General features: G+C 42.9%; 2 protein-coding genes and 2 pseudogenes across 3 annotated transcripts; 3 read left to right on the top strand and 1 right to left on the bottom strand.

The window, feature by feature from the left end:
* The first annotated feature begins 16,941 nt into the window (after positions 1-16,941).
* Positions 16,942-77,237, top strand: MPV17L (MPV17 mitochondrial inner membrane protein like). 2 transcript variants are annotated; one of them, XM_075528461.1, is made up of 4 exons: positions 16,942-17,251; positions 32,281-32,351; positions 76,942-76,971; positions 77,058-77,237. In XM_075528461.1, exons 1-4 carry the CDS (start codon positions 16,942-16,944, stop codon positions 77,235-77,237), a joined length of 591 nt encoding a protein of 196 aa, XP_075384576.1. The 2 variants fall into 2 exon arrangements, with proteins under 2 accessions (XP_075384576.1, XP_075384577.1); XM_075528462.1 differs by lacking the exon at positions 32,281-32,351 and having other exon boundaries at positions 77,058-77,161.
* Positions 49,707-52,894, top strand: LOC142422243 (large ribosomal subunit protein uL4 pseudogene; annotated as a pseudogene).
* LOC142423030 (GTP-binding nuclear protein Ran-like) lies at positions 61,601-62,261 on the bottom strand. The gene has a single exon (XM_075528207.1). The coding sequence runs from the start codon at positions 62,256-62,258 to the stop codon at positions 61,611-61,613; it is 648 nt and encodes a 215-aa protein (XP_075384322.1). The 5' UTR covers positions 62,259-62,261; the 3' UTR covers positions 61,601-61,610.
* Positions 68,070-68,217, top strand: LOC142423476 (U1 spliceosomal RNA; annotated as a pseudogene).
* Positions 77,238-136,058: the final 58,821 nt, after the last annotated feature.

Below are 136,058 nucleotides of genomic sequence, written 5' to 3'. Positions count from 1 at the left end.
TTGCATCATCATTCTCAAAACATTTGCTTTCTACTTGAGCCCTTTGTATCAGCTCCTCATTTTTTGCCCTCTCTCACCACTTACCCCTCCCTCATGAACCCATGATAATTTATAAATTGTTATTATTATTTTAAAAATTTAATCATTTTATTAGGGCTTGTACAATTCTTGTCATAATCCAAAATCCATAGTGTCAAGCACATTTGCACCTCTGTTGCCAAATTATTACATTGTCATATCTTACACTGTCCAATGTTTCCCTTCACCCACTTTTCTGTTGTCCATCCCCCAGGGAGGAAGTTATATGTAGATCCTTGTAATCAGTTCCCCCTTTCCATCCCACCCTCCCGATGAAGTATTATTTTTTATAGATTTTGTCGGATTCTGTTGCCTAGGATTTTGTTGAGAATTTTTGCATCCATATTTATAGGGATATTGGTCTGTAATTTTCTATTCTGGTGACAAGGTTTTTTTTTGTTTTTGTTTTTTTACTTTCCATTCCTACCTTCTTAATTTTAAACCTAACCCCACAAACCCATTCAAGTAAAAAACAAAAATTTAAAGAAAATCATGGAAAATGTGCATAATATAGAATTACTTTTGTTGTTCTGTAGTCACATGCTGAGCAAAAACCTGTGTGTACTAGATCAACCCAGCTTCAAAACCCAGCATCCTTTTCAATCAGATTACTAGTGGAAAAATGTTGGTGCTGCCTTTAAGGATGAAAAATGTAGGTCATGAGTGGAGGAGTGAGTGGTTAAAGAAATCATATTGGACTAAGGCTTAGCTAACACTTCTAGGTTAATTTCAGGGGATAAGGAAGAAGGTACATCTTCCTTCAATTTCTTCTTCTGGGTTCACAGCTTATGGATAGCTGATGTCTCAGAGGTGCTTGTTGAAGGGGCACCAAGCCTGTAAACGAAGTCAAGAGTCAAGTCTGACTCAACTGTGGGACCCTATAGGATAGAGTAGAACTTCCCCAAAGCATTTCCAAAGCTGTAAATCTTTACGGAAGCAGATTACCGTATCCTTCTCCCATGGAGCTGCCAGTGGAGAGTAACTGCCAACTTTTCAATTAATGTCTACACACTTTAACTCCGATGCCCTTAGGGCTCCTTTGAAGGAGAAGGAATTTAAAGGTACTTTTGTTGAGGCGGTTCTTAGATGATGGCTTCATCTGCTTATTGGAAAACGGGTCTATTGGTCTTCTTTTAGGCACTGCAGACTTTTGTGGTGGAATTCCAGAAGTTAGAAGATTTTAATATCTTTTCCCACTTGGTGGTTCTTTATTCAGCCACCATTCATTATAATAAAATAAAACAATAACAAATGCAATATGCTCCATTGTTTGTTTCATTCATTTTGCATATTTTAATGTGATCTTTAGTTGTAAATTGAAGCTTAGATCTCACATTAAGACTAAGTCTCTTCTAAAAGATTTCCTAACAACTCCCCCTTTTATGTAGCAACACAGCATTTCTGTTCAACAGCTTTCTCCGCTGTTTTCAAACATTGATGCCACATGCCTGTGTTGTCTCCTTATTGTCAGAGGACTCTGATTCATGGTGGCCATACATGATGGAGCTTCGGTGTTATGAGTTAATTTATCTTAAAGCATCTCTTCATTGAAGACCAGGTGGAGTTCTTTAGCATTTGCTAGACTATTTAAGCATGACATAATGCTTGGAAAAGTGGAGGGGCAGCAAAAAGAGGAAGGCCCTCAACAAAATGGATCGACACAGTGGCTGCCACAATGGACTCAGACATAAGAAGAACTGCGAGATGGCCCAGGGCCAGGCGGTTTTGTTCTGTTGAACATTGGTTTTTTTTGAGTCAGAACCAACTCAAAGACACCTAACAAGAGTATTTAATGAAGGATCCCTGGTGGAGTCATGGTTATGCACTGAATTGGTTGCTGAAAAGGCATAAGTTCAAAACCACCAGCCTCTTTGAGATAGAAAGTTTCTATTTCCATAAAGAGTTACATTCTCAGAGACCCACAGGGGCAATTCTAACCTGTCCTATAGGGTCACTGTGAGTCTGAATAAACTAGAAGGCATAGAATTATTTGGTGTTTGGTTGGATGTTTCCATCACTGCAAAGACATACTCATCCTCAATATTTTTCAGTGTTTCTCTAAAATTCAAAGTTAACCAGACATTCTGCATCCAAAACCTTTGCTATTGTTGAAGTGCTTTTGACTCAGAGTGACCAAGCCTATGAGGCAGACTATCACTAGCCACTGTATGGCCATCTTGTTGACTGTTGTGTTGAATGACCTTCCTCCTTTCCCCCTCCCATCTTGGGAAGTCCCACTAGTGACTGATTTTAGAATCAACTTTTATGTTCTTGATATGAGAACATTGTAATTAATAATATTGTTCATTTTGATGTAACCTGGATATTACTATTCTTATTTTATTAACCAGGATGTTATAATCAAAGTTGTACCCTATAACACTCCTAATTCTAAAGAATAATAACATTAATTTTGCTTTCTGCTTCTGTCTATGCTTGCTTAAGTCCTAGACCAATGATAAATGAGTTTTTGCCTTTAAAGATGGACTGAAATGTCCACTCAGGACTGCAATCAAAGAGTCACTTTTAGATTCTTGCAGCCTGCTATAACTGAATCAAAGATCTTTTTAAATTTCAAGATATTATAGTGGCTGTCATTTATTTGAACCTGCAACATTCTGGTGTATTGGCTGGGAAAGCCACTGTGTCTTGATGCTTCCACCCAGCAGCTGCTCCTGGAAGTGTGGGACCTCTAGGGGAGGCACCCCCTGGTGATGACATCAGGGCCCCAGGCTCTCCTTTTCAGTCAAGCGGGGGCACTGGAATTCTGGAACTCATCCTGAGTCTCCTGTTCCTCCAGAGGTAAGTCTGACTGTGAGACCAAGCATTGGGTTTGACTAGGGAAGGGGACCAGACACTGCCTAACTCTTCCCAGTTGCTTCTCACCACGATGATGTCTGAGAAATTTGGTGTCTTGTTGAATTGGTAACAAGTTTGGTGGCTTGTCTTTTCAGACCATACTTAACAAGTTTGGTGACATGGCTATTTGTCTTGGTCGGTCTGATTATTGTCCTTTTTGTGCGTGAGTATCTTTATGTTTCCCCCCCAACTCTTCTGTCATTTTGATTTTTCCACCTCAACTCCCTCCCGGTAAGTGAGTTACAGGCTATTAACCTTGCAATCACAGACCTAACTAATTGGACATCTGGACAAAAAGTTTTCTTTTGGCTGTTGTTACCTTTTGGTGCCAGGGGAAGCCAGCCATCATGGGTCCGGTAGGCACAATTGTACAGCGATAATAAGTAAAGATTATAGTGAAGTTATAGAGAGCATGAGAAATAGAAGAGAGAAATAATGGAGTCAGACACAATTCATAGTAGCATGCTCACCTCAGCCCAGCTTGGTGGTCCATGTGGAGAGAGAGAGAGATGTTTAATGCTAACCAAGGCTTTTATATTCTCTGGGGACATGCAAGCCCCCTAATTACAGGTGAAGACATACATCACAGGAAGGTCTTGTGCTATAGATAATACAGTAATGGGAGGGGTGATCCAGGGACTTACGTGCAATAGGAAGAGGAGGGATTGGGGTATACATGTGACAAGATGGGTGGATCCTAGATTTAGGATGGCAGCTTAACTTTGACCTATTTTCTGGATCTCCATAGGAAACATTATCAGTAAGGTGTGAACTTCACCTACAGGAACCAAATCAATGACTGCAGGCCTGTCCATTGTCCTTAAGGGGGGGGGGCACTTCACTCTGGCAACTGATTCCCCTCAGGGAAGATGCCTGCAAGCATCTGACCTCCCTCCACATTTTGGTTTGTTGTTAGTAGGTTAAAATTTTGTCTAAAAGTCAATCAGGATAAAACATTTTTGTTTTGTAAGTTTAAAACCTTGTGGGATATTGGTTTTATATCGAAGAATAATTGTATATTAAGAAGACATTCACAAACTTGGGATTTGGATGGACTGAGTGAATAGATCCGTAATCTAATCTTCCAGGGCACCTGGCAGAAGTTTAAGCCTTGGGAGGTGGATATCCTTGTGTTTGTGCTTTTGTTTTTATTGTAAAAATGAGTAACAATTTTAAACAGCTAATACAGAAAATTATTGGTTTGGTTTTCAGTTTTCCTGGTTTATTTTCTTGTACAGTCTTTTTCATGGTGCCCCCGAAGATCTTTTGCCTTTCTAAATTTTTGGTTTATCTGCTTTGCAGTGTTGTTTAAAATTGATAACCTGTCAAGCTCTGTGTCTTTGTTTCAGGACTTTGAATAGTTTCACCCAGAGGTTTGGGAACTGGAATGTGTTTTTGAATGAATAATTGATCTTTGCTTCCAAGAAATGATTTGTAAGGTCAGCCTGTAAAAGGAGTTTTTCTTTACTTTTTTTTTTCCTGGTAACTGTCTGTTTATGTTAGGTCTCTCTCTCCTGGGAAGATTTCAGCCTCCTTAGATTTCTCTCTCCTGGGCAGATTTCAGCCTCGGTCCTGGGCTCCGAGTGAGAAAGATTTCATGCCAAAGCCGGGCTCGTGATCCAAGTGAATTTAATGAGAGTTAAAAGAAGCTTCAGGTTTTACGCGGCACCCATAGGATTCTTTTGACCATGCGGCCTGGCAGAGACTGCTCAGAGTCACGCAACGATCTCTCCTCCCACGAAGACGACCAGACAAGCCCCAGACCAGCCAAGACAAGACAAGCCCCTCTCCCTTCAGCCTTTTCAAGGGTTCCCGGGGAGGCGTGGTGAACGACCCCAGATCGATCCCATTGGCTGAATTGCAATCACCTGGCCCAGGTGGGCTGCTCCAGGTGTAACGCCCATCCGCGCCCACCAGCAGGGAAAGCCAGCTTTGTCCTTTGCTGGCTCTCCTGGGTATGCGTCAATGGACTTCCCAATTCCCTAGGCTAAGCTACCTAACATTTATATTTTCTCTTTCTCAGAAGGGAATTAATGGTTTTCAACTCAGAAAAATTATGTAGGTGTGTGGTTGTACCTAATGAAACCTCTAACCTGCAAATCAGGCAAACACCTGAATGGTGTCACTTTAAGTGGGACTCCTAGTTGCATCGGACTGAGGTTAAAAAGCAACTCAAATAACCACTCTTTAAAGTGTCTGTCTTCCCCTTCGCCATAGAATGTGGTCTCCTTCATCTTTATTGATTCTTGGGTTATCTTGTGGGTCATACTTATTGGTTGCTCAGTGTTGCTGACTTTCTGTACACGAGCTTCCTGCCACTACAAAGTCCTTGCTCTGAGCTTGGAGGCTCAGGGTGTTCTAGGTAAAACCTTGGACCCTCCTGTACTCCAGAATTTCTTTGTAAAATGAAAATTTGCTTACTGCAACTTCTTGGGCAAAGTTTCCTCCTGTCTTGCTTAAGTCTGTCTGCTGTGACCGACCCGCTGCTTCCCCTGCAGGCAGCAGCCACCCCACCCCACCCTTTCATCGGTGGAAAGCGGTCACAAACGCTGACTGCCTGCTCTCAACTGTGAAGAGCAGAGAGCATCAGCAGACTCTGCCTCCCTGCTCTGCAGAACTCTGGTTCTGTCCCTGCTCTTTTTATTCTAATCTGACAGCCCTGGAATAGCCTAAGTAAAGCCATTTTGTACGAAGCAAACATTCTGTACCAGACCCTAGGTGCAGCCACATTCTCAGGAAAAATCAAAATAGCCCCTTATCCTTAGACCAGGAAGTTGTACTTAACGTCCTAACCGCAAGATCTGCTTCTGTATCAGCTTTCTGGCATAGCTGCACAGCTCAATTGTTTGATAAAAAACCCCATAAAAACCTAAGTCTGGGAGCGAACGGGACCAGCCAGCCAAACTTTCTCTTTCTTTCAGGCACTGGACTCTGCTCAGGTTCTTCTTCTTCTTCATCTTTTTTTTTTTTGGTTAATAAATTCTTTTAATTCTTCCAATCTCACGTCTCAGTTGTTCTTGTCTGGCCTCTGTACAACAGCCCCTCTTGGGATAACAGCCAATAAATGTTGATTGTGCTTTGCACCTCAAAAGAGCACAGTCACATAAGCCACGAGGCCCAAAAAGGACATGTTGGACCTCAGCAGAGGAGGGGACATGGAAGAAAATAGAAACAAATTAAAGAAAAAAAATTCCCTTAGTCCAGATTAGGACTCAAACACCTGCAGAGGGCTTCACGCCTTCAATAGTATTTACTAACGGGAATTAGTGGGGACCGTTGGTCCATAAAATGAGATGCCCACCAGACCTGTACATCTGGCGGCCCCTGGAAATTTCAAAGTAGTCAGTGTGGCTTTTGGAACTCAGTGTGCTCCAGACATAAAAATGAAATTACAAAAGTTAAAAGGGTTTAAAAAAATTTTTTATCAGAATGAATGAAAATTGCTCAAAAAGCTTTACAATGATAAAATGTTGCCTCTAAAAACAAGCCAAAAGGCTGTAGCCCAAGCTGTAGTAGTGGCTTTAAAAGAAACAGGTCAGATCTCTAAGAAGCCTATGAAACCAGACAGGCAGGGTTCCGATTCAGAACAGGCAACCCTCAGGAAGGAATCACGTCTTATAGTGCTCCTATAATAAAGAAGAAAAGCATTAAAATAATTATAAAATATTAAAACTTTTGCTCAATCAAGGGGAAAGTTGTGTTTATATTTCAACAAATCATCATTTTAAAAATGTATAAATTTCTCTTTGGTGTGCTTACCTTAAGTTGGTTATCTCCAGAGATCCCTATGAGGACAGTCTCAGTCAGAGACCTAATCATTTCTCCTAAGACTCCTGAACCCATATTGCTGGTCAAGCTGCAGTGCTTGTTATTTCATGTACAGTAAGTGCAGATCACTCTTATTGGGCTTATATTCCTCATACAAATTGTTCAGTAGCATTTGCCAGGTCCTGAGGTTTTCACTAATGACACTCAATGAACGCCAGGATCATGGGAAGATGAAAAATGTTGCTTTCTCAAGAAAGGATGCGCCTTGAACTTTACATGGGTTATACCTCTACTCCATTGTGTGTGAAATCTGAAAAAGGCTGTCTTAAAGCTAAAATGCAAGTGTACATGTCTTGGGTATCTGTTAATCAGGCTAATTATAGATTTTCCCTCTTTAGTAGCAGTAACTTTTCCTAAATATAAAAATAATACTGCACAGCTTGGCAAAGAAAATAATAAATTTTGTAAGTTTTCACTTATGAAATTGTACACAGGAGTGGCATTGATTATGTTGTCAAAGGCCACATTAAAATATTGCTACTATTCTGCCACTATTGTTAATTGGGGTCCTCATAAAAATTATTCTAAAGGTATAAATGCAGCTATTTGTTATTATGTAAGCAATGCTATTTGGAATTATGCAGTACCTTCTTATTGGGCTAACACTAAAAAATTAATGGTATTACGGAAAGGTAGGCTAGCCCCTCCTCAACTTCTTCTTTTGTTTCCTTAAACAGTGGGACTTGTAAAAATTGCATGTAGCTGCACAGCCAGAGGTCAGATAAAGGTCACACTGTTTGCTCAAGTGTTTTCTGGAAAGAACATGGAAAGTTAAAGTTTAATTCTGAGAAGTTATCTTTAGTTAATCCTTTCTAAAATGGCAAAATAAATGTAATAAATGCAATTTTTAAGCTAAGGGGAAAAAAGGCCCCTTACTTACCTCTGACAGAGACCATTCTGCTTTGTCAAAATGGCTGACAGAAGGCCCTTCCTGGACCTTGGGCCTCTACACAGGCATTCCCTCAATGCATGAATACTTTCTTTTATTAAATTGGCACTCTACAATGCTCACCCTCCCGACACAACTGCTGAAGCCAAAGCGGGTGAACAGGTAAATGTGGTGAAGAAAGCTGATGGTGCCCGGCTATCAAAAGAGATAGTGTCTGGGGTCTTAAAGGCTTGAAGATAAACAAGTGGCCATCTAGTTCAGAAGCAACAAAGCCCACATGGAAGAACACACCAGCCTGTGTGATCACGTGGTCCCGAAGGGATCAGGCATCAAAGAACAAAAAATCATATCATTGACTGCACACCTCCATGATACGATCGCCAAAGACAAATGGGTGCATAAGTAAATGTGGTGAAGAAAGCTGATGGTGCCCGGCTATCGAGAGAGCTAGTGTCTGGGGTCTTAAAGGCTTGAAGGTGAACAAGCGGACATCTAGCTCAGAAGCAATACAGCCCACATGGAAGAAGCACACCAGCCTGTGCAATCACGAGGTGCCAAGGGGACCAGGTATAAGGCATCATGTAAAATATATATATATATATATATATATATATATATATATATATATATATATATATATATATATATATATATATATATATATATACCATAGTGAATGAAGGGGGAAGTGCAGAGTGGAGACCCAAGGCCCATTTGTCGGCCACTGGAGACCTCCTCATAGAGGGGTTTAGAAGAGGAGATGGGTCAGTCAGGGTGCGATGTAGTACCGATGAAGAACACAGCTTTCCCCCAGATCCTGGATGCTTCCTCCCCCCAACTACCATGATCCGAATTCTACCTTGCAGGACTGGATAAGGCAGAGGTTGTACACTGGTGCATATGGGAGCTGGAGGCACAGGGAATCCAGGGTGGATGATACCTTCAGGACCAGGGGTGTGAGGGGCGATACTGGGAGAGTGGAGAGTGAGTGGGTTGGAAAAGGGGAAATGATTACAAGGATCCACATGTGACCTCCTCGCTGGGAGATGGACGGCAGAGAAGGGGGGGAGGGGAGATTCCGGATAGGGCAAGATATGACAAAATAACAATCTATAAATTATCGAGGGCTCATGAGGGAGGGGGGAGCAGGGAGGGAGGGAAAAAAAAGAGGACCTGATGCAAAGGGCTTGGGTGGAGAGCTAATGCTTTGAAAATGATTAGGGAAACGAATGTACGGATGTGCTTTATACAATTGATGTATATATATGTATGGATTGTGATAAGAGTTGTATGAGCCCCTAATAAGATGTTAAAAAAAAAGGCCCTTCCTGGCTTAATGTAGTCAGGGACCTGAGGCCATATTTTATGTCACTGAAATAGTTTAAATAAGGATTAAAATAAATAAAAATAAGTGTGATTGTTTAAAAATTAAGTTTAGGATTTGGGTTTACTAGGTTCATACTGTTTTCTCCTGACTATGGTTATTAATACAGTAATTGATGAAAATAATGATTACAAAGTAAAATAAAAACTGTGTAAGCCTACTGGCTTTTAGCCATCAATCTGAAGCTTTAAAATGAGTGTAGGACACAACTGAAAAAGTCTCTGAAAAGGTAAGGCCCACCCAGTACTGTGAGTGCTCTGGATATTTGCAGACACTGGTGAAGATTGCTGTTGGCAGAAGACAAAGGAACTCTTTTGGCTTTTAAAATTTTAAACTGCTGGTTTGTGCCTGAAGCTGAAAAACATTTAAAGCCCTGAAGGAACTCTCCATTGTAGGACTGAACATTAAAGGGGGCCTGTGAGCAGCCTGAAATGCTTGCTGGATGACCACCTGGGTCCACTTGTGTGGAAGTGCAAAGAAATCCTACAATAGAAAATGGGTTCAGTCTGGTCACTAACACCTGTAAACATGGTTCACAGGACCCAAAGAGGAAGGTAAGAGTGGGTTGGCTGGTCTGAAGCTCATGGCCTACCCCAAGGGGACTAAAGTTGTTAAAAATTTGTGACTAGGCCAATGGTCAAAAGGTAAGGTGACCAATGGGCACCCTGGTGGGGCCATGTGAGGTGGCCCACATTAAGTTGACCAGACCTCATGGGATGAAAATTAAATTTTAAACCTGTAAATTGGTGCATAGTGCTCTGACTTTATGGATGGTCTGTTCTGGTTTGATTTTGCTTATGCATGCAAACTCACATAGTTCCACTCAGAATGAAGATTCTTCCCTTCAAAGAACATGCTTGTCTCCTCAAAGCACCAGGTTAATAAAAGTGGGCAGTATAAAAATTGTATAAAAATTGTTTACCCAAAATTGGGGGTTGGGGGTATTAGGCATAAGGCTTACACACTTTCTTAGATGAACATATAAAATATTTTTGTTTTACTTACTTATAAAATATTATGTTTAAATAAGGCTGGTACATTTCAAACTATGTATTTTAGTTTTATGTTGTTACAACTATTGTCCTTGGGTTAAAAATTGTATGTGGCTAAAAAGTTGTGTAAAGGTGTCAATTTAATCCAGCAGCAACCCTTTGTTGGTCCAAGGACGCCTGCAGGCAAAGATTCCTCTTCATAGTTTGCTTAAGCCCCTGCAAACCTGACAGATTGTCCAGCACCAACTCCACAAATTCTTGAAGACGCAGTCACCAGTAAGTCACCAGTAAGCAGCGTACCTGTGCATCCATTCCAACCTGGTGACTGTGTCCTAGCAAAGTGGTTCATTTCCACTGGATTTAACACCATATTGAAAAAGGCCCTTTACCATCATGCTTACAAGTCTGACCACGGGCAAGGTGAGCTGACTTGTTGTCTAAGCTCAGTAGTCTCATCACAAGACTGCCCTGCCTGACACACAATGAAAGGATCATTCTTCCATAAGAGATTCCTGAAACTAAGACTATCTTGGATTTCTTAATACTGTTATCTCAGTCTAGGTTTTCTGTCTATTGTAATCAAACTATTAAAATGTGTTACAAAAGATCATAAGTGTATTTTAAAGCTTTCCTGAAAATGTGGTATGGCAGTTACATAATCTTCTGTCTACTTGAACCAAGAGGTAGAGTCTAGTCACATTCCTGTTGACAAGCCAAATCGAGCCATGCTGATGGCAGCCAGAACCCTGGAACTGGAGAAGCTACATGGAGACCCACGCTAGTGCTGAGATGCTTCCACCACCAATGGATCCACCACTGATCTGTGATCTTCCTGCAGTCAGCATTATTGCATGTGTACCATGAGTTTGAAGAGAAATTTATAGACTTTTATCAGACATATGCACTGATATGAGACTTATGGACTTGATCTGGACTGGGCTGCGATGTTTTCTTAATATATAATTACTCTTGGATATAAAACTCTCACACACATATGAGTGTCTCTGAATTTGTTTCTTTAGTCAACCCAGACTAACACACGTGGTTTTCCTGCTGTTTGGCCTTATCATCTGCTTGTCTACTTCCATGTTTAACACCTAGGTATTGCAGGTTCTCCAGTCACAGGTATTGCTGCACTCATCGCCCTGAGTCATGGCTTAAAAAGAACCCCAGTGCTCGACCATATCAGTACTTGACATAATCAGATTTCAATGCAAAATGTTGAGAAAATTTTGCATCAGAGATTGAACAAAACATCTGAATTTGACCCAACACATGTGATTTTGGTAAACAAAAGCAGTTCATGTTCCAGTTACTCGGCATTAGTTGGCACTGTTAGTATGTGTTGTTTAAAGTTTTGTGGCTGTGTTCCAAGTATTTTGCTATAAGTTTCTTAGTTTTTGTGGCTTTTTGTACTGTTGTTAGATAAAAACATGGGTCCTAAGAAAGAGATTTTTTGAAAAGAATTATAGGGGTGGGGGTGGGGGTAAAAAAAAGAATTATCATGATAAGGAACTGGTTAACCATGTTATCTATATTGTTGATGATAATTTAGTACACCCTTTTAGAAAAAAGTTAAGGAAATGCCAACAGCTGACCACATTAGACAGATTTTTTTTTTTTATTAAAAGAAAACCAGTCAGGTCCCAGTGAAAAAAAGGCAAAGAAGGGGAAAAAAAACCACTCCTGAAAACAGCTCCCAGTTGATTTTATGGAAAGGATTCATCTTCCAAACAGTGACTCTCTCTTCATCCCTCCTCTCCACATCCGTGTCCACAGACCCAGATCCTCCTTAGTCTCAAGGTATGGAACATACTATAGTTGCTAAAAAACTTTTTAAATGGTATGTTTCTTATTTAAGTTATATTATTTGACTCTGAACTTATTTACTATGAAATTTCTGTGTGATGTTTTGTATAAAATGGCAAGCTTAGGGTAAACTCTTGATGGTTGAGAATGGATTCATGAGTTTTCAGTTATTTCTTATGGGAAAAATTGATTCAGAACTCGATGGCATCACATGTCAGCACTCCTTCTAGAATGGATGAGGATCAAGGTCCGGGGTTCTATTGTAAATATTAAGGGTTTAAAAGCCACCATTTAAAAATCGTCAGAGCAAATTAAGTCCTTAGCTGACGTGCCCTTGCAGAGTAGACAAGGTCTGAATTTGTTATTCTTTAAATAAGGTAAACTACGCACTGCCCTTAAAGAAAAATGCTGTTTTATGCAAACAAAACTGAGGTTGTACAAGAAACTCTTGCTTTAGTCTGCAAAATTGTGAAAAAAAAAAAAAGGATGATGAAAATAGAATTTACAGGCAAATGGCATAAAAGTTGTTGCATTGAGCTCCTTGGGTCACAACCTTAATTACTGGCCTTTCTGGACCCCTATTGGTATCAATGCTGGGACTCTTAATCAGACCATGCATTAGCAATGTGCAGATAAAGTTCATCTCAAGCCATATAGAAGCTGTTAAGCTTATGGCGCTAAGAACCCAATATACAAACCTAAGTCCAGAAAAGGGTGCTGATGAACCAATGATTTACTTGCCAAGGAAAACCAGCAGGGAATGAGGCAGACAGAATTAGCCATGTAACGCCAACCTGTTTGTTGTTGAATGACCTGACTCTTTCCCTTCCAGCTCGGAAAGTCCCACTAGTGATTGGTTTTAGCATCTACTCATGTTCTCGAGATCAGAACATTGTATTTAATAATGTTGTTTCTTTTGATGTTGTAACCTGGATATTACTATTCTTATTTTATTATCCAGGATGTTATAATCAATGCTGTACCCAATAATGCTCACTAATTCTAAAGAATAACATTAATTTTGCTTTATGATTCTGTCCATGCCTGTTTAAGTCCTAGACCAATGATAAATGAGTTTTTGCCTTTAAATATGGACTGAAATGTCCACTCAGGACTGCAATCAAAGAGTTGCTTTTAGATTCTCACAGTCAGATTATAACCAAATAAAAGACTCTTCTAACTTTCAACACATTATAGTGGTTGTCATTTATTTGAACCCGCAACGCCTATATGACAGAGTGGAACTTGTGGGGAAACCATGGGAAAGAGAGTGTATGTGGGCAAACTCTCAACATTCATACATTGTTAAGGAATCTGGGAGGCCAGGGTCCCGTGGAGAAAGGTGTCACATTTGTGGGTTGGAGATGTGCCCCACTCACATTCTTAATTGGACTTCCCCTTACAGAAGGATCACAAGGAAGAGATGAGCCAGTCAGGGTGCAGTGTAGCACCTATGAAACACACAACGTTGCTCTGGTTCTTTAATGCTTTCCTCACCCCCTCTATACACACACACTATCGTGACCTCAATTCTACCTTACAAATCCAGCTAGACCAGAGCATGTATATGGGAAAAAACAGATAAGAGCTGGAAATGCAGGGAATCCAGGACAGATAAATCCCTCAGGACCAATAATGGGAGTAGCAATACCAGGAGGTTAAGGGGAAGGTGGGAGGAGAGAGGGGGAACTGATTACAATGATCTACATATAACCCCCTCCCAGGGGGATGGACAACAGAAAAGTGGGTAAAGGGAGACATCCGTCAGTGTGAGACATGAAAAAATAATTATTTATAAATCATCAAGGGTTCATGAGGGAGAGAGGAAGGGTGGGAAAATGAGGAGCTGATAGCAAGGGCTCAAGTGGAAAGAAAATGTTTTGAAAATGATGCAGCAACATATGTACAAATGTGCTTGACACAATGGATAATATGTATGAATTGTGATAAGAGCTGTATGAGCCCCCAATAAAATGATTTAAAAAAGAAATAAGTATCATTTAAATGAGTAAATAAACAATTGATTGATAAACCAATTTTCCTAATCTGCGGGTGGTAAGAAATGAATAGCTTAATTTCAATCAACATGATCAAGTGTTGTTAGGTTGGCCCACATGAATGCAGAGAAAGAAGACACGATACAAGGTATAGTAGACTGAATAGTGATGTCCCTAAATATATCCATAGCCTAATCCATGTGAATGTATTATCTTCCATGGAAAAGATATTTCATTTTTATATGAAAGTTTTTGAGATGGGGAGATGATCCTGAATTATATGAATGGTCTAATATAACTAATTACAAGGGGTGCTTAGAAAAGGGGTCAGGAGGGCCATAGGAAATCTATGTAACAATTAAAAAGAGATTAGAAAATGCTAAACATGCAAGTTGGGATATGGGCGGGTCTATGAGCCATCTAAAAAAACTCACTGTCAGAGTTGATTGTGATTCATGTTGACCTCATAGAACACGATAGGACTACTATTGTGGGTGTCCAAGACTATAAGTCTTTACTGGAGTAGGAAGCTTCATTTTTCTCCGGATGAACTGGGAAAGGCAAGCAAATAACTTCTCCACTAGAACTTTCATTAAAAACCCAACCCTGGGTGGGTGGGGGAAGGAGGGGAAGAAATGGGGAGCAGACATCAGGGGCTCAAGTGGGAAGAGAATGCTCTGAAAATGATGATGGCGGGATATGTGCAAATGTGCCTGACACACTGGAGGAATGTAAGCATTGTGATAAGAGTTGCAAAAGCCCCCAATAAAAGTATTAAAACAAACAAACAAAACAAAACTTAACCCTGTGGCTCATTTTAGACTTCTAACTTCCCAAAGTGACAGAGAAACAGGGAGATTCCCTTAAACTAATGAATATAAGGTTGGCAAACTGAGGGATAGTCTAAAAAAATAACAACAAAGCAAACTAGTGTTCCAGATTAGATGGAACTAAGGAGGTATATGAACTCAGTGCTGCAGTGCGGGAGTGGATGCCGGCTCAGGAAAAGCACTTTGATGGAGCAATTAGCAATAATTTGAATGGTAGGTTAGGCAATGGTCTGTCATAGATGCTTATTTCCTGGTTTTAATCATTGTATTATGCTTCTGTAAGATGTCAATATTTGAAGAAGCTTGAGTGAAGGGTATATGAAAACTTCTTGTTCTATTCTTGCAAATTTTGGGGTAAGTCTGAAGTGATTTCAAAATGAAAAGCTAAAAATGAAAACTATTAAATAGGGGAGAAGAGGCCACAGAGAATAGGGTTCATGTGACTCTAGAGGAGAAAACAAGTATGTGGGGGACAAATAAAATTGAGTTTCATGTGTTTGGGTTCCAGCTGATCATCTCTCTTCCCTCACTTCTGGCTTGAATTCTAAGAACTCGGTTTGCAGATGGCCATGACTTACAGTAGGAGCACTAATTCCATTTTGAATTTTGATATAAAATAAGCCTCCATTGAGTTCTTTCTGACTATTAATTGATCATGTCAAAAACTTTGACCGCAGGCAGTGTTTTAAAAATAGATTATGATTTCTTAACAATCAACTTCTTGGCCCAAACCCACTAGAGTTGATTCTGATTCATAGGACAAACCCTTTGAGTTGCTTTATGGCAACAGAAAATCCCATCTTTCTTTTGGGGATTGGCTGCTGGGCTCAAACTGCTGACCTTACCTTTAGCGGCCCAGCATGTCATTCACTACACCACCAGGACTCCTCAGAGACCCTATACAGCATTTCCAAGCTGGAAATCTTTAAGGGGCAATTAACTCTAATTTTCTTTGGTGGAGCAATTGGTGGGTTTGAATTGCTGACTTTGAAATTAGCAATCCAACCACACAGCACTTTCTTTCAACTTGCTGGCAGTGGGTTTTTTGTTTATTTTTTAGTCTGTCCAGGGATGCATAGTCTCACATTTAAGAGTCACACCAAGAAGGTTAGAGGTCCCCAGAGCCAACTCTGTAATCTTTTCTATTCTGAAGTGCTGTATGTATCCCAATCATAGGCATTTATTGCTCTGATAGTCCTGGCTTAGACAGTAATGAATCGGTTTGATTTACCAGCAATCATGATTCTATGAGATTTCCTGTGGTTTCCTATAATTAGCAGCACAATCTTTGGGCACATGAAGGCTCCTGTGGATGGTCTCCCTCGTCTGAGTGATTTGCTTTTGTTAAGTGGATCTCTCTGTAATATCGTGGTGGTGTCGTGAGCGGGTTATGATTCAGACTGCTAACCCCCAGTGCTTCTGAGGGAGAAAGGTAATACTTTCAACTCCCATAAAACTTGCAGGCTCAGAGACCCACAGGAGCAGTTCTAGCCCGCCCTACAGGGACTCTATGAGAATGAATTCGCTGGCAATGACTTTGGTTTGGGTGGGAGATTTGAGTTTGGAGTCATGTTTTTCCTACACTGAGAACAATATTCACCGAGGCCAAACCTAGGCAGGGTAGAAAGTAGGGGGCATGTTAGGAACCCTCTTCACATTCATGAAAGACCTCAAAATCTAACTTCTGACGTTGTCTGCAAACGAAGTTACACATCCATTGTCCCACTGTGGTGAACGTGTGCATTTCTTCCATGTAACCATTTAAAACATACTATTATTTTGGTCATTGAGTTTTGGCATTCTTTTGTTGTTGCTCTTTTAAAAAATGAGCTGTAATTCATATCTCATGAAATTCGCCGTTTCGGAATTGTAGAATTCAGTGACATGTGAGTGTGTATATTCTCAAGGCTGGGCAATGGTCAACAGTAACTGTTGCCTCATTCTGAACATGAACTTGCATCCATTAGCAGCCTCTCCACATTCTCTCTTTCCCCCAGCTCCTGGCAACTACCAGTCTACCCTTTGTCTCGGTTGATCCGTCTGGCTGGACCATTTCCATAACTGGAGTTACGCATTTAACCAGCGCAGGAGCGGGGGCCGCCGGATTGGACACTCCGGGGTGGACGCCCATCACCCCTGGGCGAGGGGGAGACGACAGGTGGAGGTGGCCCCGGACAGCGGGGGAGGAGCTAGGAGGACGCGGGGCGGCCTCTGAGCGTGGCCCGAGACGCCGGTGGCGTTTTCTTTGACTCGCGGGCACCCCGAGCACCCTGGCATGGCGGGCTGGTGGCGGGTGCTGCCGCGCGCCGCCCGGCGCTACCCGTGGCCCACGAACGTGGCGGTCTACGCTTCCCTGTTCTCGGCCGGGGACGCGCTGCAGCAGCGGCTCAAGGGCGGCCCAACCGATTGGCAGCAGACGCGGCGCGTGGCCACGGTGGTGGTCGCCTTTCACGCCAACTTCAGCTACGTGTGGCTCCGCCTGCTAGAGCGCGCGCTGCCGGGCCGCACACCCAGGGCCATCCTGGCCAAGGTGCTCTGTGACCAGGTGCTCGCCGCGCCCATCGCCGTCTCGGCCTTTTACGCAGGTTAGCTACCCGGGAAGGGGACCAGCGCCGGGGTGGCATCTTGTGAGGGACCTGAAGGTCCGACCCTGGGAATTGGGGCCTGGGGATGGGGTGCTGGGGCCTGACGGTTCGGGTAGGGGACCGAGGTTAGGAGGTTGGAGTCAGGCACAAGCCAGGACTGCAAGGGGGACAGAGTGCTGGTGCCCCGGCCTGGTGCTGGAAGAACGGACATCAGGGATCTGGACCGTCTGGAGACCATGGTGCTGAGAGGACAGGGTCAGGGAAGCGTGCCAAGGAGACCCGGGACTGGGGCCCAAGGGCTGAGGAACCAAAGCCTCCCGATGTCGAAATCCACAAAAAATGTGTGGGGTCCTCAAACCTGGGTCCAGACTTTATACCAGTGAGGACTCCGAGAAAACTCCCCCCGCAGAAAATCCACGCTGATTTTGGGAATCGTCCCCAACCCCCTAAATACCAAGTAAAGCATGCTGGGGTCTTTATAGAAAAAATTCCGTCTTCTTGAAATGGGAGGGCTGGCAAATGGGGGGGAAGCATCAGTTCTCTCAGCAAATGGACATCCTGTGCCTGTCATTTTTACATAAGCACTCTCTCATCTTTTCTGGTGGGTTTGAATTGGCAACTTTTCTGGTAACAGTCAAAGCTTAACTCGCTGCACCACTAGGCCTATTTTCCCTCAGCACTGGGGATCGCAAATGCTCCTAAAGCGGAGGAAACGCCTTGACAGCGACTGCAAGTGCCTTCCAAACGGAGTGCGGTTGAGCAAATCACACTTTGCATGAAGCTTACCCTGCCCGGTGATCTTCGGGGCAGGTACCTTTCCCACCACCACACAGACAAACCACAGCCCTGGCTGTTGCAGATTCTACGTGTCTGAGCGGCAGCGGGATAAAAAGGAAGGACACCTGAAGACAGGAGCCACCTGGTTTAGCAGAAAATCTTCCTGGTCTTGGGATAGGACTTTGGGGCCAGATTTGCCCATGGACTTCTTGTGCTTGTTATTACGGTGTCTGTTCACTGGTAAAGATCTGGGGTGATGGGGGTTGGTTTTCTGAGGATCAGATTCCCATTTAATCCTCATACAACTATTCTTCTTTGTTGTGAATGCTTTTATGGTGGTGGTGGTTGTCTTGTGCTGCTGAATAAGTTCCTAAGTACAATATAAGGAAAACTACCTCCTCCCACACTTTCCTCACAATCACTGCTATGCTTGAGTTCATTGTTGCAGCTGCTGTGTCAGTCCAACTTATGTAAGGGCTTCGTGTTAGGCTGGTTTGACTAGAGAAACAAATCCAGCGACACTCATGTATGTGTAAGAAAGAGCTTTGTATCAAGAGGTAATTATGCATCAATAAAATATCCTAACCCAGTCCAACTCAAGTCCATAAATCCAACACTAGTCCGTAAGTCCCTCTTCAGACTCCTGCAGCCACCTGTAATGATGCCAAATACAGGAGGATCACTGGCCAGCGGGTGCAAGGTGTTTCTCCAATGGCAGTGGCAGCATCACAGAGCTCTGGCAGGCCCCAGAGTGGCTCACTGGCAGGAAGGTGAAGGCAGAGAGAGGGGAGGTGCCCAGGGCCTCCTTATGAGAAGACCACCCCCAGAAGGAGGCACCATCAGGCTGCGACCACATTTAACAGGTTGAACACTTCCCCTACACTCTTCCATACCTTCAAGTTGCCTTGACATTGACGGGACTCCCACAGGCGTCCTCCTCTTTGCTGACCCTGTGCCAAGCATGATGTTCTTCAGGCTGGTCTCTTCTAAAAACACGTCCAAAGTGCACGAGGTGAAGTACCACCCTCACCATTAAGGAGCATTGCATTGTGCGTCTCCTAACACAGCTTCGTTTGTACCATGGAAGTTCATGATCTATTTGGTATTCTCTGCCAACACCATAACACACAGGTGAAAATACCATATGGCTTGGGTCAGGCACATGTTAGGCCACAAAGTGGCGTCTTTAACACTTTAAAGAGGGCTTCTGCAGCAGGTTTGCCTAATGCAACGCGTGGTTTGAATTCGTTGACGGCTTCTTCCATGGACATGATTGTGGATGCGGGTCAAATGAATTCCTAGACAACTTCAGTCTTCTCCATCTATTATAGTATAGATACTTATAGTAATGTATATGTAACAAAATGTGGCCATTTTTAAGATTTTAAAAGTTTTTTTCTTTTTAAACAATTTTAAGCATACAAGTCAGTTACATTGATTACATTCACCATGTTGTGCAACTGTTGCCACCACCTATTTCAAAAAGTGTTCATCAGCCCTAACAGAAACTATGCACTTCGTTAACAGCAATAAGTATTTATTCTCTCTCATCTCATTTAATGGTATGACTAATAAACGCCTGTCTCCGTGCATTTGCCCATTCTAGATGTTTTATATGTGAAGGGACTTTAACGTTCATGGAAACATTAAACTAAAAGATAATGCATTTTTTTTTCATGAGCTCTCTCCACAGCCCTACTGGGGCCTTGTAAGTGGTATCAGACACAAGGCACTACCAGCTGCTGTTTAGTAGATTGTAACTCATGACGACCCCACTCGTGTCCCATTAGAACTGGGTTTCCAATGGCTGGTTGTTTTTTTTGGAAGTAGATCACCAGACTTTATTGCAGGAAGCATATTTATTTAATTTTAAACATTTTTGTTAGTACTTCATCCAAATGCCTTACAATTCATTAATTAAATCATATCAAGAAGAATTGTGCAATTACCACCACAGTCAATTCTATAACATTTTCTTCTTCCCGTGCTCATTGTAATTCATGTAATTTTTTTCGAATTGTGGCAAAAATATACACAACAAAACATTCTCTAATTCCACAACTTCTACATGCACAATACAGGGCCAATGATTATACTCTTCATGTTGTACAACCATTATTGAAATCCTTTTCCAAATTATTCCACTATTATTAACATAAACTTAATTCCCCCTAAACAACAACTCTTTCTCCTTCACTCATGGTAACCATTGGTCAAGTTTGATTTCTTTTTTTTTAAGTAGTTTTCTTTATATAGTATTCACATATCATACACTTCCATGGTTAAATCGCTTTAAAAAGAGTTGTATGTACATCATCAGAATCAGTTCTAGTGTTCCCTCCCTCTTCCCACATTCATTGTTTGCTCCCCAAATCCCCTCACGCTCCCCATTCCTACCCCCTGCCAGACCCCCAACAAGCCATTGCATCAGTAATTGTCTCTATGCATCTATACCTTCTTTGCTTCACAAACTAGGAAACCCAACAGAAACAATAAAGAACTAAAACAAAACAAAGCAGCAAGAAGAAAATAATATAAAGATAAAAATACAAATAAAGAGAAAGAAAAGACCACCATCCATATTTTGAAAGCCAGAGAAGAAATTTCTGTTGTGGAATAAGCAAGAAATACTTGAGCCTAGAGCAAATTCAGGTTGGGTTAAGAGGGACGTCAATTGGTTCGATCCACTATAATAAAATTTACAGTCATCTCTGTCTGATAGTAAAGCTGTTCAACTTAAGTGCCTGTGGCTAGAGAGCGTCTGCCAGAGGCTTAATCTGACTAGATACTCAGCAGATGGATTTCAGATTCCCACCATCCTCCATAGCCTTTTCTACAAATTGAGTGCTTACTATTTAAGTTCTGATACTTTTCTCTTTGAGATATTTGGATTTTGTTTTTGTCATCTTTTGATCACACAGCTGGGGTGCTTCCTCCATGTGGGCTTAGTTGACACCACACTGAGATGGCTGCTTGTTTGAATACAAGACCCCAGACCCCAGACCCTATTCCAGTTGACAGCCAGGCACCATCTCTTTTCTTCATCACGCTTTGCTGTAGTACCCTTATCATCAGTGATCATTTCATGAAGGTGAGTATCTTACAGTTGTTGTTTAGCATCCTTTCCCAATATGAGGTTGCTCCTCTCCATTTACACATGAGATTCATCAACAGAAATACCAGTGTCTCTAAAATGTAGATGCTCCCTTCCCTGTTCGTAGCTTGATTTTCTGTTAAGGTTCTCATCTCATTCCTGTGGCGGGCCTGTTCATTTGTCAGAGCCTTGTCTCAGTGCTGCATTGAATCAAGTGGGTAGACTTCTCCCCTTTTCCCCCTTGTTGAAGGAGTGACTCCAGACAATGTGAAGTCTCCTTTTCTGAAGTGATTCTCATGTAGTGCACGTAAGGGGGGTGATGTATTGTTCATGACTGGTAGATAGTTTTCTACCCTTTTGTTTGGGAATTAGTCTCTAAGACTTGTTCAATTGGTATTTCTCTGTAGAGTAGTGGACTCATTCAATATTTGTCCTATTGTGATTTCGAGGTTCTTCCATGTCATACGGTGTTTCATGCTTTCATCATATGTTTTTAGGGATTCATAGTATTCTATTGTATGTATTTACCATAGTTTCTTTATCCATTCTTCCATTGTTGGGCATTTGGACTGCTTCCAGTTTCTTGCTATTGTCAACTGTGTTGCTATGAACATGGGAAGGCATACACCCACTCATGTGTGTCTCATTTCTTTGGGCTATCTGCCTAATAGCGATATTGCGGGATCCTATGGGATTTCAATTCTCAGTTGCTTTAAGTATGGCCATCTCATTTTTCATAGTGGTCATATGTATTTACAAGCCACCAGCAGCTTATATGATTTCCAATCTTTCCACATCCTCTCCAGCATTTGTTGTCTTCTGTTTCATTGAATTGGACTGGCATTGTGGGTATAAAGTGGTATGTCATCATAATTTTAATTTGCGTTTCGCTGATGGCTACTGCTCATGAACATTTTTCATGTGTTCATTAGCCATTTGCACTTCATTTTTGATGAACTGTCTGTTCATGTCTTTTCTCAATTTCTTAATGGTTTGTTTGTTATTTTCTTATTGAGTTGTTGCAGAGTTCTGTGTTAGAGGAAAGCAGCCTCTAAAAACCGAAGGCTCAGTAGTACAATTGTACAGTCATAATATATAAAGTCATAGAGAATAGGAAAGATAGGAGAGAGAATAAAATAAAGGAGTCAGACACATTTTATGGTAACATGCTCACCTCAGCCCCTCTTGGTGGTCCACATGGATATGGGAGAAGAGAGAGCATTTTTACTATCTTGGGATACTTATAGGTAGCCATAAGACGTGCATCTTCAGTAGTCACATACATTACGATGTAGGTGGAATCTACAGTAAGGTCCTGAGCTCATAGGTGAGAAAACCTAATACCTGCATTGGGGGAAGGCATGAGGGGGGCTGGATGACATGGTGGAAGAGATAGCAACTGGATGTCTGCTTTTGTAGGGAGAAAAAAAAATCAGCCATGTGTCACTTTAAGGCAGCATGGCTGTTAGGGGAGAATCTGTGGAAATGATATTTAACGCAGGATAATGTACTTGGATTTTATCTCTAACTTACCAAAGTGGAGACTTTTCTATCATGGAATACTAGCTTTCCAGAGTCCCTCTGTTATAAGCTAAGGAATATAGTCCTCATATTTCCTTCAGTGTCAGTTTCCCACAGTTCTGTGTGTTTTGGTAATTAGACCCTTGTCTGATATGTCTTTAGAAAAAAAAAATCTTTCCCCAATATGTGTGCTCTTGTTGTACTCTCCTGATTAAGTCCTTGGATGTACATAAGTCTTACTCGTCTATCTTGTCTACTGCTGTGTTTTCCTCCTTCACTATACTTGGTAGACTGTGAATGCCTTTCAATAGGGTCCTGAAATTTGTTTTAGCTTTCTCATTGATGATCCTAATAGGTGTGGGGTTTACAGTTAGGTTTTTAATCCATCTTGAGTTAGTTTTTGTGTACGGGGAGAGATGTGGGGCTTGTTTTCTTCTTTTGCATATGGAAATCCAGTTTGTCCAACACCATTTGTTGAAGAACCTGTCTTTGTCCCACTGGAATTTCTAGGTCCTTTGACAAAGATTAGTTGCATGTAGGCTGATGCATTTATGTCTGGGTTTTGTGTTCTGATCCATTGGTCTATATATCGTTGTACTAGTACCAACAATATATCTGTGGTAGTTATATAATCGTTTGTCAATTTGAGAGGATTAAGAGTAAAGGGGTGGGATCTAGTCTGTCAATCAGGTCATAGCCAACGAGGCCTCTGTGTGGGCACGGCCTTCTCCTGAGGATTCTGGAACTGCCTGTATTTCTCCTTAGAGGCAGGAGTCACTCTCTCTCTCTGCTGATTCCCTGGGAGACATTGCAGCTGACAAGACACATGGAACTACTCTAGTGCCTTGAGTTGGAGAAGCCACATGGAGACCCCTGCCAACGCTGAGAAGCTTACAATGCCACTGGATCCACAAGACTTTCCACCCACTGGCCTGTGATCTTCCTGCATTTGGTGTCATTGCATATGCTTCATGAGCCTGAAGAGGAATTTATAGACTGATACTGGACATATGGGCTAATATCAACTTATGAGCTTGGACTGGACTGGGCTGGGATAGGTCCTTTGTTTAGTTTTATTCCTAAGTGTTTTATCTTTTGTGTGCTTAATTGTAAATGGTATTGTTTTCTTAAAGTCTATTTAAGCAGGTCTCTTTGCTGGCATATAGGAATCCTATTGATTTCTGGTTAATAATTTTGTTTCTTGCTACCTCTCCAAATCCTTCAATTGTTTCCAAATTTTTTTGGTGGAGACTTTTGGGTTTTCTATATATAGGATCACATCATTTGCAAATCATGAGAGTTTCACTTCCTTTTTGCCTGTTTGTATTCCTTAGATTTATTTTTGTTTTCTGATGACACTAGCTAAAACTTCCCAGCATGATTTTAATTAAGAGTGGTGTTAGGTAGGGCACATCCTGTTTGGTCCCTGTTTTCCATGGAAATGTTTTTGGCATTTCCCTGTTAAGTGTGATATTGTCTGTTGGTTTTTCATATATGGCTTTGTAAGGTTTCTCTCTCCGGCCTAAATCTCAGCCTCGGTTCTTGGCTCCGCGCGAGAAAGATTTCACGCCGAAGCCGGGCTCGTGATCCAAGTGAATTTAATGAAAGTTCAAAGAAGCATCATGTTTTACGTGGCACCCATAGGATTCCTTTGACCATGCGGCCTGGCAGAAACTGCTCCAGGTCATGCAAGGATCTCTCCCCTCCCACGAAGACGACCAGACCGCACAAGCAAGCCAAGACCCTGCCTTTTCAAGAGTTCCCCAGGGAGGTGTGGTAAACGATCCCAGGTCGATCCCATTGTCTGAATTGCAATCACCTGGCCCAGGTGGGCTGCTCCAGGTGTAACGCCCATCTGGGCCCACCAGCAGGAAAATCCAGCTTTTGTCCTTTGCTGGCTCTCTTGGGCATGCGTAAATGGACTTCCCAATTCCCTAGGCTAAGCTACCTAACAGCTTTTATCATGTTGAAGAATTTTTCTTCTATTCCTATTTTTTAGTGTTTTGATAAAAAATGGATGTTGGATATTATCAGATACCTTTTATGCATCTATTGATATGAACATATAGTTTTTATTCTTTGTGTTGATTATGTGGTAGATTACATTGATTATTTTTCTAATATTGAACCACCCCAGGAATGAATCCTGCTCTGTAATGGTGAATTATTTTTTTGATATGATGTTGGATTTGGTTGGCCAGAATTTTTGAGGATTTTAATATCTGTTCATAAGGGATATTGGTCTGTAATTATTAGGTTCGCCACAAAGATAAACTGAGGCCAGGCCAGAGAGAAGGAAAAGGAGAAGTTTATCCTGGGGATGAGATTCCCCAAGGAGTCAGTGAAGTCATGCTGCCCGGAGGGAGAGGGGAGCAGAGCGGGAGAGACACCATGAAGACTCAGGGCCCCTGGTCAGAAGAGTAAACAATAAAGGGAGGGGGTAGAAGCTGCAGGTGGGCAAACAAGGAGGAAGGGGGTAGGAGTCGCAGCTGCAGGGGCTTTAAGCCATCTCCATCCAATTCGGAGGTGTCTTGATCATTCTGCCTGAGGCTGAGGAGATGGCTCATTGTTGTAGGCCCTTTGAAGCTAGCCCTCTTGGTCTGATAAGGGCAGGCAGGTGGTTTCCTAAAGTCGCCCAACCAGTACCTGACCCAACAGTAATTTTCTATCCTGTGGGGTCTTTGCTTGGTTTGGGTATCAGTGTTATGCTGGCTTCATAGAATGAGTTTGAGAGTTTGTTGTGTTTTTCTGTGTTCTGGACTAGTTTGTGTCGTATTGGTGTTAGATCTCTGAATACTTAGTAGAATTCCCCTGTGAAACCACCTGGTCTGGGCTTTTCTTGGTGATAGTTTCTTAACTACCAGTTACATTTCTTCTTTTGTTATGAGCCTGCTGATCAGGGACTTGAGTCACGGGACAGCTGGTGCAATCTAGGTATGTGAGCCAAGAGCAACTTCTGGGCCCTAAGGCTTTTTTTTAGTCTTTGTCTCTAGCTCAATCTCCCCACCTGTGCTTTATAAAACCTCTGTTGCCCTTTTCACTTGCATTGCTATGCTAATAACTTGTTAATAGACCAGCTCTTGTTAACTGCTACCCAAAGGAGCTACAAAAAACCAGCTGCCTCGTGTTTTGTGTTGTTCGTGTATCTAAAGATGGGGGGGCAGTGTAGAGCTGTACCTCAGGGAAGGGGGAGATAATTTTTCCAAGTGGGGCTGGAGCTTTGTGTGGAGAATTAGACTATTCACATTTCAGCCTGCTCCAGGCTGCCCTACAGAGGTTTCCCCATGCAGCTCAGGCCGGCTGTGCTGTCCCTGTTATTGGTGAGTTAGGGCTATGAGGCTATCAGACCGAGCTCCCTTGGCTTGGGCTGAGAACCAAGCCTATATCTGCCCAGGCTGGTTGTGCAGCGCGAAGTCTCTGCAGCTCAGCTGCTCAGCACCCCAAGGTAGCTCCTGGAGCAGGAAAGATGGAAGAAACTGCATTCTTCCGGCTAGTGCTGAGGGCCGATGACAAAGGGGAGTCTTATCGGCAGATGTTGCTGCTCTTTATTTTAATAAATTTGTTTCTACTTATCTTCATGCTGAGAAACTTCGATCCGGAAGTGTAGGCTATCCCTGTCCACGGTCCCTCTGCTCTGGTCTCTGTAGAGTCCCTCCACTGTGTGCTTCTCATTCATCCTCTTCCTCTGAACCCCCAGAGCATACTTCCAAACTTTCCCATGTCCTAGTATGCATCAGAACTTTGTTTGCTGTATGGATAAGTAATAGCCCATTGTATGGTTCTCCTACTTTGTGTTCATCCCATTCATCTCTTGATGGACATTTACGTTGCTTCCATCTTTTGGCTATCCTGTATAATGCTGCAGTAAACATTGATGTCCACGGAAGTAAGCTCTTCCAATATTCTCATGTGACATGAAAAACGCAGGGCCAAGGAGTTAAATGAGGGGTACAAAGACAAGAGTCCATACTGTGAGCTGCACGTTCAACTGTGCTGCTTGAATAGTGGTAGTGTTCACAGTATGTCTGAAACCAGATAGATGTTGAAATATTAGGGCCCAGGAGGACTATGTTTCAGGCCTCTGGCTGCTAAAGTAGATTTTTGCTTCTATTGCTGCTTTTGATTTGCTTTTCAGATTTCTAGCCCAGTTTCCCTCTTTTGATGTTAAAGTGAAGAGGGAAGGTCTGAGGAGTGGGTTGATGCTTCTTCAAGGCCCCACCAGTTGTTTTCAGTTGATGCTAACTCATGATGACTCACCTAGTATCCTAGCAGCACTGTGCTCCACAGAGTTTATAGAGACCGATATTTTGGGAGGCAGGTCACCAGTTCTTTCTTCTAAGGTTCCTCTGCATGGAATTAAACCATCTGCCTTTCAGTTAACAACGGAATGCCCAACTGTTTACACTAATCAGGACCTCTTCATCAAAGCACTAGAAACCCAAACCCACTGCCATAAGGTCGCTTCCAACTCACAGTGTTCCTTAAGGACAGAGTAGAACTTCTCCCCACGATCTTCCCGTTGGTGTGTGTCTGCATGGAAGCGGACCGCCTCATCTTCTGTGGAAGGCTTGGTGGGTTCAAACTGCTGAAAATTTAACCACTGTTCCAGCAGAGCTCATACAGTTGGTTTCATAAATCAGATTATATTTTGTTTCATGCCACCTGTGCAGCCAGTGTCGTAATTGTGATTAAGAGGTTTGACTTGGAATCAAACCAGGGTGGTTCGATTCTGTCTGCTTTTGATTGCCTTGAGCTCTTGTTTTCCTCTGTAACTCGACCTACAATGAAGGCTTATTATGAGGGTCAAATGAAATAAGGCACTTAAAGTGCTTAGCACTTTGTTAATTCTGGGTTAAGTGGAATACTGCATTACCAGTATTTGACTATTTTTGTTTGTTTGTTTGTTTTTTTGAGAATCTGATCCTGAGTCCTCATCAGTTGACTGAAAACCAAACAAAACAAAGCAAGATTCTTTTCTCCCCTTCCTCCTAATCCCTTTGAGGATTAGGGTTACCTGACCCAAGCCATTGTATTGTCATTTGCCTCCTGTGTGCAAAAACTACACAAGAAGAAAGACTAAAGAAAAATAGATGCATTGAATTGCAGTGTTGGTGAAGAATATTGACTCTGTCACGGATAGCAGTAAGTCTGAACAAATCTGCCTTGAATGAAATACAGCCAATCCCTGGAGAAGGTAGATTATACTTGGACAAAGCGGAAGACCCGCAACGAGATGGAGTGTCACAGTGGTTGCAACAATAAGTTCAAGTATAACAATCATTGTGAGGCTGTCACAGATCCTGTCGGTGTTTTCTTCTTTTGTACACATGGAGTCACTATGATTTGGAAATTGATGGCAGCGAACAACAATTAGTTATTACTTATTTCAGTTTGTCGTGCTTTGGTGGCTTGTGTTTTTCTGTGATGCTGGAAGCCATGTCACTGGTATTTCAAATCCCAGCAGGGTTATCCACAATGAATAGGCTTCAGCAGAGTTTACCGACTAAGGACAGACGACGCAGAAGGAATCAGTTGTCTGCTTCTGAGGAACTAGCCACGAAAAACCTGAACAGACTTAAAACATTATCGGATATTGAAAACCTTGTGAAACAGAGCATTGTCAGAGAAAGTGCCAGAAGATAACCTCTCAGGTCAGAAGGCACTCAAAATATGACTGAGGAAGGACTGCCTTCTCAACGTAGTGACATCAAGCCTGTGGAAGTAAAGCCCTCGGGGCCCTCAGGTGCTGACGGGGCATGAGGTAAAAGAGAAGGACCAGCTGCAAGCATCAATTCATCAGAACTTGGAAATACGAAGTATGAATCTAGGGAAATTGGAAGCTGTCAAAATGAAATGGAGCACATAAAAATTGGAGACATTAATAAGATGAAATAAACTGGTATTGGCCACTTTAAATCAAAAAATCATATAATTACTATGCTGGGAGTGAATCGACGGAATGTCGTTGCATGTCTAGTCAAAAGGACATTTCAAGATCGATCTTGAAGTACAATGCTGTCTGTGATACAATTATATCTATCTGCATTGAGTGAAATCCAAGTAATATAACTATTATTCTAATGTATGCACTAAACATCAAAGGTAGTGATAAATTGAAGAACTCTACCAATGTCTTCTTTTGATATGCATCCCTTTAATATGCATATGACACACCTTGCTTGCTGAAAGTGAGGACTTGAAGCACTTGCTGATGCAGATCAAGGATTGCAGCCTTCACTATGGATTAGAACTCAATATAAAGAAGATCCCCTGACCACCCCCCAAAAAAGACCCAAATCCTCACAACTGGACCATAGATGTAACACCATGATAAATGGGGAAAAGGTTGGAGTTGTCAAGGATTTTGTGTATCTTGGATCCACAATCAATGATCATGGAAGTAGCAATCAAAGATCAAAAGACGTGTTGCATTGGGTAAATCTGCTGCACAAGACCTTTTCAGGGTATTGAAAAAGCAAGGATGCTACTTTGAGGACATGAACTTCCTTAGAAAACACAGAAATCAAATTGACTACATCTGTGGGAAATGACTATAGAGAAACTCAAAATAAGCTGCTAAAATGAGGCCAGAGTATGACTGAAGAACACACCATCAATTGCTCACATGTAAATTCACATTGTAGATGAAAAAAATGAAAACAAGTCCACAAGAGTCAAAATATGATCTTGAGTATGACCAAAATTCCACCTGAATTTCGAGAACATTTCAATAACAGATTTGACACGTTGAACACTAAGACAGAATACCTGGAAAACTGTGAGATGTCATCAAGAACATAATTCATGAGGAAAGCAAATCATCATTAAAAAGATAGGAAAGAAAGTAAAAAAACCAAGGTGTATGTCAAGACAGATTCTGAAACTTGCTTGTAATCATAGAGAAACTAAGGCATATGGAACAAACAATGAAGTTACAGAATTGAATGGAAATTTTCAAAGGACAACTGGACATGATGAAGCCAAATGTTACAATGAAATGTGCAGACCTGGAGTTAGAAAAACAAGGAAGAACACGTTAAGCATCTCTTTAACTGAAACAACTCAAAATATTCACACCTTGATTTGCATATTGGAAGATTATATGGACAAATTATTGAACAATGCAAGAAGAATAAAAAGAAGATGGAAGAATACACACAGTCATTGTACCCAAAAGAACCAGTTGACATTTGAACATTTCAAGAGGTAGTGTGGAAGTTACATAATCTCGTGTCTACTTCAGGATATTAAGAGTGAAGGGGTGGAGTCTAACCTGGAAATCAGGTCACAACCTGATGGCTTCTGTGGGCCTGGCCTTCTCATGAGGATTCAGGGAACTTCCTCTCTTTTGACCTGAAAGTGGGCCGCACTTTCTCTCTGCTTCACCTTCCTGTTGAAAAGCCATATGGAGCCATGCTGATGGCAGCCAGAGCCCTGGAGCTAGAGGAGCCACATGAAGTGCCAGCACTGAGATGCTTCCACCACCACTGGATCCACAAGACTTTCCACCCACCAGCCTGTGATCTTCCTGCATTCAGCATCATTGCATGTGCTATGTGAGCCTAAAGAAGAATTTATGGACTAGTATTGGACATCTGGGTTAATGTTGGACTTATGGACTTGGCTGGGATTTTTTCTCAATATACAATTGCTCTTTGATATAAAGCTCTCTCTTACACACATTTGTGTGTCTCTGGATTTGTATCTCTAGTCAACCTGGACCAACACATGTAGCAGATGAGCAAAAACCAATGGCACTAAACAAAGAAGCCCAAGCGGCACTGAAAACATTAGCCAAAAACAAGACTCTGGGGATTGACGGAATGCCAATGAAAATGTTTCAATCAGCTGACAAAATACTGGAAGCACTCATTCATCTATGCCAGGACATTTGGAAGACAGCTACTTGTTCCACTGACTGGAAGAGATCCATATTTTTACCCTTTAAAGAAATATGACCCAATAGAATGCTCAAATTATAGAACATTATCACATACCACATGTAAGTAAAATCTTGCTGAAGATCATCCAACAATGAATGGTTACAGCAGGTGCATTGCCATGGAACTGCCAGGGATTCAGACTGGATTCAGAAGAGAACTTGAAACACGTGCTATCTATCATTACTGATGTCAGATGGACCTTGGCTGAAAACAGAGAACACCAGAAATATGTTTACTTGGGTTTTATTGAATATGTTAAGGCATCTAACCATGTGAATCATAACAAACTATGGATAGCCCTGAGAAGAATGGCTATTCCAGAACACTTCATTATGCTCAGGTAGAACCTGTGCATGGACCAAGAAGGCAGTTGTGCACACAGAACAAGGGCATACTGGATGTTTTGAAATCAGGAAAGGTTTGCATCAGGGTTGTATCCTCTCACCATACTTATTCAATCTGTATGCTAAACCTATCATCAGAGAAGCTGAATTATATGAAGAAGAATGCGGCATCGAGATTGGAAGAAGTCTTATTAACTACCTAAGTTATACAGATGACACAATCTTGCTTGCTGAAAACGAGGAGGACTTGAGACATTTTCTGATGAAATCAAATATCGCCACCTTTAGTATGAATTGCAAGTCAACGTAAAGAAAACAATTGGACCAGTAGGTAACATCATGATAAATGGAAAAAAAGATTGAAGTTGTCCAGGAGTTAGTCTTACTTGAAGCAACAGTCAAGAGTGCAAACAACACATCGCATTGGTTGAGTATACTGCACTATACCTCTTTAACGTGTTGAAAAGTATGGAATGTACTCTGAGGACTGAGGTATTCCGGACCCAAACTAAAAGACCAAACTCACTGCCATCAAGTCGATGCCAATCCATAGGGTCCCTATAGGACAAGGCAGAACTGCCCTTGTGGGTTTCTGAGACTGTACATCTTTATGAGAGTAGAAAGTCTTGGCTCTCTCCTGTACCTGACCCAAGCCGTGGTATTTCAGTAGCCTCCTATGCATGTAAACGTTGGGCACTGTATAAGGGAGACTCATGAAGAATCAATGCAGTTGAACTGTGCTGGTGAAGAACATCGAAAGTTCCTGTAGTGCCGAAAGAACAAGCAAATCTGTCTTGGAAGAAGTACAGCCAGAGTGTTCCTTAGAGGCAAAAATGGTGAATCTTCATCTCATGGACTTGGGACATGTTGTCAGAAAAGACCAGTCCCTGGAGAAGGACATCAGACTTGGGAGAGAGGCAGTGGAAAAAGGGGAAGTCCTTCAACAAGATGGATTGACACAATGGCTACGTTGATGGGCTCAAACTTAAGAACTATTGTGAGGATGGCACAGGGCTGGACAGTGCTTTGATCAGTTGTACACAGGGTTGCTATGACTTGGACCCAACTCACCTTCACTTAAAAACAAGAACAACCTAGTGGGCTTGGGACAGAATTCTTAAAGCACTCTCATTTTTTACATCCTTTCTAAAACAGGAAGGTTTTGTTCTTGCTCCCTGAGTTTCTTTTTAGAAATGCTGAAGACACACGTTTTGTCTTCAGTGATCAGACACTGAGTTTTTGTGGTGGTAACTTTATGTATTGGAATAAAAAAATACATGAATGAACTAGTATACACAAATCTCCCTGATGAATCTTTGAAAGCTCTTTTGGTTTTGTTTTTAAAAATAGGTATGAGTCTTCTCCAAGGAAAGGATGATATATTTTTAGAACTGAAACAGAAATTCTGGAATACGTATAAGGTAAGACAGAGTTTTAAGGATATAATCAAAATCCTTTTGAAAAAATGTACCATTAAATGCATTTTAATAAAAATAGTCTTACATCAGGGCTCCAGTGTGGTGGGCCCTGGGGTCATACTTTGGTAGCGCCATCTGAAATCGTTTTGCTAGATGAGTGATAAAAAGCTTTAGGAACATCTATTATTTATAAATGGCAGGAAGGGAATAATATTGCTGAATTTTTGTGAAGTTTTTCAATGTTTTCTGACTTTATTTTAGCGAATTGAATTTGATTTTACTAGTGAATTTTATTTAGTGAATTTTGGAGCCAAAGGGGTTATAATAGCAAAGTGGTAATAATAGAGCATGAGTGGTTAAATAGAACTGCTCCCACTTCAAGAGCCAATATTTCTAGGTGTGCATTCTGCTAAATCCTTATGAAAGGAACGTTTTTGACATCACAAATATTTCACAGAGCATAGTATTTCTAAAACTTATTTCTAATCTTTGTAACAAGTCACTCATTTTACTATCTGCTCAATAGAAATATGTACAATTCTGATCAATAAATATTTATTCAATGATGATTTATAGGCAAATACAGATGATATCTGAGGTGAGCCTAGTAATACCAGAGATGCCTTTCATCTCCGCCCTAGAGGAGTTTGATTTTTTATTCACAATAAAAATGTTTATATCTAGGATATACAGACTGGCCAGAGGTTTCATATGTACTTAATTTCTTATTACAAATAGTGCCCCAAAAGTCCTACTATTATCCTCATTGGTCCTTGCATCATCTAGCAAATGATACCGAGGGCCAGAACTGGCAATACCCGTTTGATGACTGGAGACAAAGGATAGGAGTTTGAAGCTACTACCTTCCCTTATCTCCTTTACTTAGGGACAATTCCTCTAGAAAATTCTGTTTCTCCCTTGGTGCAGAAATTGTGGGTCCATGGTGTGATCCAGATAAAATTCTGTCTTATTTTAAAAAGGGGAACAAGATTTTACATTGCATCAAATTCTATGCAAATATATTTGTGTACATCTAACATTAAGAAATAGTAAACAAGCAGAATTATGAAAGAAAGGGGCTTTAAACAGAAACATTCAGGTGTTTCCAGTTCTCCTCTCTCAATGCTAACGTGGATGATTTGCCTTTTAGGGAAAAGATCCACAGGGACCTTTGTATACTTTCTTAAATAGTACTTGCAATGAGTTAGTGATTATTTACGCCTGTAAGAACAAGTGCGGTACCAACAAGCGGAACCTTAACTGTGTTTGGGAACTTTTCCTATAGATCTCTCATGAAAAATTGTTGTCAGGCATTGTGCTAGGTATTAGTGGGAGATACAAAAAAACAAAACAAAAAAAAATCATAAAGCACAAATACTGCCCTGTAGGCCCTTATTCTAACGGGGTATTTAGCAATTAAATAGGCATCCATTAACTAGAATGCTTTGATCAGTGCTGTAAATTTGCTCTGGGTCTTCCAGTACAGGAACACTTAGCACCACTGATATTTGAGTTGAGGGATCAAGGAATGTTTCCTAGGGCAGCTGAACCTTAAAGAACATGTTGAGACTAGGCAGACATTTGGAGGAAGGACATTCCATGGCTGAAGGAGCGTAACAGAGTATGCATAAAGCACTGTAACATGTCTGTTGGAGAGAAACCACAAACAGTTTTTTATTCCTAGAGTTTAAAATATGAATTTATCTTTTTATCAAGTATAAAATAGAGGTGGTGTGTTAGTCTGGGTAGACTAGAGAAACAAATCCTTTTTAAAAAAATCATTTTATTAGGAGCTCATATAACTCTTATCACAATCCATACATGCATCAATTGTGTAAAGCACATTTGTACATTCATTGCCCTCATTCTTCTCAAAACATTTGCTCTCCACCTAGGCCCCTGGCATTAGGTCCTCATTTCCCCCAACCCTCCCTCATGAACCCTTGATACTTTATAAATTATTATGTTGTCATATCTTGCCCTGTCCGACGTCTCCCTTCACCCCTTTTCTGTTGTCCATCCCCCAGGGAGAAGGTCACATGTAGATCCTTGTAATCAGTTCCCCCTTTCCAACCCATCCTCCCTCTACCCTCCCAGTACTGCCACTCACACCACTGGTCCTGAAGGGATCATACGCCCTGGATTCCCTGTGTTTCTGGTTCCTGTCTGTACCAGTGTACATCCTCTGGTCTAGCCAGACTTGCAAGGTAGAATTGGGATCATGATGGGGAGGAGGTGGGGGAGGAAGCATTTAGGAACTAGAGGAAAATTGTATTTTTCATCATTACTACATCACACCCTGACTGGCTCATCTCCTCGCTGAAACCCTTCTGTAAGGGGATGTCCTGTGGCCTACAAACGGGCTTTGGGTCACTAGAGAAACAAATTCATAGACACTCATATGTGTATAGGAAAGAGCTTTATATACAGAGTAATTGTACATAAGAAAACGTCCCAGCCCAGTCCAGATCAAGTCCATAAGTCCAATAAGAGCCCATATGTCTGAAACCAATCTATGAAGTTCTTTTCAGACTCATAAAACACATGTAATGATGCCAAGTGCAGGACAATCACAGGCCAGTGGGTGGGAAGTCTTGTGGATCCAGTGGCATTGTAAGCATCTCAGCGCTGACAGGGGTCTCCACATGGCTCCTCCAGCTCAGGGCACTCGAGTAGTTCCATGTGTCTTGTCAGGTGCAATGTCTCCCAGGGAGTCAGCAGAGGCAGAGAGAGAGTGTGTCTCCCACCTCTAAGGAGTTATACTGGAGTTCCCAGAATCCTCAGGAGAAGGCCATGCCCACACAGAGGCCTCATTGGCTATGACCTGATTGACAAGCTAGACTCTACTCCTTTACTCTTAATCCTTTCAAATTGACAAATGATTATATAACCATCACAGACTATCCCCGACACCATGACACTTTTACACAACTCTTTAGCCATATATAATTTTCAAACGGTAAAATCATATCTCTACCTAATAGTATAAACTAATATGTATACAATTCAATATGTGCCACCCACATTTAATCATAACATTCTATAAGTGAACAAACAAAAATATCCTATGTCTAACAATTGCAATTAAGTAACACCTACACCTTAATCATATAATCCTATGAATATATTCCCCCACCTATGAAAGTTTGTAAGCCAACCACTTCATGCCTTTATCCCCCAATTTTGGGTATCCAATTTCTATGCTACCCCCTTAAATCAACTTGATATGAAGAACCTTCATTCCAGTTGGGACCTTGTGAAATCTGCATCCATAAGCAAAGTCAAATCAGGAAAGACCATCCATAAGGTCTGCAGTAATATGCACAAGTTCACAGGCTCAAATATCTTCTCTTCATCTAGTCAGGTTCTGGACAACTCAATGTGGGCTGCCTCACTTAACCTCACCAGGGTGCCCATTGGTCGCTTTGCCTTTAGACCATGGTCCCAGCACAAATTCTCACCAACTCTAACCCCCTTGGGCTAGATAATGAACTTCAGGCCAGTCAACCCGCTTTCATCTTCTCCTCTAGTTTCTGTAAACTAGGTCCAGGGGTGTCAGTGGCCAGACCCAACCTGTCTCTTTATTGCTGCATTTCTCCCACTTCCACTCAACAAGTGGATCCAGGTGGTCACCTAGCAAGCATTTCTGCCTGCTCACAGGCTCCCTTTAATGTTCAGTCCTAGAAAGGAGTTTTCTTCATGGTTCCAGATTTTTTTCAGCTTCTGACAAAAACGACTAGTTCACACTTCAAAAAATCCAAAGATTTCCTTTTTTCTTCAATCTGTCAACAATTCCCTGAGCAGGTCTCTTGGAATGCAATTATCCTGAGTACTCCAAAGCACTGGGTGGGACTTTCCCCCCCGCCCCCCCAAATTTCCTTTGCAGGCATATCCTAAACCCATTTAAAGATCAAATTTTAATGGCTCAAGGAAAGAGCTTACAAGCTCTCTATTTCCATACTTCCCAATAATCATTTCCATAAATCCTTATATCAACAATAAGCAGAAGAAATCAATATAAACAAAGTAGAATCAGATACCAATCTCAATTATTAAAACAATCAAGTTCTATCTTTATTTAGCTCATCTTACCGTATATACTCGTGTATAAGCTGAGTTTTTCAGCACAAAAAATGTACTGAAAAACTGGGGTTCAGCTTATACATAGGGCAGTGGTACCACAGCGAGGTGTAACATCTTGCTGACATCCCCGCCCCCCCAGGTAACAGGACGAGCGCCCATTATCTCGCGGGTGATTGCTGTTTCTCCGCTGTTCATTAAAGCCCCGCTGACACTGCAGGGTTTTGAATGTTTGTTTACTCACATCTAACCAATCAGAGCCGTCCTATGACGTATCTTTGAATAAGCCTTTTAAAGACCGTGTGCGAAGGATGTGGTGTGAATGGATGTCATCTGGCCAAGTCCGACTAACAAAGGAGGAAATCTCATGAAGCCTGACATAGAGTTAATAGCAAAGTGGGTTCGACATGCATGGGAAGACATTCCAGAAGACATGGTGCGATGTGCCTTCCAGAAATGTAGTATCGGTAATGCTATGGATGGCAGTGAAGACTGCGCTTTGTATGAAAATGACAGCAATGATGCTGATGATGGCGATCTCAGTGAAGACAGTGTCTATGATGACCTCACACCAGCTGAAGCTCTGCATTGAGATACGGATGATGATGAGGAATCCAGTTTTGAAGGATTTTAACTCTTTACATTTTAGCTTGGTTGCTGATTGAGCTCAGGGAATAGTACTCTTAAGGTATCATTGTTGATACCTTATTGTTTTTGTTGAACCTATTTTCCACTTACTGTGCTGGTTTACTAATGTTAAATGACTTGTCCTTTTGTTTTTTTTAATTTAAAATAAATATTTAAATACATGACCCCACTGATGTCTCAATTTTTAGTAATTGTATTTTCATTTGTTTTGATTATTGAAACTCGTCAATAGCTTCTGCATTTTCCACCCTAGGCTTATACTCATGTCAATCAGTTTTTCTGGTTTCCCAGGTAATAATTAGGTACCTTGGCTTATACTTGAGTCGGCTTATATTCGAGTATACACGGTAATTCTTTATCTAAACTATCCTATTGATATAAAAATATGGGATTAGGCCTCTGACAACATTGTCTCAAGCCAGGGCCAGGCCTTCTGTCAGCCATTTTGACCTCCGTCAGTCATTTTCTCCACCAGCATGGTCTCTGAGAAATTCAAGGGGTGATTTCTACCCCTGAGCTCAAAATATATGTTAACAGCATTCATTTCTGCCATTTCACCCTGGAATAACCAAAGACTATAACCAAACAAGATAATCAAAGCTTTAACGTCCCCTATTCCTTCCAGAAAGCAACCCAGTAACCTGCATGGACAGAGCTGCCCTCTGGCTAGCCAAAGAAAACTACCATGAGGCAGAGATCAAAAAAGCATCCACTCTCCGTCTTCATGATTTGTTTCTCTAGTACCCCACGCGTGGTCCCATAATGTGTTAGTCCAGGTAGATTAGAGAGACAAATTCATAGAGACTTACATGTGTATAAAATAGAGCTTCATGAAGCTCACCCTGTAGTCCAATGGAGTTGTGTCTTGCTTCAAAAGTGTTTGAATGAAACAGGTCCGGGACTCCCTTCCTCCAACCTTCCACCATCTCCAGTTTCCTTTTTGGGCGTCACCTTCGGGACCATCTTCTTGGCCATCCCCTCTTACTGGGACCAGCTAACACTTATTTTGTGTGTGGCGACCTCCAAACCGACCAATCATGAGCTCTTAGATCCGTCAGAATTATTCTCCTGAAGCTGAGGCCTGCGTCAACTGTCTGGTCAACCTGCGTCCGCGGGCCTCTGACACCTACATCTCTCTGGGCTTCCTTTTCAACTACGATGATGTGACCTTGGAAGGCGTGGGACACACTTTATCCGTGAGCTGGGAAAGGAGAAGCGTGAGGGGGCCGAGCATCTCTTGAAGCTGCAGCACCAGCGCAGCAGCTGCGCCCTCTCCCAGGATGTGCTGAAGCCGTCCCAAGATGAGTGGGTAGAACTCTGGATGCCGTGGAAACTGCGCTGGCCCTGGAGAAGACCCTCAACTTGGTCCTTCTGGACCTGCGTGCGCGGGGTCCACTGACACAGACCCCCATCTCTGTGACTTTCTGGAGAACCACTTCCTAGATGAGGAGGTGAAACTCTTCAAGAAGATGGGCGACCACCTGACCAACCTCTGCACACTGGCCAGCCCCCAGGCCGGGCTGGGCGAGTATTTCTTGAAGAGGCTCACCCTCAAACACGACTAGGAACCTGTGGCACTGAGCCACCTGCGAGGGGCCCTCTGCCTCCCCCTGCCAGCCCTAGTCCCTTTCCTTTGACCTGACCTGCCAACTGCAGTGCCACTGCCCTGGGGCCCCTCCCCCAAGCCGGGGAACAAATAGTAACAATAAAGCTTCCTTTTGCAGCAAAAGGAAAAAGAAAAAACAAAGAACTTTGTATAAAGAGTAATTGTAAGAAAACGTCCCAGCCCAGTCCAGATCAAGGCCATAAGTCTGATATGAGCCCATATGTCTGAAACCAATCTATAAAGTCCTCTTCAGACTCACAAAACACATGCAATGATGCCAAATGCAGGAAGATCACAGGCCAGTGGGTGGGAAGTCTTGTGGATCCAGTGGCAGTGAAGGCATCTCAGCGCTGGCAGGGGTCTCCACATGGCTCCTCCAGCTCAGGGCACTAGGGGAGTTCCATGTGTCTTGTCAGCTGCAATGTTTCCCAGGGGTCAGCCGAGAGAGTGTGTGTGTCTCCATCTCCAAGAAGGAATACCGGATGTGTTAGACAGGGTTCTCTAGAGAGACAAAACCAGATTACTTGTAATTATATAAAATATATTTCTAAAGATCGATAGATAACACAAGAAATGAACTGTTAAATTATACACAGATAGATAATACAAAAAATTAACAGTTAAATTATAAATTATAAGCAGTGAGACACTAGCAGTCCTTTAAGGCTTGAGAGCCGCCAGTTCCTTTTCTGTAGAGAGAGCTGGCCTATATATATATATTATTATATATATATACCCAGGCAGCAAACAGCAAGGCAGGTCACCAACTGTCGGTCCCCAGCTCTAGAGACGAACATTCCAATCGAGTGGTCTTAAAGGGACCTTAACTGACATTGACACAGTCCACAGGCTAGGCGTCCCACAGGTAGTGTACACTTTAAATTGAGGCACAGACAAGCAAGGCAGCCACACGCAGGTCTGATGATTAAAGAACGAGAGACAAGCAAGGCGAGGCTCACCAAGCCATTTGTCTCTCCATCCTTCAATTAATCCTACTTGTGTTTATCGGCCAGGCTGGCACAATAAACTATCGCAGAATAGTTCCCAGAATCCTCAGGAGAAGGCCATGCCCACACAGAGGCCTCATTGGCTATTAACTGATTGACAGGCTAGACTCTACCCCTTCACTCCTAATCCTCAAATTGACAAATGATTATATAACTACCACAGTTTGCAAACAACTGGAAGTGAGTTTTGATCTTGCGGGGTGTTGCAGGATCTTAAATCTCAGATTTAGGTGATAGTGGGCAGATAAGGGGTTATTGTAACCAAGTTCAAGGAGCCATGGTGGCGTAGTAGGTTACAAATTAGGCTGAAAGGTCAACAGTTCAAACCCATTAGCCTTTCTGAGGGAGAAAGATGAGGCTTTTTGCTCCCATAAAGATCCACAGCTTTAGAAATTAAAAGGGCAGTTTTTCTCTGCCCTATGGAGTTGCTATGAGTTGGGATTAATTTGATGGCAGTTGTTCACTCAGAGCTCATTAAACCAAGTTCAAGGAGCCCTGATGGCGAAATTGTTAAAGTTCTACTTAGCTAAGTGAAAGGTCAGTTGTTTAATCCAACAGACAATCTGTGGGAAAAAAAGATGTGGCAGTCTACTTCCATAGAGATATACAATTAAACAAGTCCTATTGGACAGCTTTGTTCTGTCCTATAGGGTTGCTGGAGTTGAAATCAACTCAATGGGATTGATTTAATGGCTTTATACCCAAGTTCATAAGAAATTATGATATAGTGGACATAGGAATGATTTGGTAAATATTTCGGGAAGTAGAACTTGTATTTTGATGATAGATTGGGTGTTGGCTGTGATGTTAGGTTTTGTATCAACATGTTACACCTATGTGAAAGTAGGAATGAAGTCTAACCTATCATTCAGGTCACATCCTGATGATGTCTCCTTGAGGTGTGGCCTTTTTATAAGAGAGACACAGGAGAATTGGCCACTCTTTCTTGCCCCTCTTCTCCTTCCTGCTTGCCTGGATTCCGTGTCTAGCTCGGGGGCGGCCGCTCATGTAGCCTGCTGACTCTGGGAGATGTGACATCCTATCATTATCATGCTGCTGCTGACCTGGGATCTATATGACTCTGCACCCACTGGCCTGTAATCTCTGCATTTCCGACTCTGCCTGTGCTTCACCAGACATCAGCTGCGTGAGTCTGGAGGGGACTGCAACTAGCACCTGACCATGAACTTGAGTTGGACTGAGCTGGATAACTTCCTTTATAGAAATTTATTTCTTGGTATAAAGGTACTTCTTTATATATATATTTATATGACAGAGTACCCCCCTAACTGGAAAAAACCCTCCGCTGGGTGGAGCTTTCGTAGTCCATATTTTCCTTGCTAGGCAAGCATTGAGCAATTTGCTCTAAGTTAGTGCACCCAGTGGCATCACCTGGGAAAGTTCTCTCTGGTCACAGTGAATTTTTCATAAAAATAGTTTGGCTTGAACCTTGTTTTTTTGTGATGGCCAATTTAATAGAACAGCATGTGGCTCTAAAATTTTGCTTCCTACTTGGGAAAAATTCCACAGAAGCTGTTGTGATGTTAGACACAGTTTACAAGGACCTTTATGGGAAAAACTCAAGTATAGGAGTGGTTTTCTCATTTCAAAAAAGGTGAAATGTCAATTGACGACAAACCTCCTTTTGAACATCTGTCAAATTCCCAAATAGACGAAGATGTCTACTTATGGTACATTTGGAGTTTGTTCAACCAGGTCAGAAATTTAATCAAGCTTTCTACTTAGAGGTTCTGAAAAGATTGCATAACAGGCTACAACCAAAAAGGTATGATTTGTGGCAGATGGGACTGATTTTGCTACCACAACAATGCACCTGCTCATACAACCATCTCAGTGCTCCAGTTTTTGGCCAAGAGCAGCATGTCTCTCTTGCCCCACACACCTTTACTTACCTGACTTTGCTCCGTTCGTTCTTTTTGTTTCCATGAATGAAGAGGGACATGAAAGGACAGCTGCTTGATGGCATAGAAGAGGCGAAGAAAAAAACGAGGGAGGCGCTTTTAGCCATCCAAACAGATGAGTTTGAAAAATGTTTCTAAGAATGGAATCGCAGATTTCACAAATGTATTAAGTGAAATAGAGACTACTTTGAAGGTGATAAGGTTGTTTTGTAAAAAGATTTAAATACATAGCTGTGGCAGTCACCGTATATACTCGAGTATAAGCTGACTGGAATATCAGCCGAGGCACCTAATTTTACCACAAAACCGGCATTAAAAATGTGCTGAAAAACCTGGCGTATACACGAGTATATACAGTACATTATCTGTTGTCAATTTGAGACTTAAGAACGAAGGCCTGGAGTTTAGCCTGTCAATCAGTTCCAGCTTGATGACCTCATTTGGAGGTGTTAAGGAGATAAATAACTCTCTGGAAGCAAGACACAAGCTCACTCCTTGTGAGACCTTACTGACAAAGGGCCTGATGGAGCTACATTGATGCAGTCAGAGCTTTGGAGCTGGAGGAGCCACGTGGAGACCTTTGCCAGCGCTGAGATGTCTCTACCACCACTGGATCCAGTAGACTTTCCACCTACTGGCCTGTGATATTCCTGCATTCAGTGTCATTGCATGTGTTTTGTGAGTCTGAAGAGGAATTTATAGATCGGTATCGAACATTAGGGCTAATATTAGACTTAATAGACTTGATTTGGACTGAGCTGGGATGTTTTAATATACTATTGCTCTTTGATATAAATCTCCGTCTTATACACATATGAGTGTCTATGAATTTGTTTTTCTAGTCTACTCAGACTAACACAATAGTATTGGGGGAAAATTACACACACACACACATACATATGAGCATTTCTTTAGAAAACTCAATCTATAGCATTGACGTAACCCTCAGGATAACTCAGGATGCTTGTGATAGAACATAGAGGCATGTGAGCTGATTGGAGAAGAAAGATGAGCTCAGTATGTATGGGAAACAGAGGACTGGGCAGAGATTGGAGGTGGATGAATCCCTTATCTCATTATTAAGAAGTCTGGCAGGCTTGGTTTCTGGGGTGGAGGGAGGCCTTCACCCTTATGAGTTGGGGACAGTCCCAATCACATTCTCATAATTAATATTGTCCCACACTATATCCTCCCATAATAGTGCTGCCTTATCTCTTGCAAGCAAATGGCTGATTGCTGTCTAGCCGGCAGCTTTAACTGTAAGAGCAGACATGTGCGCTTGCTCTCTAGGTTCTGGAGACAGTCACTCCCCTCACCTGCTCTGCGATAGTTTATTGTGCCAGCCTGGCCGATAAACACAAGTAGGATTAACTGAAGGGCAGAGAGATAAATGGCTCGGTGAGCCTCACCTTGGTTGTTCTGTGCCTCAGTTTAAAGGGGTACACTACCTGTGGGATGCCTAGCCTGTGGACTGTGCCGCTGTAAGTTGAGGTCTCTTTAAGCCCACACAATTGGAATGTTCATCTCTGGAGCTGGGGACTGACAGTTGGGGACCTGCCTTGCTGTTTGCTGCCTGGATATATATAGCCCAGCTCTCTCTACAGAAGGGGACTGGCAACTGGTGGCTCTCAAGCCTTAAAGGACTGCTAGTGTCTCACTGCTTTATAATTTAACTGTTAATTTCTTGTATTATCTATCTGTATATAATTTAATGGTTCATTTCTTGTATTATATATCTATCTTTATAAATATATTTATATATAATTACTAGCAATCTGGTTTCGTCTCTCTAGAGAACCCTGTCCAACACCCCTTACCTGCTCCCAGCACTCAGCAACCTTTAGGGTTAGGGTATAGCCCACTTTGTTACATATGTAGTTACCTGTAATTCGGGGGCCTTGCATGCTCACATATAAGCAGTTGTTGGAAATAAAATCTCTCTCTGCGTGAACCTGGATCCTGAAGTCATGGCGGTGGAGGTGAGCCATTGCATGCTTTGTATTGTCTGATGTCTCTTAATTTACCTCTCAATTATACAACCAGCCCCTTGTACCCATTTGACTATGGGGGCTGTTACCCAACAAGTATGGGAAATATTGATTCCAGATGACTTCAGGATACTCAGAGAAACCCTGGGAGAAAGGTGTATCTTTAGAGATAGCAGCCTTGGAAACTTATGGCTAGTTCTAATCTGCCTTATCCAGTCACCATGAGCCAAAAACGACTCTTACTCGCAGTGAGTTAAGATATGTCAATGAAGGTCTCTCCTGAACAGGGAGAGCTAGATTGTGTTCAAACTTGATTTATGAAATGAGCAGCACAAATGTTAGGAGGTAGAAGAAAATATATCTGAAGAAAAGAGTGTCTTAAAAAGCTATCTTTTGAAGTCGAGGAGCTGTGCGAAAATATTGGAGGTTTATTGCAAAGACATCCGTCCTCCTTTGGTAAACAGGGCGCTAGGAAGTGACCAGCTTGCTTTGTACAAGTAAGTATTCTTGAGGGCTCTTCTTGTGTTTTAGCACAGATAAAGCGCCGTTTTTCTCTTTCCGCCATCTCTAATACGGGGGTGCAAATGTAATTATCTCTAAGTAATACACCTAACAGATTTTATAGTGTTTAAAAGAAAATTTTTAATTGGAAGTAATTTCAAATGAACAGAAAAGTTATAAGACTTGGTCATCAATGGTAGATCTCTTATTGTTCCCTTGTCCCTGGGTTTGTTGGCTCTGCCCTCCCTTTCTCATACGTTCCCCTCCCCTGCTCCCTCGGAACTGTTGGTCCCAGTTTTTTTCTCTTCAGGATTATTTATCTTGCAAATCTTAAATAGATAGACATGATAAAAAAGAAGAAGAAAAAGGGCTCATAAATAGTTCCAGGTCTGTCTGCTAACTCTTATGCATGTTTTCTGATAGAGTCTGATGAGGTGTCAAGCCCTGCCCTCTGAGTCTGAAGTCTATTTTTGGGATTCCTCAGGGACTTTGTTGCTTTGCTCCCCTTGCTGCTCTGTTGCATTCCCTTTGTGTTTCATCCTGGTGTGTAGGTGGGGGGTGCGGGGGTCAGACCTGGCACAATTCCCACACTATGTCTCCAGTGCTGTCCACTGGAGTGCTGTGGGTTACCGAGGAGATGTCATGTTTTGTGGTGAGGCCGGCCCTATGGTCCTCTCTATACCTTGGCTGCTCTGAGCAGGAGCGTTTTCCTCAGGGCTTTGTGGGCCAGGATGCGGTTCTCTCTCTCTCTCTCTCTCCCTCTTCCTTTGCTCCCGTGTACCCACCACTCACCCTGGGCTGTATCTTCAGTGCTGTCCTCTGTAGGGTAATCTTCTGAAGGAGACAGTCGACATAGCTGGAATTGGGGCTGGCTCCACAGACCTTCTGTTTGATGCTGCATGCTGGTATGTTGTCCTCAAGGCTTGGCACACCAGGTTGAGATCTGGTCCCTCTCTCCTTTTCCTGTGGAAACATAAACAATACCCTCCCCATGGGTGGGTAAGTGCCCTGTTTCCCCACTATCCACATCCTTTTTTTTTTTTTTTCCTTTTCTTCCCTTTTTAGTTGGCTGCCACAAGCATCCCTGGTTGGTTCTCACCCCTGCCAGAGCGTCTGGGCCTCGTCCTTGGGATTTATGCATTTAGTGGCTCTTCTCCTGTGCCCCTTGTGCTTTTTAAGCTTCCCTCAGGGGACTCATGTTGTAGTTGTCATTGTGTGCTTGGCTTACTTCACTTAACATCATTTCCTCCAACTCTTCTTATGCAACGATGTGCTTCATACATTCATCACTGCTTTTTAAAAGATGCGTATTACTCCATTGTTCGTATGTAGCAGAGGTTTTATCTTAATCCATTGGCCCATTGATGGGAAGGAACTTAGGTTGTTTCCAACTCTTTGTCATATGAACTGTGCTGCAGTGAATATTGGAGTGCAGATGTCAGGCCTTGGTCTGTTTCTTACCTCTTTTGGCTATATGCCCAGTGGGGGAATTGCTGGGTCTTATGGTAGCAAGATTTCCATTTGTTTTGGTATTGCCAAATCAATTTCCTAATGGCTGTACATACCGACAGGTCCACCAGCAGTGGATGAGAGTTCCTATTTCATTTTCTGATTTTTTTGAATTGGGCTATCTTTGAAGGTGTTAGGTGGTATCGGATAGTTGTTTTAATTTGAATTTCCCTTATACCTAATGACCAGGGACATTTTCTCATGTTTATTGGCCATTTGGATTCCAGCCCTTGAGAAACTTCTGTTCGGGTCCTTTGCCCATCTCCTCAATGTGCTATCTGTTTTTTTCCTATTGTAGGCTAGCAGAGTATTGTAGATTTTAGTAATAGGACCTTTGTCTGATGTGTCATTGCTAAAGATGTTTCCCAGTGGGTGGGCTTTCTTATTACTCTCTTGGCAAATTCTTTTGATGTACACAGGTGTTTTACCTTCAGTATATCTCACTTGTCTATTTGTGTTTCCTCTTTGTTTGTGTCCTTCCATATTTCTGATAACCTATGTATTCCCACCACCAAAGTTCTTAGGTTTGTCCCAATTCCCTCGTTAATTGCCCTAATAGTTTGGGGTTTAACTTCAATGTTTGTGATCCACCTTGAGTTTATTCTTATGCATGGAGCGAGGTAAGGGTCTTGCTTCACACCACTTGTTGAAGAGGGCATCTGGTTCCCACTTGATATTTTTTGGGCCCTTAGCACTCATCTTTATGCTGGTGATTTCATTTCTGAGTTTTCAGTTCTTTTCCATTGGTCTGAATATCTGTCGTTGTACCAGTATCACGTTGTTTTGACCACTGTGGCTGTATAAGATGTGCTAAAGTCAGGTAGAGCATGCCCTTCGACTTTGTTCTTCTTGAGTTCTCTGCTAACTCTGGGCTTCTTCCATGGGTTGGTTTTAACCACTAATCTTTCAGTTAGCAGCCCAACACATAACTGTTGTACCACCATGTCTCTCTCTCTCTTTTTTTTCACCATGTCTCTTTAGTCTCTATTAATCTGGAATATTCAATCAGTCTATTTATTTGTTTAAATCATTTTATTGGGAGCTCTTACAGATATTATAACAATTCATAATTCTATTAAATCAAGCATAATTGTACAATTACTGCCACCATCATTTTCAAAACATTTTCTTTCTTCTTGAACTCATTGATATCAGCTCCCCTTTCAATCAACCCATTTTATACTTATACACTTATATATAGATATACGCAGATGTATATTTTGAATAATTAATTTTTGTTGTTGAGATTATATACAGAACATACACCAATTCAACCATTTCTATATGTATAATTCAATGAAATTAATCACATTCTTCAAGATCTGCAATCATTCTCATTCTCCTTTTTCAAATTGTTCCTCCCAGAAAACCTAAATTCCCTGCTCCACACCTTTGCAGATTGCTATAAATTTTCTCACATATCAATAGATCTTTAAAGCGCATAATGCTCAAGGCAGGCATTCTTTACCAGTGAAGCTAAACTATTTTTCTTCTTTAAGAAAACTTAAGGGGATATTTTAAGTTTTAAAGATTATTTCATGCTAATAGGTTCAGGATTTCACCTAGTCTCATGACTTCTGAAAGCCTGGATTCTATGGGAACTTGAAATTCTGTTCTGTATTTTTCCTTTTGTTTATTAAATCAGGATACTTCTACAGAACCCTGTATTAAAATGTTCAGCAGTGGTAGCTGAGCATCATTCCTTTCTTCTGGTCTCATGGCAGGGAAGACAACTATTCTTGGAGGCAACTGGTCATGCGTTCCGTTTATTTCTCTTATTCCTGATTTTCCTTCGCTTGTTGCTCCAGGTGCATAGAGATCAACTGTGCCGTTGAAAGCTTTTAAGACCCGAGGCACTAGACAACAAACTTAGAAGTAAAACAGAAGCACTAAGCATGGAATTGGGGCAATTAATGAGAATGTCCCATGAAATCATGACCTTAAGTCTCCAAACCAAGAAAACAACTCTCCTGAGGTGTTTGGTTGTATGTAACCAGCTTCAGCAGCTGTTCTGAGGTGGTTTTTATTTGTGACACTGACAGTTTTAAGTTCCTACCTCTTTTTTAAAGAGCCCCTGTGGCATAATCAGTTACACTTTGGGCTACTAACCACAAAGCCAGCAGTTTCAAACCATAAGCCGCGACTCCCTTGGAGAAAGGTGAGGCTTTCTGCTTCTATAAGGATTTCTACCCTTGAGACCCGCCAGGGAAGTTTGACTTATAGTGTTGTCTTATAGGATTGCTGTTTCTGGAAGGGACCTGATGGCAGTGATTTTTTTCTTTTAAAATAACAGAGTGTTTCTCATTTTGTGTTTGTATGATGTTGCCTCATGATTGTAGTTGTTGTCAGTTGCCATCAATGCATTTCTTACTCATCCAGACCTCAGATACAACAGAACAAAAAGAGGTTTTGTACCATCATCACAACTATTGGGATATATGAGCCCATCTTGCAGCCAGTATAAGTCCATCTCACTGAGCGGCTTTCCTTTTTCATTTATCCTCTACTTATATGCACTTCCCCAGAAATTGGTCCCTCCAAAGTACATGAGGCAAAGTCTTGCCATCTGAGAACCATTCATGCTGTACTTTTCCCAAGACAGAATTGTCCATTTGTTAACTGTCTGTGCTATATTTAATATTCATTTCCAATAACAATTCAAAGGTAGATATTCTTTTTAGAGTTCCTTATGGTTTATATTAGGTATAACTTAAGCCTCAAAGTGAAACCTTTGCTTTTTAATACTTTGTAGTGATTAGATTCAGACATTTGAGGAGATGGCTATCAAAGACCAGGCAAAAACCAGCTAGAGGGAAGATCTAGGCTACATGTAAAACAGCACACCTTCCAAGCTCAGTGGACCAACGTCCCTCCAATCTAGAGACTGTGGGAATAAGCAGAAAAGGGGGAGGAAGGAAAGCAGTTAAATACATGGAGTTCAACAAACTCTGCTGGCAGGGTAAGTGCACAACCTGCTGGAAGCCACTTCTGCTCTTCTTCACCAGGGTCACTCCTGTGCCTCTGCAACAACCACCACAGCCCTCACTAATGCCCATTGAGGAGGGCCTTTTTCTACTACCACTCCTTCACTCCAACCACAGCTTCCACCTCAACAGTGAGTGGTGGCTCTATTCAGTTAGCTAGCACAGTTTCCACCCACCGCAAAGGCACCCCACTCCAGTCTGGATACCACTCCTGCTATTCCTTGTGTCCCCTTCCACCACAGTTGCCTATGGGGCACTCCTGCATGTCACCTGCCAAAGAGGCACTCACTAGCCTGTGTACCATCATCTGCTCACACACCACTCATTCATGTGCCAACTACTTGGCCCATATGCCATGTACTCGTGTGATACTAACTTGTGCAGCACCTGACCCCACATAGTGGCACCTTCCCCTCCACAGTGGTACCCACCAGCTTACTTTAGCCTTCTTTTTCTCCTACCCACTAAGTCTTTTTGCTCTTTATTCCTTTTCCTCTTGAAAAATTATTGTTATGCCTATTAATTTTTACTAAACTTCTTAAAATGCATTTCCATTATTTTTTATAAATCTTTGGGTATTTTTCATGGCCCCTTTTCTTCTTTCCCTTTCCTTTACTTCTTTTCCCCTTTTCTCTCCTTTCTCCCAACTTCTGTTATCTGGTTTATGTTAATCCTTTCCTGCACTACACATCTCAGCAGCTCACCCAACACTAATAACTGCATCACAGTGCCTAAAAAAATAGCAGATTACCACATTACACACACACACACACAATATCAAGGAAATCAGGCACAAGCAATTACTCTGAAGAAAAAGCCTTGGAATTACTAGAAATAGAATTCAGAAGATTAGTGTTTGGATAACGTTAAGAGATAAAGGAAAGGTTTCAAAAGCTAGAAACCCTACCCTCAAAAGAATTCCGCAATAGAAATAATAAGATAGCAGAATTAGATCACCTGGTAAAAGAGCTGAGTAATAGAATTGAAGAAAAGAAAAACTGATTCAGTGAGCTTGAAGACAATTCTTTTGAATACAACCCATGAGAGAAACAATCAACAACAGCAAAATAAACAACAGAATCTGAAGAATGCCTAACAATGATGTGGGACACTATGGAGTGGAATAACTTACGTCTCATTGGGATTCTGGAGCAGGAAGAAGCAAAAATATCTACAGATAGGACAGTGCAAACAATTATGGAAGAGAACTTCCCCAACATCATAAAGGAGAAGAAAATAACTTTTCAAAAGCTGAGAGAACCCCAGACAGGATATACCCCAAAAGAAAAGCATCGTAACATATTTAATTAAATTCTATGATATTAAGAAAAAGAAAAGAATCCTGAAACTAGGGGGAAAAGGATCATCACCTACAAAGGAAAACCAATAAGAATGAGCTCAAACTTCTCAGCAGGAACCACAAAGGCAAGACAATGGAGTGGCACATATAAAATCCTAAAGGGAAAAACTGCCAACCAAGATTCTTAAATCTAGAAAAACTATCCCACAATATGATGGAGAATTAAGAGTACTTCCAGACAGGAAAAATGAAAGGAATTTCCAAAAGTAAGACCAGCACTACAAAAAACCCAACAAACTAACAAGAACAGTTTAGACTGAGAATCAAAACAAACAGCAAATAAACCTGAGAGCAAGTATATGTTGATAATACCCAGAAAGGAATCCAATTAAAATTGTACCCCAAACAGCATGAAAATAGAATAAAAAGAAGAAAGCCAATAAAGCCACACACACACACACACACACACACACACACACACACACAGAAATACACATAACGCACAGCAAAATGACAGCAACAAACCCACAGGTATCAATAATGACATTGAAAGTCAATGGATTCAATGCACCATTAAGAGACTGAGAGTAGCAGATGGGATTAGAAAACAAGACCCATCAATATACTGCCTATAAGAGACACTTCTTAAATGGAAACACTAAACATCAAAGGGCAGAGAAAAAATTATCATAGTAATGGATGTTTAGAAAAACACACACTCAACTGGCAATATTGACCTCTAATAAAACAGACTTGAAGGCAAAAGGAAAAAAAAAGATAATGAGAAATAAAAAGGATGCTACATAATGACTAAAGGAGTGATAGTACAAGAAGACATAACCGTGTTATACATATACTTTCCCAATAAAAGACCCTTAAATACATGAATTCAACTCTGGTAGAACTGGAAAAAATAGACAGTATAGTGAGACTAGTACAAGACTAATACACTACTCTCAAGGAAAAGATCATTGGGAAAGAAACTCAATAAAAGCTTAGAAGAACTAAACAACAACAAAATAAATCAACTTGACCTCTTAGACATATATAGTAGAACCTGGAGCTCAATGCTAATCCATTCTAGAAGGAGCATTGAGATGTGATGCACTTGAGTTCCAAATTATTTTTCCCCTAAGAAAGAATTGAAAATGGATTAATCCATTCTCAACCACCAAATGTTTACCCTAACCTTGCCATTTTATACAAAACATTACACAGAAATTTCAAAGTAAGTTCAGAGTTAAATAATATAATTTAAATAAGAAACACAACATTTAAAAAGTTTTAACAACTACAGTGTGGCCCATAACTTGAGATTGATGAGGATCTGGATCTGTGGACATGGATGTGGATACGAGGGATGGAGAGAGAGTCATTGTTTGGAAGGGGAATCCCCATCCAGAAAATCCACTGATAGCTGCTTTTCAGGAGTTTGTTTTTTTCCCCGTCTTTGCCTTTTTTTTACTAGGACCTGGCTGGCTTTCTCTAAAAAGAAACTTGTCTAGTGTGGTCTGCTGTTGGTGTTTCCTTAACTTTTTTCTAAAATTATCTTAATTATCATTAACAACATCGATAAATGGTTAACCAGTTCCTTATCATGATTCTTTAAAAAAAAACTCTTTCTTAGGACTCATGTTTTCTATCTCAAAACAGTACAAAAAGTCATAAAACTAAGAAACTTATAGCAAACACTTGGAACACAGTCACAAAAGGTTTAAACAACGTGTTTTCAAAAATCACATGTGTCAGGTAGGTTTCTGATGTTTTGTTCGAGCTCCAATGCAACATTTTCTCAACATTTCACACTGAAATCCTATTATGTCAAAAACTGATAAAATTGAGGACCGGGGTTGTCTTGCACAGAGCATTCCACCCACAACAACAACATATTTCTTACAAGGGCAGATGGAATATTCTCTATAATAGACCACATGTTAGGTCACAAAGCAAACCTTACTAAGTTTTAAAATATAGAGATACATTCTTTTCCAGCACACATGGAATATTTTCTAGACTACTGCACATATTGCACCACAAAGCAAAGTTTAATGAATTTAAAATCATTTCAATTCTTAAACCCATTTTCTCAGACCACAGTGCTCTAAAATTAGAAATCAACTGTAGAAAGAAAATCAGCAAGAAATAAAATACACTGTTACTGTGGGAGTCACTAGGTTGAGAGGATAGTGGCCTTCTTCATCCACTGGTATCAGTGTAGCCTAAAAATGGTGAATCATTAGACAAAAATGTCCCATTGCCTGCTGTGTTCATGACTCCCATTTTACTCTATATCATAATTTTAATTCAAACCAACTTGTGCAAAACAACAGGAAGCCCTAGGCTGTCAGTGAATTGGCAGGCCATAAGACCAGTGCTGAGTCCTGGGGCATTGGAAACGCTGTGGCTAGAATTCCCAGAGTTCAAGGTGGTAGGACACACAGTTCTGGCCAAGGTGATTTTGATAAATCTATATATTGTGGAGGTGCATATTTGTACCAACCAGATCACGGCACCATTGGCACTGGAGCGTGAACACAGTTCAGAAGTGCTATGCCATTTGCTTTGTCCTGGTTGCCTCCACCTTACCAGCACTGGTGATTTCTAAGTGAGGAAGTTCCTGAACTTAACTTTAGTGATCGAAGACAAAGCTAGAGGCAACAAGAAGACCAAGGATATAGTTTTGCTTCTTAAGAAACTTAAAGCCTGGAATTATATCAAGGTCTATGCCTCACCGAATGAGAGCTAGTAAGGGCAAAATGAGAAACCATTATCTATCGAAGGCAATTATATCATCCAGGTCCTCAGGAATGTCTCTAGAATTACTCTGTTTAATGCAAACAATCTGAACATTTTGAAACTTACTCCTGGTAGATGTGTGCGGCACTTTTGCATTTGGACTGAAGCCAAGCTATGTGGCATCAGTCATAAAGCTACCTCCCTTAAGAATAACTATGATTTTCCCACACATAAGATGATCAAGAAGCCTGTGGTAGGGGAATAAGGAGGAAAGAACATGCCTATTGTGAAGATGCTGAGAGCCTTTATTGGGAAAGAAGGCTGCAGCTAGCCAGAAATCAGCATCTGTGAAGTCAGCAGCAAAGAAACCTACTACAGATGAAAACAAGTCTGCTGGATAGACTCTAAAATTTTATTCCATACAAGTCATCAGTGTGGACAGCTTATTTTGAATAAAGACTTGATAGAAGGCACAAAAAAATACAAGGAAGCTGAGCTACATACTACTTTAAAATGACTGGGATTAATTTCAAATAAGAAATGAAAATTTTAAATTCCTTGAAATAAATGCGAATGAAAACAAAGAAACAAAAACCTTTGTGACAGTATAAAAGCAGTTCAACTTGTTGCTACCAAGTAAATTCCAACACATAGTGACCTTACTGTTATCAGATAGCCCTAAAAAGTTATCAGAGGGCAATTTCTAGCAATCAACCCACACAAGAAAACAGGTGAATATCTACACCTTCACACAGCATCTTTAACAACTTGAGCAAGAACAATAAAATGAACTCTCAGCCAACAAGAGAAAATAAATCATAAAGATTACAGCAGATATAAATTAACTGGAAAACAATGTAAAAAATCTACAAGACAAAGAGTTCATTCTTTGAAAAGATTAACAAAATTGATAAACCATTGGCAAACTTAACAAAGATTTATGTAGCACGCAGACCAAAAGAAGAAATAGAGGTCGCTAAAAACTTCTACTAAGAAAAGTGCAGGACCTAATGGGGAATTCTACCAAGTAATCAGAAAAGTGTTGCTACCAATTTTACATAGACTGTTCCAGAGTATAGAAAAGGACAGTAATCTGAACTTATTTCATGAAATACGCATAATCCTGATGCAAAAACCAGGCAAAGATACCACAAGAATGGAAAACTACCGACTGATAACACATCCCTTAAGAATACAGAAACAATTCTCAACAAAATATTGGCCAGTAGAATTCAACAATATATTTAAAAACAACAATGACGATGGATGGAGGGCAGAGGAGGCGGTGTGGCCCATCCTGTCCTCACCATGAGGCCACCACAGGTGCCGGTGTCCAGTGAGACTACAGCAGCGGCACATGCTGCCAGGTCCAGATCAAATTCTCCGCCGAGCTAGAGAACCAGATTGATAGACAACAGCCCGAAGAAACAGTTCAAACTCTAAACAATCTTTATGCAGAGGCAGAGAAGCTTGGGTGCCAATCATACCCTGAAGGTTGTCTAGCTTGTTTTAACAGCATACACCATCTTTTTATGCATGGAAACTCATTATGAGAAGGTTCTGAGGAAAGTCTCCAAATACATTCAAGTGTAGAATGAGAACATCTATGCTTCCCAAGGCCTCCTTCTGACAGACCCCACTGAGAGAGGACTTCGAGTGATTGAAACTGCCATTTATGAAGACAGAGGCATGTGCACTGGAAGATGAAGCTCGGAGGTAAAGATCCCACCTGCAGCTGGGGCCCTCCTGTCTCCACGGCCTACCGCAGAGTGTCCCCTACCTCCTCTTCAGAGCGCCATTCCTTTGCATCTGTTGCCAGAACCATGGTGCCATTGACTCCAAGGACTAACTTTCTAAAATTCCGCTCCTGGAGTGACTTCTAGCCACTCAGCATCCACTTTGTGTCTCCAAATTGTATACTCTTTTGCTTGGTTTCAAAGAAAACACAATGAAGCAGTTACCTTTTATCTTGGGGGTGTGGGGGGGAGCAAATATATATTTTTTTGTTTGTTTTCTTTTGTAAGCATTTTATTTATTATTTATTTATTTTTTTTAACAATTTATTGGGGCTCATACAATTCTTTTCACAGTTCATACATATACATACATCAATTGTATAAAGCACATCTGTACAGTCTTTGCCCTAATCATTTTTTCTCTTTTCTTCTTTTACATTTTATTAGGGACTCATACAACTCTTACCACAATCCATACATATACATACATCAATTGTATAAAGCACATCCATACATTCTCTGCCCCAATCATTCTCAAGGCATTTGCTCTCCACTTAAGCCCCTTGCATCAGGTCCTCTTTTTTTTTTTCCCCCTCCCTCCCCATTCCCCCCTCCCTCATATGCCCTTGGTAATTTATACATCGTTGTTTTGTCATATCTTGCCCTATCCAGAGTCTCCCTTCCCCCCTTCTCTGCTGTCCCTCTCCCAGGGAAGAGGTCACATGTGGATCCTTGTAATCACTTCCCCCTTTCCAACCCACTCACCCTCCACTCTCCCAGCATCGTCCCTCACACCCTTGGTCCTGAAGGTATCATCCACCCTGGATTCCCTGTACCTCCAACCCTCATATGCACCAGTGTATAGCCTCTGTCCTATCCAGCCCTGCAAGGTAGAATTCGGATCATGGTAGTTGGGGGGAGGAAGCATCCAGGATCTGGGGGAAAGCTGTGTTCTTCATCGGTACTACCTCACACCCTAATTAACCCATCTCCTCTCCTAAACCCCTCTATGAGGGGATCTCCATTGGTCGACACTTGGGCCTTGGGTCTCCACTCTGCACTTCCCCCTTCATTTAATATGATATATATACATATATATATACATACATATATACATATATACACGTACATACACACACTTATATCTTTTTTTTTTTCCATGATGCCTTGTACCTGGTCCCTTGGGCACCTCGTGATCGCACTGGCCGGTGTGCTTCTTCCATGTGGGCTTATTTGCTTCTGAGCTAGATGGCCGCTTGTTCACCTTCAAGCCTTTAAGACCCCAGACACTATCTCTTTTGATAGCCGGGCACCATCAGCTTTCTTCACCACATTTGCTTATGCACCCATTTGTCTTCAGCGATCCTATCATGGAGGTGTGCAGTCAATGATATGATTTTTTGTTCTTTGATGCCTGGTAACTGATCCCTTTGGGACCACTCGATCACACAGGCTGGTGTGTTCTTCCATGTGGACTTTGCTGCTTCTGAGCTAGATGGCCGCTTGTTTATCTTCAAGCCTTTAAGACCCCAGTCACTATCTCTTTTGATAGCCGGGCACCATCAGCTTTCTTCACCACATTTACTTGTTCACCCACTTTGGCTCCAGCCGTTGTGTCAGGAGAGTGAGCATCATAGAGTTCCAATTTAATAAAAGAAGGTATTCATGCATTGAGGGAGTGTTTGAGTAGAGGCCCAAGGTCCTTCCGCCACCTTAATATTTGACCTATAAATATAGACACATAGATCTATTTCCCCATCCTCCTATATATATTTGCATGTACATGTCTTTGTCTAGACCTCCATGAGGGAGCAAATATTTTATTTGGCAGCCACCTAATAGTTTAAGTATAGATTTCAAAATTGAATGTTTGCTCTATAAGTAAAAGAACAGAAGCATTTCTCACAATTGTTTCCTCAAAACAAATGTTTGTCTTGGAGCCAGCAGAGAAGAGCAAGCATTCCAGTAGGCTTCTTCCACACTGTCAGATTCAAGCTTTTCTTTTTTATATTCATTTAACTCTTTAATGCAAGACAGTTTAATAAAATTATGCAGTTGGTCATCTCAATGCAAAGCTATTTTTTATCTTTAACCATTAGGTTCTCATGGTTCCTTGGGCCAGATTCCCAGGTGGCTTTAGACTGCAACAAGCCCTATTTTACTTATTACCCTGAATTAATAAAATGCTCTTTTCCCCAGGATTTTGGTCAAAGGTAGATTGCATCTGTAATTTTGCTGGCGTACCTCTCCAGTCTCAAGGAGCTACTCGTTTTGACATCAGTCAGATCTGGAAATCTGCTTCTGCTGTTAAGGGTCTGTAACGGAAGCTCATTGGGATAATGCTATATTATTGTAGGGTCTGGTGGCAGTGTTACTAAGGACAGCAGCAGACATTTCTTCTGCTTACAAAGCTTACTCTGCCCATCTTCCCGCCTGATTAAGTGACATCAGCTTGCCTGAGCTGGCACCTGGCACACTAGAATTATCTGCACCAACCAGAGATGCACAGAAACCCTCTTGTCTAAAAGACTTGTAGACATCCCAAAGACTTAAAAATCCAATAAAGATCCTTTGTTCTCGCTCTGGATTCTGCTGTCAGAAGAGGCAGGCTTCCCTCTCTCTCTCCCTCTCTCCCCACACACACTTTGCCACAAGTACCTACTGCTTCTGCTGTGGCTATGCCCCCTCTGCCCCCACTCTGACTTTTCCTCCCCCTCCCACGCACCCCCAAATCAATGCACCAATCGGCACCAGCACCGCCCTCCTAGGAGAGCCTGATTTTTCTAGAGAACTCAGGTACCCCTTCCCTCTGGAAGGCCAGCAGTTTTCTGCCCTGCTTGCTTCCCCAGCCAGCAAACTGACTCCACCACCTCCCCCTGGGGCTTCATCCACCTGGTGACCCCTGGACCCCCTCTATGGGGCCGGCCCCAAGCCAGGCCCATGGGACTGGGGAGAAAAGGGAACTTTCTCTCACAGCCCCAGTGGTGACGGGGTCTGGGCGGATCAGGAGACTGATTGCAGTCCCCAGGGCTGGGGTGACCTGGGGGCGGGGGCGGGGGTGGGCACCCGGCGTCCTGGGAGCCGGGATTTGGTCTCCTAACTGTTGTTCCCCTTTCCTCAAGCCCCTTTCCTCGCCAGACTCTGTTGTAGTTTATTAGTGGGCCTGCATTAAACCTAAATTTTTCTCTTCCTTTATGTAATAGCGGCTCTCGTGGTCTTTATACCTTTTAGGTTAGTTAATTCTCTGGCTTTCTTAATGCGGCTGTTCTAAACTTTCACTTCATTTCCTTTGACTTCCTGTCCCCTACAAACTTCACCTCTGTCAATAAATCTACTAATTAAGGGCCTTGCTTGCCCTCTTTTCTCTGAAAGACCTAACAAGTGTTATTTGTTTCATTACAGTTTAATTATTCCTAATTAAACCAGTAGGTATTGCCATTTTCAGGCTTTTTGGTTTCTGTGTTGTTTTTGTTTTGTTCTTAATTTTGTTACGATTGCATTACTACGAATGTTGGAAAGACGTGATGTGTGTTGCTTGTTCATTGCAAGAAATGAGTAAGCGAGGGGAGGGAGTGGGAAAAAAAAGAAGCACAAAAAAGTGGGTGCTAAACCATCAATCACAGAAATATCCCTGTTGTGTGCCTGAATGTGTATTAAGTGAATATAATACATATTTTAATTGTAGTTTTGTTTAATTTATGAGAAAAATTTTGATAGGTATATTACTATACATTGCTAATTTTTTAACTACCCTCCTGGCAAACCTTATGGATCATAGACCTTCCACATATACATTATTCAGTGCACAGGAGTCATTTGATTGGTTCAAGTAAATTAAGTGGTTTCTAAGTAAAACTCTCAAGTCTCAATCACTATTTCTAGTTCTTCTTTTGGCTGTATATTCTTAATAATAGCCGGGCTGCTTGTGCCTGATTTATCTTTTGGGTGCAAGAGCTTTGCGTTTGGGGACAATGTCAGACAAGGAGAAAACAGTTAAAAGTTTGACTTTCAGAGATATTGTAGGTGCTAATACTGGATTTAATCTTTCCAATTTAATGTCTTTATTGGGTTTGGTAGCTCTTCATTAAATTCCATACGTCTGTAATATTTTAATTGTATAATAAACCCCTTTTGTTATTTTAGAGCTTGTAATAGTGTGTCTGTTTTTTAAACCCAATGCAATAGCTTTGCTGAAATATTAACACACTAGTAAAGCTTTTCTTAAACAAACAACAAATCAAGTGAGATTTATAACAAGTGTACAAGGATGGTTCAGCATTTAAAAAAATCATTATAATCCACCATGTAAATAAAACAAAAAATAAGGACCATATAAGATCATATCAATTGATATAGACAAGGTATTTAACAGCATGCAATAGCTATTCCTGATAAAAATACTCAACAAAATAGGAATAGAAGGAACTTTCTCAATACAATTAAGGCCATATCTGAAAAGCCAATGGCTAATAGCTTGCTCAATGGAGAAAAACTTAAAGCAGTTCCCCTCAAATGGACAAGGATGCTTCCTAGCACCCCTCTTATTTAACATTGTCTTAGCCAGAGCCATTAGATAACAAATATATGTTAGAGTAATACAGTCGGGCAAAGGAGAAGTAAAGCTCTCACTATTTGCAGATATAATGTAGAAACCCTCAAAGACTTGGCAAAAAGATTGTTGGAAACAATAGAAAGATTGAGCAATGTGGCAGGATACAAGCTTAAGATGTGAAAATCATTTGGATTCCTTGTACTAATAACGAGAAGTCTGGAGAAGACATCAAGAAAACAGTGGCATTTACAACAGCCATACCAAAGAGGAAATTCGTAGGAAAGGATCTGACCAGAATAACAAAAGACCTGTACAAAGAGGATGACAGACATTATCACAAGAAACCGAGAGACCTTCAGAAGCATAGCCTATGTCTCATGGACAGGAAGCCTAAATATCACAAAAAGGCCAACACTACAAAGTAATCTACAAATACAGTGCAATTCCCATCCAGAGCTTAACTTCATTTTCTAAAGAAATAGAAAAATTAATTACTGTTAGGTAGCAGGATTGAGGGTTGTTCCTCTTCATGCCTAGGGGCCCCCTACAGGAGGTTGGAAGCCAATGCAAGCTAAGAGGCATGTGCCAATTCAAGCCTGAGCCAGGTGGGCTTCATTCAGCCAATGGGGTCAAGTACCGCTTCCCAGTCCGAAGCCCTAAAGGCCAGAACCTGGAGACGGCTGCTCTAATTTTCCAGCGGTTCCTTTGCCTTTTGCTCGGCTGTGAAGTGATCTCTTTCTGGCCTCAGGCTGCCACGTGTTGGTGTGCAGTGCCCCGAGAGTGCCTGTGTTCAGTTACTGTTAAGTCTGAAACTTCTTCTTTTATAAAAATCCACTTAAAACAAAACAAAATAACCCACTTGGGTAACAAACCAGGCTTGGGGTGAATTCTTTCTCATGGGAAGCCAAGGACCGAGGTATTTCCCACCCAAGAAATCTAACAGAGCTTCATATGGAAAGGGAAGAACCACGGATAAGCCAAGAACTACTTAAGAAACAAAGTCGGACGACTCTCAGTACCTGACCTCAAAGCCTATTAAGAAGCCACAGTAGTGAAAACAGCCTGGTATTGATATAATGGTAGGTACATAAACCAATGGAACAGAACACCTAGGAATAAATTTTTCCAATTACAGGAAATTGATCTTCAAGAAAGGGCCAAAAACATTAAATGGGAAACATTCTTTTCAATAAATGATACTGCCAAAATTGGTTCACCATCTGCAGAAAAATGAAACAGGATCCATATCTCACTCTATGTACAAAATCGAATTCTAGATGGATCAAAAACCTAAATGTAACTCCAAGAGTTATAAACAACATCCATCAGAAAATAGGGAAATATTTAATGGACCTTTTACAGGCCCTTTTTGTTGTTGACATTGCAGTTCATTTGGTTTTTTAAAAATCATTTTTATTGGGGGCTCATACAACACTTATCACAATCCATACATTCATCAATGGTGTAAGGCACATTTGTACATTCATTGCCCTCATCATTCTCAAAACATTTGCTCTCCACTTACACAGGCCCTTTTAAGGGCTCTTCTACTGTATGTGCTTCAAACACAATGAAGGAAGTGCATTGAGGATAACATTCTAGTATTTTCCGCTATCATTCAAAGTCCCTCTGACATCAGCAATGATAGCCCTTGTTCCATGTCTTCTTTTGAATCTTGCCCGAACCTTTGGGAGCTTCCTGTCAATGCACTGCTGCAAGTGTTGTTGGATGACCTTGAGCAGAATTTTTCGGGCATGCGATATCAGAGATAGTGTTCAATAACTTGAGCATTCCGTTGGTTTGCTTTTCTTTGGAATGGGCACAAATATGAATCTCTTACAATCAGTTGGCCAAGAAGCTTTCTTCTACACTTCTTGGCATAGACAAATGAATGCTTTCCAGTGCTTCATTGCCTTGCGTAAACATTTCATTCAGTGTTCCATCAATTCCTGGATCCATGTTTTAGGCTAATGCTTTCAGTGCAGCTTGAACTTCTTCCTTCAGCACCGTTGGTTCTTGCTCATCTGCTACCTCCTAAATGGTGACATGTGGACTAGTTCTTTTTCTTTCTTTTTTACCAAATCACATCTATCAACACCCAACGAAACTTTCAACACGCAATTGCATTTTTTTGACAAAACAAAAACTGAACGGACATTCGTTTATATTACACTTCATGTTATATAAAACCTTTTGCCACAGGCAGCCAGTTTATGATTTCCAAATACACAAAATAAGCATATGAATGAACAGGTTTCTAATGGAAGAAAAATCCATTAGTAGAGGAACACAAACTCCCGCCCCAGTGCTTTTAAAATTTTATGAACAAGGGATGAGTCTTCTTAATTAGATATTTGAAATACAACTTTATTCTAACGAAAAGGAATGGGAATGACAGTTAACAAACAAAACATCACCACTGAATATTGTGATGTGACTGTAGCAGTCTTGTAGTTGACTTTCAAGAAAGAAAAATGCGTTCCCAAACAGCTAGATATGTGGGTTCAAAAAAAAAAGAAAGGTTTTTAACTGCCACACTCACTCCGAAGCCCATTCATCTCCTTCAGCCTCCCAAAGATGAGCACATTCTGCTTAGCTATGCAGTAAGAGCGGCAAACACGCTGCACCACTGACGTCACAGGACAGTTGCCTATAAAACTAGACTTCTGATGCTGGGCTCCAGCTTCGTTCTCTCACAGGTCATCATCTTCATCCGGGAGAGCGGTTGTCTGTGCAACCTCTAAATCATGCTCATACTGGGCTGCCAAAGCTGGGTCCATAACAACCTCTGGTGGGGCCAGAGCAGGCATGGCAACAAACTCCAAGTCAGGATCGCCAATGAGTTTTCTAGCAAGCCAAAGGAAGGGCTTTTCAAAATTGTAGTTGCTTTTGGCAGAAATGTCATAGTACTGAAGGTTCTTCTTTCGGTGGAAGACAATGGATTTTGCCTTAATTTTCCTGTCCTTAATATCCACTTTGTTGCCACACAGCACGATGGGTATGTTTTCACAGACTCGAACCAGATCCCTGTGCCAGTTAGGCACATTCTTGTAAGTAACCCTTGAGGTTACGTCGGACATTATAATGGCACACTTGGCTTGAATATAATAGCCATCTCTCAGTCCTCCAAATTTTTCTTGACCAGCTGTATCCCACACGTTGAATTTGATAGGTCCTCGGTTAGTATGGAACACAAGGGGATGGACCTCAACACCTAAGGTAGCTACATGCTTCTCAAATTCACCAGTCAGGTGACGTTTCACAAATGTCGTTTTTCCAGTACCACCATCACCCACCAGTACAAGTTTGAACTGGATTTGTGGTTCTCCTTGGGCGGCCATCGTGATGGATCTTCCAGAAGAAGCGTCTCTGGGCCGCGTCTGACTGAGGCTCTTTTCTTTTCTTTTTAACATTCTTTTAGCACTTCATCCACATGTCATACAATTCAATCATATCAAGAAGAGTTGTACACTTTCTGTTAGTTCTTTTTGGTATGATGCTGTTTATTCTTCCCATCTTATTCATTCAACTATGTGAATCATAAAAAAAACTATGGATAACCTTGAGAAGAATGGGAATTCCAGAGTATTCCATTGTGCTCATTCAGAAATTGTACATGGATCAAAAGGCAGTTGCACGAACAGAACAAGGGAATACTACATGGTCTAAAATCATGAAGGGTGTGCATCAGGGTTGTATCCTCTCACCATACTCGTTCAATCTATATGCTAAGTAAATCATCAGAGAAGTTGGATTATATGAAGACAAATTGGCATCAGGATTGGAGGAAGACTTATTAACAATCTGTCATATGCAGATGACACCACCTTGCTTGCTAAAAGCAAGAAGGAATTGAAAACTTGTTGATGAAGATCAAGGATTGCAACTGTCAGAATGGATTACAGCTCAATATAAAGAAACCCAAAATCTTCACCACTGCATCAGTAGATACCATCATGCTAAATGAATAAAAGGTTGATATAGTCAATGAATTTGTCTTGCTAGGATACACAATCAATTCTCATGGAAGCAGCAGTCAAAATATCAAAAGATGGCTTCATTAAGTAAATCTGCTGCCCAAGACTTCCTAAGAGTGTTGGAAAGCAAGGATGTTACTTTGAGGACTAAGGTGTGCCTGATCCAAGCCCAGTAGTGGGATTCAGGCAGTTTGCACCAATTTGGTAGCATCAATACCTAATTTTGTGGAGTTTGGCACAGCTGTTGTGAAAATGGCACTTGTGATTCCCACCATATAGCACTGTTCTATGGTCACTCCAAATTAATTGAAAATCCTACAAGAGTAATTAGTGAACTTTCCTGGGAGATTGCACCAAGAGGGGGATTCTTATTTATTTATTTATTTGTTTGTTTGTTTAGAGGGGGATTCTTTGTAGAGTATTGAAGGGGGCAAATTCACTTCTGGTGGTGAGGGGGCCAAGTAGAGCACCCAGCCATTGGGGAACACACTTCACATTGCTTTTAGAGACCCCCCGCAAGGAGAAAATATATCTGGTATTATGTTCCTACTTGGGTACTTTTGATCAAGCTTCCAACCAATTCCTGGTGACCCAAGCAATGTGCTATACACAACTTAGAGACTAGATTCTGTCTTTCTGAGATACACAATAACCCTCATAGGGAGGGAGGGGGAAATTAGCTTGATACCAAGGGCTCAAGCAGAAAGCAAATGTTTTGAGAATGACGATGGCAACAAATGTACAAATGTGCTTGACACAATGGATGGATGAATGGATTGTGATAAGAGTTGTAGGAGCTCCCAATAAAATGATTAAAAAAAATAAAACCCAATGCACCTTATCTTATGGATGGACCTGGAGAGCATTATGCTTAGTGAACATAGCCAATATCAAAAGGGAAAATATTGTATGAAACTACTCCTACAAAGATAAATACCATGACAAACTGTCAGGCATCTACTCTCGGGTCATGTAATCACGTAGTGACTTCCCAAGAAATGTTGTAGCACGTGCATCTAAGGAAGCATTTACCACGGCCTCATTTGTAGATCTTAACAACGTCTTCATCACAGCCCTCACCTCAACCAAGGTCAGGTTTTCATTTAGTGGACTAGCAGAGGACCAGATAGCTCCTGCCACACAGCATGGTCACCCCAATTTAATGACACTTCTACCATGGTGTCCACTGACCCTCAGTGGAAGTTTACGACCAGAGGAGAGGGGATATATGTTCATCTGAGAGAAGGCAATTTCACTTCTGCTAGTGGGTAAACTGGGGAGGGGGAGTGTACCCTGAAGGAAAATGTTTAACATTACTTGTTCCCAAAATGGGAAGATCCACCGTTTTATATTGATAATCATGCTTTTTTTAAAAATTGAATTTCCTTTCTGCCCTGTGACCCAGGTCTTCTGCCCTGTGACCCAGGTTACCTGGACTTTACATTGTGGCTTTTCGAGGCCACATTAAAAGGATCTGATTTGAAAACCCTTCGAAATGAACCAGACTTTACCTTCAACACACCAGTTATAGATTAAAGGAACTGAAACTCTCCTTTGAAATTAAAGCTGAAACACCTTAGGAGTAGAAGCATCAGATGACTGCTATTCTAAATGTCATGGACTTTGATTCAAAACTTTGCTTTTAAGTGTGCCCAGTAACTGGCAACTTAAGACCAACATATATTTGCTATTTTCGTATCTTCTTTGCTTTTTACAACATGTCTTAGTTTGGCAGGCATATTTTGCTGTAGTGAATGAGCATTATTAAAATGTTTGCTTTATATCTAACCCTAATTGTTTTCTTTAAATAGTGCTCAATCACTTAAGTGTTAATTCTGTTTAAGTGAATGTTCCATGTATTTTGGTGTATATATTTTTTCCTCCTTTTTTTCACTAGTATTTAAAATTCTAAATGAATTCTAGTTTCATGATATTAGGGTTGCTATGAGTCAGTACCTACTCAACGGCAGTGGAATTTTGAGAGAATTATTAGAATTACCAAATGTCCCTTTGCAGAAGGTTAAGGATGACAGTGAAAGCCCAAAGTTCATTTGCAGAGGCCCCACATGGATTACGCCTCCATCGAACTGTTCAGACCATTGTGCAGGGATGTGAATTTTCTTGTTCTCAGGGTGTAATGGAAAGTGGATTACTGTAGAAATCAAACTCAAACTAACTGCCATTGAGTTGGTTCTGGCTCATAGCCACCATATAGGACAGAGTAGAACTGCTCTTGTGGGTTTCCAAGACTAACTCTTGATGGGAGTAGACAGCCTCATCTTTGTTCTGCAAAGCAGCTGATGGTTTCGAATTGCTGTCCTTGTGAATAGTGGACCAATGTGTAACCATAATATTAAAATTAGATTTAGGTTATATATTCCTTGCTGGAACATTCCATAAGTGATGTTGTATCCTCAGAGTAGCATGTCTGGAGGTCAATATTGTTTACTTCCCTAGATTGTTCATTTTGATCACTTATCTAATGTGTCCTACTTTTCTACTGTAGTTACTATATTTGCCCTTGGAACTGATACCAAGTCTACAGCAAGGCACTTAAAGGCCATACAAACAAACACCTTCTTCTTCCTCAGAATATCCATTGCTTTGCCGAGGTTGAGAGAAGGACTGGGCTTTCTACTCCCTTAAAGATTTACAGTCTCACAGGGGGCAGCTCTCCCCTGCCTTGTGGGACACTATGAGTCAGCAAGGACTCGGCAGTGAGTTTGGTTTGGTTTTTTTTTTTTTTAATCTCCAGCTTTAGCGTTCCTGGATGATTCTGTCTGAACCAATCTTTACTGTGCTGGTTGAAAAACAATTTTTCCAGATCCAGCTCTGGTGTCACTCAACAACAAGCCCATTCTTCTCTCCCATTTATTTATTTACTTATTTCTCTATTATCTATATGGGCTCAGGGAGCCCCAGCCCCTTCCCCTGCAGTTTATAATTCATTCTGTGTTTAATTTTGGTGCTCAATGCTCTGACTTGATCAGTTGGAGCCCCTTCAAGCTGAATGCATACTTAAAAAGCTATGTTTGCAGCTTTATTATAGAAACTTTAGAAAACATAGATTACTTAAAAAGAAAATAAATCTCTTATTTCACTTTTAAGGATTATTCTGAAGACTTCTAGCTTTTCCTTCGGTATTCTGTTTGGATATAATTTATGTATCAAGGCCTCTATCTTTTAAATATATTCACAATGATGAGTTTTTTTCAGAATAACAGGGTCAAATCTGTTGACATATGTAAGAGTATATGTACTATAATTTTCAACATATCAAAATGTCAGCAAATTATTCCATATGGAATACTTCTATATGTCTCTTACAGAAATTTTCAGCTTGATCCTATAGTTCATAAATGTATTCCTTTATCATATGCTTATGCTAATAGGAAAATTATAGTACATAAGCATGTTATTTTAAAACCATTATCTGGAATCCAAGAACAGGAATAGGAATAGTGATACCAGAAGGGTAGGGGGAAGGTGGGGAGAGGTGAGGATGATTGACACATAACCACGCCACACCACACCCCCCAGGGGAACGAACAACAGAAACCATGGGGAAAGGGAGACAGTGGTCCATGTAAGATGTGAAAATAACAATAAATTGTATAGTTTATTCAAGTGGTTAGGCGAGTGAAGGAGGGGAAAAAAGAGAAGCTGATACCAAGGGCTCAAAAGAAAGTAAATGTCTAGAAAATTATGGCAACATATGTACAAATATGCTTGATACAATTGAAGTATGGATTGTTATGAGTTGTAAAAGCCCCCAATAAAATTATCTTTTAATAAATTAATTAATTTAATTAAAAAGCCATTATCTTCCTAAATTGGTACTGATTCTGGTAGACTTGTCATTCTGGACCCATAAATTAATAAATATAATAAATTAACATATAACTAGAAACTAATGAATATAACTAATACAACTAATAATCAATAAAATATCTAACTCATAGAACTATAAAATATAACTACATATAACTATTAAAAATGTTTTGTACCTAACTTGTTCTGCGCTTATTCCTCTCTATTCTAGAGGTCTTAGATTAGTAACATAGTTAAATGTAATAGACTGAGTCTAAAATATATCAACTTGATATCCTATCTGTCAGGTATTTCATAATCTTTTATACAATAAGCAATGAGATTATTTTGTGTGGTTAAAAGACAGCATAATGTTTTCAAAGTTTATTAAAATTGTGGCATGTTCCTGGGAAACATTATGGCAGAGTAATATCCATTGTTTATATAGACCACATTTTGTTTATCCATTTATTGCTTTATAGAAATTTGGGTTGTTTCTACCTTTTGGCTATAAAGACTAGTGCTGCAATGAACATTGGTATATATGTGTCTGTTTTGTCATTGCTTTCAAACTTCTTGGATGTATACTTAAGAGTAGAATTTCTAGATCATATAGTAATACCTGATAAATGAAGAAAGGTAAAATTTGTCTAGCTTGGATTCACAATCATTGTTCAGGGAAGTAGCAATCAAGAGATCAAAAGATTCATTGCTAGGTCAATCTGCTGTAAAAGACATCTTTAGTGTTGAAAGGCAACCATATTACTTTGAGGTCTAAGGTGCAGCTGACCCAAGCCATCATCTTTTAATTTGCCTCATTTGCATGTGAAAGTTGGACATTGAATTAGGAAGACTAAGGAAGAATTGATGCATGTGAATTGGGGAGTTAGTGAAGACGATTGAAAGTGCTATTAGCTTTCTCTGGTGAGAAATGCCTCCATCCTTGGCTTCACACCGGAAAGAATTCACACTAAAGCCTAGTTTTTGATTCAAGTGGGTTTTTATAAACGATAGAAGTGTCAGGTTTTACACAGGCACCCTTGGTGACCTGAGGCCAGAGAAACGGCAGCCAGGCTGAGGAGCAGCTGGAACAGAGGGCCACAGTCTCGAAGTTTCTGCCTTTTAGTGCCTTCTGCTCGGAGGCGTGATCCATGGTGCTGGTGGATCCCAACGGCTGAATTAAGCTCACCTGGCCTAGATTGGGGCCCATCAGGTGTACGATCCCCCTGGCTTGGGGCCTGAATTTGGAGCATGCCCTCTAACCTTTATTGGCTTCCAGCTTCCTGTAAGGGACCCCTAGGCATGGAGAGGAACAATCCCCTATCCAGCTACCTAACATTTCCCCAATGATGGAGAATGGACCCTATACTTATCTGGCAGGGGAGATACCATGATCACGAAGGTGGCTCATCCATTGCACTCCGGGTGTGCTGACCCCTGCGATTTCCCCAAATGTGGGAAACTTGACTGCATAATTTGTGGTAGTGGGGGACTGTGTTCGCACTCTCCCTTGTAATAAAAAAAATTTAAAAAGGAGTATGGACCCAAATCTTTGGGGGTACTAGTTGATGTGCCAAGGTCTGAGAATTTCTGGAAGAAACAAACAGGTGGACAGTTTAGGTGAAACAGGAGCAAATCTGAGAGATGACAGTGCATGTGGAGGTGGGTTAGGGTCACGGGAAGTTTGGAAAAGAGGAAATCTTAGGGCTGACAGTTCACTTTAACACAGGAATGGTGTAAAAGCATTTACTAGCATGAAGACTGTGATGGATCTGAAGTAGGGTTTCCGGTGGAACACATCTGTTCTGGGTTGGTGGTGAAACACCCCCCAACAGCTCTCAGGAGTGCTGCCTGTGTGCTCTGCTTCTGAGAGTCTGCGTGCAGCAGCTACCATGGTTTCACCTGTGAATGGTGCCCAGGGTCCAGGGAAGAAGGTAAGGACAGGATATAATGGGGGACAGATGCTCTAATACCCCTCTAGAAAACAAAATCAGCAGAGAAGTCATGAGAGCTTGTGGTCAGTGACTGACGTGTCAGTGTGTACCAGTAGGTGCCGTGAAACTGGGGCTCTGAGCAGGGAGGGGTCGGGGACCCAGTCTTTGCCGGAAAACTGGGCTCCAACTGTTTCCTAGACAGTTAGCAATGGCCACCAGTATGAGTGACCATACAGAGCCTACGGAAGGAACTGTTTGGAAGGGGTCTGAACTAGACAACCCTGTTTGGACTAAGCTGAAGCAGGTCAAGGCCCTGCACATGCTTCCATGTACATCACAGAGGATAGCAGCAGAGGGCGCCAGATAAGATAACCAGTGAAACCAGATGTACCGGGTTTGCAGAAAGCAGCAAGGAGTAGACAAGCAATTCCTGGAGTGTCCAGACCCCATATGCTAATTGCCATACATTCTTCACCACCCCTTAAAAAACCCACACCCCCAGCTGCTGAGCATGACTTCCCTGACCTGTTGGCCTAGGTCACAGAACCTCGATCTCCTCCTAAGAAAGTTATTTCTGTTTCTGCTCTCCCTTGTCCTGTCAGTTGTGCCTCTCTGTCTCCCAGTACCTCAGTTTCGCCTTTACATTTGGTGCTGAAACCCAGAAGAGGCAGGGACACGGGCTCCCTGTCATCCCAGTCTTGCTTCGGCTGGGACATAGCCCACCCCTACTCTCCTCTCTAACCTCCGGAGCCTGTCTGACCTCAGTTTCACCTTTACATTGGGTGCCTCCAGCTTTTTGTCTCTGTTTACCTCCTGGGACTCCTGCTGAGAACAGGACTCCCAGCACTAGACCAAGCAGTCACTGCACCTTCTGCCTGGATTGGAACACAGAGGGTGTGTCTGAGCCCTTTCTACCTGTTTGTATGTTTTGTGTTTGCAGCTCTGCAGTGCTTTCTCTAAAATGTTTTGCTTCCCCTTCCTCTCACCCTGAACAAAGGCCTGACCAACCTCCATTTTTACCGGCCACAAAGCCAGGGCCCCTCCCCGCCCTCGGCTTCCATTGTGTCTCTCTCTGATCCGAGGTCCCTGTCTGCTGGACAAAAGCTGCAGATCTGCGCCAGGGAACCTTCCTGTTCCGGAGAGTCCAGGACTCTCCCAATGGGCCTCTAGCCACTCAGTGTTACTGCCTGACGGATGTGAACAGGGACTAGGGGATGCCCTTTTCCTCTGTCCGTACCCCCTGCAATTTGAGACACAATAGGAAGTCTTCTGTCCCAACCACCTAAGGATAGTCCTTTGGGGTGCCTACCACCAACCTTATTGAATTGGGTTTGGCTCCTGATCTATGCCCTAATGCCTGGTCTTTTTCTGTAACCAAGTTTGGCCTCAATACCAATTGGACAATGAATTGCTGTAGCCAGAAAATAGCACTTTCGATTTTAATGTTCTCCGCAACCGCAACAATTTTTGTCAACAAACTCACAAATCAGAAGTCCTCTATGTTCAGGTCTTTTTCTTCACTCCCGTCCCTCTCTACTGCCTGTCATCACCTTGCTCAAGGTCTCTTAGCTAAACAGTCTCTTAATCAGGCCCTAGTATCTGCCAAACGATACTGTAGGTAGGCTAGGCTGCTTCTTGGAGCGTAAACATCCTGGGCTGGGCTACACTTGTTTCAGGCTGCAATTTAAAAATGTTTCCATTTCTGACTGAGGTGGGGTGTGTGACCTGCCTGTTACTGTTACAGGGCACAGTGTTACATCCTCCTTGCAGCAACAACTTACATCCCTGGCACAGGTAACCCTTCAAAACTGTCCGGCATTAAATCTGTTAACAGCGAACAAAAAGGTACATACACTATATCAATAAGTCAAAAGTAGTTAAATAAAATGTTAAAGTGCTCTGCACCATGGTTAAGGAAATCAGAAAATGTCAGTGGGGCACCACCAGCCCTTCCTCGTGGTTTCAAAGTCCTGTCATGACCTGGATCATGTATCTCGTAAAACCTCTGATAATAATTTATCAACTATTACATTTAGTTCTGTGTGCGTTTAAATTTTTGTAGGAACGAATGAAAATATCTCCAACCTGACCTTCAATCAGTTTCTTCTCCACTCTTACAGTCTGCTGCTGACCTACCCAGGCCTGAACCTTGCAACTCTGTTTTTTTAAAGTTTTTTTTTCAAGAGATTTTATGTTTATTTATTTTATTTAAATCGTTTTATTAGCGGTTCATAGAACTCTTATCACAATCCATACATACATCAATTGTGTAAAGCACATTTGTACATTCATTGCCCTCATCATTCTTAAAACATTTGCTGTCCACCTAAGCCCCTGGCATCAGCTCATTTTTCCCCTCCCTCCCTGCTCCCCACTCCCTCATGAATCTTTCAACTCTTACCCCCTTCTTTGCCCTATCTCAACAAGAAGTAGTTAAGACAGGACATGTCGCTCATTACCGCTATTAAGAAGTTTGGAATGTTTGGGCTGTGTCCAAACTAGGCAGCCCTGTTTGGACTAAGCTGAAGCAGGTCAGGGCCCTGAATGTGCTTCCCTGAATATCCCAAAGGTCAGCAGCAGATGGTACTAGATAAGATAACCGCCAGATAAGATAACCAGCGAAACCAAATGTTCTGGGTTTGACAAGGAGTCGACAAGCAATTCTCAGAGTGTCCAGACCCCATATGCTAATTGCTATTATTGTGATACATTCCTCACCACCCCTTTAAAAACCTGCGCCCCTAGTTGTTGAACACGACTTCCCTGACCTGTTGGTCTTGGAATCTCCTCCGGGAGCTCCCCCTAATAAAGCTATTTCTGTGTTTGCTCTCCCTGTCCTGTCAGTTATGTCTGTCTGTCTTTCTGTACCTCAGTTTCACCTTTACAGGAACTACTGGCACGAGTAATTCACCAACCGTTGAAGGCAAGACCACTGCTTGGAGTGGCCTTGCAATAGCCTTCAAAGGCAACCGTTGGCATAAGTGACCTTCGGAACCTGTGAAGGGGAGGAGTGACCAATCAAATGGCTCAGGGAACATTGTAGGGAAATTGGTATCCTTGGCTGGACACCTACTATCACAGTGGAACTGTACCAGGATCTGTACCAGGAACAGACTGAAGGCGGTATTGCTGAAAGGCCTTTGGAGACGCAAGTGAGCAGTTACTTGGGCTTGGCTCCCAAATGCTTTTGGCCAAGGAAAACCAGCCGGTAAGAAAGAACAACAAACCCAAACTAGCACACTAGCAGTTTGTAAAACCAGTAGAAAGCTAAAGGAAAGGGAGGGGGGAAAGGAGAGTCCAACCCCAGGGACTAGGCAGGGCTAGCATCCAGGGCAGGACAGCTAGTCCACTAAACACCTCCACCACCCAGGTGGTTGGACTGATAGGTGCCATTTGGCCAGGGTCACGTGCTCAGTTGTCCTGCAACAAAAATGGTGGTGACCAGTGGGTGATGTCATCTTGCCGGGAAGCAGAGTCACACAGCCAGGAGATTGGCACCACTGCTTGCAGCCTTGTCTAGAGTCTGTGCTGGGGGGTGGGGGCAAGCCACCACAACCAGAGGTCCTGCAGAGACCAACAGGGTTTATGCATGTGCGCATGGCCATCTAGCTGGCCAGGCTGGGACTCAAAGCAGACCACTGAAAACCAAAAAGACTTTTGGGACCAAAATTCCCCAACACTGCAAGCTGCAGCGTTTCTAACCCATCCCAGGAATCGGGGCTGGGGAGGACATGCAGGCCCCCAGAAGCGCAGAAAGGCCAGCCCCGTATACAAACAGGGAGTGCAGCTAGAAAGGCAGACGTGAGGAGACGGGACTCCCACTAGACAGTACGCATGGCCCCATTGGCCGCGGCGACTTGCGCAGCAGGGCAAGTCCAGGTTGGCGTCCTTTTCAAACAGTGTGCAGGGCAGTTTTAAAGTCCAGTCATCCGCTGTTTCCTCAGCCTGTGTATCCGAGTAACTGGGCATCAAAATGTGGTTTCTCGGGTGAGAAATGCCTTCGTCCTTGGTTTCACATGGGAAAGAATTCACACCTAAGCCTGGTTTGTGATCCCAGTGGGTTTTTAAAAAGGATAGAAGTTTCAGGTTTTACTCAGGCCCCCTCAGGGCACTGCACACTCACTGTGGGGATCTGAGGCCAGAGAAACGGCAGCGAGGCTGAGGAGCAGCTGGAAAAGAGGGTGGTGGTCTCCACGTTTCAGTCTTTTGGGGCCTTCCACTAGGAGGCGTGGTCGAATTAAGTCCACTTGGCCTAGATTGGGGCCCTCCCAGGTGTACCGCCCACCTAGGTGTACCAGCCCCGCCCACTAGGGTCCTCAATTTGGAGCATGCCCTCTAGCCTTTATTGGCTTCCAAGTTCCTGTAGGGGGTCCCTAGGCGTGGAAAGGAACAATCCCCTTTCTGGCTACCTGCAAGTACTATAGACTGCTGAAAGGACAAATCAATCATTCTTGGAAGAAGTATGACCAGAGTGCTCCTTAGAGGCGAGGATGGTAAGACTTCTTACATATTTTGAACATATTGTCAGGGGAGACCAGTCCCTGGAGGACATCATGCTTGGTAAAGTGAAAGGATAGCAAAATGAGCAAGGCCCTCAAAGAGATTGATCCAGAGGCTTCAACAATGGGCGCAAGCATCGGAACCATTGTGAGGAGACACAGGACCAGGCAATGGTTTGTTCTGTTGTGCATAGGGTTGTTATGTGCATGTGGTCGAGACAGAATGGACTCAGTGGTACCTAAAAAAAACAATGCGACAGCTCTGTGTTTAATTTCAAATTTGAGGACTCATCAGAGCGGTTGTACATTTGACCACTTACTCTCCCCGTAGCAGTGCGTGAAGGTTCCAATTTCTTCACATCCTTACCAGAATTTTTAAATTCTGGATTTTTGTTGTTGTTGTTGATAGTTATCCTTGTGGAACTGAAGTATCTCCCTGTGGTTTGGATTTGCATTATCCTAAGGGACTGCTAATCAGTACGTCAGCAGTTTGAACCCACCTCAGAAGAAAGATGGGCTGTCTGCTCCCATTAAGGTTTACAACCTAAGAAATTCACTTACAGAGCAGTTGTGCCCTGTCCCATTTGGTTGCTGTGAGTCTGAATTCACTCTATGGCTCATTCACAGCCCAGAATGGCCCTACAGGAAAGAATAAAACTGCCCCCGTGGGTTGTCATCAGTCTTTATGGGAGGAGAAAGACTGACTTTTCTCCCCTGGAGCTGCTGGTGGTTTTAAACTGCTGACTTAGCAGTTAGCAGCCCAAAGCATAACCTTTATGCCACCATGGTTCCTAAATTTTTATTCTCCCTCCTTCTCAAAACTCACTGCCATTGAACCCCTGTGGGGCTCCAAGTTTACAAGAGTAGAATGTGTCTTTCTCACAGAACAGCTGGTGGCTTAAAACTGCTGACCTTGTGCTTAGCAGTCCACTGCTTAACCCACTTCCAGTGACTTCTGTTTTTAAGTAGCTAATGACGTTGAACATCTTTCACATGCTTTCGGGTCATTTGTATATCTTCTTTGGTGAAATGTCTGTTTGGATCTTTTGACTATTTTTCAATTGGATTATTTGTCTCTTTCCTGTTAAATTGTAGGGTTCTTTATATATTCTGGATATTAAACTCTTCTCTGTTATATATCCAAAAAAAAATTCTCCTACTCTGTTGGCTATGTTTTTACTTTGTTGATAAAGTCCTTTAATGAATATAGATTAAAATTTTTGATGAGATGCCATTTGCCTATTTTTACTTGTGTTGTTTTTTATTTTAAATATGTAAAAATTGCATAGAGGTGGTATTTGCCTTCACAAGAGTGAGGATGGGGAGGGGGTATCAACAGCTCAAGGCTGATTCCTGTGAGGTAGGGTTGAGGCATGTCTCCACTCTCCACCCTTCTTTACTAATTCTGACCACAACCAAGATGCGCTCTTCTGCTCGTTTGATAATCCAGGATACAGCAATTCTCCAGTTAGGATAGCCTCTTAGCCATCCCCAGGCACTCCTCTCTCTGGTCCTCAGCCTCTCATATAAATATAAATTGCCTGGTGGCCTGTACTTTTCTTGGGCAAGTGTTACAAAGCTCCTTTAGTGATGGTGAATGCCAAAAGGGCACTTTAGTGTGCAAACCAGCCTCCCGCCAAAAGACCTTAGCTTTCTTCATCCTACGGACTGGGATGTCCGCCACTGCGTCTCGTGCTCTCAGTGCAGCTACCTCTGTTGCTGCCTCTACCACGACTGCCTCTTCAAACAGGAATCTCAGGGTCCAAAGGACACACTCTTCTTGTGCCTCTTATTTTTTTAAAAACAGGTTCATTTATTTATTTTGCCTCTTCATTTTTCAATGGTAGTGAGATCCCCCTTATTTGCTTCTGAAACCCCCCATTTCTGTTTCTGAGATGGCTTATTTTATACCTACTGGAGAGATGAAAACTGAGCCAGAAAGAACGAGGTGGTATTGAGACAAAGAACGCGAGGTTAAGAGCAGCTTTATTAGGGTAGGGAAAGACCTCCCAGGAGGGGAAGGGAGAGCAGAGAAAGGGATGGGAGCATCTTGAACTCCTGGGTAGATTCCAAGACCCAATGAGTTAGGTCAGGGAAATCACGCCTGTCAGCAGGGCAGTGGGATATTTGTAGAATTTGGGTCAGGGAAGTATGCAAATGAGGCAAAGAGAGCTACTGGTGCTTGCACTGATAAGGAGAAGGGAGGCTTCCTGGTGCTGCAACTGCCGTCTGAGACCAGCTTCTTGGAATGTGGGGGAAGAGGCTGCACAGTGCAGCTCTGGCCTGGAGAGGCGGGGGGAAGGGGCTGCACAGACCAGCTGGCTATCTTCTGGGAGAGCTGGGGGAAGGTGCTGCACAGACCAGACTTGGCCCAAACACTAGGATAACTGAAGAAGATCAAGGATTTCAGCTTCAATATTGATTACAACTCAATGGAAAGGAAACAAAAATCCTCACAACTGGACCAATAGGTAGCAAACATCCTGATAAAGGGACAAAAGAATGGTGTTGTCAAGGATTTTGTCTTGCTTGGAGACGCAGGTAATGCTCATGGAAGCTGCAGTGAAGACATCAACCAACTCATTGCAATGGGCAAATCAGCTGCACAAGATTTCTTTACAGTGTTGAAAAACAAGGAAGTTGCTTATGGACTAAGATGCACCTGATCCAAGATATAGTATTTTCAGTTGCTTCATATGCATGTGAAAGTTGGACATTGAATAAAGAAGACTGAAGAAGAATCGATGCATGAATCATGGTGCTGGTGAATCATACTGTCTTTGGAGAAGGACATCATGGTTCGTAACGTAGAGGGGCAGTGACAAAGGAGATGGTCCTCAAGGACATGGTTTGACACGGTGATTGCAACAATGGGCCCAAACATAAGGACAATTGTGAGGATGATGCAGGACTGGGGGTATTTCCTTCTGTTACTATGAGTTGGAACCGACTTGGTGGCACCTAACAACAACAGCAGCAGCAGCATGTCAGAACTGACCGATTTCCTAAGTAGAGTCCCATCCATCTTATTTGCATGTTTCCACTGTCATTTGGTGGGAATTACAAAGATTATGAGTAGAAAAACCATACCAAGTAATGTTATGCTGAATGAAATAAGTCAATCACAAAAAACAACTGATGTTCTTAATAGTATGAGATATTCTTAGGCTTCTTAGGTGAGAGAGATATCGGTCCTTGGCTTCACCCGAGAAAGAATTCACTCCGAAGCCTGGTTGTGATCCAAGTGAGTTTTATAAAGGATAGAAGTTTCAGGTTTACACAGACTCCTTCAGGGCACTTCATCCCCACAGGTGGAGTCCTGAGGCCAGAGGAGCAGCTCAACACAAGAAGGGCCTAGGGAGTCTGACTTTTCCAGGCCCTCCACTGGATTGCGACCCCTCTCGGGTCAAATGACCCTTTCATAGGGGTTGCCTAATTCATAACAGTAGCAAAATTATAGTTATGAAGTAGCACGGAAATAATTTTATGGTTGAGGGGTCACCACAACATGGGGAACTTTGTTGAGAACCACTGCTCTAGAAGAAGCAACTGTAGTTTCTAGGGGTGAGAGGAAGGAGGAAACGGATGATTGTTAGGAAGCATTAAGCTTCTGTTTATGAGAATGGAAAGTTTGGCACTGGACATCGATTATGGCTTCACAACATGATTGCTGCCATTGGTCTTAGTGAATTGTACACATGAAAGATGTTGAATCAGAAAATACTGTGCTATTGATATTTTTATACAATATATCTAAAATTTTTGAAATACATTCTAATAGTTTTGTTGCTGTTTTAATTCTAGAGTGGTCTGATGTACTGGCCTTTTGTACAGGTGAGTTTCAAACTTATTCAGAACGCTAACATCACAGCTTCATATGTATGGAGCCATAGCAGATCATTTCTTTCTTTCTGTTCCAGGTGACCAACTTCTGCCTGGTTCCAGTTCACTGGAGAACATCTTACAATGGCCTCTGTGGCTTTTTCTGGGCCATCTTTCTCTGCTTTTCACAACAAAGTGGTGATGGCACAATGAGGTCAGCTCTAGCTTTCCTTCATAGAAAGGAGGCCAATGCATTAGAAAGGCCCTGGGAAAAATGAGAAAACGATGACTCTTAAAGACACATTTTTCTCTAAAATTCAGTGGATCACCTGCAGATAAAATTCCTTATCAATTATGTGCTTCATTTGGAGGAACTACTATTCCATAGACTTATTTCTTGACTAATTATCAATGTCGATTTACAATTTTATTTAAACCACCTGTTTTTCCATTCCAGTCTGACAGTGGGAAAACTGTGACAGTGACAATATGGCACTTTGTAATTATTAAAACTACGAGCCCAATACTTTAATACCACTTGATTTAAGGGACTCCGTTTTGATTCTGTACATTTATATTCTAAAATCTCAGGTTGTCTTCTATATGTTTGGGGTCAGCATTCACTTTTGCACAATACATCATCCGTATAGTATACATCCACTTACTTGGAATTCAATCAAGGAAAAGAAAGAATAACCAGATTCCTTCTCCAAAATACTACATGATGAATTATTGTTATGATGATATTAAGGTTCTGTAAATAACATTTTTAATTAGAAAAAAGTATGATCAATGCAATTTATATCAATTATATTTTATTGTCTTGTACTTTATTGTTTTCTTATGTATTTCTAAGTTAAATCCACTTTTGTTAATGACTTTATGTTGAGTGTATTTAATTGCTGTGTTCACCATACCTAAAGTATCTAATTTTGTAGATATGCAAAAAACTAAACAAACAATAGTAAACATTTGGCTTTTTAATGAGAGATAGTGAATTATACGTGTATTTTTAATCTCACATTTTCTGGGAGGAAGAATTCTAGCACACAGGTTCTAGACATTACATTTTTTAAAATTAGAGCTTTACAGCTAGATATGAGAAATTCGATTCAATCATTCCATTTGTATAACCTTGAAACCAGTGGGTTTTTAAAGTTGAGTGACTCAAGAAGTTTCAGCAAATTTCATTTAAGAATTAAACCACTATTCTGTTACCCTCAATGGACTATGTCATGAATTTCAAGATATGACACACTGAGCTATTAATCACGTCATCTTTGGATGGTGAGACTTCTTCTCATGCACTTTGGACATCCTATCAGTAGGAGACCCTGGAAAAGCACTTTGTGCTTGGGAAAGGAGAGGATCAGCAAAAAAAGCAAAACCCTCCTGGAGAGGCAACAGTTAGCTTAAATATTAACAATGACGAGGATGGCACAGGACTGGGCATTGTGTTGTTCTGTTGTACATAGGGTTATTAGGATCAGAACCAACTCAACTGCACTGAACAGTATAATAGAAAAGCTATTTCACAATACAGAAGACAAATTTTGATCTCTGAGTAGTATATGTTCGATAGTAATTGTAGTAAGTACTCCCTGCTAGTCTTTTAGATGAACCTCAGCATTTTTAAAAAAAGTCATTTTATTGGGGGCTCATACAACTCATCACAATCCATACATACATACATCAATTGAATAAAGCACATTTGTTACGCTCATCATTCTCAAAACATTTGCTCTCCACGTAAACCCCTGGCATCAGCTCCTCATTTCCCTCCTCCTTCTCTGTTTCCCCCTCCCTCATGAACCCTTGGTAATTTATAAATTATTATTTTGTCATATCTTGCTCTGTCCGATGTCTCCCTTCGCCCACTTTTTCTGTTGTCCGTCCTCCAGGGAGGAAGTTATACGTAGATCCTTATAACTAGTTCCCTTCGACTTCACCATCCTCGTATCACCACTCTCACCTAAAGGGATCATCCGTCCTGCATCCCTGTGTTTCCAGTTCCTATCTGTACCAGTGTACATCCTCTGGTCTAGCCAGATTTTTTTTTCTGGTCTAGCCAGATTTGTAAGGTAGAATTGGGATCATGATATTGGGTAGGGAGGAAGCATGTAGGAATTATAGGAAAGTTGTATGTTTCATCGTTGCTACACTGCACCCTGACTGGCTCATCTCTTCTCTGTAACCCTTCCTTAAGAGGACATCCAGTTGCCTACATATGGGCTTTGGGTTCCCCCTCCGTACTCCCCCTCATTCACAATGATATGATTTTTTTTTGGTTCTTTGATGCCTGATAACTGATCCCATCAATACCTGATGATCACACAGGCTGGTGTGTTTCTTCCATGTGGGCTTTATTGCTTCTGAGCTAGATGGCCATTTATTTACCTTCAAACCTTTAAGACCCCAGACACTATATCTTTTGATAGACGGCCACTATCAGCTTTCTTCACCACATTTGCTTGTGCACCCATTGGTCTTCAGTGATCTTATTGGAGAGGTGAGTCTCGTGGAATGCCAGTTTAGTAGAGCAAATTATTCTTGCATTGAGGGAGTAATGAATGGCGGTCTTCCCTGAGGGCAGACACTGCCTGCCGTTTTTATGGCAGAGAGCTAGCAAGTGAGGAAAGAAGCTGGCAAATAGAAGAGGGAAAAAGAAGAGAGAGAGAGAGAGAGAGAGAGAGAGAGAGAGAGAGAGAGAGAGAGAGAGAGAGAGAGAGAGAGAGAGAGAGAGAGAGAGAAATTTCAGAGAACCCACAGGGCAAGAACAAAGAATAGCAAGAGAGGGCTAAGACAGAGCATTAAGCGAGAGAACATAGGATCATGATCTGGTCTATTTAAGTCTTTGGGATGTCTATAACTCTTTTAGACAGGAGGGTTCCCGTACACCTTTCTTGTTGGATCCTCCGCACTGCTGGGCAGACACATCTGCAGGCTGTGATGACATAATTTTGCATGGATGAAATAGGGAGCATAGATTTGTTTGTAAACAGATAGTGGAGGATTAAAGTTGGCTGGAAGCTGTTTACAGTCTCACTATTGGACCCTTTAATTACCTGGGTTACACTTGCTTCATAAAGTGTTTGGTATTATATTATCCTGTTCTATATTCTTAAATATTTTATGTAGGAATGGTGTTAACTATTCTCTAAATGCTTGGTAGAATGCCCTAGTAAAACCATCTGGCCCCAGGCTTTTTTCATGCTGAGAGTTTTTTAATGACAAAATCTATTTCTTCTTGTGTTATAGATTTGTTGATGTTTTCTATATTAGTCTGTGTTAATCTAGGTAGGTGATGTTTTCTAGAAATTTATCCATTTTTCCCTAGGTTTTCAAATATTTTGGAATACAATTTTTCATAGTATTGCATCACTATCTTTTTATTTCATTAGCTTCTATTGGGATGTTGCCCATTTCTTTTTCTTACTCCATAATATTTATCTTTTCTTCTTTTCCTTTGTTAGGTTCCCAGTGGTTTATAAGTTTTATTAATCCCTTCTAAGAATCAACATCCTGTTTTATTGACTTTTCTATTTTTTCTTTTATCATTCATTTATTTTTACTCTAATCTTGATTTACTTTCTTTTGGTGTGCGAAGCTTTATTGTGCTGGTCTTGTTCTAATTGATGTGGTAGGGTGGGTCTATTAATTCTTTCTTCCTTTTTGATATCTATATGTATTGCTATAGACTGTCCTCTGAGTACTTCTTTTCCCATGTACCAGAGATTTTGGTATATTGTATTTTCATTCTTATTCGTGTCAAAAAAATTTAAATGTGTGCTCCTTATTTCTTCAATTATTTCAATTACCCAATGCTTTTAAGTAAAGTGTTATTCAATTTCCATGTAATTGGGTTTTTGTTGTTGCTGATAGTCTTATGGTTGATTTCTAATTTTATAGAATTATGATCAGAAAAAATTATTTCTAGTGTCTCAAGGTTTTAAAAAATTATTCATGCTTGCTTTATGATCTAAAATATGATTTATTCTGGAGTATGTTCCATGTGCACTAGAAAATGTATATTTTGTTTTTGTTAAAGTGTTCTATATGTCTAAAGATTAAATTTATTAATTATGTTGTTTTAGTTCTTCTGTATCTTGGTTGATTTTCTTTCTAGTTGACATGTCTTTGCTGGAAAGTGATATATTAAAGTTTCGTAGTATTATCATATTATTGTCTGTCCTTTCATTTCTATAAAAGTTGATAAATGTATTTTCAAGGTCTTTAATTGAGCTCATTGATGTTTATTATGGTTATATCTTAAGAAACACAGTTTTATTGGCACATAATCCCCATATCATACAATTCAATAGTTCTATCATATCAAAGGTATTGTACAATCATCACCAGAATCAATATTAGAGCATTCTCATTAGCTCACTATTCCTCCTCCTCCCACCTCCACCATGGTACCCTCAGGGAACCACTAATTTACTTACTGTTTCTATAGATTCACCCATCCTGGATTTTATACACCAAAACACAGAAAAATCAAGAAACAAAAAGCTAACAACAGTGTGATAGTTTATTGTGCCAGCCTGGCCGATAAACACAAGTAGGATTAACTGAAGGGCAGAGGGATAAATGGCTTGCTTATTCTGTGCCTCCGTTTAAAGGGGTACACTACCTGTGGGATGCCTAGCATGTGGACTGTGTCGCTGTAAGTTGAGGTCCCTTTAAGCCCACACGATTGGAATGTTCATCTCTGGAGCTGGGGACTGACAGTTGATGACAGTTGGGGACCTGCCCTGCAGTTTGCTGTCTGGGTATATATAGCCCAGCTCTCTCTACAGAAGGGGACTAGTAACTGGCAGCTCTCAAAAACTTGAAGGACTGCTAGTGTCTCACTGCTTTATAACTTAACTGTTAATTTCTTGTATTATCTATCTGTATATTATTTAACAGTTTATTTCTTGAATTATATATCTATCTTTATAAATATATTTATATATAATTACTAGCAATCTGGTTTGTCTCTCTAGAGAACCCTGTCCAATACAAACAGTAACAAAATCAAATGGAGAAAAGCCTCAATTAAAAAGAAAGTAGACATTATTAAAAATTAGAATAAATTTAAAGTGGGTCAACGAGGAGACCAAATGGTAAGATGTTAAATTTTACCTTGACTCCATCTGTCATAATCCACTTTCGATTGCACTCTGTGTGCTGACAAGGCAATTCGCATCCCTGGCGTATGGTTAGCGTTGATTCACTGGAGGGTTAATCCACGTGCATTTCCTTGCCTTTTTTTTAAATTTAGCTGAAACAATTTTTAAATGAGTCAAAAAGGGGGTCAAATAAGATTACATTTTAACCTAGCTATCTACTATAACCATCTACACAATGATCTGTATCTATTAAGAAGGCTATTCAGATCTCTAGGCTATGGTCTGAGGTATGCACCAGGTTCTTAATTTATGAGTAGAACCTGCAAATGGATTTTTGGTTTCTGCTATGGACCATAAGCTTTTGCAAGCTGGATATCCACAATTTAAGTAGGAATACTATTCACTCCTTTGGATTTGGATTATATTATTTGCAGTCCTTGGATTACACAGGCTGGTGTGCTTCTATGTGGCCTGAGTTGACAGCTCACTTAGATGGCTGCTTTGTTTGAAGACAAGCCGTTAAGACCCCAGATGCTATTCTTCTTGATAGCTGGGCATCATCTAGTTTCTTTGCCACACTTTGTTATAGCACCTATATTGTCAGTAATCTCTTCATGAGGACAAGCATCGTGCAGGGCCTTATCATAAGAACTATTTTTTTATATTGGGGCTAGAATTATCCAACTCCATTCACATATCTATGGTTTATACAAGTCTTTGGTTCTCTTTAGAGACATCATAGTCAATTTAATGAACATTATCAAGCATCACCCTGGGGCATAAGGTAATTCTAGTGATAGTTATTAATTTGTCCAGTGGTATAGAATTTAAAACAAAGTTTTAAATTATAGAATTTAAAACACAGTTGAGGAAAAGACGTTATACAAATTTAGGCTAGCTAAGAACTGCAATACATGAATTATTAACTTGTACAGATTAATCTCTTAAAGTGACTGCACACTATTTACACAAACAATGGGGGTTGGCAATAAGGTAAAACTTATAATAATAGTCATTGACAGTGGCAGAATCAGACCTACCAGATGAATACATATCCTAATAAAGTAAGGAGGGAATTAAAATAGCAAGTATATGGTAGTCTCAGGCCACCATTCATTTGTCACCCTTAAGGCAAGATCTGGATTAAAGTCCATTAACTGCCAGTGATAACCTATGGTATAGCAGGCACCGGTTTCTTCTCACCCTGTGAAGTTTCAGCTATACGTCCAAGGGATACAGGTGAGTCTAAGTCCTTCTGGTGGCTTATCAAGGATGCTGTGTGTCTGGAAAGAACAGGGTCTAAAGTCCCAGTAATCTATAGCACATGGCCTGGGTTATCAAGGGCTGGATAGAAACTAGTTCAAAAGTGTCTAATTAGTAACATTATACCAGGTATATTCTCTAGGGTTCTATATAAATTTGGTTACACATTTTTTCATGGTGGAAGATTGATCCTCCCCATTTTCCTACAATAGAAACATACTTGCCGTCTCTAAAACATACATGATTCCCTCCGCACATCTTGACTTGAATTTCCAGTAAGTTTCCCTTTTTGCTCTAGTAGTCGTATTTGCTGATTGGGGTTGACCTGAGCACAATTTTATATGGCAGCAATGAAATGCTAATCAAAACTTGCAAGAATATTCATTGAGCGTGGCAGAACTAGGCCTATCAGATTAATACACATATTTTGTTTTTCCAAAACCATTTTATTGGGAACTAATACAGATGTCATATCATTCCATAGTTAAATTTCATCAAGCATTATTATACAATTGCTACCACAATCAATTCCCAAGCATTCTCTTCCTTCTTGAACTCCTTGATATCAGCTCCCCTTTACCAGCCCCCACCTTCTTGCCCACTCCAGGAACACTGTCTCCATAGGTGTATCAATCTTAGGTTTCATATACCGAAAATATACAACAGAAATTCAAGAGGGTTATCCCAGTGAAATATACCTGAGATAAACTCCAATATGGAAAAACACAAAAAACTAAAACCCACAGATGGTGGAAACCAGATCAGGCCCAATATGCCTCAGAGTGGGGATCAACTGACAAGGTTTTAACCATTCAAGTCAAGTTTATCTTTTTGATTTCCTAGAGTCTTCTCTCCAATGCACTCTGTTTGGTAGCCAATTTCTTCCCATCCCTCAATATGGATAGAGGGAAATCACCAGAAACCACTTTCCTATGTAGATTTCACAAATGTATCTTGGGTTTCTACTGTCCTTCCTTCTGCAAACCAGAATCTTCCTAATTAGGCTATGATACTATTACCTCCTTCGCCTTCAGATTATATGATTTACAATCCTCCAGTCACTGATGTTGGTGTCCTTCTTCCATGTGGAGTTAATTGACACCTCACTTAGATGATTACTTGTTTGAAAACAAGCCTTTAAGACCCCAGATGCTATTTTATCTGACAGCTGTGCACATTCTGATTTCACCATACTTTGCTATGGCACTCACATCTTCTGTGTTCCCTTCCCGAGGGCGAGTATCCAACAGGGCCATGATGTAAGAACTAATTGTTCTTAAATTGGAGCTAAGATTTTGTGTGAGTCCCAAACCCATTTCTTCCGCTGACTTTGGCTCCCTTTAGAGATATTCTTGTCAATTTTTGGTAGAGTTATCAACCATCTCCCTGGGGCATAAAGCTCTTTAATTAATAGTTATTGATTAGCCCTTATATTAATTTTTAAAATGATCTTGAGATAGGGAGATTCGGCCAAATGTAGGCTAAAACCCCATATCACAATACCTGAATTATTCACTTGTACCAAGTAAATCTTTTTGTGGCTGGATGCTATTTACACAAACAATAAGAGTTAGTTGTCAGGGAAAATTTGCAATAATATTCACCAAGAATGTCAGTCACAGGTTTTTCAGAATAATATGTATCTTAATATAGCATATTGATTTATAAAGTTAATGGTTGTCCACCTACCGACAGTTCAATACCATTGGTACAGCTGTCTTCTGTTTCTTCAAGCACCATGCCAATTTAGTCTTAAGTCCTCATGTCACAAGTGTGTTTGAGGTTGAGTGCAGTTCACCTGGTACAGTTTCCGCATTGGATCTCTCTGGCGCAGCCTTTGGCACCTGTTGTGTGCCTTGAAGATCCAGGATGCAATGCCCTGGTGTTCTATGACACTTGGCCTCGCCGGGATGTGCTCAGCACCTCAGGCCAATATGACTTATTTGATGCATATCACCAGGAATACACCCCACTTAGGATCCTTAAAAGTATTTTTAGTTATTTTTTCCTTTCACTCAGAGGTTGATCCTTCCCTTTTTTTCTACAACAGTCATGCACATGTGTTTCCCCAAACGTGCCTGCTACTTTTCCACTTTCCTGACTTGACTTTCCCATCAGTATCCTTCATCCCTGATAGGGATGAACCTAAGGGATTATAGGGATGACCAGATATAAAAAAGGAAGCATGTACAGTGGAAGACAAAATAGATGACTGGGATCTACTAAAAGTAAAACACTTGTGTACATCAAAAGTGTAAAATAGGAGCCCAAGAACTGGTGGAAAATATTTAGCAATGACATAATGGACAAAAAAACTATTGATTAAAATATACAGAATTCTGAAAAATCCTCAATAAGAAAAAAATGTTGGGCAAAGGAAATGAATAGGCAATTCACAAAGGGCGACACCCAAATGGCTAACAGACATATGAATAAATAAATGTTCATGTTCACTAACCATCCTGGAAATGCAAATAAAAAGGTTGAGATATCATCTTACACCCACAACCAAAGTCCAATTTTAAAAAACAGAACAATATATGATGGAGATGGTGTAGAGATATTAGAACTCTTATACTCAATATGACAATACATTAAACAACTAGCAATAGAAATATCATACAATCCAGCAATATCTCTGCTGGGCATATACCCCAAAGAAACAAGCAACTCTAGAACACGAACAGAACGATGGTCGCCCATGTTCATTGCAGCACAATTCACAATAGCAAGAAGCTGAAAATATCCCCAATTCCCGTCCGTAGAATAATGGATGAAGAAGCAGGTGCATACACACAATGGAATATTATGCCTCCTTTAAAAACAGCAAAGAAGCCATGAAACGCCTCATGACATGGAGTGACCTGTAAACATATGCTGAGGGAAATTAGTCAATTACAAAAGGACAGCTATTGTATGAGCCCGCTACTATAAGGGTAAACATCAAGATGAAGGCAGACCTTTGCTCCTAGGCCATGCAATCTGATAACCTAGTCTGCCACTCAGTGCAATAGAGAGCCTTCCCAGCACAAAGCGTACACCATCCACTATATATGTACATCTTAAAACTACTTTGTTAGAGAAGACCTCAGTTCAGCTGAGGTCAATTTTTCAAGATTGGAGAAAACACCAAGGATTTAGAAATGGTGGTCTTGGATCTCTTGAGGGTGCCCAATGAATGGAGACCCAAGACAACTATATACTCACTATTTTAATACTCTCCTAACTTTATCAATTCATCTATTCATCTCAGCATCCTCTCTAGGTATGTATCTGGAAGGTCACTTGGGGATGGGGGTGGGAAGGCTCCTCATGTCAGCTGGGATCAAATTGTCAAGGGAAGGGGAGGGGATGTTGACTACTGAGTGACTGCCTTTCAAAGTTATGAAGCGTTCACCCCCCCCTTATAACAATGCTTTGGAGGGTTGGACCTGATAAAATGATGCTCTGGGGGTTAGGAACCAAGTAGGAATATGCTGTGGGGTTTTGTATCCAGTTGAACAATGGGTATTTAGACCAGGTAGAATGGTGATCTAGGGCATTGAACCCAGAGAACGATGCTCTGGGACTTTGGACGCATGGAACCATGCTCTGGGGGTGTGTTAGGTAGGGTTTGCTAGAGAAACAAAACCAGAATACTTATGATTATATCTATCTATCTATGGATAGGTTTACGCAGTGAGAAGGGATATAACAGCTAATTAGTCTACATATAAAGGGCTTGGTTAATTAACGTTTGTGAAAGTCCTTCAACTCAGTCAAGCTGCCTGTCCAAGATCAAGGAAGCAGACAGTGGAGTCTTTCAGGCAAAACAGGTAGAGTGTGCCGCAGGCAGCAGATAGCAGGGTGGGTCAGCAACAGTCAGTAGCATGGGAGCTTAGTAAAGCAGGCCCCTATGGGACTTTGAACACAAGCAATGCATGGCAACTGAATCCACCAGCCTTAAGCTCAAACGATGTATGTGCTAGCAGCATGGTGAAGCAGGTCTCGAAGGAGCCTCAAGCTCTAGCAACAAGATCCATGGGTTGGCTTGGCCCACAGGTGGAGCAGCACATGGCTGAGGCAAAGAAATAGCTCAAACAGCAGCATGCTGATCTAATCACCAGGGAGGAAGAGAGAAGGAGCGGGCCTTGGGAAGTCATTTATCTCATTGCCCTTCAATCAAGCTGCGACCTGATTAAACTCCGCCCACATATTCCTATTGGCCTACTTGGCACATTCTAACTATCACAGTCCACCACTTGCCAGCTTGGAACTTACTTGTACACAATGTCTTAGCAATATATAATTTCCAGACATTAATGAAATCACATTTATACTTAGCATCATAATCTATCATACATGTAAATGAAAACATACTGAATCTTTTTGTATCTGGTATATTGTACATGAACAAAGGAAAGATATTCAATAAGCACATATAAAGAAGCAATACTAACAATCACAACCTCACTTGAAGTGGTCATAATTGATAAATAGAACTACCTTTTTTTCCCCCACTACCCGTTCTGTGTTTCCTTTGCCCTTGGCCAGCACCTAAGCTGGCTGTGGTTCTTTGCCTGGTGGTGTAACCCAAACCTTCATTCCTGAGGGGTCTGGGTCATTAGAGTCCTGTCAGGATTGGGTTGCTGTGGTTTACCATTTACTTTAATCACAGGGCATGATGGTTCTGAGACGGCCTTAGGGGTCTCCTGGATCCCAGCCGGATTCTTCTTTTCTCCATTATGAAGCACCAGTCCAATTTCCCTTGGTAATCGGGATCAATCACTCCACTCATCACAGTCACACCTTTCTTTACCTGTTGTTCCAAAGGCATGAAGAGCCCATGGGGCCGTCTTAGCTGCCAGTTCAGTGGGATTGGTGCTGAGTTTCCCGGTGGGAGAATTCCTTCCTTTGGAACTAGGACCTCCAGTCCTGAAGTGCATAGCGTTGCTGGGACAGGAAGCAAAAATGCTGCAATTGGATCACTAGGAGTAATAGTGAGTGGTGCCACTCTGACTTCCACCCCTGGGTTCCTGGACCCACGAATCCTGGCTGGCATGTATTGGCCACTGGTTTAGAGCATATACAGCCTCCTGGAGAACACTGTCCCAGCCCTGCAAGGTGTTGCCATCTAGCTGGCATTGTAATTGTGTCTTTATGAGGCCATTCCATCGTTTTATCAAAGAAACTGCTTCAGGATGATGAGGCACATAATACAACCTTTGGATTCCATGGACAAGGTCCATTGCTGCACTGCATTTGCTGTGAAGTAGTTCAACCATCTGAAGCAATGCTATGTGGGATGCCTTACCTGTGGATAAGGTATTCTGTAAGTCCACGAATGGTAGTTTTGGCAGATGCATTGTGCACAGAGAAGGAAAATCCATATCCAGAATAGGCGTTTATTCCAGTAAGAACAAAATGCTGCCCCCTCTATGATGGAAGTGGTCCTCTCTAATCAACCTGCCACCAGGTTTCTGGTTGATCTCCCCAAGGAATGGTCCCATATCTTGGACTCAATTTTGGCTTCAGCTGCTGGCAGATGGGACACTCAGCAATGGCCAAGTCAGCTTTGGAAGTCCATGTTGCTGTGCCTATGCACAACCCCCATCCCTGCCATCATGTCCCGTTTGTTCATGTGCTCAATGGGCAATGATAGGAGTGGCGGAGGAAAGAGGAGTTGTAGTGTCCATAGTGAATGTCATCTTATCCACTTGATTGTTAAAATCCTCTTTGGAGATAACCTTTGATGAGTGTTCGCATGAGACACGATTATCTTTACTTTCTTGACCCATTCAGAGAAGTCTATCCACATACATCTTCCCCATATCTCCTTGTCACCAATTTTCCAACCACATTCCTTCCAGCTCCCTGATCCTCCAGCCAAACCATTAGCCACAGCCCGTGAATCAGTATATAGTCTCACATTTGCCATGTTTCCTTCTAGGCAAACTGAATGACCAGTTGCACTGTTCAAAGTTCTGTCCATTGTGAGGGTTTCCCTTCACCACTGTCCTTTAGGGAGATCACAGAAAGTGACTGTAGTGCTGCTGCTGTCCACTTACGAGTAGCACCTGCATATCGTGGAGAGCCATCGGTAAACCAAGCATGACTTTTCTGTTCCTCAATTAGCTTATCATAAGGAACTTCCCAGGAGTCCATAGGTGCAGACTGATAGAAGGAAGGTACTGTGACAGGTGTGAAGATTGTGGATATTTGGGTCACTTCTTCACGCAGCTTACTTGTACCTTCAGGTCCTGCTCTAGCCTGATGCTACTTCCATTTAATGATGGAGTGTTGCTCTGCTATGACTCTGTGGGTCAGATAATATGGGTCAGATATGAGGGGAAGCTTAGGCCTATGGTGACTCTGTGGTCCATGGTGAGGCGTTCAGTCTCCACTAAGGCCCACTACAGGCCAACAGCTGTTTATCTAAAGGGGGAGTAGTTGCTTGCAGAGGATGACAGAGCGTTACCCAAAATCCCAAGAGTTTATGCTGCTTATTCACCAATATGGGCCTGCCAAAGACTCCACAATGCATCTCTATCTACAACTGACACCTGTAGGACCGGACCCAACAGAATGATTCATAGGGAATTCAGATATGATCAAATGATACTCTGGGGGTTCAGAGCCAAGATAATGATGCTTTGGGGTTCAGACCACCAGAACAATGTTCTGGGGAGTTGGACCCAACAGAATGGTGCTGTGGGGGGTTGAACCAATAGAGCGATGCTGTGGTGGGTCGGCCTTTCCAAAATGATGCTCTGGGGTGTCAACCCAGTCAGAAAGATTCTCTGGGGATTTGTAACTGGTTTAAAGGTGCAATGGCATTTGGACCTGGTAGAACGATGCTCTGGGTGTTTGTGCCTCTTATAAGGATGCTCTGGGGATTTGGATTATGTTGAACAATGCTCTGTGGGTTTGGACCTGGTAGAACACTGCTCTGGGGGGTTGGACCCAACAGAATGATGATCTGGGCATTGTGACCCGATAGATCAAAGCTCTGAGTGTTTAGAACCTGTAGAATGATTCTCTGGGGGTTTGAGCCCAACAGAAAGATGCTCTTGGGGTTTGGACCTGATATAACAATGCCCTACGGGTGTTAGAGTAGGGGTTAGAATCTTAATTGCCTACACATGTGCTAGAATAGAATTAGAATCCTAATCATCTGGACATGAGCAGAGTCTTTCACATTGGTTTCATAATAGGATTTGGAATCCAATTGCATACACCTGAGCAGAATTTCCAACTTGGTGTTAGAATAAGGGTTTGGATCCTGATTGCATACAGCTGAATAGAATTCCAGTTAAGTGTTCAAACAGGGGTTAGAACTGTAATCGGCTACACAGGAGCAGGATTTCCAAATAGGTGTTAGGATAGGAGTTAGAATCCTAGTCACCCACACCTCAGTAGACTTACCAAATTGGTATTAGAATAGGGTTGCAATCCTAACAGCCTACACAAAAGCAGGATTTCAAAATCTAGCACCTGTTTGGAAATTCTGCTTATGTATATGTGATTAGTCTAACCCTCAGTCTAACACCTATTTATAAATGTAGCACAAGTGTGGGCCATTAGGATTTTAACCCTTGTCAAACATTTAGAACTTCTGTTCATGTTTGGGCAACTAGGGCTCTCACTCCTAATACCAGTTTGGAAATTCTGCTCAGGTGTGAGTGATTAGGATTCTAACCCCTATTCTAACACCTAGCTGGAAATTCTGCTCAGGTGTACCTGCTCAGGGTTCCAAACGCTATTATAAAACCAATTTGGAAGATTCTGTTCACACGTAGGCGATTAGGATTCTAACTCTTATCCCAACACTTACTTGGAAATTCTGCTCATGTATAGGCAATTGGATTCATTAATCCCTGATCTAACGCCTATATTGAAATTCAGCACATGTGTAGCTAATTAGGATTCTGACCCCAATTGTAATACCAATTTGGAAATTTTACTCAGGTGTGGGTGATTAGGATTCCAAATCCTATTATAAAAGCTATGTGGCAGAGAATACCCATGTATAGTCCATCAGGAATATATTCCCTATTCTAACATGGATTTGGAAATTCTACTCAGATGTGGCGATTAGGATTCTAACCTGTATTTTTACTCCTACTTGGAAATTCTGCTCAGGTGTGTGAGATTAGATTTTTCACCCATTTTCTAATTCCTATTTGAAATCGCTCATGTATTTTTGATTAGGATTCTAACTCCTAATCTTGGACCTATTTGTAAATTCACCACATGTGTAGGTGATTCACATTCTAACCACTTTCCTTGTGCCTGGTTAGAAATTCTGCTCAGGTGTATGAGAGTAGGATTCCAAACACTATTATAAAACCTATTTGGAAGAGTGTTCGTGTGTATGCAACTATGATTCTAGCCCCAATTCCTACTCCTATATTGAAATTCTGTTCATGTGTAGGCAATTCAGATTCTAACCCCTATTATAAAACTTTCTGAATGTCTTCTCATGTGTCGGTGACTAGGATTCTCACTAGTCTAATACCAATTTGGAACTTTTACTCAGGTGTGGGCAATCAGGATTCCAAACCCTATTACAAAGCCTATTGGGAAGAGACTACTCATGTGCAGGCCAATAGGAATCTAACCCCTCTCCTAACACGTATTTGGAAATTCTGCTTAGCAATTAAGATTCGAACCTGTATTCTTACACCTAGTTGGAAATTCTTCTCAGGTGTATGCAATTAGGGTTCCAAACCCTATTATAAAACCAATTTAGGGGGCTGCGAGGGCGAGGGAGGGAGGGAGGCAGGAAAAACAAAACAAAACAAAACAAAAAACCAATTTTGAAGACTCTGCTCATGTGTACTCAACTAGGGTTCTAACCCCTATTCTAAACTCTATTGGGAAATTTCAGCACATGTGTAGCCTATTAGGATTATAACTCTTATACAACTTTTTGAAACTCTGCTCACGTAGTCCATTAGAAATTGAAGCCCTATTCTAACATGTATTTGGAAATTCTGCTCAGGTGTATGCGATTAGCGTTGGCAACCCTATTATAAAACCAAATTGGAAGACTCTGCTTATGAGTAGGTTATTGGGATTCTAACCCCTATTATAACAACATTTTTGAAATTCTGCTCATGTGTATGCAATTAGGATAACATAAAGCACACATGTGACAAATAACACACACGACACAAATTACACAGATGGCACAAAAACACACGTGACACACATGGCACACAGGACATACAACACATTTGGCACATAAGACACATATGACGCAAAAGATACAGGATACAAGACATATAGGGTCCAGGATACAGGAAATACATTCCACACGTGGCACAGGACACACATGGCACCTATAACACACAGGACACATGGCATACACAGCACACATGACATACATGACACAGGACCACATCACACATGGCACAGGACACACGTGGCACATATGACATAGTATAGAAACAAAACACACATTGCACAGGAAACAGATGGCAGACATGGCATACACACGGCAAAGGTCACATGACATGCATGGCACACAGGATATGGGATATACATGGCAACCATGACACACATGAAACAGGATACAGGACCCACATGCCAACAAGATATACATGACACACAGGACACAGGACACATGGTACACATTGCACATATGACAGACATTACACAGGATATACCGCACATGGCACAGGCTATAGGATACATATGGCACATATGACACACATGAGGTGGGACAGACATGACAACCATGACACATAAAACAGGAAACAGGACACACTGGCATACATGGCACAAAACACAGAAGACTACACATAGTACAGGACACACATGACATGGGACACGTGATATAAATGACACACACGATGTAGAACTCAATATATACTTGACACAGGACACAAATGGACACATGACACACTTGACCTATTGATACAGAAGACACATGGCACACATAACACACAGGACATAGGACATACACAAAGGTCACAGAAGGCACTACACACATGCTACACCTGGCATATATAACACACAAGATACAGGACACAAATGGCACACATGTCACTCATGGAACATATGACCCAAGAGACACATGGCACACAAGATACAGAACACACACACAACACTCATGGCACAAATAGAACATGACACACCAGACACAAGAGCCTTCGGTGGCAGCCAGACGCCAAGTGGCCAGCTTTCCATGCATACTGACAAGTTGCCTGTGATGATGTAGGGAACAGCCCAGAGAGCCTAGGGTTACGGGCCTGCAGGCCTACAACCCTGACATGGGGCTGCCAATGCCGGGTGGTCAAGAGCACCTAGTTGGCGTGGAGGGGGGTTACTAACCCCAACAAGAAGGTTGTGGGTAAGTACCGCCTGTGGCAGCCCAGAACACCTGCAGAGTGGCTAATATTCCCAGAACAATGACAGGGAGCACACTGAGGTCACGGAGACAGCCCAGAGGGCCTCAGGGAGCCGCAAAGGCCAGACAGGGGTCCACCAAGGCTGTGCCTAGAAGGGGCCTCCTCGAGCCTCCTCGAACCCTGACAGAGGTGCTGTGGAGATGCCAGCAACAGCCCAGAGTGCCTAGGGTTACCATCCTGTAGACCCTTGTGATAGGTAGGTTTATTGTGCCAACCTGGCTAATGAACACATGTGGGATTAATTGAAGAGCAGAAATAACAGTTTATTTCTTCTGTTATCTATCTATCTATCTATCTATCTATCTATCTATCTATCTATCTATCTATCTATCTATCTATCTATCTATCTATCTATCTATCTATCTATCTATCTAAATACATATAAAATCATAAGTGTCCTGGTTTGTTTCTCTGGAGAACCCTGTGAACATAACCCCAAACAACTCCAGGGGTCCCACTTTGGCCCCGGTGGGAACAGCGGAGGCCTAAGAACCCCGACAAGGGGGCTTCTGAGGTGCTGGTGGCAGCCTAGAGTGCCTAGTTCAGCAGTTCTCAACCAGTGGGTCGCGACCCCTTTGGGAGTTGAACAACCCTTTCACAGGGGTCACTTAAGACCATCTGAAAACACATATTTCTGATGGTCTTAGCAACCGAGACACTGCTCCTCTATCCGTCTCCAGGCGAGTCCGCCCACATGCAGATACGCCTACATACAAGTACCTGGCACGAAGACTGTTACTCAGGCTACACTATGCTTCAAGACAAAATTTCATTTATTTGTCATTAGAAATAAATATTTCACAATATATAATTACACATTGTTTTTGTGATTCATCACTATGCTTTCATTAAGTTCAATTTGTAACAGTGAATACATCCTGCATATCAGATATTTACATTATGATTCATAACAGTAGCAAACTTACAGTTATGAAGTAGCAACGAAAATTGTTTTATGGTTGGCAGGGTCACCACCACATAAGGTGCCGTATGAAGGTTGAGACCCGCTAGCCTGGGGGAGTGGCTGGCTTTCCCAGAACCCTTATAAGTTGCTTGCTGAGGACCTGGCAGCAGCCCAGAGGGCCTAGCTAAAGTGGCAGGGGGCCACGAACCATGACAAGGAGACTCTAGAAGCTCCACCAGTGATGAGCGCATGTAGGGAGCACAGTCAACATTCCCCAAATCTGACAGGTGGGCTGTGAAGGTTCCACAGCAGCCCAGAGGGCCTAGGATGGCCAGTCTGTAGATCTCAAAGCCCCACAGGGGGACTGTTTGTGGCCAAGTGGCAGCCCAGAACAGCTAAGTGGCCAGCATTCCCAGAAGCCTGACAGGTGGTCCAGACATATGTGCTTGATTTCTTTCAAATGCCTTTACCATGGCATGATCTGCTAACTTTCTTCTAGTGTAGACATTTGATGGAGACCACTCCTTTATCCCGAATCTTCCTATCTACCAAGAGGCAGCATTAGTGAGGCTTCAGAGAGAGCTGGCTGTGGGAGCTTGGGAGGAAGGGATGATAGACATCCTGGAGGATGTTTCGACAGTAGAAGGACCTTTTTCTTTTTTCTCTTAATTAGAGGTGCATACAACTCATCACAATCCATACATACATCAATTGTGTAAAGCACATTTGTACATTCATTGCCCTCATCATTCTCAAAACATTTGCTCACCACTTAAGCCCCCAGCATCAGATCCTCATTTTCCCCCTCCCTCACTGTTCCCCCTCCCTCATGAACCCTAGATAATTTATGAATTATTGTTTTGTCATATCTTGCACTGTCCGACGTCTCCCTTCACCCACGTTTCTGTTGTCTGTCCCCCAGGGAGGAAGTTATATATAGATCCTTATACTAGGTTCCCTCTTTCCACTCCACTCTCCTTCCACCCTTCTGGTATTGCTACTCTCACAACAGGTCCTGAAGGAACCATCTGTCCTGGATTCCCTGTGTTTCCAGTTCCTATCTGTACCAGTATACATCCTCTGGTCTAGCCAGATTTGTAAGGTAGAATTGGAATCATGATAGTGGGGGTGGGCCTGGGGTGGGGGAGAAAACATTTAGGAACTAGAGGAAAGTTGTATGTTTCATCGTTGCTACATTGCACCCTGCCTAGCTAGTCTCCTCCTGTGAACTTTCCATAAGGAGATGTCCAATTGCCTACAGATGGGCTTTGGATCTCCACTCCACACTCCCTCTCATTCACAATGATATGATTTTTTGTTCTTTGATGCCTGATACCTGATCCCTTCAACACCTTGTGATCACTCAGGCTGGTGTGCTTCTTCCATGTGGGCTTTGTTGCTTCTGAGCTAGATGGCCGCTTGTTTACCTTCAATCCTTTAAGACGCCAGACGTTATATCTTTTGATAGCCAGGCACCATCAGCTTTCTTCACCACATTTGCTTATGCACCCATTTGTCTTTAGTGATCATATCAGGGAGGTGAGCACACAACGATATGATTTTTTGTTCTTTGATGCCTGATAACTGATCCCTTCGGCACCTCGTGATCACACAGGCTGGTGTGCTTCTTCCATGTGACCTTTTTGCTTCTGAGCAAGATGGCTGCTTTTTTACCTTCAAGCCTTTAAGACACCAAATGCTATATCTTTTGATAGTCAAAACCAGCTTTCTTCACCACATTTGCTTATGCACTTGCTTTGTCTTCAGCGATCGTGTCAGGAAGGTGAGCATCGTGGAATGACAGTATAAAAGAACAAAGTATTCTTGCATCGAGGGAGTACTTGAGTGGAGGCCCAATGTCCATCTGATACCTTAATGCTAAACCTATAAATATATGCACATGGATCTATTGCCCATAGATTTATCCTCATAAATATACTTACATATGTACATGCCTTTATTTAGACCTCTATAAAGGCCCTTTACCTCCTAGCCCTTTCCTCTATTTCCTTTGACTTTCTTCTTGTCAGAGGGACCTTTTCTTTGAGCACTGAATCTGTATCTTTTCTCCTGCCCCAGATTCATTTCAGTGAGGGCGATTATCCCCATGGAAAAGTACTAAGAAATGACACTGTCCCGATCATTGATTGGGGGCCCCACGGGGAACTTCTAACACATCGCTCTGAAGAATCTGATTTTACATCATGTGACTCTGTCAGTTACTGCAGATGCGTGAATCCTCTGATGGTATTGGCACCATCGGGACACAGTTAATGGCTTGGCCTCAAGGGAGCCTTGTACCTCAACGTCCTTGATTGCTAAATCTAAGACAGGACCTGAACAGTGGGACTTGTGGAAAATCCCTCCTGACACCAATCCTTTAATGGGATATCTAGGAAGCTTTTCTACTGCTGGCCAGTCTAGGTCTCTGTACAATGACCATAACACCAAGATGTGGACGTAGTTTCCTGTGAAAGGATGCCTTACGTGGTTGCTGTTGGAAACATCATAATAGACGAGGCTACCCTCAGTGCCACATGCTCTAATTGTGAAGTGAACACTTGACTTAACCTCACTCTGCTTATCAACCTCTCTAAAGACAGCACCTTCATCTTCAAGAGCCAGCTGCGAGTGTGGCTCCTGGTTCAGATGAGCCGCAGATGGGAAAGCAGTGCAGAGCCATCCCCTGTGTTGCAGATAGTGTCGGAGATGATACAGAGATGTCGTCAATTCGTGGGTATGATCGTTGCAGCCATCATTGGACTCATAGTGATTGCCACTGCTGCCCGGTGGCGGGAGCGGCCCTGCAGGAGTCTATTAAAACTGAGCACATTGTGCAAAAGTGGCGAGAGGACTCACACCAACTGTGGGAACGCCAGCAAACACAGACGACGAACTAGAAGGGACCGTGCCTGAATTTTAACAAACTGGTCAGTGGCTGGGACGTCAAATCATGGAACTGTAGCATCAATCAATGCTAACATGTGATTGGAATGTTAACGACATCTGTGCGACTCCTTATACCTGGTTGGGTTTTAATTTGGAAGCATGTGCTGAGATGTAGGGACATATTACTTTAGATGGTATTCAGCTAAAAATGAAAATTTCAATACATTTAAGAACTTCCAGGCATCGCCCAACTCTGACGTGATTACACAATTAGTAGATGGTTTGGCAGGGTGTGACCCATGTGACTGGTTCCAAGCAGTTTGCATAGTGTAGGACAAAGGGTAACTGTGCCACTCTTGGTCATCGCTTTGTTCGTATAATGACATGCTCTTGCCATAGAACGCTTAGCAGGATAAAGAAGAATATTTAGCCTCAGCAGTGCTTTTCAATATTAGGCATCATGCAGAAAAGGGAAATGTGAGGAATCGAGAGACACATCCAGCACCGCCTAAAGGAATCAGGAGACGTGGGACCGACGGGAGAACATCGTCGGCTATTGGGTGTCTTGAGCCCCATGAATACTGCCGCTCCCGGGACCCCTCAGTTTAGTGTGCATAGTTCTAAATTTGGGGCATTGGCGGTTTCACTGTTTCAAAATGTTTCGCAGGAACATTGTGTGCCTTCACCAGTCAAATGTATGCAGAGCTGTCTAGGGCTGGGCTCCAGCCACCATGGCGCTCAGTGGACCATGCCGAGACATGGCAGCTATCGGTTGGTCGCCACCCTGTCCAGTATTATGCGTGTAATCCCTAGTATCAAACAGCAGGCTTGATAGGTCCAGCTGAGCATGGAGCAGCTCCCAGCAGTTACAAAGGTCTCTTCCCCATAACCCTTTCCATCTTCCCTCGAGTCCCAACGACTGTCCCTGCCTGCCCGAGTTTACATCAGCCCCACCACATTCAAACTTCCCAATCAGGAGGGAACAGAGCACCCCCAAAGATTATTATGAACCATAGCCCTGAGATTATAATAGGGTGTGACTTCTTTGTTCCCTTCTCAGGCTCACTTAGAGCTCTTGGCTTTTGTTCTGTCCTCTGATCTCTCCTCTCCCTTTCCACATCATTTGTCCTTGCCTCCAGCTATTCGCCCAGGGCGCTGTCTCCTCCAGCCCCTTTGCTCTCTACTCTCACCTTCCTTCACTGGGATTCTTTGATCTCCCTCCAAGCCCAGAAGGACTCCTCAGGTGGAGTTTTCCAAATAAAGCAAGTTCACAGAGACTCCCTTTCCATTCCAGTCTGCAATTGCCATTGATCATCAGTCTGTTTCCTTAGATGGGAAAACTTTGGCCTTGACAGCCCGCATGTGGCCTCTCCTAGATTTACTTGTGCCTGAGGAACAAAGAAAGGAGACTCATAGTGGCATATGCCTCTGAGAAGTTGGGTGGCTGAGGACAAACCTCTGACCTGACCACTATGCTTCTATTTTGCTACAGTGAAACTATAGAGAAAAAGGACATAAAATGTGGGGTTCACCTCCGTCCCACAGGGCAGTGCCTCCACAGTGATTGCCACGGTGGAGCATAAACTGACAAACTCAAGGATAACAAGAGGACATAGAACACCTTCCTATTAAAAATATTAATAATACAAGGAAAAAGGGTACAGTGTACAATGCTATCTCTGGGGGGTAACTGGCTTCCAAGCACAGTTAGAAAATGCTTTCCAAGATGCATTCACCTGTTGTCTAAAATTGCGATTGTGCATTAACATATTTGTTTTATAAATGATGTGACGTGTTTTCATAATAATAAAACAATTATAGAGAATGAATAAACACTTGAGGTCTACCTCATGACCCTGGAAGGTGGGAAATAGAGGGAGGAAGTGAGATAAGTGGCATTACTTATGGTAAAGACAATGAAACAAAATGCATATGAACAACTGAGTGGAAAACCACTTTGCTCTGTAAACCTATAGCCAGTTCATAATAAAAAGTTAAATGCAGACACACACAGCGAACAATGCTTCCTGACTCAACAGAGGATAGAACTAAGGACCTTGAGGGCAAGGCTGACCAGGACTGGCCCTCAAGAGCTGGCTTCAGGGACATCCAACATCTCAATTTCCTGCATTATCAAGAAGAGTGTCCAAGTTTATTTGCCTTAACTGGGGGCCCGCAACAATCTTTCTCAAAAGCAGCAAACCAAATATACACAATAAACAAAAATTTGTCTAGGGATCTAAATCAGTGCTTTTTACAGTGAGCCATGCTGCCTCCAGGGGGCCGCTCACACCATGCAGGGGAGCGGAAAAGGGAGATGGCTCCACTTTATTGGGGATTGTGTGATATCTGGTGCAAGAGAGTTCATTGCTGGGTGAAGGGGAGAGGTGAGCTGAGTAATTTCTTTTTTTCCTGAATCAGGGTCTAGGAGGCCTAATCAGTTTGTGGACCTATGGCCTAAATGAAGCTGTGATTCATTGTGGGCAGTGTCCACAGAGAATATATTCTCCCATTTCCATGCAGATCTCTATATTCCTTCAGCGTTCATACATGAATCTTCCTGCCAAGCAAAGTTTGAGAAGAGCCACCGCAGACATGAATGACGTGTCTAAGGACGCCCTCTCTTCACTAACCTCCCTACACTAGCCCTCTCTCCTGCCCAGCAGCCCCAGAGAGAGATGGTGTATTCCTTGCTCAGGACTGAGTCTACCACCGTGCCTATCTCTGCCACTTCCAAGCCTGGGATCTGACTTCACTCTTCATTCCCTAACATTTCTATATTTAATATTTGCCTTAGAGTCAGCCTTCCACGATGGTTAGCCATCAGGATCCTCTTCAGGAAGACTACTACCTGTTCCAGGCGCCACCATCAGCCTTTGCTCCTCCAGCTCCCTGACACTGTCCCGGGACACTGGCCTTCACTCATCCTCACAGCGCTGTTCCTGTCCCAGGACTCTCCCCTCCGGGGCTCCTGATTCCCTTCCATCTCCCTCAAGGCATTCAGTTCGGGACTCAGGGACCCCTAGCCCTGCCTTACCTCAGGCCTTCCCAATCTCACATCTGAGACCAACAACAAAGTACACAAAATAGAGTCCTACAGATCAATCCCACCATGCACATGGATGTAGAATTCCTTGCTGTAGTACCGGCATGGGGGCAATCAGAGGCACCTTTCTAGGTCCATAGTAAGGGGTCCCGGTGAAGTGGTCCCTCTAGTCTACAAAGTGCCCTGTTGCCAGGAAAAAACTTCCCCAGAGCAGTGTCCTGGACCACTGCCCCGTGGACGCCCTGTAGGACCTCGACCTGCAGCTGGAAGCCTCACAGTACCGTGCCACCCTCCATCCGCCTCTTTCCTGGCCAGGGCCCCAGGAGCTGACCCAAAGGGAGCCGCAGCTGCAGTGGCGAAGGGGCTCGAGGGAGGTGAATGCAGGTTGGTAGGTCCACATCTATGGTGGTTGTTGGAAGAGGATGCCAAGCTACTGGGAGGTGCTCTAAGGCCTGAGGCAGAGGAGAGATGGGTGGGCAAGGGCGGGATGGGGCAAGCATGGTGGGCAGAGCCAGGGGCAAAGAGAAGGGCGGGGCCGGAGGTGCACCAGAAAAGCCAAGGTTGAAAGCCTTGGGATCCTGCTTGTATCAGGCCTGTGGCCCAACTCTGCCCTCTCTATCCTGGGAGGCCTCCAGGCCAGGAAAGGGAGCACAGATCTGGGGATGATGGTTGCCCCACAGCCTTCTTTCCCCACCATCTGGGTCCTCCTTGTGCTGGGGAATTCTCTGTGAGTAGCCCCACACTGGTCACCAGGCTGGAGGCCTCCATCCATCCCAGCCCTGCGTCTTCCAGGAAAGGACCTCCTCGCTGTCTCCCCCTAGCTGCTAATCAATGGGGCATGCTGTCTTCAAAATTCCAGTACCTTGGGGGACCCTCTGCTTAGCAGTGTGCACCCAGTCCTGCGCGGGTCACGGACATTAATAACCACAGGGTCCCCCCAAGGACCCATGCTGTTTATTGCCTGGACCCATTTGCGAGGGCAGGGTCTTGGACAAGAGATGTAATTCCACTAGCCTCAGTCGTTTCCTCTGCAGATGGGGTTGCCAGGCTTATTGGATGGTTTTGCCTGAGTTCTGTCTTTGTCAGGATATCATAACTGTCCCGTAATCATTTGCTGCCCCTATTACAGAAATTACTTCCAGCTGTTTTTCACTAGTGCTAGAAAGAGGTACTTAAACAAGTGAAATGGCAGCACTTGCTGAAACCCCTTCAATAAGGATGAGGACAGCCTAAAGCTCTCTCCTGAACGCTTCTCTGAGGAAATACCCAAAGAGGGGATAGGAACTTAAAAATACTTATTTTAAATATTTAGGAAAGGAAACTGTTAGGCAGACTAGCGCAGGGCTAAAAGATGCCCATTAATGCATGCCCAGAGAGCCAAGCAGGGGAACAAGGAGTGGGGCACTGCACATGCTCAGAGCCTAAAGTTTCCCGCAGGTAAGCATGGGTGGGCGTTAAAACTGGATTGGCACAACTAGGCCACCTGGATTGACCCACTTAAGCCAACTGGATTGGCCCACCTAGGCCAGGTGAATTCAATTCAGCCAATGGGTTCCATCAGGGGTCGTCCACCACGCCTCCCCGTGGAATCCTTGAAAAGGCAGGAACCTAGATTCCTGAGGGTGAGGGAGAGAGAACTTTGTGTGACTCTGAGCCCTTTCGGCCAGGCTGCATGGTCAGGAGGAGTCCTATGGGTGCCTTGTAAACCTGAAACTTCTAACTCTCATAAAACTCACTTGGATCATGAACCAGGCTTCGATGTGAATTCTTTCTCACACGGGGCCAAGGACCCAGGTATAGATCTATCTCCAGGGAGAGCTAACAAAATGACTGGTTCCAGGTTAAACCCCAATCCCGTTTAGGTCAGCGCACGCTCCGATGTGACCCAGAGCAGGGACCGCCTCCCTCTCGTGACTCTGCTTCTGAATCCAGCCCGCCAACAACAGCTTCACTCTGGTAACTGTGCTTCCCACACTTAGTAAGTCACCGACAGCGCTAAGCTTCTGCACGTCAGCTATCCTCGAGACACAGCCCTCCAGTGGCCACGGTATCTGAGCCAAAGGCCTGTCCATGGCAGAACACATCCTTTCTGAAAGTCCACCCACCCTGAAGCATCTCAAAACCTCACATGGGATCTGCTCGTCTGTCTTCAGGGACTGCGCCCTACCAGAACAGTTCTCCTTTGCAGGCAGCTCAGAAGTTCACCTTTCAGTTTTCATTTTGGCCTCTGATCATTGACTGCTCAATGTATTGCAAGTTTGCAACCTATTAAATGATTGAGCTCCTGATTGGCATCAATTGTGATTTGTATTTGTAGGTGGACCCAAAGATCACCCATGGGAGTATCCAATTAAATCTTTCCATTCTAGGATCACTACTTCCAAAGAAATAATCCAGGGGCTGTACAGCCTTCCTGACCACCAAGTTTGGGGCATTTTTATCCCTGCAACACGACACTCAACACCCATTGGCCATCCTGGCTCCCATCACTGCAGTCGCAAACTACCACTCATCTCTCTGTTTGCATTTGCATCTTCTAGACGTTGAAGGAAACGAAATAGGGCTGTGCTCTTGGGTGACTGGCATCCCTTTTGTAGAATGTGTCAGCACTTAATTTATTTAGTTGCCAATACTATTCTATTCCGTCGCTGCTCCATATATCATGTGTTCATTTATGAATTCATATGAGTTGGTGCTAGGTTTACTCTGATGACTAATGCTGCAATGAGCATTGTCATACACAAATTTGTGTGGACATAAATGTGTTTGTTTGTTGTTATATACGAATGTGTGGTATTTCTGAGTCCTATGTTGTGGTCATTATATAATCGTGTGTCCATTTGAGGATTAAGAGTGTAGGGATGGGCCAGCATATCAACCATAAGTCTCTCTTTTTTCATATGTGGATTTATTGCTATCAGCCTTCCTCTGATTAATACCTTTGCTGTATCCCAGTGTTTGGGTACGTCATATTTTCATTCTCATTGGTTTCTAGAAACTTCCTGATTTCATCTCTGATCTGGGCCAATACCCACTCCTTTTGCAAAAGAGATGCCAGTGTTCATCCTCCAATTCTTTGTCCTTGTTTTCGCCACTGCCCTTCTGTTGATTTCCAGAGGTGAGAGTATTGATACTGGAAGGCTGGAGGGAAGGTGGGGTAGAAAAGGTGAACCGAGTATGAGGAATTACATATAAACTCCTCCCTGGGGGATGGACAACAGAAAAGCGAGTGAAGGGAGACATTGTACATTGAAAGATATGACAAATTAATAAATTTTCAATTATCAAGGGTTCATGATGGAAGAGGGAGCAGGGAGGGAGGGGAAAAATTAGATGATGCCAAGGGCTTAAGTGGAGAGCAAATGTCTTGAGAATGATGAGGGCAACAAATGCACAAATTTGCTTGACATACAATCGATGGATGGATGGATGGATTGTGATGAATTGTCTGAGCTCCAATAAAATGATTACCAAGAAAAGCGTGTAGAGTTGGAGGCTAGCCTGTCACTCATAGCATAGCCAGTGAGGCCTCTGTGTGGGCATGGCCCTCTCCTGAGAATTCTGGGAAATCCTGTATTTCTTCCTCAGAGGTGGAAGACACTTTTTCTGTCTGGGTCACTTCCTGGGAGACATAGCAGCTGACAAGACACATGGAACTACACTAGTGCCCTGAGCTGGAGAAGTCACATGGACCTACCTTGATGCCACCAGACCTCTGAAACTGGAGAAGCTATGTAGAGACCCCTGCCAGCACTGAGATGCTTAAAACACCACTGGATCCGAAGACTTTCTAGCCACTGACCTGTGGTCGTCCTGCATTTGGCGTCATTGCATGTGTTTCGTGAATCTGAAGAGGACTTTATAGATTGGTACCGGACATATGGACTAATATCAGACTTATGGGCTTGGACTAAGTCTAGCTTGGGAGGCTGTGTGAATGTAAAATTACCGTGTATATAAACTCTCTCTTATACACATGTTCATGAATTTGTTTCTCTAGTCTACACGGACTAACACACGTTTGTTTCACCTTTGAGGAGCTGCCAGCCTCTTTTCCAAAACACCTACCCTGTTGTCCTTCCCTACCCTCATTGGATGATGGCTCCACTTCTTCGCATCCTCATCAAACCGCACACTTGTCCACGTGACTGCAGCCATCCCGCTGAGTGGGAAGTGGCAGCTCATGGTTGAGGTTTGTGTTTCCTGATGCCTAATGATGTTGGGCATCGTGTCAAGTTGTTTATTGCCCATTTTGTTCCATGCATTTTCTTTTGAATTTATTTTTAGGTCTTTCTAATTCTAGATACAAGTTCTCAGTCAGCTATATAATTTGCAAATATTTCCCCTCATTCTATGGGTTTTCATTTTTTCATTGTCCTTTGAAGCACAAAATGTTCAAATTTTGTTTTGTTTGTCACTGGTGATTTATTGCTTTTTGGTGATTAGTCGAGAGACTTTATATAAAATCTGTACATAATTCTTTTTAGATATAGTATTAATCATTTTATTGGGAGCTCTTACACATATCCTCCCAGTCCTTTGTTCAATCACTTCAAGAAGTAATACAAGAATGCTACCACAATCACTTTCAAACCACTTTCTTTTGAACCTCTTAATATCAGCTACCTTTATCCCTTCCCTACCCATCTACCCTCTTGGAAGCCTTATGATTCTTTCCCTATACTTTTTTGTGTGTGCCATATCTTACACAATCCAATATATCCATCTACATACAATTCTGTTGTTTGAACCCTCGAGTAGATTTGTACCGTCATCAATGCTATCCACGCCCTACTCCCTGCCCTCCCCCACTTCCTGTATGCTCCGGGAATCATTACTCCTGTTACTGTTTCAGAAGGGTTCTCTCTCTTGGCTTTCACGTACCAAAGAATCTTAAATATGTAGATGTGCATATGCAAATGTAGCGTGATTAATGGGGTAAAATGCAAAAAGCCAAAATAGTAAGGGGAGAAAATTAATTAAAGAACTAGAGGATAGTTATGTGGTCCATCAGGGCTTTATCATCCTTTCCCTGTGGCCTTTCTGAAAGGGATGGTCCTTTTATTTTACAGGTGGGTTTTGGGTCTCCACTACATCTGTGTCCCTTCACATTGCTTTGTTTTTTAACTTCTCACACCTCTTCCCGTCAACACCTCATGATCACACAGCTGGTGTGCTTCTTCCACGTGGTCTTTGTGGCTTCCCTGCTGGATTGGCCATTTGTTCAACTATCTTTAAGATGCCCAAGGCTATATCTTTTAATAACTGGACACCCCTATATGTTTTCAACACATTTGGTTTTGCCCGATTTTTGTCCTCAGCAATCGTGTCCTAGAAGTGAGTATCCTACGAGGACACAGGAATACAACAAACTGTTCTTGAACTGAGGTAAGATTTAAGTAGGGCTCCAAAGACAGCCATGTTTTACCTTAACATTTTTTTAAGTGAAACAACTTTAAAATGGGTGAAAAGAGATTAAATGATAAAGTATTACACATTGAGATAAGTACGTCAACCATTAGAGAATATTTGTACTTTCAGAACAAAAACAATTAGAGACGATAGAAACTTCAAGCAGCTTTATGGCTTTGCACCCCTCTAGAGTCTGTTTTATCCTGAGGAGCAAACACAACAACAAACCTACAGACTCTCTGACGATTGTGCTCCTTCCTGTTGGGAAAGTACCACTGTCATGGCCATTTCATAGGCAACAAAGTGTGGAGTCACGGAGTGGGGAAGAAATGAAAATAAATGATTGTCAATCTGTGCGAGGTAGATGCCTGGAACCAGAATCTACACCGAGGCTTGACATCTCTGGCCAAGATCAGGGTTAACTCTCTGAGGCTAGAAGCCTCAACCAAGAAGCACTCTTGCCCTCAAGCCCATGCTCAAGACATATGCCAGCTACGGTCATAGGAGACATGTGAGAGTGTCACTCTCCAACCATTCGTGCATGCGTGAATTTATCCAGCCAGCCAACGAACCCGTCATAAATTAAGCTTGTTCGAGGTTGCAGGCATTGTGTTAAGCAACTTGGAAACCAATACAAACAAAAGCAGGTCTCACTAAGTTCAATAGATAATAATTGGTTGTTTATTATTCCTAATGTCCCAGATAGTTTTCTGAACACTTGGTGTTAATGGCTTCAAATCTCAAACTGAATCCATGTGGCAAGTACTATTACAATTACTGTGTATTTTACACTATGGGAATCGGGAACAAACCTCCCCTATCAAAGTAAAACCCGGCTATGTCAGAGGTGAATTTATACCCTAGCTGTATCTCTCTCCAATCACCAGATACCTGATCACTCTGCCTTCTCAGGGGGATGTATTTCTGGGAAGGACTTTAGAAGAAGACAAAGTGAAAGTGAAAGGAGGAGTCTGGCAGATGCTGCTGTCTGTAAGGTAAGCAGAGTATGATGATGATTTCTCTTCCAGTGAAAGGTGGCAGCATGGTGAGGCAGAAAGGAGAGGGGAGCTGCTGGGTGGAGACCTATCGGCCAGGCCACACCTCTGGACTGCTCTGCAGCTGACATCAGGGAAACCCACGCTTCGGAGCTTTCAAACCCTTTAGGTGGTTCAGCAAGAGCTGCTGGAGCGGGACCCCCATTCCCTTGACACTCAGCAGGTCTTTGTTTCTCACCAGTGGGCTGAAGAGCTGGGGGTGAGGCCCCTGGGAGACCGGAGTCCATGACCACAGGGACTGGTTACATATATACTACAGATAGACATGGTATATACCTCTGATCGGAAAGATTCAATTGAAAAATTCCCCAAACGATGCAAAGCCAAACAACATCCATCAAAAGTCTCGAATATCATTGGACTCAGAGGAAATACCTTTATAATACAATGCATACATTACAGAATATTATTACATTAGGCTGGTTTGTCTAGAGAAACAAAGCCAGTGACTCTCATCAGTGTACAACCCAGATCCTTATTATCAAGAAGCAAGTATATAGACGGCATCACAGGCCAGGCCTACTGAAGGCCTGAATCCCAATACGAGTCCCAAAGTCCTTCCTCCTGCAGCCACGTGCAGTGATGGAGAGAGAATGCAGGAAGGTCTCGGGGCAGTGGGTGCAGTCGGGTGGATCCAAGGTTGGAGGAGACTTGGCAGGGCGACTGCAGCTCTCAAGGTCAGTGGTACAGCCCCAGCACGCAGGAAGGCAAAGTGGCAGAGAGAGAGGGAGGTTCTCGGTTTTCCTTTTGCAGTGAGGTCACATCACCAAGGACGCATCATCAGGCTATGACCTGTTTGACAGGTTGGATTCTACCCCTAGACTTTCATACATCTTCCAGTTCACATAATATTACCTAACTAACACAAGTGAAACATTAAACCTGTTACTAACACTGTCATTGTTTATCAGATACACAATGTCTACCATCTGAGAATATTTTAGAAAGGATATGTTTTCGAGCTCTGCTCAACTGTATTTCTACTGGAAAATATATTAAATATGATAATTCACAGTTACCATTAAAACCTATAATCAGTCATGCAATATTTTGAGGTGATTGGCTTTTTCCATTAAAAAATACTAAATTTGATCTACTATCACAAAAGCTTAAAACAATTACATTGTTTGTTTCCTACATGTAAGCAAAGTTCATTTTCCCTTTCTTTCTACATCTTACTGCCCACCTATAAGTCAGCTTTGGCAGTGGTTCACATTCTGGTACAATTAGACATTCTGCTTTAAGAAAATGCACTTTGTTTTCTCCTGAAGAAAAGTGTGCACACATCTAGCAGTTATTCTGTCAGCCTTCTACTTTGACAGCCATGTTGCCCTAAAATCTTCCAAGTGGGCTTCTCTCCCTTACTGTTCTATTTTCCTAGTTGAACGGGACACAGTTGAAGTCAGGAGGACAAATCATCTCCAAAGCCTCCAAGTCAAAAGGCAAATCCAATGAGCCCTGTGGACACGCGGTAAGGCTCTTTAGAAGCAAGGGAGTAATCGAACGATAACCTATTTTAAAATAACACTCACAAGATGTATCTACAATAGCAGTTAAAGCGCAGCATTAATTTTGGTGGAACAATCTTTTGGGCAGGAATGACCTATCTCAACTATTGTCAGACATGACCTCAAGGCAGACACACACTCTGAGGGGCTGCACACTCAGGCATGAAACATGTGGGCCAATGAAGTGCAGGATTCCCCTGCTGAGACCGAGTACAGGGGACCCTCTGGTGCTGCCTCCAGCTCCTGATCCTGGCTAACCTGTCTATGAGGAACACCTGGATGAGGACAAGAGGGCTGTGCTCCAGCACATCCACCGGGTAGTGGAGGTGACCCTGGGCAACTCAGGCTGCTGTGCACTTCAGCCTTCAGGTACTGCCCTCCTCCTTGATTGCCCAGGCTGCCTCCCATCACTGCCCCTCCCAGCCCCACCCAAGGTAGCAGCAGGAGACTTGGAGGAAGAAGTGGGACCCCTAAGACTCACTGGCTGACTTGAAGAGTTCTGGACATGCCTTGTCAAGCAATCCTCTCCCCCATGGCCACCACATCTCTCAGACACTGGCATATATTTACTGTTAATTTCCCAAGTCATTCTGGGGTTGCCTGCTGCCATCCCACTCTCACCCTAGCTCAGGGATGCCTGCTGTTTGGGACTTCAGTCTCTGACACACCTGCATCATCTACAGCAAGTGTGGTTTCGACCATGGGAATCCCAGGTTCTCACCTGCCTGCACCTGTCTCCCCACCGCTCCACACCTGCAGGATGGCGCTGCCCAAAGCAATGCCTATGGATCCTGCTGGCTCCTGCTCAGGCCTCCCTCCTCCATCCAGGAGGCAGAGCTCTCCTGGGGCTCTGGCCCTGAAGTTTGCTGCTGCTTCCGCCAGGGCTCGGTCCTACAGCAGCACATCTCCAGGCTTGCTCCCAAGCTTTCTGCTGGCAGTGAGGTCACACCCATGGAAACTGGTCCACCCCTGCATTCGGCTGCTCACATGCAGGTCACAAGAAGGGATCCATCCCGGAGCCCCAGCCTTTCCACCTGAGGCCACTCCTGAGCAGCAGCAAACCACTACCCTTCACTCACATGGTTCAGACACTCATCTGTGGCAGCAATGCCCCTGCCACACATGCCAATGGCGGGCCTGTGCTGCCCTTCTACATCTCAAACAGCATCTCCAACCTAGCCGCTCATCCTGCAGCCATCCGTACGCTGACATTCCCGGTCCTCCTGGACAACACCAGCTCCGACATCCCACTCCAGACAGCATTGCTGGCACCTCCAGCATCAGGCCCAGCCTCGAACGACACTAGAGGTCAGCCAACCACGAGTGCTATCACCAAGTCAGCATCAGGAGAGACCTTTGTCCCCACATCCAAGTTGCACACATATGCTCCCACAGTGCACATTGAGTGCTAACTAGCGGTCCTCCACTCTAGACTGATCACGGCATCTGGCCTCCCCGCCCCATGGCTGGCTCCATTACACTTGGGAGATGACTGGGAGGCAATACTGCGAAACTAGCCGTTCCAGGTGGTGGCTTTCAGCTGGCCTGATGGGTTCGGGGAGCAGATAGGCAGTCTCCCATCTCTGCTTTCACTCTGAAACAGTTAACGTGGGCAAAGGGGCCCGTGTCACTTTAAAACAACAGCAACAAAATGAAAGGCTTGGGAATGAACATCGGGGTTGCCCACAGCCAGAGCACCCCTTAGAGATAAGGGAATCAGAGAAGCCTGGCTATCCTGGACACATCCTAAATTGTCCTCACTTTGGAGACAAAACTTCCGGTACCTTACAGCAGATTCCTCAGAGCTCACCAAGGGATCCTTGATGGCAGGTGGATCACCAGGTAGCAGTGAAAGCCAGAGTTTTGATCTCTGTTAGTGCTCAAAATCATAAGCTTCTGAGCAAGGCTAGAGCAAAGAGGAAACATCTGGCTCTCTCCTCTGTAGAGAATCATTTAGCAGATGGAATTGTGGGATCATCCACCAGTTCCATTTCCTCTGCCTCAGGCTCCATGAAGCTGGGGCTCACAGGATTACCCGGCATGGACTTCCTGCCAGGATGGCCTTTGGTGCACTCTGTGTGGGCCACATCCACAAAGCTCCTGCTGTCCTCTACAGTTCTGGAGCAGCTGGAGGGACACACAAGTACCCGCTAACAGATCGAGGAGACCTGGTGTCAACTCAGTCCACAGAGAAGGATAAGCGGGAAGAATGCTGGCAGTCCGAGTGAGTGGTGGGAATGGGAAATGTGTGTGGGGGGTGTTTCTCAGTAAAAAATGTCCTCACATGAAGTTACTTCTATGACCAACTAATCAGAAAATATGGAGTAAGTGACATGAGTCCAGAGGCTTTCCTACCCCACTCAAAAAGGCTCTGTCCTCTTTCTCTTTGTCTTCTTCGATGGTCAAGAAAAGACACACAAAAGCAGAAACCACTGGGTCAATCCTGACTCACAGCCCCAGGAGACATGGACACTGACGACACAGGCATTACTGTATATCATCACGGCAGCCGACGACCACCTTTCTCCTGCGGGGCCGCCAGTGGGTTGGCAGCTCTGACCTTTGAGCTCATAGCTGAGGACTTACCCACTGGGGGACCATGTCGACAAGGGGTTAGGCCCAATGAAACAAGTTACTAATCAAATGATCCTTATTGAAAACCTGCACTCACGATGTTTCTCTACCACAGCAGTGAAACAAATGAGCAAGCTCAGAATAGTTTTTCCTGAACAATCTTTTTGGGAGCAACCACCTGTCTGAACCATTGTCAGACATGACCTCAAGGCAGACACAGACCTCAAGGGGCTGCTCAGCCACACCCCTAACATCCAGGCCCAAGAAGTGCAGGTTTCTCCTGCTGAGACCGAGGACAGGGGACCCTCCGGTGCTGCCTGCAGCTTCTGACCCAGGCGATCCTGTCTCTGTGGAATGCCGGGATGAGGGTCAGAGGGCTGCGCTCCAGCGCATCCACGAGACGCAGGAGGTGAACCCTGGGATCACTCTGCAGCCTTCAGCCACTGCCCTCCAAGGCCTCATTGACCCCCATGGTCCATTGCTTGACTTGAAGCCTTATGGACACGCCCCCTCCAGAAATCCCCTCACAAGTCCTCAATGATGTTCAAGGTCCATTGGTTGACTTGAAACCTTCTGGACACGCCACGTCCAGCAATCCCCTCTCCTAATGGCCACCACCTCTCTGAGCTCCTTTCTTCTTGGTGGTGCCTACTGTAATCCCACAGTCACCCTGGCTCAGGGCTGCCTTGTGTGTGGGGCCTCCGGTCTCTGATGCACCTGCCTCAGGGTACCAAGTGGGGGTGCTACCATGGGAAACCCAGCTTCTCACCTGCCTGCTCCTGCAGCTCTCCTCCCCACACCTGCAGCTCAGAGCAGCCCAAAGCAATGCCTGTGGATTCTGCCGGCTCCTCCTCGGGCCTCCTTCTTCAAACCAGGGGGCTGAGCTCTCCGCAGGTTCTGGCCCGGAATATCACTACTGCATCCCCCAGGGCTAGGTTCTCCACCAGTACATCCGCAGGCTTCTCCCCAGCCTGCTGCTTGCAGTGAATTCACACCCACGTCCACTGACCCCTCCTTCCCAGCCAGCTGCTCGCTCAGGGGTCGTAGTGACACAGCACCACCCCTGAATCCTGATGCTCATGCAGGGGTCACCACGAGGGGTGCGGCCCCTTCTGAGCAGCTCCTTCTGAGCAGCAGCAGGGCCTAGCATTCGCTCAGATGGTCTGACACCATCAGGGCTAGCACTCCCCTGCTACAGACGCCCCAGCCGGCTTGGGCTGAGCTTCTACAGCTCAAAGCCCACATCCGACCATACAATTCATCTGGGAGTAGTCCCAGGTTGCCAGTCCCAGTCCCTCCAGCCCCTGGCAGGAGCCTGGAGCGACCAGCTCCAACAGTTCCCTGCAGAGAGTGGCTCTGGCAGTTCCAGCACCAGGCTCAGGCTCCAGGCCCACTAGAGGTGAGCCAACCCCAAGGACTATCATGAGGTCAGCATCAGGAGAGGCCTTAGCCACCACATCCAACTGAGGCACATCTGCTACCAAACAGTAACCTTGAGTGCTAGACCCGCGGTCCTTCCCTCTGGACCCTCACTGCCTCTCGCCTCACCACTGCCATGGCCAGCTCCATTACCCTTGGGAGACCCACGTGGAGGCAATACTGCCAAACTGGCCACTCCACGTGGAGGCTTTCAGCTGCTCTCATGGGGTTGAGAAGCAGACAGACAGTCGCACATTTCTGCTTCCTCTAAGGAACAGTGAGCCTGGGGCCGGTAAAAGGGGTTCCCTAGTACTCAGAAACACAGAGAATGGCTTCAGAATGAACACCACGGCCGCCCAGAGCCAAAGCACCCCGTCAGTGTTGGGGGACCCAGAAAAGCCAGGCCAATGAGATGAGTCGCAGGCTATGCTGCACCCACCCTAAAATGTACTAACCCTGGAGGCACAGCTTCTTCTCGCTTACAGCAGACTCCCTGGAATTCACCCATTCAGGATCACTTGATGGCAGGTTGACGGCCGCATACCAGTGAAAGCCAGAGTGCTGATCCAGACCACATCCCTGTTAGTGCTCAAAATCATAAGCTTCCAAGCAAGGCTAGAGCAAAGAGGAAGCATCCTGCTCCTCATCTGCAGAGAACCGCTTAGCAGATGGAATTGTCCGATCATCCACCAGTTCCATTTCCTCTGCCTCAGGCTCCATGAAGCTGGGGCCTGGAGGATTACCCGGCAGGGGCTTCCTCCTAAGATGGCCTTTTGTGCACTCTGTGTAGGCCACATCCACAAATCTCCTGCTGTCCTCCATAGTCCTGGAGCAGCCAGAGGGACAGATCGAGGAGACCTGGTGTGAACTCTGTCCCCAGAGGAGGATGAGCACCAAGAATTCTTGCTGACAGAGGGAGTGGTGGAATGTCAAGTGGGCGGGTGTGGATTCTCAACAGAAAATTATCCTCAAGTAAAGTTACTTCTAGCGCCAAATAGTCAGTGAAACATGGAGTGAGTGACATGAGTCCAGAGGCTTTCCTCCCCCACAAAAAGGCTCTGTCCTCTCTCTTGGACTGTGGTCGTTCAAAAGAAACAAAAGCAGATCCTATTAGGTTAATTCGGACTCACAGTCCCTAGGAGACATGGTTCTATTATTACACAGGCTACTCAGTGGATGACATCCCCGCAGGCAATGACCAGCTTTCTCCTGCTGGACCGCCAGTGGGTTGGCTGCTCTGACTCCGTTCACGGCACAGCCCTTAACCACAGGGGACCATGGCTCTTCCATGGTGCTTCCCCAGCTCAGCTTCTCCCCACGAGTGCCCCAGGAATCACCCACAGACACAGACTCCTCTTCCTTTGTTAGGGAACAGGACCATCTCCACAAGGGATATCCATCGTTGTGACTCAAGGCCTTGTGCACATTTTCAGCATGTTAACACAGAGTTTCTAGTGGTTGTTGACTAGGTAGGATAACTTGTTCTGTTTCACTGGGTGGCCATACTGAAGCCAAGGCTGGTGGCAGTGGTGGTGACAGCGAGCTCAATCAGGCCAGTGAGGAATACTCCTTGATGGTAGGGTCTATGTGGCACAGTAGTGTGAATTCCTACCAACGGCTGACATGTGAAGCCGTAGTGCCATGCAAGGTTGAGAGGCTAAAATTGTCTTTGGTTGAATCAGAAGTTCAAAAGTATTACATGTTGGCAATCCATGTGGAATCCACCATGAACTCAGGAGCCCTGGCGCTGTAGTGGGTTCATATTGAGCTGCTAACCTCAGTGTGAGGAGTTCAAACCCACTCGCCACTATGTGCGGGAAGATAGGCCTTCCGCTCCAGGAAAGACTCAGAGCCTTGGAAACTACAGGGGCAGGTCTACTCTGTTTCAATCTGTTGCTCTGGGTCACAATCGACTCCATGGCATGGAGTCAGTGAATGAATGATTACTTGGGGGATTTTGTCCACAGGAGTGCTGACACGTGGGTGATGGAGTGTGGGCCAGGTGCTACTGATTCCAGAGCAGAGGCAACCAGCGCCCCTCCATGGTGGCGAGTCAGCATGTGCAAGTGCGAGGAAAGAGTTTAAGGAGGACATTCAGGAGGTGACGCTAGTCACAAGGCTGCCTTAGGCTGCTGTGTGCTCAGGAAAGGAATCGGTGAATGGTGGCAACGGCTGACTCTGCATGGAGGTAGGTTTAGTGGGCCAGAAATGTGGGTCTTGTTTTCAGCAGTAAAGATCTTAAAGGGCAGTAGATTTTCAGAGGGGTTACAATCATCAGCTGTGTCTGTAGGTGATGGAGCAGCAAAGTAAGGGAGTCTAGAGAAAAGGTGTCAAGACTGTCTATGAGGCTCTAGAGCATAGGTGTGTGAGGAGGTAGAGATTCAGTTGGGGATAGGAGTCTAGTGTATGTGCAGGTTGAGAGACTTGTCGAGTTTGTGCTTGTTGAATTGAAACCAGGTTGATTCGAGCAAGTTTGTCAAACTGTGCCAGGAGATGCCGAAGTGACGCTACACGTGGCCTCAGTGCTCACACACCTGCTTGGGTGAAAGGTGCACGGGAAATGTGTAACTTAGGACGGCCTCTGACCACTCCAGCTCCTCCAAAGCATGCAGGTCCTTCTGCTGGTTTTGCAGTGATGTCTTGATGTCCCTTGAAGACTTGCAAGCGATGCTTAGGAAGTTGAAGGAAGCTCCTCTCAAGAGATATGTGCTGCCTGTAGGGGATATCCCGAGCATATCAGAGACCCACTTTGAAGATCATTTCCAGATTTCAGGTACCTTTTTGACCTCCATTAACATCATTTCCACACCCATGCTTTGATTTTTAGTCTATATTTTTGTCTTTGCATCTACGCTGTGTTTCTTGTAAGCAGCATATTGAAGAGTCCCGTTTTCCTGTTGAGTCGGCTACTGTCTGTCTCTTAAGACACATTTAGTAATTATTGCTTTGTGTGGATTTGTCACTGTTATTTTACTCTATGTGTCTTTGTGGTGTTATTGTTTTCTGTTTTCTGAAATTTCTGTGCTGGATTCCTTTTGATTGTGGGTTTTCTTGTCCTTTTTTGTTCGCTGCTATTTTACTACTGACTTGGCTTTTATGAATTTCTTCATTTCGATGATGGTTTTCTATTTTTTATGAGCTTCCCTTGATATTTGCTTTCTTATCTCGAGTAAGATGGTCTCTTTTTTCCCTTGTGTACTACTTGCCTTCCGTTCATGTACCTTTCCCCCTCTATTTGCTTTGTGTTTGTCTCCTAGCAGATTGTTATCTGTGACTTTCTCTTTTTAGACCTGTGTTATATTTGGAGAACTGCTTTGATGTGGTTAATATCTTGCGGGTAGTGTCTTACTCATTGAGTTCAGGTTCATGATGGTTGCTGTTGCTTTTGATTCTCTGTCCAATGAACTCCCTAGGTATTCTTTGAAAGCTCATTCTCCTTCTACAGATTTCTGGAATTCTCCTGAACTGAAAATGCCCTTGTTTGTCCTTCACATTTTGCTGGATGTAAGATTCTTTCTTGACAATTATTTCATTTACACTTTCATATATAATGCCCCGTTGCCTTCTTGCCAGCAGAGGTTTCTTGAAGGAAAACAAACAAACAGAAAACCAAACTCAGCTTAATCGTTTTGCCTTATCTTTGCAGACCCCTGCTGGGGCTGCCTCCATAAATATGCAGTTCTGCTCACAGGTATGCCCTCATTGCTGTCAGATTTTGCATCTATGGCTTTATTCTGACAAGTCTACTCTCCCATGCCAATTTCCCGGAGCCTATGGATCCCTCTCCTAGGGAATGCTACCGTAGGTCTGACATGTCTGCTTCACTTACTGTAGATGTCCAACCAATGAATGACTACATCAACCCCGCAAGCTCCAATATTGGACAGAGAATCTGTGCTGAGTGGGCCATATCAATAAACTGAGACTTATCAGAGTTTATGTTCCTTGCACAATAATCCCACAACATTTATAACGATCCTGACACATATTCTTCAGGTTTCTGTCTACACAAGTTAAGGAATTCTAGAATATTTTTCAGGGTAGAGCATAGCTGTTCCTGGCCCAACACCTGGGCTTCACTTTGGGGATTTGCTATGAGTTAAGTCTAGGTAGAGATCTGGAGGCCATAAACCGTGGGAGGTGTTTCCTGGGCCCATGCAGCAGTGTCTTGTAAGGCATCTGTCGCAGGTAATGCTCCAGATACAACCTAAGCACCATTATTGGCAAACATCCCAAACACACCTTCATGTAGTCCATTCGAACGCATGGGGACCCTACAGGACAGAGTAGACCTGCTCCTGTGGCTTCTGAGACTGTAATTCTTCATGAGAGAAGAAAACCTGGTCTTTTGTTAGGGGAGCTGCCCTTGGTTTGACCTTTCTGCTCTTGTGTTTTGTAGCACAGAGGATGATCACTGTGCCATCAGGGCCAGGGATGAAAACACCTTCTTGGTTCATAGTGATAGATTTCTCAAAACTTACCGAGAGATGTAGGGTATGTACAGTAGCTTTAGGGCTTGTATTAGACATCGGAACCAATTTAGACAACTCATCTTTTCTCATTCTGTTTCTTTAGAACCTCTCCTGGTCCCATCAAGTCAACTCTGATGCGGAACAACCCGCTACAACAGGGTAAGCTTCCCCTCTGTGTTCCAGAGACTGTAATTCATTATTGCATTAAAATGTTTCTTCCTTTTGCTGTGGTGTAACACGTGGTTTTGAACTGTTGACCTTGACCTTAGCAGCCAATGCATAAGCGCTATGCCACCAGGGTTCTCTAGAGAAGCAAGACCAAGGATACTTGTATGATACATGTATGGACAAATAGAGATTGATATCCACAATTGCCTAAACAGCTATAGAAGCAGGTAAGTCCAGTTTGGTTCAAGTTCATCGGTCATATATAAGCGGGAGACTTCTCCTGTCTCATAGAGCTACGGGAACTGATGGACATGAAAGAGGAAGATGCAGGAAGAGGGTCTCGGGTGGGGAAGGCAGAGCTGCGTGAATCTGAGGTGGGATGAATCAATACAAGTTGACATTCCACTGATGGTTAGTGTGATCAGTAGATGACCTAACAGGAAATTGACAAACCAGATGTAGAATCCAGAAGTGGACAAAGGGAAATGGGCAAGACAAAGCACGCTTCTGCACAGGATTCCTCTTATAATAGAGACGACAACCCAGAAGAGGGCTCATGGGACTTACACCTGATCGATAGGTTGGACTCTAACTCTATTTTCACACAAACAGGTCCAGCTGACAGAAATTCTAATGATCACAGATGAGAAAGAGAACGTTCAAATGTGGTGCACAAAAGGAAAATTAGGACCGCCTCATTCCTCATAAGACACGATGCTTTCTCACTGTCTTTTCTGATAAGAGCAGAACTTTGTGTATCAGGAATTGACGCCGTCTGGCACTTCTGAGTGATGTAACTCTCTCTCTCTATGTATCTGATGAATCCACAACTGATGAAAGCGTAGATAGTTGATGGTCCTATGACATTCACATTCAACATCAGAAACCAGCAAGGCACTGTGATCTTGTAACTTGGTTTAGTAGGGAAGCACAAAGAGCTTATGTTTGGGTATAAGATCCCATTTGGAATCTTTACTAGCAAGTTAATTGGATTGACCTTATTACTCTGTGTGTAGATCTATTCACACAAACACTGCGAAAGCACCTTCTTTTGTTGACCCTCCGATTCTTCTTTCATTCATTAAGCACAACTTAACTGCTCAAATATTCCTGAAATTAGAATTTTATTGAAGAGTAGTATTTTTCATTTTTCTCTCAGCTCTGCCAATAGTGGTGGGTGGGTCAACAAGAAGGAAGTCCATTCGTGCTACAACTCCAGAAATATCTGGTGATTAGAGCTAACTGCATACCTCTGAAATCAGAGGTAAATACTGGTTCTGAAACTTGAGGACATAAACAAGGCTCCTTCTACCAGGAAAGAAAAGAACACACTGCCATCCCGGAAGAGATTGTGGAAATTGTAACGTTGTAGCAGAAGCTTACAATAATAAAATGAAACATGATAGTAAAACAAACTCCACTGGAAGGCAAAAAGCCAAAAGAAGATGAAAATTGATGAGATAAACCAAAATTATTAGAGGAACAATCTACTACGTCCATTTTATTTATTATTTTTAGTAGGTTCGTTTTCCTTCATTTCCTTGAATGAGAGTTTTAGACAGGAAAGTCACAGGCAATATAGTTCAATGCAAAGCAGAAGAATTGTAAGCAAAAACGTTAAATTAGTAGAGATGACCAACAATTCAGTTGTAGTAAGAAGCTATTACCATCCATCCCTAGGAGGTAATGACAATGCTATGTGGTGATGTTACTTAAGCCCAGGGGCTGGAAGCCCATATCCAGTGTTGAAATCATGGGGTCAAGAACTGGAAGCATAGCGCTGTTTACCACTAGCAGTCTACACAAACAAACAAACAAACAAACCAAAACATCCAAAATGAAACTTGTTGAATTGAACTAGAACTCTAAGAGACTATATGAGAAAGACCAACAGTAAAAAAAACTTGATCAGAACAAACTGTGGGTAGCACCGTGAAGAACGGGAATTCCAGAACACTTCCCTGTGCTCGTGCACAACCTGTGCCTGGTTCAAGAGGAAGTCAGGAGAGAGAACAAGGGCACACTGTGTGCTTTAACATCATCAAAGGTTTGTGTCAGGCCTGCATCCTCTAACCCTACTTACTCAGTCTGTATGCTGAGCAAGCACTCAGAGAGGCTAGATTACCTGAATAAGCCTGCACATCAGGACTGGAGGAATCTTTATTAATACCCTGTGCTATGCAGGTGACAACCTTGTTTGGCGAAAGTGAGGGGGATTCAAACATTTGCTGATGAAGTTCAAGGGCAGAAGCCTTCAGCATGGGTTACAACTCAATGAAAGGAAAACGTAAATCTTCATAACTGGACCAATATGTAGCAGGGGATAAATGGAATAAAATGTGAAGTTGGTAAGGATTTCATCTTGCTTGGATCCATAATCAATACTCATGGAAGCAGCCGTCAAGTGACCAAGCTACACTTTGTTTTGGGTCAATCTCTACAACCCCTGTTTAAAGCATTGAGAAGCAAGGATTATACTCTGAGGACTAAGGTGGGCTTGACCTAAACCAATGGTCTACTCTGCATGTGAAAATTGCACATTGAAAAAGGAAGACCAAAGAAAATCCAACGCACTTGAACCGCGGTGTTGGAGAAGATTATTGAACGTATATGGACTGCCAGAAGAACGAACTGACCAATCTTGGAAGAAGGACGGCCAGAATGCTCCTTTGAGGTAAGGATGGTGAGTCTTTGTGAAACCGAGGAAGGCCGTAGAGGAGATGGCGAGATTCATTGACAGTGGCTGTGTCACTGCAAACTCCACCCTACGAACAAGTGGGAGGATGGCACAGGAAGGACCAGGTAGTGTGTTTCCTTCTGGGGAGCTGGGAGTAGGAATGACTTGATGGCCCCTGACAGCAACATCATCTACAGATCAATCTCTCAAACAAGATATTGAAGAAAAGTATAGGTTCATTTATGTAACCTTCAAAATCGGACCAAAATTCAACATCAGAGAGGCATCCATCTACACTCAGTGATTATTAGAAATGGCAGGATAGTGCCTCACTTCAGTGGAGAGAGATAAGGTGGGTGGTTTCAGGAATATTTAAATAAGAACAAATTTTCAAAACAGTTCTTATATATTTTGTTTCCCCTAAGCAAATAACACAAGACAATATTAATTTTATACCAATATGAAAAAATTAAAATACAAGCCCACAGCCTACATATGTAGAGAAATAATTGAAAACATTGACCAGCTTTAGAACAGAGGACTGGAAGTATGTGTGATTAAGAAGGAGTATGCTGATGTTTCTTTGAAATTTTCTGATGTCTATGACATTTTAAAATCTCTTCAAATTACTTCTGAAAAAATTAAAAAGTCCAAATAAATAGTTTATAAATAATTCTTCACTGTAGATTCTTGAGTCACTGCTACAGTTCAAAGTGCATGTCCAACTCTCATTTTTCTAAATCGACTAAATTTGTATTTAATTTTTAATGTGTTTCCATTATAAGATTATTTCTTTATCTTTTAATTTTAGTATTTTAACATTTTATTAACATATAACTCATACATCACACACATTAGTGATTCAAACATCAAGAATTGTGCGATTTTTGCCACAATCCACGTTGGAGTATTTTTAACATTCTTGCATCCATCAGTACTAGCAGCTCCTGTCCCCCTGTGTCTTCTAGTGTAGTCAGAGAAACCGATTGAGCTATATGTTTACCTATCCAGAATTTCTTATAAAAATCATACAAAATGGGAAAATATAGCAACCATAAAATAGAACAGAACAGTCTCCTTGCAAAAGTAATAAAAACTAGGACAGGTTAAAAATGGGTCAAAAGCAAGGATCAACCTTGAAGCCTCTCCCAGGGAGACAAAGAACAGAAAAGTGGGTAAGGGCGAAGGAGGACGATATAAGATTTGGACAAAATGATCTGTAACTTATCAAAGGCTCATGAAGGAGGGTTCCCAGGGGAAGTGGGGGGAAGAAATGGGGAGCGGATATCAGGGGCTCAAGTGGGAAGAGACTTGAAAATGATGATGGCATTTTTAGGTGCAAATGTGCCTGACACACTGGAGAAATGTATGGATTGTGATAAGAGATTTAAGAGCCCCAATAAAAGTATTAAAAAATGGAACAAGGGGGGAAAATGTTAATATCTAAAATAATTACAAGCAAATATTTAAAATAATTAAAAGCAAAATGTTAATATTTAAAATAATTAAAAGCAATCTGCAGCAGGGGTCAGAAAACTCTACCTTATAAGTTCTATGCAGCTCCTTCAGCATGGATATGTGACTATGATGTAAAATTGAAAATAAAGATAACACCATACTTTCATTTAAAATATTACTTAAAATTTTCCTTATTTATAAATACATTTTGTAGCTCTTGAATAATTTTTAAATTATTGTTATGTACCACGATGGCTAATGAATATAAAAAAATTGGTTGACCCCTTATCTCAGTGATTCACTTTCCAATTCACACAGGTGTTTAATCAACTGAGGGAATTAGCTAGAGGCTTAACGCACAGGAGGTCTACGCAAACGGAGGGGGCTTTCATTGTCATCCTTAGCCTTCTGCTAATCAGGTTTTCAGAATTTAAACTCTAATATAATTCCCTCCTCTAATCCTAGAGTCTACTATTCAAAATCCTTGGATCACACGACTACTTTGGAACTTCACCTAGATGGTTGCTTGTTAAGACAAGTTGTTAAGACACTACATGCTAGATGCTATTGTTGCTGATAACAGGGCACTATCTGATTTCTTCCCCCACACTTTTCTCTAGCACCCAGTTCTTCAGTGATCACTTCATGAGTTTAAGTATGGAGCCACAGTGTAATAACAGTTCTTCGATTAGGGTTTATGGTTAATGCCATATGGAGTAACGGAGACTGAGTGTTTACAGGAGCTGAGACCACCAAATCTTTCTCCTATTGAAAGGTCTATGGACATAAATTGACACACATTTTCTTAACTGCTATCCTGGCCACAACTGACTGAGCCCAGGCTTGGCATAATCTGACGTACAGGTTGCTCTTGTCAATTTCTGTGGAGGTGATTCCAACACATGGCAACTCACATGTGGAGCAGAACTGGTCTATGGGGTTTCAAAAGTCTGTTCTTTCAAGACCAAGTCGCCAGGTCTGTCTTTGGAGGCTCTCTCCCCATCCTTGTGGCTACGAGGTAGATCATTTGTGCCACTCAGCCACCAAATCTGTAAGTTGGCCAGAAACCCTTCATCAATTCCTTGTGATAGAGAACTGGTTAACATCAGGCAGAAATGCTGAAGCACACTAATGCGTGAGAGAGGAATGGCTCTGAACCAGCAAAAGTCAAGGTAAAGAAGAGACTGCAGGTGTAGCCCACCAAAGGCTGAGCCCTCTTCCCCACTTGAAACATATTTCCTTTATTATATGTAAATTTGCCTCCCAAAAGTGTATTTTCTTAAAATCAGCACACTGTTGGGTGCTGATCAGTTCAAACATTTTCTCTAACAGAACAAACAAATGATACACATTTGGTGGCAAGTTGGGTTGCAGATGCAATGGGGCTCCCAGAATCCTGAAGGTTAGAGGAACCAAAGAGCTGCAATGCAAATTCTCATGACTGAAAACCAACATCACTGCCATTGAGGTGATTCACCTGCTGGCAATCTGACAGGACAAGGTAGAATGGCCCCTGGGTTCCTGAAGCTGACTCTTCGCAGCAGGCCGTAGCATTCTCCTTCTCCCAGCTAACAGGATGATTGTCACAGGACCAAAGGGGTTTTGTAAAACAAGAATACGAATGAAACGAGAACAAGGCTGGACATACAATATTATTAATAAATCAAGAGATTTTCATATGAAAGTGCAGCACAGAGCTGGAACCAGAGGCCAGAGAGGCACGTGGCTGTTTACAGTAGCATCTGAATGCTTAATAAATTCTAATTACTTAGAGAAATAGACATTAATATTTCTCAGATGAAACGTTAAAATATCCAAGTCCCTCACGAGGCTCTTGCTTCACTTTCATATAACACACCCCTTGTCCAAGATTTTATGAGCTTTTTCTCTCCACCTTCACATCCAAGTTTAACCACAAAAAAATGCCTGCAACTTTAGTGTACTTGACTGGTTTTAGAAGCAAATAACAAAAACAACTTTGACCATGTAATAATCTTTTCAGGTTAACTTTTCTAGATGCTTTTGAATTTAAATGAATTTTCAGCTCGTTATTTTTATTATGTGAGGCTTTATAGAAATGAGCTAATAGGAATGTACAGTAACCAACAAGGGCTCTTATTTAAGATAAACTCATGACACAGTGGTCTATGCATTGGGCTGATAACCACAGCTTAGAGGTTCAACCTCACCAGCCAATCCATGGAAGAAAGATGAGGCTCTCTTCCTGTAAAGATACAGTCTCAGAAACCTTAAGGAGCAGCACTACTCTGTCCTAAAGGGTAGTATGGTCAGGAATGAACTTGATGGCAGTGAGTTATGGTGCAACTAAGAGCCAAAGGACCTTTATCTTCCTGAATGCAAAAGCAGGAGAGAGAGAGGCAATTCAGTGGGTCAGAAAGCCTCCTGCTTAGGCGCTTTGAAGTCTGTGGCTTGAATACAATCTTTTCCACTAACTATCTCTACAAAGGCTCACCAATTTCTGGGTTAAAAGAGTAACGGAGGCAGCCTCCAAACCTAAAATTATCTGGCTCCAGAGTCCATGTTTCTTTCTTTAATGTTTTTCAAAATAAATTAAGTGGAGATTTACATTTCAGATCATCCAATTGGTACATAACAACTTAAACTACTTACCAAAACACTCAGTAGCTTGCCCTGCTGTCCTCATTTGATTTCTCCCCTACCTCTTATGGAATGCGATCTTCCACTTCACCGAAGGGAACACTTTTCTACCCCATGTTGTTTCTTTACTCCTTGATTAAAAAAAATACTTTTATTGGGGGCTCTTGCATCTCATCACAATCCACGATTCATCCAGTGGGTCAAGCACATTTGCACATATACCGCCATCACCATTTTCAAAGCAATCTCTTCCCACTTGAGCCCTTGATATCAGGTCCCAATTTCTTCCTCCTCCTTCCTTCCCTCACAAATCATTGATAAGAGATATAGATTATTATTTTCATATCTTATATCATCTGCTGTCAGTCACCACCCACTTTTCTGTGGTGCGTCCCACACATGGAGGGGATTATAGGTTGATCCTTGTGATCAATTCCCCTCTTCTCCCCGCCACCCTCCCCTAGTCCTCCTAGTATCTCTACTCTCATTATTGGCCCTGAGGGGTTATCTATCCTACATTCTCTGTGTTGTGAGTTCTTATCTGTAGCCGTGTGCATGCTCTGGTCTAATCCGATTTTTGAGGTAGAATTGAGGTCATGATAGTGGGGGGAAGGAAGAACAAAGAATGAGAGAGAAATCCTGTGTTTCATCAGTGCCATACTGCACCCATACTGCCTCATCTTTTCCCTGTGACCCCTCTGTGAGAGTGTGTCCAATTGTCTACCTCCCGCCATTCACATTGGGTAGGATTTTGTTCTGGGGCTTAGCTGCCTGATACTTGATCCCATCAATAATTCATGATCATACAGGCTGGTGTGCTTCTTCCATGTGAGCTTCGTTGCTTCTTAGCTAGATGGCCATTATTTACCTTCAAGCCTTTAAGACCCCAGACACTATATCTTTTGATAGCCAGTCACCGTGTTTCATTTTTCCTTCTCATCTGCTTAGTAACCATCAAAGTCGATTCCTTGGGTATGAACGCCTTTGTCTTTTGTAACAGCCAGGGTCCATGTTTTAACCACCCTGCTCATTGCCTCTCATAAACGGACACGTGTCTGAGGAAGGACAAACAAAAAAATTCGTTGTGGCATTTGCTCTGAGAAGGAAAGTGGGTGTCCGAAGGCAACCCACCTACCCGGCCCACTGTGCTTTTCCTACTCAATACTGAGAACCTAAGTGAAAAGGAGATCAAGAATGTGATCAATGTAAACCCGACCAAGGAGAACACCTCCAAGATATATTGTTACTGTGGAGCAAAAACAGACAAACACGAGGTGAACAATAGTGTGCAGAGCACGTTCCTGTTTGGTTTGTTATTATTATTTTAAAGAAAGGATTCTAAGACAATGTTATCTCTTGGAGGGAACAGGGTACCTGACATGTTAGAAGTTGCTTTCCAGGATATGCTCCTGTATTGCCTGGAATTGTTCCTTTAAATTTTTAGTTTTCAAATTATATGATGGATCTTCCTAATAATAAAACAATTTTAAAGAACAAATAAGTCCCAAATTCTTCTCCTTTGTAGCCCTGATCAACGACCCCTCATCTCTCAGAGACTCAGTGTCTTCACCTGTGAAACGGGAGCAACACTGCTTCTTGTAAGATCGCTGTGAGAATAAGCGAGACCCCATGTACGAAGCGTCGGCCCCACGAAGAGGTTCCCTATGTCACTGAAATCTCATTCAACTTCATTAAAACAGCAAACAATTTCAGAAAGAACCAGGAAGACACTAAGTTACCATGGTCTCATGACAAGACTATTATCAATGTTTCCCAGTGACTAGGAAGCCAGGATGCCCCAGCCCCGAGTCCCATCTTGTGGAACAGCACTGACCTAGGAGGCAGAGGGTCCCATGTGGCCAAGACTTGCTGCTTTGGATCAGGATGCTCAGTCCCAGCAGTTAGCTGCAGCTGCAATGACAACAGAAACCAGCTCCTTGAGCGCCAACACAGCCCTGCAAGATGAGTAGTGTCCTGTGATGCACAATGGTGGTACCGGGAAGAGGAATGCCTTCTGAAGGGGTAGGAACTAGTCCTGGTCTGGTTTTGGTGTCTGAACCATAAATAATCTGGTAATTGCTCCTTCTCTTCTATTTTCTGGTAGAGATTGAACTTAGTCTCAGAGCTGGTCTGACACTAAGTCTATGAACTGCTGATTAGAAAACAGATTGTCAATAGGACCCAGGAATCCCATTGCTAGATATATATTCCAGATTGAAATAAATCAACCCTAGAGGAACATTATTAGATGATACGTTATAAAAAGGAAAGCTTTTCACACTCAAAGAATCACTTTCAAGTGTTGCTAGGGTTAAAAGTGGTGGGAATGCAAATTACAAACGAGAGGTTATGCTTATATAAACTTGGGTGAAGGAGAAGACAAGATACAATTAAGAGTGAAGTCAGCCAAAGTGATGGAGTCAAGAGAAAACACTGGCAGGAGTGCAACAGTTAACAGTAATAGAGGGACATTGTTATATACATCATTCAACTATAGTGATTTCCCAGTAAATGCATGGATCAACACACATGGGGAAACCAGTGTGGAGGGAGAGTAGGATTGTATATACGTGCTTACATATATTTGACAGATACTTCTACATGTATGCATACCTTTACTGAAAATGTATCCATGGGGGAAACCAAGAGCAACAGGCATAGCAAACTTGACAATGTTCTACATCCTACTTTGGTGAAGAGTGACTGGGGTCTTCATAGCTGGAGAGCAGCAACTGAAGTGTCATGATCGGTTTCTCCTCATCTCCAGGTAAGGATACTAAAGAAAACTGAAGATGTAGAGAAACAATTACCCCCATGGAGTAAAGGCCCAGAACATCAGCTTTCTCATCTCTGAATCCAGAAGAATTAGATGATGTCCTGCCAGCACAACAAACTGCCTGGAAGGAATTACAGACAAGGTCCTCGATAGACCGAGATACAAATGTGAAATAAAACTAACGCTCACAAACAAACACAGGAAACAGGCTTACTTCTTGGATAAAGAGTACTGAAGCCCCAGGACTATGGAGATTATGCTCCTTAGAAATCCTTGAGGTCTACAGCGGATTTTCCTCGTGTGCCTCCATTTTTAACGAAATAAAACAAAACAAACTTGCTGCCATCGAGTCAATTCTCACTCATAGTGACCCAGTAGGGCAGGGTAGAACTGCTCTGTGAATTTCCAAGTGTAACTCTTTATAGGAGTAGAAAGCCCTTCTTTACCCCTAGTGGTCCCAAACTGCTGTCCTTGTAGATGGCAACCCAAGGCATAACCACTACTCCACCATGGCCGTTCGCAATCCTTGATATCTGGAACAGGCTCGATTTTTAGCCAAATAAAAATAGGTCTCAATGGGGTCACAATAATTTCAGGGAAGTAGGGCTTCTATTGGCTAATCAACGACGTGAGGTCAAAATGTCAGCATTTACACAGAGACAAAGTTCAGAAGGGCTAGGAAAGCGGAGGAATGTAAATTCAAACGAGAGATGAATTGGCAAAAGTGAATTTACAGTGTGGTGATTACAATCAATGACAGGACACAGAATGCATATCAACTGTAAAGTGGGACACTAATTTGCCCTGTAAACCTTCACTCAGTCATAATAAAATCACACACACATGTTCCTGCACACACACACAAACACACACACCACAATCAGATAGTCAATGGTGTCCTGGGTCAACAGAGCATAGGGAGGTCAGGTCAATTCTGAGCAGGACTGTGCCTTATCACCTGACTTGAAGGACTTTTCACATCTCATCTTTTGGACGATCACGAAGAGTGTCCAAGATCCCTGAAGACAAGTTGGTGCATAAGCACACAATGGTGCATAAGCACATAGGAAATGTGGTGAAGGAAGCTGATGATGCCTGGCTATCAAAAGATATAGCATCTGGGGTCTTAAAGGCTGGTAATTAAACAAGCAGTCATCTAGCGTGGAAGAGACAAAGCCCCCATGGAAGAAACACACCAGCCTGTGTGACCATGAGATGTCGAAGGGAGGAGGTAACAAAAGTTCAGAAACACACGTCCAACTTGATGTGAAGCGGCATGGATGCCCTAGAGATGCAAAACTCACCTGTCCAGTAGTAATCCCACAGTACCACTCAGAAGGAGACACTCAAAGGGGAAAGGATGATTAAGTCAGGAGAAGGTATGGTACTCATGAACCACGTGCTTATCCACCGGTTCGTTAATATTTCCTTCCCTTAGAGGACAGGCTGTGATTTGTTTTACCTCGTTAATCATGTTAGATTCGTGTATGTTCATTTGTGCATTTAAGATCCTTCGGTACATGAAGCTCAGGATAGGTGACGCTGCAGAAACTGTTACCTGAGTAATGGTTTTCTAAGGGTAAAGGAGGGGGCGGGCATGAAGGAGAGGAGTTTGGAGCAGATAGCATTGATGATTGTATGACCCCACTGGATGGGATTGAACAACAGAATTGTATATAAGTAGACATTGGATTTTAGAAGATATTTCAATAGAACTATTATTTTTTTTTAAAGCAGCATATTGTCCAAACGGATTTGCCTCCACTGTGGTCCTCATCAGAGTTTCTCAAAAGCAACGACAACAACAACAAAATACACAATAAAGAGAACTTAGTCTGGAGATCTAAAGCTGTGGTTCCCAGATTGGGACAAACGGCCCCGAGTGGATGCTGTAACTGTTTAGGGAACCTCAAAAGCAGATGGCTATGTTTTGTCTCGGATTGTGGCCTCTAGTAGAAATGTTTATAATGGCCAGGGGAGGGTGGGACACATTTAGCATTTTTCTGAAAATTTGGCATTAGGACAAATTCCTTTGGGAACCTCTGACCTAAATGAAGGAAAGCTCTGGCTCACGGTGGACTGACTATCCACAAGAGAGTGCTTTCTCCTATTTCCATGCAGCTCTCCACATTCCATTAGCCCACATGTATGACTCTTCCTGACATGCAAAATTTGATGAGAGCCAACCCAGACATTAAGACCATGTCCTCTCACTAAGCTCTGTACCAGGGGTCCTCAAACTTTTCAACAGGGGCCCAATTCACTATCCCTCAGACCCGTTGGAGGGTCAGACTATAGTTAAAAAAAAAACACTATGAACAAATTCTTATACAAATTACACATATCTTATTTTGAAGTATAAAACAAAACGGGGCAAAAACACACGGCTGGTCAGATCAGTGTTCCCGGCGGGCCACATGTGGGCGCCGCAGTAGGTTGAGGAGCCCCGCAAGTCTCTCCACGAGCCCTTTCTCCTGCCCAGCAGCTCCTGAGAGGTTCCCCATTTCTTGTTCAGGGCTGATTCTACCCACTAGAACCCAATCTGACTTCACTCTTCATTCCCTAACATTTCTATGTTTAATATTTTCTTTAGAGCCAACGTATTCCCAGCCTTCCCCGATGGTTAGCCATCAGGATCCTCTTCAGGCGGAGTACTAACTGTTCCAGGCGCCACCATCAGACTTCGCTCCTCCAGCTCCCTGACACTGTCCCGGGACACTGGCCTTCACTCATCCTCACAGCGCTGTTCCTGTCCCAGGACTCCCCCCTCCGGCTCCTGATTCCCTTCCATCTCCCTCAAGGCATTCAGTTCGGGACTCAGGGATCCCTCGCCCTGCCTTACCTCAGGCCTTCTCAATTTCACACCTGATCCCAACAACAAAGTACACAAAAGAAAAAAAGTGTCCTACAGATCAATCCCAGCTCCGCATGGAGAGAAAATCCTTCCTGTCCTATGTGGGCCTCTGGTGGGTACCCAGGGAAGCCCATGATCTTTCTACAAGGTGAGGATGTCAGGGATCCCTCGCACTGCCTTACCTCAACCTTTCACAATCTCACACCTGAGACCAACAACAAACTACAGAAAAGAAAGAAAGAGTGCAGATCAATCCCACCAGGCACATGGATGTAGACTCCTTCCTGTACCACCGGGAAGGGGGCAGTCAGCGGAGTACTCAGGGAAGCACCCATGATCTTTCTACAAGGTGAGGATGTCAGGGAGGTCTCGACAAGGGAGTCCTGGTAAGGTGGTCTATCTCGTCTGCAAAGGCCCCAGTTGTCAGGGGAACGTCCCCATAGCAGTGCCCTGGGCCACTGCCACGAAGGAAGCCCTGTGGATCCTCACCCTGTGCAGGAAGCCTCGCTGAGCCCCGCCCTCCCATCACCCGGGCCTGGCTGCCCAACCCAACCTGAACCCCGCTTACCTGACTCAGGGCTAGCAATTTCAGGTGGTTGGAGGGGACCACAAGCAAGGTGAGGCCAGACAGTGTGGGGTCCGCATCCATGGTGGCTGTTGAAGGAGGAGACCTTTGGCATGGAGAGATGCTCGAAGGTCAGCAGTTCAGGAAAGATAAGCAGACGGGAGTGAGGCTGGCCAGGGGGGAGAGGGGGGCAGAGCAAAGCGAAGAAGCTAACTGGAGCCAGAAACGTGGAGGTTGGGAGCATGAGGTCAAGATGGGTAGAACTGGGATCAGGCCTGCAGCCCATCTGTGCTGTCTTCTGACTGTGGGCCTTCCAGGCCAGGAGAAGCAAGAGCAGTTCTGGAAAGTGACAGTTAACAGTCATTCTGCCTTGCCTGCAGATTGGGCTTGTTGATGGGAGATTCTGTGCCACGCCCCTAACCAGGGACCAGGAGGCATGGGGGGTGGGGGGGTGGGGGGGCGTAGTTACGGGCAGTCCCCGCCCCAATCATCTGGCTCTAACCCCTCCAGCCCTGCCTTTTGGTGGGAACCCCCTTTGAGCCTGTCTGCAGAGGACCTCCCTGCTCCCTCCACTGGCTGCTCACCAATGGAGCATCCTGTCTTCAAAAACCAAGCCGAATTTGCTGGCCCTCGGCTTGGCAGTGTACCCAGACAGGCACAGACCATGTGCATCAAGGTTCCAGGGTTCCAGAGAACCCCTGCTCTTTCTTGCCTCTCCCCATTTCTGAGGATGGGTTCTTGGACAAGAAGTGTAATTCCACTGAGCCCCTCAGTCTTTTCTTCTGCAGAACAGGAGAAGGAAACATCGTTGATAGGTCGTCAGGTCTATTTGATCATTGAAGCCTTAATCCTGTATTGATTTTGTAAGGTTGATTTGGCATGGGAAAGAAAGAAAGGAGAAGATAGAGAAGAGTTTCAAAGGTGTATTTCAGAGCTCCCGAGAGAGGTTCATGGGTCCTGAATTTGGGGCCAGAGAAGGCCTGTGACCTGGGAGGGAAGGGAGAGCAAAGAAAGGGACGAGGGTATCCTGAGCTCCCAACTGAGGTCGTGGGACCTGACAAGTCGTGTCACCCAGGCTAGGGGCAAAGAGTTTTATAGCACATGTCTGGGGAAGGGAGTAGCTGGGGGATTTTCTACTGCAATTTTGTTGTCTGCAGATCCTGAGCTAAGCAACCATGTCCAATGTTATCTGCAATAGTCAGCCCCTTGCATCTGAGCTGAGTAGCCACTGAAGGGGACTGGGAGGCCTGGACTCTTGCAGCATCCCTGAAGTGCCCTCACCAGCTCTGAGTATCTTTTCACCTGCCTGTCCTGCCAACTCCCACCTCCACCTGACGGATTAGTCACAGTGTCTTAATGTCCTATACTCATCTTCTGCCAATGAATTACAGAAATGGGAGTTTCATCTATCTATCTATCTATCTATCTATCTATCTATCTATCTAGCTATCTAGCTATCTAGCTATCTAGCTATCTAGCTATCTAGCTATCTAGCTATCTAGCTATCTAGCTATCTAGCTATCTAGCTATCTAGCTATCTAGCTATCTAGCTATCTAGCTATCTAGCTATCTAGCTATTTATTTATATTATTATCAGGAAATGATGCTCACAATGACTTAAATGGCAACACTGCCTGAAATACTCTACCTCCGTCAGTAAAAATCTGGACAGGCCTAAGATGTCTTTGCAAGTTTCATGAGGAAAGACCCAAAGAAGGGGTAGCAATGAAAAGTGCTTCTTTTAAATGTTGAGCAAAGGAGAAGATTGCTTTCAGTGTAAATCCCAGTCACTTTGGGCAGGCACAGGCTCTAAGATGTGCCAGATCAGGGACCACGTCCCTCCCATGGCTCTGCTTCTGAAACCAGCCAGCCAACAACAGCTTCACTCTGGTAACTGTGCTTCCAGACTTCAGGGTAGATCTCCGAGTGTCCTCAGTGACCGTGAAGGCAATGCCATTCCTCTTCAATTCCTCGTCCCTGGAATAGGCACTCATCTGTATATCTGATTCAAAATGACCCATGCCAATCCATTTCAGTTCACTGATCCCTAGGATATTGAACGTTATGCATTCCTTTTCATTTATTGATGACTTCCAATATTTCTGGCTTCATACCTTCTAATTGTTAATAGATTTTAATTGAGAATAAATATATTTAGCTCTTTCTTTTTTAATCCTTTTATTGGCAGCTCTTTCTTATAGTTTTGAGCTATGCTCTATCATCAGATGACAGTCCCCAAACTTGACTCCATCCATGTCATTATAGTGCACTCTGTCCGTTCTTCCTCACTTAGATTTTCAATGCCTTCAAACGTGGAGGGTTCATCTTCTGTTACCACAGCTGACAAGGTTCTCCTGCTATTCCTGAGGTTTCCATGCCTGACACTGTTCTGATGGATTCATGAAGTTTTCATTGGCAAACTTCTCAAAAGTAGACAGCCTATTTCTCCTTTGTCAGATGTTCTTAGTCTGCAAGCTCAGCTGAAACTTGTTCACCCTGCACGATCCTACTGGTATTTTGAAAAACCAGTAGCATCATTTCCAGCATCACAGCAATGTACAGCCATCACAGTATGGCAAGCTGACAGACAAATGGTGGATTTGGAGTTCTAGTCTCCCCAATCATGAGAAAATAAATTTGTTTATGAAAGCCATCATCCACTGTGGTATTTGTGTTATAGTAGCAGTACATAAGATATTTACTGTCTTAAGAATCAAGGGAGTTCTTATTAATACATACATTTCCAACTCTGCTTTTCACCTTTTTGAAGAAAAGGATCTTGGAAAACGGTCTATATAAATTCACTAGCAATCAAATTATGTCACAAAATGTCATGGTGAAGTCTCATTGATAGTTAGGTTCCAAGGACAATGAAAGCTATAATCTTACTGCCATCGAGTGGATTCCCTGCGACAAGACAGCACTGTCCCTGTGTGTTTCCAAGACCGTAAATCTCTGTGGGAGTAGAAACCCTCGTCTTTCTCCCTCTGAGTGGCTGATGGTTTCAAACTGCTGACCTTGTGGTTAGCAGCCCAGTGCATAACTGCAACATCACTAGGGCTCCTGATAGGGAAATAATGGTTAGGTATAGAGGCTGGGAGGGAAAGCAACTGCAAGACAGTTTTTATTACTGCAAGATGGTTCACTATTAAGATGACCACGTTTCACAAGCAAACTTGTCTGCTTGTCTAGTTACACAAGAGTATTACAGAAACATTTTGCAAATTAAACCATTATTTTTTGAATGGTTATCTAACTGGTGAAAGGTAAAGGAGACTATTTACGGTCTTCTTCTTATATCTCATCTTTTGCTGGTTAACATTTCCTTATGAGGGATTAGCTCTGTCATGACCTGAGATTCTTGTCTACGCCTATTGTGGGGGAAGCCCAGTTCTCACAGACTCATTAAATCAGGGTGGTAGCAGAAGAGCAATTCCCCCAGTGCAGGCAGAAGATATTTGAAGATTTTGAATTTGAAAAGCACAAGGCAAAAGTTTTTAAACTATAGTCCGGCCCTCTGACAGGTCTGATAGAAAGTGAACTGGCCCCCTGTTTAAAAAGTTTGAGGACCTGATAAGGTATCAGGCATTTAAGACTCAGAATAACACCATACCCAATGTGAATGAGGGGGGCATGGAGTGGAGACCTAATACCCATCTGTGTTGGACAGGGATCTCTAGAGAGACAAACCAGATTGCTAGTAATTATATATAAATATATTTATAAAGATAGATATATCATACAAGAAATGAACCGTTAAATTATATACAGATAGATAATACAAGAACTTAACAGTTAAATTATAAAGCAGTGAGACACTAGCAGTCCTTTAAGGCTTGAGAGCCACCAGTTGCCAGTCCCCTTCTGTAGAGAGAGCTGGGCTATATATATCCAGGCAGCAAACAGCAAGGCAGGTCCCCAACTGTCATCAACTGTCGGTCCCCAGCTCCAGTGATGAACATTCCAATCGTGTGGGCGTAAAGGGACCTCAACTTACAGCGACACAGTCCACAGGGTAGGCATCCCACAGGTAGTGTACCCCTTTAAACTGAGGCACAGAACAAGCAAGGCGAGGCTCACCGAGCCATTTATCACTCTGCCCTTCAGTTAATCCTACTTGTGTTTATCGGCCAGGCTGGCACAATAAACTATAGCAGACTCCAAGGGTAAAAGGCGATTCATTGTCTGAGCAGGAATTGAGGGATGGTACACACTTGATATCAGAGGGGATGGGAAGCAGGAACACAGAAGCTTGTAAATAGGGAATTCTGAATACCTGCTGTTACGTTAGCAGAAGTTGTTAAGATCTTGCTGGATTTTTAAATCGAGCATCCCATCTTGTGGCCTTTTTGTGTTATTGTACAATTTGTACACAGGCCAGATAATAATATAGAAGATCATCGGACAGTTTTGTTCAATAATTGATTTGAGACACAGTGGCTTACGGTTTGCTACTAAACTGCTCAGAAGCGAAAACTGGGGTGCTTTAGACTGAGTATACCCATGGTAGGAGCGTGAGTGAAATTCGGTCTCTGGACAGACTTAACAGACTTAAGGAGCTTCCTCAAATAGCCTATAAAAATGTCAAATCCCAAAGGGAAGAAGTGGGTTAACAGCACAGGAATACATTCTCCCACTGAATGCCCCCCAGGCCCTGTGGTCCAAGAGAGTGGTGTGACTTTGTGCTAAAATTTTGAGGCTAGGACCACTAAAGGTCAGAGCTAGACGAACAGAAGACTCAATGGCGCGAGCTGTGATAGACTCAACCAGACTTTTGGAGGCGCTGGGCTGGTGGATTCATGTCAATAGATATACAAGTTCCCTTTCAGACTCTCACTTGACCAGGTCCACGAAGGGCACAGCTGAGAAGTTGATTGGCTTAACCCAGTGCTGCTACAATCCCCAGCTTCTGTGCACTGCTGCAGTCTGGACACCATTATGACAGAAATTACTGACTGGAGTGGAATGAGAGTGGCAATGAACAGATTTTGCTTGGAAAACTTTCCCCACGGAGTCCTTCTAGGTTAGGAGGGAAAATAAAGAATCAGAATGAAGGAATGCTCCTTGAAATGTAGCCGAAAAGACCGCACAGTGTCTACTTGTATCAGGAATTCTTATAGTAACAAAACTGATGTTGCCGAAAACCAAACCCAGAGTCATTCTCACAGAGACTGAAGTACACCGCCAAGTCCTCAGACTAGAAAAGGCCAGATATTAAATGGGGACACTGGTTGGAAAGAAATGGAACCTTGGAACAGGGAACATGTAGCAGTGTCTTAGGGATCTATAGACTGAGCATCCAGAAGATGGGGCTTGGAGCCCCTAGACTGCATTGACCCATCCAGCCACCAGCACTAGTCCTCCCTATGCGAAGATGAATCCACTCTCCGTACAGCCATCACCCTCTGCACACACGTCTGAGGAGATTCAGCCGACTCTGCCGCTGAGAGGAGCACTACAGGCCAGTGCTTACTCCTTCAGCCCCCAACAAGGCAGCAGTTACAAACACAGCCCTGGAGAACGACGAGGCGTTGTACCATGCAGAGTTACAGTCTCGTCGAGCAGGATAGACACTTGGAAACATTGACCCGGGTAGGCCCCCACTGGTGTCAACCCCCAGACTTAGGGTCAACAGAGCCCCATAGAATGGGAGGTCGAACTGTGTAGGACGAGGTGGAACTGTACTCGCACAGACTCCCCTGCAGACACTGTCTGGAGTGCGGGGTCCTTGGGAAAGTGGATGACGACAGTGCAAGCAGCTCATACCCGGGGGGTGACTGGCACCACTGTATTTGTTTCTATGGGTCTTTGTGTTCCTGCTTGTAGCATACTTTGCTTTTTCACTTGTTTTTACTTTGGGGGAGTTTCTTTTCTTATTGTTTAGCTGCTGGTTGACTTATGGGCTTCTATTGATGCTGTTAATATTATA

The sequence above is a fragment of the Tenrec ecaudatus genome, chromosome 12, assembly GCF_050624435.1.
Source record: "Tenrec ecaudatus isolate mTenEca1 chromosome 12, mTenEca1.hap1, whole genome shotgun sequence".
NCBI lineage: Eukaryota > Metazoa > Chordata > Mammalia > Afrosoricida > Tenrecidae > Tenrec > Tenrec ecaudatus.
Note: the sequence above shows the minus strand (reverse complement) of the source record. Positions and strands in the feature narration are given on the sequence as shown.

What these genes read in the sequence shown, in the direction of transcription:
- MPV17L (XM_075528461.1), top strand. Translation starts at nt 16,942, where the DNA reads ATGGCGGGCTGGTGGCGGGTGCTGCCGCGCGCCGCCCGGCGCTACCCG. An exon ending in CGTCTCGGCCTTTTACGCAG is followed by an intron (nt 17,252 to 32,280) that starts GTTAGCTACCCG and finishes TTTTAAAAATAG; the next exon opens with GTATGAGTCTTCTCCAAGGA. An exon ending in AATTCTGGAATACGTATAAG is followed by an intron (nt 32,352 to 76,941) that starts GTAAGACAGAGT and finishes TTTTAATTCTAG; the next exon opens with AGTGGTCTGATGTACTGGCC.
- LOC142423030 (XM_075528207.1), bottom strand. Translation starts at nt 62,258, where the DNA reads ATGGCCGCCCAAGGAGAACCACAAATCCAGTTCAAACTTGTACTGGTG.